General features: G+C 40.7%; 2 protein-coding genes and 1 long non-coding RNA gene across 6 annotated transcripts; 2 read left to right on the top strand and 1 right to left on the bottom strand.

The window, feature by feature from the left end:
- The first annotated feature begins 13553 nt into the window (after positions 1 to 13553).
- On the top strand, positions 13554 to 73718 carry Scaf4 (SR-related CTD associated factor 4). 4 transcript variants are annotated; one of them, XM_013149753.2, is made up of 20 exons: positions 13554 to 13710; positions 35956 to 36039; positions 36622 to 36666; positions 38197 to 38358; positions 39947 to 40082; positions 40391 to 40530; positions 41115 to 41291; positions 48953 to 49158; positions 49458 to 49563; positions 51013 to 51180; positions 51489 to 51574; positions 51933 to 52123; positions 52968 to 53068; positions 53445 to 53558; positions 54715 to 54871; positions 56324 to 56481; positions 57624 to 57789; positions 57877 to 57963; positions 58121 to 58312; positions 71008 to 73718. In XM_013149753.2, exons 1-20 carry the CDS (start codon positions 13681 to 13683, stop codon positions 71976 to 71978), a joined length of 3477 nt encoding a protein of 1158 aa, XP_013005207.1. In that variant the 5' UTR covers positions 13554 to 13680; the 3' UTR covers positions 71979 to 73718. The 4 variants fall into 4 exon arrangements, with proteins under 4 accessions (XP_013005207.1, XP_013005209.1, XP_013005208.1 ...); XM_013149755.2 differs by having other exon boundaries at positions 58187 to 58312; XM_013149754.2 differs by having other exon boundaries at positions 51489 to 51562.
- A 681-nt stretch (positions 73719 to 74399) lies between these two features.
- On the bottom strand, positions 74400 to 80791 carry Sod1 (superoxide dismutase 1). Its single transcript, XM_003467248.5, has 5 exons — positions 80591 to 80791; positions 77865 to 77958; positions 76673 to 76742; positions 75794 to 75911; positions 74400 to 74840 (listed from the first exon to the last, which is right to left on the bottom strand). Exons 1-5 carry the CDS (start codon positions 80660 to 80662, stop codon positions 74733 to 74735), a joined length of 462 nt encoding a protein of 153 aa, XP_003467296.1. The 5' UTR covers positions 80663 to 80791; the 3' UTR covers positions 74400 to 74732.
- A 31580-nt stretch (positions 80792 to 112371) lies between these two features.
- LOC134476697 (uncharacterized) lies at positions 112372 to 114398 on the top strand. The gene is made up of 3 exons (XR_010048510.1): positions 112372 to 112641; positions 113569 to 113672; positions 114044 to 114398. It is a non-coding gene; the product is annotated as an uncharacterized LOC134476697 (long non-coding RNA).
- Positions 114399 to 121896: the final 7498 nt, after the last annotated feature.

Genomic DNA, 121896 nt, shown 5'->3' on the forward strand with positions numbered 1-121896 from the left:
AGCACATATACTGAGCTCCTGGCACTTGGATTGCATTTATAGACTCATTAAAGCCTAGTTTGCTTTATTCCAACACATAAAGGATACCAGAAACAGATTGCTTATGTGTGTTTGTTTGTTTGTTTACTTGGTGTTATGGTTTCTGTCTAGGTGACCCCCAAAGCCTCATGCAGTCTTAGGCTTTTTCAGAATCTAGACTCTGTGATGCTGGGATTAAGGATGTGTGATTGCTGAATCAATGCACTGATCAATGACTGCTCTAATCCTAGCAGTCTAGATACAATATAGAAGGGACAAGAAGGATCTTGTCTCCTTCTCACTTGTCACTTTGGTACTTTCTGCCCACCATGACAAAGGCATGGACTAAGCCACTGGGATAGTCTGGATCCTACAATCTGAAATAGATCACAGATCCAGAGCTTCTTGAATGAAGAATTCAAGCTACCCTGCATTGGAGCCAGCTGATTGAGGACTGAAACCTGTACAAATTGTGAGTTGAACAAACATCTCCTTCTTTAACCTGGGTATTGGGTATTTTTGTCTCAGCAATGAGAGATGCTTGGCCAGACAACAGTATATCTTTTCCTTACCTCAGTATAATGTTATCTCTCTCTACTACTGTGCTACAGTTTGGTCTGTGGAAACCTTGATCATCTCACAAGACATCCATCAAACTGATAAGGTCCAAGAAACTGACAATTCATACCAAAAGGTGGGGAATCTCATAATACAGAGAAGATTTGGGGCAGAGTGGAGGAAGGTCTCCAATGATCTGCAGCAGACAGCGCTCTCCCTCCAAGGTGATTTATCTTCACTAGGAATTAGGTGTAATATATATGGAACAGGTGTGAGACATTTGGGTGTACAGGCTCACTCAAGGGCAACTCATCAGATCCTCAGCTTGGAGAACAAGAAGGTCCAGAGCTGGCCCAGACCACACTGCAAGAAACGCTGCCACCTGGCACCTGTGATCCAGCTGATCAAACAAGGCCTGAAGGACCTCTGACCATCCAGGATGTGACAAGGAACCTATGGCAAGCCCTGAGAGAATAATCAACATAGGAAACCTTAGGGTTCTAGGGGAAGAGAAAACCCCACTCTTGAGGGGCAGCCTGACACAGTTAGCTATCTGTATCTGTATGATCCCTATCTACGGATTCAACCAAGAGCTGATCAAAAATATCTTTTAAAAATCTCATCTGAGCCACATATAATGGCACACACCTATAATTCCAGTGCTTGGGGAGGCCGAAACAGTGGAATCACAAGCTCAAGCATAATCTGTACAACTCAAGTGACTTAGGAACAACCTGTCTCAAAACAAAAGCCAAAAAGACTGGGTATGTAGCTTATTGTGAAGACTTTGGGTACAGTCTCCAGGAGCTAAAGAAAAAAAATCTATCTGTACGGAACATGTAAATTACATCTGTATAGAAGATGTAGACTTTTCCTTTGTCATTATTCCCTAAACCACATAGTATAATGCCTACTTCCACAGCATGTACTTTGGAGTAGATATTATAAGCAATCTAGAGGTGATTTAAAGTATACAGAAAGGTGTTCATCAGTTAAATGAAAACCTTATCTCATTTTACATAAGGGATTTGAGTATCCAGGGACTTTGGTATCTATGGGGGATCCTAGGACAAATCCCCTGGGAGGGCCAAGGGATGACCACAGTGACTGAGAACTCGGTTCTGGGTTTGAATTGCATCTCCACCACTTCCCAGACATGAGGCTCTGGATCATTGCCCATCTTCCCTTTGCCCCCATTTCCCTTTTGTGAAATTAGTGTTGTATTAGGGCTTTATCAAGAAGTTTAATGGGCTAATGTATGACAAGGGTTTGGTGTGGTGTCTGAGACACATGAGTGCTTAAACATTAGCTACTGAACAAGCATGGATTATGCTATAACCTGTTTTCAGTGATGTGGTCAGCAGCTCCCAGCGCTTTTCAACTTATTCTTAGGTGATAAATGAGCCACGGTAAGTCACAAATGTCTTCTAGTTAGTGTTCAGAATGTGAGAACAGGGGCTGGGGATTTAGCTCAGTGGCATAAGTGCCTGCCATACAAGCAGGCGGTCGTGAGTTCGATCCCCGGTACCGATAAAAAAAGGGAAAAGACAAAAAAAAAAAAAAAAAAAATGTGAGAACGCAGGACTGGACAGTGTTAAATGTCTCCATCTCCCAGCCTTTCTGCTGGTAGCCTGCAGTGGTGAGGGGTCCCTCTGGCCCTCGTCTTTCCCTGTCAGGGGCTGGCAAGGGCTACCAGGAAGAAACGGGATGGGTAGAGGAAGAAACGGGATGGGTAGAGGCAGGATCAGTTCTAGACTAGCTCTGACTTGGCTGGTGGCTTCATGTTTAGTCTCAGGTCTAGCAGGTGATTAGATATCTCTCTCTCTCTCTCTCTCTCTCTCTCCCTCTCTCTCTCTCTCTCTGTCTCTCTCTCTCTCTTTATTGCTTTGTGGAGCTCTGCAGAGCTTCTTTTCTGGATCCTTTTCTCTTTTACTTCCTTTAACTATAAAAGATGCATCCATTCCAGTGGTCTCTTGCAGTTCCTTCTTTATCTCTGAGCATGGAGAAGTGAATTGCAGCTTCTATCTGCAGAGATTTCCCAGTGGTCTGCTCAGTGAGACCCCAAAAGAGACACATCACTGTGTTCTGTCTCCCATTCAGGCCTGAGTGGCCCTTGGCAAACACTCAGGACCAGGACCCTAGATCCCAGCATCACAGCACTTGTTCTGCCACCAGAGCAGACAATTCTAACACCTTGAACTTTGGTTCCTTGAAGTTCAAGCATATTAAAAATAGCAAATTTGAACAGGCTCACTGCCTAAAATTTCTACAGAGAATTCAGTCCCCAGCCTTTAGTTGCTTCCTTACCTGCCACCTCTATCTCCCACCTCCTGGGACACATGTCCACACTGTCCCAGTAGCCCTGTAATCTTCCTGCCTGAGGCATCAGGTTAGGACAGGACTCAATAAGCTTGTTCTGGAAACAGCCAGGCAAATAATTTAGGCTTTGGGGTCCCCTCCCCCAGGTCTTTGTGGCAACACCTCATTCTGCCATTGTCACAAGCAGTTGTAGGCACTATATAAACAAATTACCATGGTTCATCCCAATGAAACCTTATATTCAGAAATAGAATGTGACCAGATTTAGCTAAAACCTTGCTGACCACTGGGTTAGAAGTAGTACTTCCACTCCCTAAATAGCAGAGGGATGGGAGCCCATGATAGGCAACCACTTTCCCCAAACTGCTCTCATCACCCATCGCATTACACCTCTGCTGTCTTTCTCCATGTGTCTGCCTCTCTTTACTCTGGCCATTTTTACTGTCTCAGAGATCTATATAACACTGTCTCAGATATTTCTCTTGAAAAATCTCAATACACAGTTTCCTCGCATATTCCTGTAGCCATTGGCCAATTGTCATTCCCTGTCGAACACAAGGCAAGAAGAGTTAAAAATATACTGAGCTCAAGGTGCCTGCAGATCCAGAGAGGCATCTCAAAAACAGTTGAAAGCTTTTGCCTTAAAGGATGAATTGGCCATAATCCCTGTCCCAACAGACATTGTCTTCCATTCTATCACACAATTGATATGTTAGCAGCCTCGCTGTGACTTCCTATAAAATTGATGCCACTGGGGGTTGTGGCGGTGCCCAGAACGAATGTCTCTAAAATGAGTGACCCTGCCAGCGTTGCTTTTTGAGTTTTGTCTGCTTTCTACGTATTTTGCTGTCTTCCCATCCACTGTCTGCCTGTCAGCAGTCACCTCCTGCTGCTGTCCATTAACTTAGCTTTGGTGGCTTCCTCCACTATTCGGTGGCTTTTTAGGTGCTTGAGCTTAAAGAAGCACACACACACACACACACACACACACACACACACACACACAAAGGTGTTAGAATTGTCACGGAACTATAGGAGGGGTAAGCGCTGAGTGGCTGCCCTGTGGTGGTGTGCATGATCTTCATGTGTGGATGGTGAATTTGGGGTGCGGAGAACCCATCCTAGGAAGGACTGTTGTCAGAATGGTATAAAAAGGAAACAAAGAAAGAAGACTCGCTTCTGTTTCTTCAGAGGAGCTCCCGTCTGTCTTCACCTTTACCTCAGATGTTGTCTCTAAGCTTCCAACACACTCTTCAGCCTCCAGCAGAGCCTCTGGCTGCCTGATAGGGACTCACCCGTGACACTACAGTGAGGTCCAGGGTTTCCACTGGATCCTTCAGAGCCCCAGCACATAGACAGACCTTTTGCACTCTTCCACATACGTAGGTGACCACTGTAAGCCAATCTGGTAAAGTCTTATTTGTATATCTTGCATTAAATGTTTCTTTAGTAAGCACTGACTAATACACATAGCATTGACATTGTAGCAATATAGAAATGATTTAAAGTATGCAGGTATAAAATCATACAACACACACAGAGTTTTTATCTGTATGACCATTAATCTTTGTTGCTCATTGTACAGCCATACTTTAGATCCCTTCTTTTTCCCGCTAATAGAATTTGTTCATGCGGTAGGCAAAGATTCACCTAAGTATGAAAGTCATTCATCTCCTAGACATAGTGAATGAACATTGATTGGTTCTAAAAAAGCAAGATCACTGTCCTTTCATTGGTTTAGAGGTGACCATATGGCTCCATTCTGTCAACAGGAGGCAAGGAGAGCACTATGGAGACATTTCTGGAACAGCTTCCTTCTTTATATAAGAATCAGCAGGTGTTAACTTATCTCCTGACTCATGCTTTGAGACACATGATGACTGGAACTACTCCAATCATTTTATAACCATAGAGTGACAAGAAAATCAGAAAGCTGACACACTAGTAAAAGTGATATTAGAAAGAGAGAGAAAAGGCCTTGGTCTTTTGCTACATCATTAGAACTGACGGTGGAAACCATCTATTCTAGACTTCTTATTTGATGAGAAAAATAAATCTTTGTTTAAGGCACTACTGGCGAGGTTTTCTTTACTTGCCAACACAAGCATTCCTGCTTGATAGAGAATTCCATGTTCGAAGTGATTGTGATAAGGAACAGATGCTGTATCAGTTGGCTCTCATGTTTCTTGTTAACCAGGGTTTGATATTTTAGCAGCCTCGCTGTGACTTCCTGAAAACGGATGCCACTGTGGAAGAACTGGTTCAAAAAGGCAGTGAAAATAAATTATTGTGGTTCTATAATTTGATGATGGCAAAACAATCAACATGTGACATGCCCTACCTATGTCCCAATATACTTTCTGTACTATCAGAAGAAATGGTGAGAAATTTCAGAACATTGATGTTTTAACTAACTGTATGGCTTTCAACAAACTCCCTCCCTGCCAAAAAAAAAGCTATGGTGAAGATTAATGATTTTTTCCCTCATGTCCATTGAGGCTTTATTCCCATCAATAACAGAAGTTTGCCAAGGTTCAGGGAAATACATGACCAACTCATAGAGTACTTCCTAGCTTTTTCTCCAAAGTAGAGTAGTCATGTGACTAAGTTCCAATCAATGAGATGTGAGCAAACATGAGATCAGCAACATCTGGTCACATCCTAAAAAGGAAACCACACACCTCTATTTCCTTTCCTCATCCTGCTGGCTAAGAAATTGTGACAAGTGGCATGGTCACTCTGGAGTTTACCAGTGGAGGATGGCAGAAACACCTCACTGGCTCTGAAATGCTCATTTCTGGAGTGTTACGTAAGACAGAAATAAACTTTGTAAAAACACTTTTTGTGTCACTGTTCACGGAGGTCCCTTTTGTCATAGCAGCTTCATCTTTACCTCACTTTATTCAGACAGGAGACACTAATTTAGAAAGACTTTGATAGCTGAGTAGGAGAAAATATTAGCTTTGTTAAATTATGTAATTCTTCCCCAGTCTTAAGTTAACTGACAGTCCCACAATTTGAAGCCTGACCAGGTCAATAAGGGTGATTTTTCCAATTTCAGTTGAAGTGAATACAAGCAGAAAAGTGGCTACTAAACAGAGGAAGAGGTCAAACAGGCACCGAAGACATGACTAAGGGTAGCATCTCCCATACAAATCTTTCCTGTCAACTTGTCTCACGCAGTTCAGCCTGGCAGTATACTTCCACAAACCCTGTGCTTGGGAGGCTGAGACAGAACTCTGCAAGTGTGAGGCTAGCATGGGCAACAAAACAAGGCCTTGCCTCAACAACAACAACAACAAAAAAACCAAAAAAATTGGCTTGTGCAAAGGTCATTAGACCAAGTAAGGGGGAGACTGAATAGTACACAATAGTCAGCATCTTAGAGACAAGAACACATAAGATTTAAAAACTATTTCTCTGCAAAATCTTTGGATGCAGTTATGAATACATGACATTTTTAGGATACACAACAGACTTCGCATGTTCATTGTGGAGGAAAACGTGTTGGAAAGCAAAACCACAAATCTAGTAGTTTGATCCTAGGACTCCCCAACCCTGAAGGCAGTAATTCTCAACCTCAGCTTCACACTGGAATCACCCAGGGAGTTTCAAAGATTACTGGCACCGATTCCTTGAGATTCTGATTTACTAGAACTGAGGTGTGCCTTCATGTCAGGTGTTTAAATTCTTACCTGCAGCTAAGTTTGAGATATACTCCCTAGAGATGATTCCTAGGCCTCAACACTGCATTAACAAAGAGGACTAGAAAAGCTGTTTCACATAAGTGCATTCTCCCTAATGCATGCAGGGAGCAGAAAGATGCAGGGACAACTTCTGAGAGCACAAAAGGGGCTGTAGATGTACTAAGCATAGAAATAACCCCATTCTGGGGCTGGGGATTTAGCTCAGTGGCATAAGCGCCTGCTTTGCAAGCAGGCAGTCATGAGTTCAATCCCTGGTACTGATAAAAACGAAAAAGACAAAAAAAAAAAAAAAATAATAATAATCCCATTACAGTCCCGGCAGGTCATTCTCATTCTTTTCAGCAGGTTTGATGTCTACTATGGACACACATCAAAGATCACTGTATTTTCTCCAGATTCCCTTTCTCAAATGAGAATTTTGAATACACCTATTCAGTTCTATGCCCATCATTTTATAAGGAAGCACCAGGGGAAGAGAACTCTTTTAACTTTAGCCAGATCATGAGGACACTTATGTGAATTTGATGGAAAAGACACACATTCAAAGGCAGAAGCTGACACATCTGGAACAAAGTTTGAGCTATAGCCTTTGTAAGAGCTGTGAGCACACAAATGGGGAGGTAGTTGCAGTTAGTTCAACAAAAGTACGTGTTTGTGTTTCTGAAACAAGGGAGAAACCAGAGCTATGTCTAATATTGCATGTGACCCAATAGAAAGAATTGATTGCGCAATGTAGAAAAGAAAGGTTGGAATTTTCATACAGGTACAGAGATGAACTCTTAGAAAGGAGCATAGACATTTCATATACAGTCCGGAAAAATAAACTGATATCTACACGCTGAGGCTTGTAAGCAGACGGACATGGTAGTGTAAGTCTGAAGACCTCCTCTCAGCATTTCCGTTTCTCAGAAACATGGAAGCCAAAATCATTTAAAAGAGAACAAAGGAGGTCTCTGAGGTGTGTGAAGACAAAAGACGCAAAGCAGTTGTCAGAGAAAGGAAGACTGAATCAACAGGGAAAATGTAGTATGATCCTGGTTTCACGGTAGGCACTTCCTACAGTCATAACTACTGAGAATCAGAACTCTCAATCAAAATACCAACAATATCTTTTTCTTTACAATTGACAAGCTAAAGCTAAAACCTGTAAGAAAATGCAAAGGATGAGTCAGTGCCATTCACTGACTGCTTGTGGGGGGGAGGGCGCAGCAGGGCCTCACCAAGAGGCAAGCACCCCCTGCCAAACAGGGCCATGCGTGGGCTGCCACCGGAGGGGAGACCTCCAGACTCAAGACTTGCCCCGTGTCAGCACCATTCATGGACTGCAAGGGGAGAGAACAGGGACTCACCCAGAAGAAAGCTCTTCTTGCGAACCAGCAGGGCATTCTGGCAAGTGGGCTGGCAAACAAGAAGTACCAATCTCCCCCCCTCCAGCTGATCCACAGGAACAGGCTGTGATGATAGACACTGAGATGAAATGCAATTCGATACCTGCAGTGTTTGGTGTTTCACTCACCTTGCAGGTCTGGGCCAGTGGTCTGATCATCTACTCAGACAGAACACAGTGTGACATCTAGGGGGAAATCTCTGAGGGCAGTAGCCATTGTTGATTCCCTATTGTCTTGCTTTGAAGTCCTGTATCAGTTTGTTTTGTTGGGTTGGGTTTTATTCTTTTATTTCATTGTATCAGATGGCATGCGCAGCTACTTCAGATAGCAAGATATATTATGGCAGCCATTTTGGATTTACTACTGTCTTGAAGTCCTTTACTGCATTGTTTTATTCTGTTCTGTTTGATTTTTACTATGTCTGAAGGTATCTGCAGAATTTTGCAGAAAGCAAGAGGTACTGTGTAACTATTGTTGATTTCATATTGTTTTGAAGTCCTGTATCACTTACACGTTTTTTTTTAATTAGTTTTAATCTGTTTTATTTTCCTTGACTTTATCCTCTTACAAAAAGAAAACAAAATGCAAAGGAACCGAAGCAGTGGTGGCAAACCTATGGTATGCGTGCAGTGGCCACCTGTTTATTGCTACTGAAAGCTCTAAAATGTTTATCATCACTGAGTGAGAATACCCATAATAATTTTAAAGAGGAGAAAAATTGGAGAGTGTACCTTTCTTGATTTTAAAACTTCCTATAAAATTACAGCAATCAATAGAGTATGGAACATTTGCCTGCTTTGGTTTATCATAGAATCCTGCACACCCAGCACAGTACCTATCTACAGATGTTCATCTTTGTTTTGTGAATAAATGCATGGGAAAATGTGGGGTTGGAATGGCTCAGTCTTGGAAGGAATATTTCATTTTGGATGATCCCTGATTTTAACACTTTCAATTCTGGGAAAATGATATTGAACCTCTTCTCAAGACAGTAAGTCATCACAAAAAAGTTTTCCTGTTATTCATATGCTACAATCACATCTAAGATTATCAATCCAGAACATTTTAGGTTTTCACTTGCTATACACTTAAGCTCTATGAATTCTCTGTTTTTAAAGAACTTACTCCTTTTTGATTAAAAAAGTAAAACATCTTCATTTGGGGGTGCTATCAGAGGTAAAATACGTGCTTAGCATGCATGAGCCCTGAGTTCAATCCCTAGAATCAATTATTTTAAAATGTTTTCTGCAGAGTTTTCTAGAAAATGATGAAAAATTAATTAAAAAAACAAAATTCCCTAAAATTCCATTTCCCAGCTGCCACCAAGCTCTTTACTCTTCTTTTATAGTCCATGATTCTGGCACAAGCAGCATAAAAGGGCATGAAGACAAGAGGCTGACTCAAAAAGGACTCAGCTGAGCTTCACCAGGGATGAAGAATTAGAAAAATCTCCATTTTCTCTTAAACTCTTATCTTCAGATATTTTCTTGGGCTCTTGAAGAATGAGATTGTTTTTCTATATTCTCTGTCCTTATGGGTTGTAGGCAACATTCCTTTCAGGAAAATGAGTTGAAAAAAGGCACAGAATTAAGCAGAATGTAACTTTCTGAATATTGTCTCTTCTGTCCTCTTACTGATTTCATGTTTTTCAAAAATGCAAGTTTAGAATAGCTTTTCAAAACTATTTGCACACCCACATGTAAAAAAATGAATGTTCAAATCGATGTTCTTTGAGAGAATGCAGGTTTGCAAGTGGGATGTCTGTCTTGCTGAATTTTTATTGGTCATATCAGCTTGAGATCCTCTGGCTACTTTAATAGGACGCATTTTAACTGCTCCAAAGTGTGCTAACAAAGGACACCTTCAGGAGTTCTTGTCATTTGCCAAAAATTTCTTACTGGAAGATCTGACTCATCTGTCTAGTGAGACAGAGATGAAAGCCCAGTTATAGCTGTGTGAAAGGCTGCCAGATGTCCCAGAGCAGTTAGAGATGCAGCTATCTTCAGAATGGAAAAATACTAGAAGATGCTGCTAAGGCACCCAAAGTCTAGCTGATAACACACATTCCCTAAGAGCTTGTTTAAAGACCTCCCAAACACTGTCAACCCTGTCCAGGAAAGTGCCACTTACATTTATCTACCTCAAGCACATGGATCTTTGAAGCCAACTCTTATTCCTTGTGCATCCAAATCTCAATAGAACGGAACACAGAACATAGCACTCTTTGACTCGTTTATCCCTTCAACAGCCATTGGAGCCCAATAGGTATAATGTGTTGAGTCTCCAACAGGCCATGTTTCAAAGCTAAACTTGTCACCGTTCCTCCCCCAACTCCTGACTCCAGCTCAGGACTTCATCCTTGCTTAACCAAACCCATTTCCCTAATGCACAAGATGAGAAACAACTGCTTGTGCGAGCTGGGGAAAGAGAATCCCATTCATTTTAAGGGCCTATTTTTAATGTCTTCCACTGTTCACAGAAAGACGTAGAGTCAGGACAGAGTGGAATGCATATTCTTTCAGGTAATAATGCAAGGTGACAAATGCTGTAGGCAGATCAAGGAAGCACATGGTGGGAGATTTGGACACTGGCTGGAGGAAGGTATGGAAGCTTGTCAGCACAGGGCCTGATAATACACAGGCAAACAATATGTAACTAATGAGTGAAAGGAAGTGACTTCTGGACATCAACTGAATGTTAAGTGTGCCTACAAGGGGTACAAGGAGAGCTTTTAGATGAGGCAGAGCCTCATTTTTGGCAATTCCCAGAAGTGTGCACAGAATAACAAAAACTTGAGTTGTGCCTCTGCACTAGGGTGTCAATATGGCATGGGAATCTCGCATATTTAGCAAACAACAGTTACCCAGAAAATCCAAGGGTTGGAGATAAAAATTTAATGTCTGTACTTTTTAGTGCAATGTTGGCAGTTCCATGACTGACAACTCCTACAGAAGCAAAATGGATTAAGGAAATATCACAGTGGTTCAGGTGAAATACAAAAGTAATAATATAAAGTAGACAATGAGTGGACCCAAAAATAAAACTTGGGGTCTGGTTTAACAAATAGCACATTTCATTCACCTTACAAGAAAGAAACTTTCCCCTCACCCTGCAGCTTTTGCCTGGTGTCCTCATAACTCATTTGACAGCTAGGTTTCTGTAAAATTTCTCCTGTCTTCCCTTATCCAGCCAAGGTGCAGAATGATTTCTTAAATCCTAAATCCATCAGGCACTTTCCAATTTTTTAAACTGAACTGAACATATTTATGGGACACAGTGTGATATTTCAACACATGTGTAGAATGTGTAATGATCCTACTAAAGTAACAGGCATATGAACGTCACTGCAGACAATTACCACTTGTTCCTGTTGTGCACATTCAAAATCCTCATGCACAGGGGATATAGCTCAGTGGCAGAAGGCCTGGAGAGCACATGCAAGGGTTCAATTCCCTACATCCTTTTTCCTTGCTATTTTGCGCTTGTCAACCCTAATTATCCTGATGAGGCACTTTCCAATTCTTATCTTGCTGGATTTCTAACTTTCAGCACTGAACAGGGCTGAGAATTTCTCTATAGCTATCCCAATCTTGTTCCTTAAACTCCCACACCCTGGCCTTTTCCCCATCTATTGCAGCTTGGCCAGAAAGTGCTGTGCATGAAGGAGTCCCAGATCTGTCTCCTCTCAGACTTCAAAACCCAATCCTGTCTCCTAGACAGCCTTTTTTGTCCGAGGGACGGCTCAAACGTTTCAATCCCCAAACGGAAATCATCCAGCTGTGGGACCTTGGACACACTTGTTAACTGAATTAGTTAACTGTAAAACTAGGGCATTATTGACAGCCGCCTTACACAGAAGCCGGCTATGGAGACAGTAAAGGATTGCATGCCAGGTAGGCACTGGTATGCCCTAACAGATCTGAAGCATTAATCGTTTTTTCCCCCCTCATAACTTCTTGCCCATTTATCCTGTTGACTACTTTTTTTTTTTGGTCTTTTTCCTTTTTATCGGTACCGGGGATTGAACTCACGACTGCCTGCTTACAAGGCAGGCGCCTCAGCCGCTGAGCTAAATCCCCAGCCCCCATCCTGTTTACTCTTAAACCAACCCATTCATCATGCTAGAACTTGGAGCACCTGTGACGCCTTCCTCTCTCCGCCTCAGGCATAATGTGCCTGCCCTTTCATTCTGCCTCCTGAGTATCTTTGCCCTGCTCTCCCTCCTATCAGCTTCAGTCCCTCATCCCCAGGGACTACAGCTAAGCTCTCCCTGACCCTTAGTACACCACACCATTCTCCAGAGGCAGCACGTTGTAGCACCAGCGGGTCCCCCATGGGGAGGTGGTCTGCAATCCTCATCAGGCTCCTTAGGCCCAGAGGGTCTTCCTCTCCATACCGCTCTTCCTTTCAGCCAGGATGCCACTTCCTCTATGAAGTCCTACTGGACTTCTAGTCGGAGGCATATGGTATGTGCTCTCCAGGGCCTGACCCCTTACACATGCTTTCACAATTATCTCTTCTCCTGCCTGTCCTCTCCGCTGCAGGCAAAAATACGGGAGGAAAAAAAAAAAATCTATTTTTTCATTCAGGTACGCAACAACCCACACAAGGCCTGGAGACAGCAGGTACTCAAGAAAATGAGTCAGGGCAGTGCTTCCGCCCGTCAAGAAAACCACTCGGTTCGGGGAACCAACGCCAGGGTTTCGGGCCTCCACTCCTCCCAGGGCTCACGGCTGCACAGAGGTTCCTTTAGGTCCGCTCGTCCTCCTCGGTGTTTCAGCTCGCGCGGAATTAACCCGGAGAGCAGACAAGGAGCCGCATCGGAGGAGCGCACGGGAGACTGCAGAAGCTCGCGCTGCGGGCAAGGGCTAAATCCTGCGCCCTTTGTTCGGGCAGAGGGGAGCGAGCCGCTCCGAGTCCGCCGTCTCAGCCGGGAGCACGGTCGGGCGCGCACAATGGCAACAGAAACACACCGCAGAGCTCCGAGTCGGGCGGGGGCGCGCGCCACGCCTCTTCTGAGCCAGCCTCGCGGCCCTAGGACGCCGCGCTCTCCAGCGCGCCTCGCCGTCCCAGCCAGGGTGCCCAGAAACCTCCTCGACCAGTGGCCGCCGCCCGCCGTCAACGGCGGGAAAGTGCCCGGCGTCTCGGCGTCACGCGCCCGCGAAACAACGCGAGGGGCGGGGAGAAGGCGGGGCCTGCTGGTGGGGCGGGGCCACACCGGGCACCGGAAGCGCTAGGAGGCCTGAGCCGTCCCAGGGTGCCCCGCGCGGCGTGGACTCGGGCCGCTGCCGCCATCCTGCTGGCGAGAGTGAGCGAGAGGCCCGCCCGCTCGCCGGCCGGGCCAGTGTGGGCGAGTGCGTGAGGGCGCGGGGACTGTGTCAGCGAGACGCAGAGCGCAGCCACCACCTCCAAACGGACATGTTGGAACGCAGCGACACCGCCGCCGCCTGCTTTTCCTCGCCCAGCGAACGGGACTGAAAAGGAGCCCGCCACCCCTTCGCCTCTGCCTCTTCTCGGCCGCCTGCCTCGCCGTCTCGGCCTCAGCCCCTTCCTGCCCGGCCTCGGGCTCCGCCGCTTGTCGCCTTCCCCGCCTCAGGCCCGGCTGGTTCCCTGCCTGCTCCGCCGCGGCGCGAGGTCTATGTGACCGGCGGGCCGGGAGCAGCCGCTGCCGCCGCCGCCGCAGCGCGAACATGGACGCCGTCAACGCCTTCAACCAGGAGGTGAGGGCTGCTCGGGGCTGGGGCGCGGGTCTGCTGCGGGAGCCGGGACCCGCTTCTCCCGCCGCCGAGGTTTGAAGCTTCGGTCGGGGTGGGGACGCTTCCTGCCGGGGTTCCGGAGCGGCAGGGCCTGCGCGGAGCGGCCTTGTGGCCCGGGAGAGGTCGCGGCCACCGGGAGACCTGACCCCACACCCCTCCCCCACCGCCCACCCGGCCGGCGACCCGGAGTGGCCCTCTGGCCCCCTTCCGGCCTCCTCCAGCCCGCGTCCGCTCCAGTGCCTCGAACTCCGTCCCGTTTCGTGCCAGGGCGCTCTACTCTCTGTTCCCCGGCCCCGTTATCGGCTCCGCGGTGCCGGGAGCCCGCACCGGGCTGCGAAGGAAGCGCGGGCGGGCGCGTGGGGTGGGGGGCGGGGAGCGGGAGCGGCTGCGGGTCGCCGGGCCGGTGGAGCAGCGGCCTCGGGGCTCCGGTTGCTCAGGCCATGGCGTGTCCGCAGCTGGACTCTGATCCCGGGTCGGGAGGAGTTGGAAAGGGTGTTTATCCCCCTACAGGGTTCACCCACTTGGGAAAGAGGATTCACGAACGAAGAGGGGTGGCTCCGTATCATTTCGAGTCGTGAACCTAACTCTCTTACAGGATCTAGGGCCCTGGTGTGACACCTAAAAAGTTGAATGGGAGAGAAGAGTATTTGCTCCGCCTTACTTAGTCTGCTAGGAAGCCGGCGCTGCTTGGCAGTTCCCTACCCTCGCATCTCTTCCCCATATAGTTAGCCCTCGGCTCTTTTCTACGGGTAAATTTACGGTGAAAACCTCCCCAAACCGCAAACAAAGCTCCCTGCCTCCTTAAAGTTCGTTAGTTGTAGTTCTGTTCTTTACAGGTACTGTTTTTGAAGTGTAGCGGCCGCACTGTTTTATTTATTAGGGTCGATTTGATGCTTTAAAATGTTACAGAATGGAGACTAGTGTGGTGGATCGAGGTGGAATGCCTTCCTTTTTGACTATAGTTAAGCTAACGTTGAAGAAATCATAGTAGTTGAAAATGAGTTGATGTGGTGTTAAAAATTTGTTGTATTTCACAGTGAGATTTTTATAGGACACTTACGATAGAATTATGGTGAGATAACATTTCTATTTGTAGTGCCACGCTGTGGGACCCTCCAATTTAATAATGCATTTCGTGTCCATTCATTCCTGTGCACTTCATCCTAAAGTTTTTTGTCAGCTGAAGAAAATAACTGTAGTATTTGGAATTGGTATTGTATTTTAAAAAATTCAATATCGATGATTTCGAAAATTTATTTCCTAATGTTTGGTTGCTAGAAAATTTGCAACAAGGTTGGACTTTTACCTGGCATCCTGATGGTAAAACTTGGTGGAATTTTGGCTCCATGAGGGCAGGGAGTTTCTGCTCTATCCACTTTTCCCCCCTACCGTAGCAAGTGCCTGCCAAATGTAGTTCTTGAATGAATAAAAACACAAATGACACAACAGTTGTTAAAGGAGTTCAAGCACTTTTTTCTCCCAAGATAAAAACTGAATATTTGTTTGTTTTGTTTTGTACCAGGGATCGAACTCACAACCTCAAGCTTGCCAGGCAGGCGCTTATGCCGCTGAATTAAATCCCCGGCCAAAAACTGGGTTTTTTTAAAGGAATAGTGTTTGTGATTCCGAATAGTACAGGTTTCAGACACATTTTTAAACTACCCTATATTGTTTTTTTAAAAAAATTGTAATCAGTAGTACTTTGAAAAAAGCCAAATTAGAAATGGTATTGAATGCTTGAAGAAGGGAAGTGGTCTTTTTTAAATATGGAAGATTAACATTTTCTCATTGTTCTACACAAAATTTTCCTTTCTACACCTATTCTTTATATAAACTGCAGATTACTTATTAGATGTATTAAGTGTGTACATTATCAGAACCAACTGTCTTGTGCTCAATTGCAACTTTCATCTGATGAAATTAATGACTAAAAATCCATATAGTTTTGTATGTTTGATTTGTGCTTCTCAACTGGTTTTTCTCATTTATAAAATGTTACTGTTTTCTTGTAACCTGTAGTCTCTCAAATGCGATCTGTCTTTAACAAACATCTGAGTACCTGTATAGCTGTGTTCTGAATACTGCAGGGTCTCTGTCATCTAGAAGTCTAATCTAATAGAGGACTTAAGACAGGCAAATAACTTCAATCTATGATTGAACAATTTCCTTTTGGATCTTTCTGTATATTGCATTATGTCCATGGGGAATCAGTGAAGATTTAGAAGGAAATGAAGGTGCCAGCGATATCAGGACTTTAAGAAAAAGGAAATAGTGATCAGAGAGTGAAAGGCCGAGAAAAAAGTGAGTAGTAGTTGATTCTGGAAGCTGTTGAAAAGTAAAAATGACAAAGTACTTTGAGAACTGACAAGTTTCATGTCTCTAATGTATTTGAATTAAATTTTTAGGTTGTGGGTACACATTGAAAATTTTAAGTAGTAAGATAATATAAATTACAAACTACACTTTATTAGTGGTATGTGTTGTTGAAGGCAAAAACTTGGTTGGGAGAGATTAGTGGGTTGGATACTGAAGTAGGAAAAGTAAGTAAAACTTGAACTTGGCAAGTCTTGGCAAGACCAAGGGAAGAATGGGGGCCAGAGGAGTCCGTAGATCTTGGTGTCTGATGGGTGTATGAGCACATTTTTGCCTGCATATGAATGCCAACATAGGCCAGGTGTAGTAGTACACACCTGTAATTCCAGTAATTGGGAGGCTGAGGCAGGAGGATTGCTGCAAATTCAAGGCCAGTTTGGGGCTGCATAGTGAGTTCAAAGCTAGGCTGTTACATGGCGAGACCCTGTCTGTAAAAAACCAAAACCACTGAATATCACAACAGGTGATACCATTACAAGTCAGTGATCAGAAGTATATTTAATGAAGAAAATGTATTTGGTTTGTTGTCCTCTTGAGACAGTCTCATTATACAGTTGAGGCTGGCCTTGACAAGCACACTTTGAAACCCAGGGTGGTCTCAAATTTGCAACAATCCTCCTGCCTCAGCCTCCAGAGTGCTGGCATTACAGGAGTGTGCCACCACACCCAGCTATATATTTGGTTTTTGAGCAGGTGGATTTTTTAGTTACATGTGTAACAGCCACGTGTATATTTTTGGAAGACTCAAACTTGGAAGCAGCCAAGAGACAGAGGAAGATATCTGGGAGTCTCTCTCAGATGGACCCTGGAGAAAGTTGAGGAGAAAAGAAAAAAGCATTAATATAGCATAATAACATGTGTAGCATATTGGGCATTTTATGCATGTCTGATTTAATAGATAAGTATTTCTACTACTTTGTGGAGATATCCAGTTATAGGTGGGAAGCAGATTTGCAAAAGAAGTTAAGAATTCATCCAAGGGGATACGGTTAACTGATGGCAAAACTGGAATTTGAATGTGGATCTTTCTACTTTAATTGTTGCCTGAAGATAATACTTTGTACAATACCAGGGAAGTGATCACAGATTAAAGACTTAAGCAAAAGCACTGAAATTTTCTGAGGATAATAGGATTCAATGCTTAGGGACTGAATGGTAGTGGAAGATAATGAAATGAGAGATAGCAAGCGTAGTGTTTTTAGAGGTTTAATTTTGAGAAATCATATATGGAATAGTTGTTTGACGGGAAGAAAGAACGTTTAACAGTATATCAAGTACTGGTGCTAGGTAGTTTGTAAATTCATATAGTATTTAGTAGAAGGTGATAGCATTAGTGAACGAAGTTGAAACCTGGTTTCTACTAGATGAGAGTGAAGGTGGGCTTTTGAAGGGAAGGGAGTGTAGAAATGCATAGTTCGTAGCAGCAAGAGGCAGTGGTTAACATGAAGCAAAATTGTACCTAAAAGGAAAAGGACAGGTTGGAATTACAGGTAAAAGAATCTATCTGTGATACAGAAAAAATAGAACATTCAATAAGTGACATTAAAGATACTCATTCAACAGAGTATTTGAAGAATGCAGGACTCTGCATTAAGTGTTGTGAAAGATGAAAAAATGAGTGAAAAAGATTAAGATCTGTTAAGGCACCTAATTCTGTTCTGCGTTGTGGCACTCAATGTGAAGCTTGATGGTATTTTGTTAAAAGTTTATGGGATGAATAAAGGATATAGACTAGACTTTTTAACTTATTGATGATATTTTAATCTATAATCTTCTCTAAATCCAAAAGAATATATCTTGTTCTTTCCACTTTTATAGCAGCTACAATTTTCTCAAGGCATTTAATATATAATAGTATAGAGAAAATAAAGCAAAAACTAACAGTTGATGCTATTTTAAGTTTTGAAGTTTTCTTTGATTGTTTTTTGAGACAGAATCTCATTAGTATATAGTCCATGCTGGTCTTGTAATCCTCCTGCCTCAGCTTCCTGCATGCTGGGATTAAAAGAATGTGCCACCACTCCCATTTATTAAGTATTTTTAAAGTCCTTGCTTTTTTTTTTTCTTGTAAATACCAGGGATTGAACTCATGACTGTGTGCTTGCTAGCAGGGGCTTATGTCACTGAGCTAAATCCCCAGCCCCTAAAGTCCTTGCTTTTAATCCCCATTCCTTTTTCCCATCAGACCCAGTCAAATAATTTGGTATTAATATCTGGTTTGTAAACTGTATTCTGAACCTTAGACATGATGTCCGTGAGTAGTTTATTGCACATATTTCCAAATGTGCCTTTTTTACTTAACCATCGTACTATAAAGATTCACAGTTCATTTTCTTGCTAGCAGCATTCAATAAACTTTCTCAAACGTGTCTCTTGAGTGTGCATTCTCTAGGAAAGCTGTCCTCAAACTGCAGCTTTGACCCTTTTCAATTCATAAATTTCAGACCATAGAAACATGTATTTATGGATATTGTCTATTGATATTTACCGTATTATAATTCTGAGATGAGAAATACATTTATAGTGGTGTCACAGTTGACACATACTTTTGATTTGCCAGCAGAAACATTTGCTAAAAATTTTTGTTTGCAAATTGTATTGGGTGACCATGGTTATCTTTCCTGCATGAACATGAGCATGGCCATCTTTTCCAGAATTGTGGAACAAAATAAGTTTGTGAACCAAGACGCCACCATATTTGTTTTGCATTTTGAGACAGGGTCTTGCCATGTAGTTCTGGGTGGCCTGGAACTATGTACCCTAGGCTGACTTTGAACTCATGTCAGTCCTGCCTCAGTCTCCCAGGTGCTGCATTTACAGGTGAGAAATACATTTATTAAAACTAATAAGCTCATAACATATTAGCCTAAGTAACCAGGTGTGTGTGTGTGTGTGTGTGTGTGTGTGTGTGCGCGCGCGCTTGTGATGGGAATTGAATTCAAAGCCTCATGTATACTAATCAGTGATGCCATCAGTGAACTGCATTTCCATCCTCTTAAAAATTTTATTTCCAGACAGGGTCTTACTAAGTTGCCCAGGTTGTCCTCAAACTTTCGATTCTCCTGCCTCAGCCTCCTGAGTAGCTGGGATTATAGTTGTGTATGACCATATCTAGCAACCTAAGTAACATTTTAAATGTAAAATAACATTCCCTCCAAAATATGTGGCTCTGTTTTACTTTTTTGCAAAACTCATATAAACTTAGATTTTATTTAGATTTTGTAAAACTTAGATCCTCGTGTCTACTTTTAATTTAGTCTCTTGTAATAGCACAAATTAGCAGGTGGAAAACATTGATGCATACTTGTAAGAAAATGAAGGACAAGGACATGAAATCTCTTAATATGAAAACAGTTTTAACTTCACAGACCACTGCAAGGGTCATACCAAAAGCCCTGAGAGCCTGCAGCATCAACATAGTATGTGCACATTGCTGCTTTGCAACATAGGCAGAAAATTTGAGTAGTTTAATGTTCATTTTTATCTTTGGAACTAGACATATATAAGCTTTGTGATTTCTTAATATTCCAGTTGAGTTTAGTACACTTGCTGAGTTGATTTGTCTTGGCCTCATCCTGAAGAAAGTTGAATTCCATTTCTCAGTGAGGAGCTTGCTGCCCCTTTCTATTTTCACTGTAATTTGTTCTGTTTGTCTATTTTATATTTTCCTGTTAATAGACCTGATTGTTTTGTAGTATTTAGATCAAACTAAAATCCAGTGGGGATGATTTTTTAACCTGTAATACTAATCTTTTGTTTTTGATCATTCTTTTCTTTATGAGAGATCTATTTGAAGAAATGGAAACTGCAGTTTGAGGACAGCTGTTCTAGAGAATGCACACTTAAGCGACACATTTGAGAAAGTTTGTTGAATGTTATCAGGTATATAGAAAAAAATAGCTTTCCTCTTAACTAGCTCAAGTTTTTGGTAATACTGATTTATTTACTTATTTTTTAATTGGTACCAGGGATCAACTCACAACCGCACGCTTGCAAGGCATGCTCTAATGCTGCTGAACTAAATCTCCAGCCCTCTACTGATTGATTTGTTGATGCTATGTTCTTGTTGAATCACTGGAAAGTTGAAGATGGGTGGTAGCTAAATTTGCATTAGGATACATCTGGATTTGTTGAAGAGCTTACACTAGGAGAGATGTGTTTTCAGTCTGCTATTATGAATTTTTGGGGGCTGAAAGAGATTTCAAGTAATACAGTATGATAATTGTGGCCTTACTTTTATCCTGTGTAATAGTTACATGGTTTATTGATTTCAATCCCTTGTTTTACAGAGCTCTTTACTGATGCTAGTAAAAATAAAAATACATAGAATCCTTGATATACTGGTGATGTACTGTACTACATTAGTACAAGAAAACCAGTGACATGTAGGAATGGAGATGAGGATGAGAGGCATTAGTTTTGACTGGGTGTGGGAGTGGATAGCAAGATTCAGGAAAGTGGGTAACATTGCCCAAATACTTCTTGAAAGTTGCAGTGAATGTTTAGAAAATTGATGATTCTAGCCTTAGATCTCTATGGGTCAATCCTACCTGAGAAAGACCATAAAGCAGTGGCATAGCTAACATATTTGACATCCAGTGCTAACAGTTATTTCGAAAATAATCATTAATTGAATGATTTAAGTAGGCAGAAAAAAACTTCCTACATAATATGCATGCGTTAAAGGAATCATATTAGTTACAAATAAGTATTATTGTAGAAAAAAATAGTTGATTAATACTTTTTAAATCAGATTTTATTTGTACATTTTACATATACATAGTGATCCCATTCATGGAGAATTTGTATCTGTATATGATATAACTTGTTACTTTTTTTCCCATACCCTCTGATTAATACTTTTAAATTGCATGTGTGTGTGTGTGTGTGCGCACGCGCGTGCGCGTCTGTTACAATGCTAATAAGTACTCCTGTTTCTTTTCAAATCTTGTTAGTGACTGTCAAACTAGATCTTCACATATTTGTGTTAGATTTATTAGCATGCACCCATAGTTTAAGAACCCTTTTTGTTAATTTTAATTACAACATGTTGCACATGGAACAGCACTTTTTGTTGTTCTTATTGTTGTTGTTAAAACAAGGTCTGATTATGTAGTTCAGGCTGGTCTTGAACTCATTTTGTACCCCGTTGTTAAAACAAGGTCTCATTATGTAGTTCAGACTGGTCTTGAACTCATTTTGTACCCCCGGCTGCCCGCACACTCAGTCAGACCCTAGTCTCAGCCTCCTGACTGCTGGAATTACAGGCGTGCACCAACATACCTAGCACAAACCATTCCTAAACCTTAAGCATAGAGTTTTGTTTTTTGTTTTTTTTTCCATTTAAAAACACACTTAATTCTGGAAATCATAATACTATTTGTATTCAGCATTGATTCTAGTGACTTTCAGATGTTTTGTCAGTCAAAAAATTTCACTAGAGTGGTTTTCACTCAAAAAGTTAATTTAGGTCTATACTGTGTTTGGTAAAGACTTAAAATTCTGTGTAAATTTCCACTTCCTTATTCTTGTTGCTTAGTTAATAGCATTCTCCATAATTTTGTTCAGTTTTAAAACCTTGTATTCCACTATGTATTTGTTGAAGGCTGCTTCTGTTCTTTGTAAATAATTCTATCAGACAAAACATTGTAGAAAGAGAAACTGCACATAGCTGTCCTATTTTGATTACACTGTATGCAAGCTAGGAGTACATACTGGTACTACAGTAGCAGAGATACACTGAGCCTGAGTTGATAATAACTCTCCTGAACCTTTTTTGTACCCACTTTTCATACCAGTAGGTATATGAATTCAGATTGTGTTGGAACTGGCCATCTTACCTGAGATATTCTCTAATGAACTTTGATTGTTTATTCAGGCCTGTGTAATAAAAGTGGGGAGATTTGCTATTTATGTTATTAAAACTCAGCGGTATCCACAGCAGTAGTTCACCATATAGAGAAAGTGTTGGTTAACAAAGTTCTAGAGTGGAGAAAAATACCTTAATCCTGATGTTATTTGTAATTGCCAGTGTGTGATGATAAGATAAAAGACTGAAAGTTTTGTTGTTGTAGAATCTTGGGCCAGTTTATTGCCTTACTCCCTACACATGCATGCTGTTGTCCTACTGTAAATGTGACATTCTTCCTCAAATGTTGAGCATGGTGGTGCATTTCTTTAATCCCAGCACTCGAGAGACTGATGCAGGAGGATTGCAGGGAGTTCAAAGGCCACCCTGGACTACATAGCACGACCCTGTCTCCAAACAAACAAACAAAAAGAGTTGTAATTGACTCTCCTTGTAGTCTCTAATTTCCTTCTGTAGTATCTCCAGGATATCTTTATGCACTTTATCATTAGTTTTCCACCTTATTTTTGGCTTGTGATTTTTGTCAGAGCTAAGTTTTAGCTAAAGTAAAATTATTATATATGCCATGAGTAAAGGAACGTTATTGGTGGCTACTCTAACTTTTTAGGAAAAAAAATATTCTTTAAATTTTAAAGATCATGCCAGGTGATGTCATTTTAGAAAAAATAATTTGGGCTGTCCTTTAGCCATTTTATACTTTAACGTTTAGAAAGAGAGGGAGGGAGGAGTTTGTTTTGTTTTGTTTTTTAAGAAAATTTATCACACACTGGGTCTTACTATGTAGTTAAGGCTAGCCTTGTACTTATGTATCCCAATCTGGTCTCAAAGTCATGGTGATTCTCCTGCCTCAGTCTCCTGAGTGCTGAAATTACAGGCATGTGCCACCATGCCCAGCAGTAATTTTAAAAGTTAATATAAATTTCAAAACAGATTTTTAAAATGTTCTAAAGAGGCAAATCCATAAAAAAATGTAGATTGTTTTCTAGGAAGCAGGGGGAGCAACAAAAGGATGACTGTTAATTGTATGGGTTTGGGGGGAGGTTGGCCTAGTTGGGGAGTTTTTTTGGATTTTTGTTTTTGTGGTTTGGTTTGGTTTGGTTTGGTTTGGTTTTTGAGGCAGTGTCAGGCTGGCCTTGAATTGAGTGTATAGCTAAGGCTGGCCTGAAACTTACAGCAGTCCTCTTGCCTCAGCCTCCTGAGTGCTGGGAGTACAAGTGCCTGGCAGTATGAATTTCTTTTGAGAGTGCTGGATATGTCTGAAAATTAAACACCATTGATGGTTTTAAAATCCTGAATATACTGAAAGCCACTGAATTATATACATCTTTAAGAGAGAATTTTGTAACATATGAGTTATAGCTAAAGCTATTGGAAAAAAAATTAAGTCTAACACTGTTTTCTTTGTTCTCTTACTTGATCTCCTAACCTAGCAGGTTGAAAACAGGACCCAGTAGCTAACAGCATGACTCTTGTAAATTAATTTGTTCTTCTTGAGTCTTAAGTTTGTTCAAGGGATGGCTTTACTTTTGGCAGGCTGTTTTAAGAAATAACCTAGTGGGGATAGTTCAAGAGGAGGACAAGAAAGAATCCTGCATTTGCTTGTTAAAGAACAACCAGGTACTAGCTAATGGGTTAGATATTATACATGTGACTTTGCATTCTTTCTGTTTTAAAGGTAAAGAAACTAAAGACTGATGTGAATGGCCCCATGTCACACAGTTATAGAAAGCATTTCTGAGATTTAACTCTGATATCTTACAAGTGCTAATCTAAGCCTGTTCCATAGCTCCACATAGCTGCTCTGAAGCTCTTTGACCAATGAATCCATTTCTGTTCCACTTTTTATAGGGGAAGGTGGGGGGATTCACGGGACATCTTTTGGTAATAAGCGATACTGTCTAAATAACAATATATTTTGTGGGCAGATTCCTTAAGTTTACTATGTCATCTACTGTAATACATGACAGTCTATTGAAAACTTAAGGTTAGTGTGTATGTTTCCTTTGCTAACTTATACTCACAAATTTTAATGAAAGTTTTTTATAAATACTAATGTTATTTTCTGTCAGATAGTTTTGTATCTTGAGGCAAATTCTCCCTTATTGCAGAGTAGGAGGAAGTTCTTAACTACACAAAACTGTTTCATAGCCAACTTTGAGGGCACACTGTGAGCCACAATAAAAGTGATCTTGAAATTTGGCACATGTGCTGGCTAGTGAAGTAGAGCAATAGAATAGTTAAAATACTGATGTTTCTTAAAACCATGTGGCATATTACTTGAGCAAGTATAAAGGAAAGAGTTGCCAGTTGATTACAGTTCAGTGGACCTAAATAGAGGTAAGAAATGGAAAGAAATGTAACCTGTTGTGATAACCTGAACTTTAATGAATTTAAAGCCTGTTGGTTGGTTGGTTAATTGTAGTAGAAAGTGAGCCTAAAAGCTGCATACTGAACTATTCTTCAGCCTTTTGAAAACCAAAATCAGTTGGCCTAGTCTGGACTCCAATTTGTGTTCCTCCCAGTGTCAGAGTGCTGGAATTACAGACATCCACAACCATGACCTGTTGAGAAATGATTGATACTGTCAGTGAAAAGCTAACAGAAGTAAGGAGTGAGTAGACCCTTGGAAATGGTAGGGGAAGTAGGACAAAATGAAAATATGACATATTTATAAGGTAAATCATCGAAAATTTAACTAAGAAAATTCTGCCAGTAACATTAGGGTTCGACGATATTAGAGAAATAATGCAAAGTTTAACTTACATCTTTGACCATATTACTGTGCTGTTTTCTTAGTAATATAAAAATATATGCAGTTAACCTAAAAGATATCATAGTTAGGGGCTGGGGGTTTAGCTCAGTGGCATAAGCGCCTGCCTTGCAAGTGTGTGGTCATGAGTTCGATCCCTGGTACCGATAAAAAGGAAAAAGACCAAAAAAAAAATCATAGGTAATATTACCCGTAATTTTATGCTTCTAGTGTTAATTTCATAAAATGTTTCATTTCTGTATTAGGAGAAAAATACGTAGTGTAGTATAGGACAGAAGATTTAGGAAGAAAGGAGGAGGGAATATATTTTTGACATTCAGAGTATTATATGCAGGACTGTTGCTTATAAGTACCTGATTTGGAATGCTTGGGAATCAGAAGAATGCATTTTATGGAGAAATAGGTGAAACTTGCACTGTAGTGTTTATCATCAAATTAAAGACATTGCTGAGTAGGAGCTAGGTAACAGTGCAGTATGTTTCCTGGTTGCTTTTAAAGGCTTTGTAAATTTGCCGTACTTTGGCATATTTCATGTTGATGCCAGATCTGTTCTCATACCTTCCTCTAAGCAGAGGAAAGTGGTTAAACATTCAGGTTTCAAAGTGCTTGGCTTGAAAAGTAAATAGACTTTACATGGAAAAAACTGTATAGTGTTAAATAAAGGAAGATACTTCCTTTAACTGATGTCACAAAATATATTTAAAACAGTGGTTCCCAGATTTTAATGTCTATCCTCAGACTTCAGTTATTGTAAAGATTGAAAGGGGAAATTTTTATTTAAGTTTTAGTTTTTAAAATGTTAGCAACTTTAAAAAGTTTTAATTAAAGATTTCCAAATAGCATAGTAGCCTACTTGCAAATGTGCGGTCATGAGTTCAATCCCTGGTATCAAAATAAAATAAAAACCAAATAGCATAGTAATTGATACTTTACATAAAGAAGTATTCTGGTAGTGATGGTTCAGTGTAACCATATTCTTTATCACTTATATTTCTAATCAAAAGGTGGAGAAAAATGCATTTCTTAGGGCTAATTAAAATTTATTTTTAAAACATTAATTTTTAAATATCAGATTAGTGCAAATTAGGTAAATTTAAATTAAAAAATGAAAGAGAAAAGAATTCACCAAATACATACTATTTGCATTTTAGATATTGGGTTTGTTTTGAGGGTTGAGGTTTTGTTTTTGTTTTATTTTTCCTATCTGCAACTGGATGCTAGCCACTATGCAGCCTTGTGTTTGCGATTTTTTTTTTACATAGTTACCAGATCTGTTTAATAACATGAAATTGCTCATTATTTTCTGAATAGTCATGGTAGAAAATTTGGAAACATCAATTGCCTTAGATAAATTTCTAGAAGTAGAATTATTAGTATAAAAAGTGTGCCCTTTTTTTGATTGTTACATACTTTTATTTCTGTCAAGTTAAAATTTGCCCACTAGATCTTCTCAGCTGAGTGTACCCCTGTGGTTTTATGATAACCCACATTCATGGTAGTTAAATAAATGAAGAATTATATATCATTGCTTTAACTTGAACTCCTTTGATTTTTTGATTGATGAAGTTCCTCTCATCGCATTACATTGCCCAAAGTAAGAAACTACCCAACTATACCTCCAGTAAATTACACATGAAAGATACAAAGTAAAATGCCAGGCATAATTAACTGTGAAGTATCCCTTACCTAGTAGTTTTAGCAATAAATGTTTTATGGAGGTGTCTTCAGACAGTAATTAGATGGATAAAGCAACTTTTCACAAAAGATGATCATTATCTTTTGTTAAGAAATTTAGTATGTACTTTCATAAAGTGCTAGTGAAGAATGCAGTTGTGTTGGCCTTAACTTTTAAGTCAGTGTGTCTGATAAATAAATGAAAGAAGAGATATGACTGTATAAAATTAAATAAATACTTTGATACCTGCATCTGATAGGAAGGAGATTAAAGTACCTGCCTCTGTGTCTGTGTCTGTGTGTGTGTATGTGTATTTCTTTTTGGAAGCATTCCAGTTTCTCTTTGAATTAAACTTTGCAATTAAATATTAATACTAGAGCTTATTAAGGGAAAGTTGCTTTGTCCTCTCGGAGGTTGTAATACAAGGCGTAATCAAAACCATAGTTTTTAAAAAATGTATTACAGTAAAAGAAATGCTGTTGTTAAGCCCCTCAACCTCACTTCTAATACCCTTATCCCATCATTCTTGCCGCTTTCTGAAGCAGTTCTGGAAGTTCTCTTGCAAGAATGTCTTCACTTGGATCTGTCTTGATGTTCTGAATGAGTCAAAACGTGTACCTTTCATGGCTATTTCAACTTGAGGGGAGAACCAGAAGTTGGTTAGTACCAGATTGGCTGAATAAGGTAACTGAGAATGTACCATAATGTTTTTATACATTAGAAATTGCTGTAAACATTTTGAGTCAATTCAGGACATCAGAGCAGCCACAACAGTGCAACTAAAGACGCTCGTGAAAGAGGACTTCAGAACTATAGAAAGTGTCAGGAGTGACAGGATAACTGTTTGAAATGACGGTAATTTATTTTGAGGGTCATTAATGGCAGTGTGTCTTTACTGTAGTAATTCTTTTTTATTTAAGCAGGCAGTGTATTTTTTTTTTATCAGTTCCTAAAGCAGAGAAAGAAATGCTAGAAAATTAGTATAATTCATTACAAAATACAACTATGGAAAATAAATTTTTAAGGTTTAGATTTTAAAAGTTTAGGTAATAGGGGCTGGGGATTTAGCTCAGCGGCATAAGCGCCTGCCCAGCAAGCAGGCAGTCGTGAGTTCAATCCCCAGTACTGATAAAAAAGAAAAAAGACCAAAAAAAAAAAAAAAAAAGTTTAGGTAATAAAGGGTATCCATTGGGATTCAGGAAGGGACTACTAACCGAAGGCTTAAAGATTTAAAAAATTACTTAGAATAATTATGTACCTTTCTGATTCTTTGTCTTGACAGCTTAATTTTGAGAAGTAGGTAAAAACATTCTAGGAATGGTAGGCTATTATGCTCACTTTTATTTCTTCCATATCGATTTATTTTTATGAACAGTTAGAACAGATTCACTAACAATTTATAACAGCGAATTTAAACTTCCTGGTTTTTGTAGTGTGTTATGTCTAGTGAAGGCTGTGCTTCAACTTTTTTCAGAAAGATACTGTGACTGCCATGTGAATAATTAGAAAAATACAGGCAAAATGAGAGTATTGTTAGGTGGATTTCTGCTGTAAAAAAATTAAGACTGTAGAGTTATCATGTAAATTCTAACTACTATAAGGGCTGGTTTAGGGAGAGACATACAAAGTGAGTTTATGAAATTTACAAGCTGTTTTGAATAGACTATAGAAATAGATTGAAAGCACTGTTGAAAACCAACACAGTTGACATGAAGATCTAGTTTTGATATAGCTCATTGTGCAGTCTGAGGGTTTTTGTTGATTACAGAAGTGCTTTTAACAATGAATGAATCAGTGTTTCCTAAAAATGTAATAAATAATCCCTCATTGCCTCTAATAGATGTCTACAATTTGATTCCTAGAACCTGTAGATATCTGATGTAGCAAAAGACTTTAAGGATATGATAACATGAAAGATCTTGGTGTGGGTTGATTGTCCTGGATTATTGGAGAGTACTCAGTGTAATCACAAGGGTCCTTACATGGGAGAGATAGGAGTCAGAGAAGGAAGTGAGGGAATTAGAGGCCAGAGAAGGAGCAAAAGATGCTATACTGTCAGCTTGGAAGAGGAAGACACCATTGAGTCAGCAGTATAGGCCACCTGGAGTCTGAAAAGGGCAAGGAGTGATCCCCCCCCTTGAGCCTCCAGAAGGTCACCAACACCTTGTTAAGATTTTGACCTCAGAAGTGTAGAATAGTATGCTTGTGTTGTTTTGAGCCATTTGCTGTGGTAATTTTTTTTTTTTTTAACTATAGCAGTAGGAAAGTGTTGGTTAACTTTTTGTAACTGTGACAGAATTACCTGAAAAACTAAAAGGAGAAAGTTTTATTTTGGCTAAGGTTTCAATCAGTTGGGCCCATTGCCCTGCATCCGAGGAAGCAGCGTGGTATATGTGGAGTAGGGCTCCTAGCTCAAGGTTGCTAGGATTGCACAGAGAGGGAGGGAACCGGGAATAGAATAGTTCCTCAGGAATTTGGTGACAGGGCGTGGTAGCATATGCCCCTAATCCCAGTTCTTGGGAGGCTGAAGCTGGAGGATTGCTGCAGGTTCAAAGCCAGTTTGGGTAGGCTACGTAATGAGTTCAAGGCCAGCCTGAACTACATACCAAGACCTTGTTTTTTTAAAAAACAAAAGAACATGTCCCCAGTGACCTTCTGCCTCCCAGGAGCACTTTGTGTGTCTAGACAAAGTACTGTGGGACAGTAGTCATGTTTGAACTTTCTCCGTCATTCAGTTAGTGACAAGATAAAGAACCAAACTCAGATTTACTGCTGGAAGTACCACTCTTCCCAATACACTCAGACTTTATGAGGCAGTCTCATACTTGTAGGGGATGCAGCTGCTGCTATTACTCTGTAAGATTTCTTGGTTTTCTGGGCTGCTTTGATGATTTTTTTTTTTCCTGCTGACAGATGAAATATAAATACAGGCAATAATAATGAGGGGAGTACTGCACCTCTTGACCTTTGCTGGGTGATACCCTAGTCATGTCATGTGCAAAACCTCATTTAGTTCTCACAGAAATTAATACCTATCAGTATATCCTTTTTGCGAATCAGAGCACTATAGTTTAGACAGATCAAGTAATTTGTCTACTTAATTTGTATTGCTGGACCTGAGTCTTAGCTGAGTCTTAGCCAAGTCTTAGCCAGGCATGGTGGCACACGCCTATAATCCCAGCACTTGGGAAACTGAGGCAGGAGGACTGTTATGAGTTCAAGACCAACCTGGGCTACAAAGTGAGCTCGAGGCCAGCCTGACTACATAGTGAGATCCTGTCTCAAAAAAGACAAAAACAAAATAAAAGTTTTTTAAAAGCTGGTCTTCCTGGACTTTTTTATTATACCACAGATCTGAATCTGGTGGTTGGTTGTTGGTGGTTTGCTTATTTCCCACTATAGATCTTGGAGTCTGATAGTTCTACTTTAATGACCTACCACTTACACACTGTTTGGGTTTACAAAAGAAACACACTGTTTAGATTTAGAACCTATCTTTAATATCTGTGAGTGTGCAGTTCTGTACATCTTGTTGATAGAGCCTCTCTTTTTTTGGTACAGTACAACTTGTTTATTCGGTATTGTAAGTTTTGTAAGCGCTATGCAGAAAAGAAAAGTCTGGTCAGGCATGGTGGTGCACCCCTATAATCCCAGCACCAAGGCTGAGGCAGGAGGATCTTTGTGAATTCGAGACCACCCTGGGCTACATAGTGAGCTCAAGGCCAACCTGAACTGCATAGCCAAAGACCCTGTCTCAAAAAAGGGCAAAGTTAGCACGTTGGAATTTACTATGTTCCTCGCTTATTGACCAGTTCACATAATACTGGGATGGGGACTTGGTCATTAAACAAGTAGTGCCTGTAGCCTAGTGAATTTTAGGCACATTCACCAAGCTTGTAAAAATAAACATAGTGGAGCTGGGGATTTAGCTCAGCGGCATAAGCGCCTGCCTTGCAAGCAGGCAGTTGTGAGTTCGATCCCTGGTGCTGATAAAAAACCAAAAAGACTAAAAATAAAAATAAAAAAAATAAACATAGTGCTCATGAAAACACAAGATATCTTCAAAATGCGTGTTATTTCTATAATGCCTGTTACTGGAGGAAGATAAAACTACCTGACAGTTTTTGAATATTGAGACAAAACAAGCAGCTTCATGATGGTTTGCCTGTTTTGTTGGAGAAAGTGACTTGGAGGAGGGTCTTAGGAGACCAGTTGATTACATGTGGTACAGGGAAAACAGCTTTGCCAAAAGGCTAAAAAAAAATTACAAGTGCACTCTTCATTGGGCTCACTTGTAAGGACTGTTTGCTTCTACCAGTTCTTTAGGTAATAACACTGATTCATTTGGAGTTAAATTCACAGATATAAACTAATAAATGTTGTTTGGAGTTAAATTCACAGATATAAACTAATAAATGTTGTTACCTTTTTTTTTTTTAATTTATTTTATTTTTTTGGTGCCAGGGATCGAACTCATGACCTCCCGCTTGCCAAGCAGGCGCTTAAGCCAGTGAGCTAAATCCCCGGCCTCAAGTATTGTTACCTTTGAAACTTTTTGATATGTACAAGTTTCTCATCATTGGTGCGCATATTTTCTCAAGGATTGTATATACACTTCCAAACCATAGCAAACAAATTAGCAATTAATTATAACTGTTAATCTTGACTTTGTTTGTGTTGTTTGTTTAATTTTTGTCTGCATTCTTGACCAGTAAATTCCTTTACTACATATTTTATGTCATTCTAATCCCCCTAGATACTTACTGCAGAGACAGACAGAGCAGTGGCTCCATTAATGCCAGTTTCACTGTCAAGGATATATGCCATTTCCAATGGTTTATAGAGTCAAGCAAGTTCTTGTTTCTGTGATAATCCTTTTAGTTTCATTTGCACCTAGCAGTGAACTGCAGAAGTTCCCTCATTAATAAGCCAAAATTGCACATTTGAAACACAGCTTCCAGCAATATCAATGATGTGATCAGTGTAACCTTGAGGACTTCATGGAAGCTGCTAAGACACCAGGAAAGGGCATGTGAGGAGAGATACAGGAATAGACATTTTATTGATTTGCTGAAGATCATATCTGGATTGTATCTATTTTGTCATCATGATTATTGATAAGCACTTGCTATATCATTGTTGTAAGATACCCTGATTTTCTAAATAATTTTCATTCCTGCCTTTTCTGACATGGAAGGGATCCTAACTGATGAGATTTGTTGGTGGCTGCTATATTTTATTTTAAAGGTTATTGGAGAGCATATGTTCTTCAAAACATTATCTTCATTGAAGTATCTTGATAATATGCCTAACACAGGTATTTCTCATTTATAACAGCCTGTTTAACAGCTATTCAGACTAAGGACTGAGAAATGCTGTTTGGTCTTACTACCTGCCACTTGAGTTTAAGACCCCTCTTTTGGTTTTTTGTTTTGTTTTTTGGTTTTTTTGCTACATCTTGTTTATAGACCTTAGTGTCTTTTTTTGTGTAGTATACCTTATTTATACAGTATCCTAATTTTTGCTGAATGTTCTGTACAGTTCTGTATGTTACACATTACAATAGGAGTTATGCATATAAAAGCAAAGTCATCAGGGCTGGGGATTTAGCTCAGCGGCAGAAGCACCTGCCTGGCAAGTGCCAGGTCATGAGTTCGATCCTCAATACCCCCCCCCAAATAAATAAAAGTAAAGTCATCAAAGTAGTTTTGTTTGATGATTTGTGTGTTCTGAATATTATACATACTACGTACATACAGTTTCTCATTGCCCAAGATTTCCTGGGCAGCTGATTTTTCGACTGGTGTTGTAACCATGACGCTAACAACTTTATTATGAAAATTCAGTACCTGCAATGAAAATCTTGCAGCACAAAATTGGATTCTATACCTGTGAGAGATTTTTAGCCAGTGTCAGTGACAATGTCAGTTAATACTTTTTACTTAATATTTAAATTGTAGCTTTGCTGTAGAGACAGGTAAGGAAGGACTCAATAATAAGGCATTTACAACTAGTAAATTCATTTTGCTTTAGAATGAGAAAATTAAACTGCATACAAATGAAACAAATATTAACAATAGACAATATAATTGAGTATTAAGGCAAATAAAAGGGAGATTGGTATATGTGAGGGAGAATGGAAATAGAGACCAGGAATAGAAAAGTGAATGATCACTATAGAATCCTATCTTCCCTGGAATATTGGGGTGAGTAACTATTTGGAAATTAGAATTTCACATTCACATCTGCTCAAAACTCCCTCATGTCCTAGGATGAAAATCGAGAAACAAAAACAGTATGCTAGCCTCAAATCTTATGAAATTGAAATTTTTATAACCTGTTCTGATCATCTAAACTAACTATGCTGGCAGGTGTTTTCCTGTTACAATATTCATTATCAAACTGTAGGACCATTTAAGCGCACAAACCCCCAATTTTTTATGCACTCAAAACTTGATGTTAAGTATTAAGAATTTATTTTTTTATTTTTTTGTCTTTTTCCTTTTTTACCGGTACCAGGGATCGAACTCATGACTGCCTGCTTCCAAGGCAGGTGCTTATGCCACTGAGCTAAACCTGCAGCCCCCAAGTATTAAGAATTTAGATTGCCTTGAATTTGTTGTTTGGGTATACAATGTCACTTTACTTCTACTGCTTACATTTGTTATTACATCATCAAGTGAGTTGGAGTGGCACATGTCTATAATCCCAATTGCTCAGGAGGATCACCTGGGTAAGGCCAATGTGGGATCTTAACAGAAGACTGTCCTAGCACAAAAAAGACTAGAAGTGGTAATGTGCCTGGGTTTCATTTTCAATGCCACCAAAAAGGAGTAAGAAAAAATTGGGTCCAATCTCTTATGACAATTACGTTTTAATATACTGCCCTCGAAGTCTAAGTCTTCTAAGTCTAAATTAGCTGCTTAGTCTTTATTGTTTAATATTTGTGTACTATTCTTTTGTGCTCATATTTTCTAAATAACTTCATTATTAGACACATCCTGGAAATAACTTGAGTTTAGAAAATGATAGATTGCAGATTGAATTCTGCCTCTTAGTCAGCTTTATAACTTTGAGCAGATTCTGAACCTCTGTGCTTATCTGTGAAATGAAGTTCTAGCTGCTTCGTTTTTAATGTGTTTTTTTTGTTGTTGTTTTTTTGTGCCAGGGATTGAACTCATGACCTCGCATTTGCAAAGCAGGCCTTTAGGCCACTGAGCGCTAGCTGCTTTGCCTTATAGACTTAGCACTTCTGTCCAAGTTATCAGTGTACATGTCTGTAAGGCAACAGTCAGTGGTATTGAAACAGGGATTGAATGTGCTGTTAGGGAATATGAGCTTTAGAATCAACAGTTTTTAGTTCGGATGTGTTTCCAGGGCATCATCTGAAAAACATGTAACTTTTTAGTATCTTTGCAAAACAAGTATAAGAAACCTACTTTAGTCAATATAGTTGCATAATACAGTGTGCCAGCTAATTCATTACTGCCTGCCTATATTGACCAGTGTTGGTTCCCTCTTCTTTTTTCATCTTTGTTCTTCTGTGACTTGTTGGTCTTTTGTATGAATGAGTGTTATATTGCTACAAGGTAGTCTGCTTTACTTTGTAAAAGAAGTTAGAATAATCGAGATACAGACTACCACGTTTTTCTTCAGAAGCTGCAGCTATCTGTCATGTGCTCGTTTGACATTTTTTAAATACAGGAAGTTGCTCACTGCTGAACCAGTAAAGAAATGCCTTTGGGGTAGTAGATAAATATTAGCTCTGGGTTAGGCTTCATTAAAATATACTCCTAAGTTTTTAATGACCAGAGGAATTCTTACTGTGGTCATTTTGAGATCTATTGAAGTAACAATTTTTGCATTTTCTTTCTCTTATTTTTAAGATACAAAGAAGGAAAACAATAAGCAACTGTTTTAAATTACTAACTTATAGTTAGCATGTACCTTTTATAAATATTACATAATGTTTCTAGAATTTGTGTTCAAATTGAAATATTCTTAGCTCCTTAGTGATTTATCTAGTTGGCTTGAGTGTGTGTGTGTGTGTGTGTGTTTGTGTTTGTGTTTGTTTTTGAGACAGAGTTTTGCTATGCAATGTAGGCTGGCATTGAACTCACTACATAGCCCAGGCAACCCTCAAAGGCAACCCTCAAATTCACAGGGTTCTTCCTACCTCTGCCTCCCAAGTGCTGGGAGTGCAGGCATGTGCCACCACCCCTGGCTACTTGGTTTCAAAGATTATTATTTACCTTATAATTGTTTTTCAAAGCATTTATTCTCAGAGAACTTTTTATTCTCTTGGTAAATAAAGTAATAATTGCCTTATAAACATCTTCAAAAATGAATTCCTGGATAAAATATCTTAAGTGCATCTGTGATTTTATTTACAGAAAGTCTGCCTTTTCTACAGTTGTTGCCATTGGTATCTGTCATCCCATTGTATCTGTAGTTTTAAAAAACTGAAAATCATGAATTTTGGGATAATGCTGCCAAATAGGGCTGTTTACTCTGGTAAGCAAGCCATTAGACTAGCTGCTTAGTAATGTCTAGTCAATATCTGCAGGGATCTGTATATGAAATATTACATTAACAGGAAAGAAGTGGAAATGGGATGCAAGAAAGATTTATAATTGCTCAGAAATCCCTGAAATACAATTCATAATACTGTTTTAAGTCCTAGAGGAGTACGTTTTTGTGAATAAACTAAAGAAAAAGTATACAAGTTTCTTAATGTCAAGATACTGTCTTTATAACCATCCTTGGACTCTGTGTCTTTTTTCAGTTTGTGGGAAGGAGTGTTAAATGCATGATAAGCCTGATGTCTGTTGTGAAACTTGTCGATTTGGTGTTGACTTTTTTATAATAAACTATTTTACTTGTGACTAAATAAGAAAACTATGTACTCTTAACATTGGTGTCACAGATTATTAAAACTTTATAATAGCCTTTTAAGTTTGTTTCCCAATTTTACCTTTTTCTCTAAAGGAGCTTTAAAGTTATTTGGAATTCTCTAAAATCTCAGTTGGATTGAAAATATATGAAACATTGACAGAGTTGCACACTATTGTCACATTTAATCCAGGAACATGATGTGTGTTGTTTTCATTAAAATTATTTTTTTGTTTCTTTCATAAAGTTGTTTTTGTTTGTTTTGTCTTCTGGAGATTAAACTCACAACTTCATGCTTACTAGGCAGGTGCTGTGCTAGCTACCAAGCGTTATCCCCTACCTCTTCATAAAATTTTGTAATTTTTTTGTTGCTACAGGCTTTGCAAATTTCTTAAGAGATTTTGCCTTTAGCTTCATAATTATTTTCTATTTTGTTTTAAATATGATCTTTTTCTGTTTTCTAAGTGGTGATACAGAAAGGGTCGTTCATGATTTTTACTTATTAACCAAATTGTTAAAACTTTTTAATTCTAAAAGTTTGCTTTTCTCTTAGTAAATAGATTGCACATACTTTTGTAGAACAAGGAGTTGACATCTGAATTTACCTTTTCAAAACTTTTTTCTTTTAAGCTCTTTTCACTTATGGATATGAAACCGCCCATCTCTAGAGCCAAGATGATTCTCATCACTAAAGCTGCTATTAAAGCTATTAAGGTAAGAATAAAATAAATACGTTTGATGTAGAAAAGTTTTTGTAATTTTGAAGATGTTACTTAACATCTTGTGAGTTTCAAGTTGAATCAAAGAGCACTAGAACACCAATCAGCTTTTGCTTGAGGTTTCTAATACTGTGCATTTATTTGCATTGTAGTGTATTGTTTCAAAGAATTTTTCTTTATTTTATTTAATCCTTGTTATAAACTAGCAAGTAGCTTCCCTTTCATTAAAAAAATTTTAAGAAACCCTCAAATGTCTTACCCAGGATTAAACTTTATAAACTGTGTGCTTAGTTCTTACTCCATTATTCTTGTCCTTTTGGTAAGGTTGTCAGATACCCTGCTTTAAACAGCTTTATTGATTAAAAATTTAAGAAAAAGACCTTCTGTGGATATGTTCTGATAGGTCAAGATTTTTTTTCTGTTGGTCATTTTGGAGTACTTGTGATGATTCACTGAAATATTATCTTAATTCTTCAAACTCAACAACTATCAAAGTTTTAAAATGTTTCTAATTATAAGAAATGTAGAGTTATTTAATTATGTAAATTTGCAGTAATTTTCTTTCAATTCTTTTCAGCTTTATAAGCACGTAGTTCAAATAGTAGAAAAATTCATCAAAAAGGTAACTATTTTATTACTGCCTCATTTTATTTAATGCATATTTGTAAATTGTAATTTGGATGCTTGCCTCCGAAGCCACTCTAGAGAAAAAGTAGAAATTGGATGTTCTTTTTAATCACTAAAGTTCACAAAACTAACAGTGCCATTAATTGAGTAGTTACTATGATGTTGGCACTTTACTAATGTCGTGCATCACAATGGTTATCTTGTCTTTGAGCTAGAACTTTTCCATAAGCCTAATGGTCCTCCTCTATCCTTCACTTCATCTACTTTGTTGACATTTTAACTTGCTTTGAGTACTTCATATAAAATTATTTTTTAAAATTTTCTTGATATTTCTGTATTCCCACCAGAATTAAACCATTTTTTAGTTCTGCAGCTGTTACCATCTAACTTGTATGGTCAGCATATCTGTCAGTGGAAGACTAGGAGGGCAGTCTCCTGTATATCTTTGTCTAATACCCCTCACCTAGCCTAAAAGCTGTGCTATGGAGTATATACTAATACATATTTGTGTTGAAGTATAAAATATGTAAGCCAGTCATGGTGGTGCCTGTCTGTAATCCCAGCACTCTGGATGACTTGAGGCAGGAGGATCACAAGTTGGAGCCCAGACAGAGAAACTTAATTAGACTGCATCTCAAAGTTTAAAAATGGGCTGGGCATGTAGTTCAGCACAAAGGCCCTGGATTCAATCTCTAGTACCACCAAAAAATAAGATTTTTGCCATGATTTACTCATCCAGTTCCTTTTAGCTGGATAGTTAGCTATTTCTCATTACTTTTTAGAGAAAATGCTCTGGGAGCTAACTTTATGGGGGAAAAGTCAGTGCATCAGAATGATGCTGTTCTCCTTAGTATCAGTCTAGATATAGAATTGTTGGGACAAATAAGGCTTCGCCTCTATTGGTAAATCACTGATATGTGAAAGAGAATTGGGGGAAAGGGAAGAAAAATATAAATATAGACTAAGATGCAGTATGTGTATGTACCAACAACAATGATGATACTCATTATGTATCACAAGCATACCAAAAAGAAAAAAAAAAGGGTTATACCCTTTCCTGATACAGAATACATGTAAGTGCCTGCTTTTCTATTTTTTTTTAAGTGCCTGCTTTTCTATTTTTTAATCTTGGTCAACACCCAAAATGTCAGTGTAGTTGAAATTCATACATTGTTCATATTTTTAAAAAATAATTTTAAAAGGTAAAAATTGTTGAGCTGAAGTAGAGACTGTCATAAGTGAATTTGTATGATGATGATATGGGGATTGATAATGTCAGTTCTGAGTAGCTGTGGCAGGGGAGGTAAAGAGTAAATAAAAATAAACTTTTAGGCATCTGAAGTATCAGTGAATGGTCTTTCTCTAGACATTTGTGGGAAATTTGGCAAGTTAGCCAATTAGATGTACATTGGAGTAGTTTGTAAACAGTCACTGGATGGATATAAGTTACTCAAATAAGAAATTAATGGATATCAAATTGTGATTTTGCTTATCTTGTATTGACTTTATATCTTTATCCTTGCAGTGTAAACCAGAATACAAGGTCCCAGGATTGTATGTAATCGACTCAATTGTGCGACAGTCTCGTCATCAGTTTGGAACTGATAAAGATGTTTTTGGGCCAAGATTCTCTAAAAACATAACCGCCACATTCCAGTATTTGTATCTTTGTCCATCTGAAGATAAGGTATTATTAATTTTTAAATTAAAGTTGTATTCTGTTGGTTTTGGTTTTATTTAAGTGTACATTTAATTGTATATTAGACACATGAAGCCTCCTTACTAGATAAGATAGCCATGCAGCGTGATCTCTGGGAGTTTGCTGCAAAACCCAGTTTTCTTTGCAGCAATCATTTCTTGTTTTCTTGTAAAAGCCTTCAGGAATGTTGTTCTATTATAATATGAAAGAATCAAATTTGTAAACTCAGTGGAATAGTGATTACTGGGAAGTGGGGAATGGGAAGCTGCTGATCAGTAGATCTGAAGGTCCAAGTAAGAAAGATGAGCAAGTTCTAGAGATCTGCTGAACAGCATGGTACCAGTAGTCGACAATCCTGGATTGTACACTTAAAAATTTGTGAAGAAAGTGAATCTTAGAGCCACGCATGGTGGCACACTCCTGTAATCCCAGCACTTGGGAGGCTGAGGCAGGCGAATAGTTGCAAGTTCAAGACCATCCTGGCTAGAAAGTGAGCCCAATGCCAGCCTGAACCACATAGCTGAGACTCTGTCTCAAAAAAGAAAAAAAAGAAAGTTAATCCTAGGCTTCAGATATAGCTCAGTGGCACAGCGCCTGCCTGGCAAATGTGAGGTCATGAGTTCAGTTACCATTACCAAGGGGGGAAAAAGTAAATCTTACTTAAGTGTTTGTACTAAAAAAAAATAAACTTTAAAAAAATACGTGAAAGAAACATCTTTAAAGAAACTGTTGGAAAAATGTGCTTCTATGGTTGAGTAATGAAGAAATTTTGTAGTAAGCAAAGACAGTGCTCTTCTTAGATTGCTGCTTATTCCACAAGAAAGGGCCAGTAACTGATGGTCTTCCCCAGCATACAGTGACGCTGGAATGTAAGTGGTATGAACAAGTAGACTGTAGAGCAGTGGTGGCAGACCTGTGACACACATGCTACCATGGGCTCTTCATGTTACTGAAAGCCCTAAAAATTTGCCATCATGGCTATAGTGTTTAATTCTTCACATATGGAGCTGATTTCCCAGTGTAATATAGAAAGGTAGAAGAGCATTGCAGTTGAGTACATGGACTCCAGGTGGAAGAATTATACTGCTATACATAGTAATGAAGGATGGAACATTTATAATAGCATATAAATTTAAGTGGTATAGGTACTCTGCTTGTATTCTTAAAGGAATGCTTCTGTGGGAAAAAAGGACAATTCTTGGAGTAAGGATTAGAAGTTGTACTCGTGAATACACCTGTTCTCTGGATCTCCATCGGATTTATTTCAACACAAAACAACTAACTTCTCAGTTAAAAACAACAACTTTCCCACAATGGAATACCTTTGTAACTGTAAATAAAATTTACTGAAAGCACCAGCTAATACATTTGTTTTTATTCCCTAGATCTATGTTCTATTTGTGGTCCTTAGTTTAAATTATACCCACCAAAAGAAGACTAATTACAATAGTTTGACCAGGTTATAATTCTAATGGAATTGTGTGCTTTTGAAATGTTGGCAGGGGGTATCTTTTTATAAAATAAGGAGTATTATTAATTATGAAAACATTTATTGGATTTTTTTGGCATATGACAGAGTAAAATAGTTCGTGTGCTGAACCTTTGGCAAAAAAATGGAGTGTTCAAAATTGAAATCATTCAACCTCTTTTGGACATGGCAGCAGGAACCAGTAATGCCGCCCCATTAGCAGAAAATGTCACCAATAATGAAGGTACAGTCAAGTCTTATCTGTAAGGTTAGATTATGGTACGAATTTTATACATGAATAGTTTTTCATTTGTGTATTTTACTGGAATCTTGAGTTTCCATCTTGGACAGAACAGTTTTTCTTTCCATAATTCTTATTTTCTGGTATAAATCTGATCTTTTTATAACTTATTTTAATAAAAACCCTGGAAACTGCATTCTCTATAACTAGACGGGATTTTAGTTTAGCAGAGAACCTTAAAGGAGTTTAAAAGAGAATTCTATACATTAACATTTTCATAGGCCTTACTTAATGCCCTTTTCTTTTTTTAGGCTCTCCTCCACCTCCAGTAAAAATTTCTTCTGAACCTCCACAAACCACTCCAAATTCCATACCTACTGTACCACAGCTGCCCAGCTCTGATGCTTTTGCTGCTGTGGCTCAACTGTTTCAGACAACTCAAGGTCAGCAGGTAAGCTACCTACCTACTCAAGGACTGAATTGCTTGCAGGGTTAGGTACTGTTGTCAGTTCTTATTTTCCATTCTTACTCATAAGCACATTGAAGAGAGAATGCCTACTTTTCAACTAGAAAAGCTTTCAGTGGGGAAGCTGTGACAGAGATAATAAGTAAAATGTGATACTGAAAATCCAGGGAACAGCGATGCCTGTGTGAAAAGAACTTCAGAACGGCCAAGGGCCAGGTGCTGTTCACGATTCTAGGATTTGTGAATGATTGTGAAATTATGTGGATTAGAAAAAATTCTTTAATTTATATTACTAGAAAACGTGCTTTGATTACACTCAGTGTATTTTCTCTTTGACAATCATTTTTATATCTTTGGAATTGTCAGCACACATTTTAAACTTCAAGTGATACACCCTATGCCCAATATATTCATTCACAAACTTTAGCCTGTTGGTAAAAGGTTGACTTTTTCCTCCAGTTTTCTTAATGCTTATGCTATTTTTGGTCACTTTCAAGATTTTTTTCAGTAGATTATTTTTGATACTATGATTACTTTGTTGTGGTTTATCAGTTTTCCCATTCTTTAAGCTTCAGCAGATCCTTCAGACTTTTCAACAGCCTCCAAAACCACAGTCTCCTGCCCTTGACAATGCTGTGATGGCTCAGGTTCAGGCTATCACAGCTCAGTTAAAGACAGCTCCTACACAACCACCTGAACAAAAAGCTGCTTTCCCCCCACCTGAACAAAAAACTGCATTTGACAAGGTATGCTTCTCTCACATCACCCACCTCATTGTCTGTCTCATTCCACTTGGCTGTGGGCGCTCCCTTCTGTGTTTCTCTGTGGATTGTTTGCTCTCCTCATGGTCTGAGGGATCTTCTTCTGCACCAAAACATTGATTATCTTACTGGTTATAAAAGTGATATGTGGGGCTGGGGATTTAGCTCAGCAGCATAAGTGTCCCTGGTACCGATAAAAAAAGGAAAAAGACCAAAAAAAAGTGATATGTGCTCAGGGGCTGGAGGTTTAGCTCAGCGGCATAAGCACCTGCCTTGCAAGCAGGCAGTTGTGAGTTCGATCCCCGGTACCGATAAAAGGAAAAAGACAAAAAAAAAAAAAAAAGTGATATGTACTCATTGAAGAAATTTTCAGTAGTGATGGAAAATGAACTCAGTTTTTCCCTAACCCCCCCCATACATAGCTAATACTGTGACATTTTGGAATATGTCTTTTTAGAATTCATTGCCTATAGAGATATGTTTTTCTTTGATATATTCATCTGCATGTTTTGATTGTAATCTTGTTTGGTTGTTGTTCTTGTTGCTGATAATGGAGGAAGATCTGTTTTATTAAAATGCTTATAATCTAATACTCTGCTACATGGACACATCATAGTTTAACCATTCTCGTACTGACAGACATTCAAGTTACTTTCTATTTTTTGCTGTTGGAAACTTTAGTTACTATATATATAATGTGAGGGTTTGGGTTGGTTCATTGTATTTCAGCTGGGCATTAGGGTTCTTAGGCATGTTTAAGCAGCTGCCACTAAGGGTATGGGCATGCCAAAGATGCACAACTTCCTATCTGTGATCTGAACCCTCACAGCGTCACTTCTGTTTTTTTTTTTAATTGGGTTTATGGCTTTATGAGGTTTCCTTTCTCATTTCACTGCAAAAAATAACAAATTTGAAAATAAAAGAACTAAATGACAATTTGGTATCATCATCTCTAAAATTTCTGATGCTTCCCAACATTCTAGTTGTAAGCATTGCTGGTGCATGGTGGCATACACTTCTAATCCTAGCACTCATGAAGCTGAGGCAAGAGGATTGCTTGAGAATTCCAGACCAGCTATAAAGTCAGTTCAAGGTCAGCCTGAACTGCATAGCGAAACCCTATCTCAAAGAGACAAAAAAATAATAATTATTGTAAGAACATTATTGCTAGTAGTTCAGATTAAAAATCCATGATAAGTACTGGTTTTCATTATCATTTGTTGAGTTATGACTACTAATGAAAAGGTTGGAATAGTTTTAATATCTGTATAGCAGGGAACACTTAAGCTACTTTCCCAACCCTTTTTTATTTTGAGGCAGGGTCTTGGCTATGTAACCTAAGCTGGCTATGTTGCTCAAACTCATAATCCTCCTGTCTCTGCCTCCTGAGTAACTAGGAGTATAGGAAGACACTACCATACTTAATCGTTGGACAAATTTTGAATAAAACAGGAATACTTTCTTGTATGGAAAAGCAAATAATACGGGGAGTTAGAAGGGAAAAGTGGGAAGTGATCACACTACTGTGAACAGATTTGTTGGTATATGTTCTTCCACACCTGTTTTTTGAGAACAAGCAAGCATAAATTTTTAATATGGGTAGTTTTGTTCATGAATCTGTTCTCTGTTTTGACTTGGAAATGCACCACATCTGTACTTAAAATAATTCTATATACTCTTCCAGCAGTTCTATGTTTCTGTCATTTATTTATTTATTCATTTTTTGTGCCAGGGATTAAATTCATGACCTTGGGCTTGCCAGGCAGGCACTTGTGCCACTGACCTAAAATCTTGGGCTATGTTTTTGTTTTTTTAATGTTTGGTTTTTAGTCCGACTGGAATGTAAGTTTGCTTCAATATGGTTGTCTTTACAGTTTGGAAGATTGCTTTGCTCTGTTCTTCTTTAGTATTTTTTTCTTTTGTTAAACCGGTACATTTATTTATTTCTGCTAGTTGAAATAATGCACTCTTCCAGTGCTAGAAATGGAATCTGGGGCCTAGTACATGCTAGGAAAGCACCCTATTACTGAGCGCCAGCATGTATATACTGTATTTTTTCCACATGTTGTCCTTAAGTCTATCAGACTTTCTCTGGCTATTCATGATCATAACTATGGTAGTTCTTCAGAGAAACAGAATTAGTGATTACATTAGTTGATTGAGCAATGGAAGAAATTAGTTCATGCAGTTGGGGGACCAGCAAATTTACAATTGGTTGGGCAGGTCAGTAGTCTGGAAATCTAGGTAAGAGTTAATATTGCAGGCCTGAGTCGGAGTTTCACAGGGCAGCAGACTGGGAACTCAGGTGCTGTTTCCATGTTATAGGCTTGTTTGAAATGGGGCCTCCCTGTGTAGTTCAGGCTAGCTTCTTGAACTCACTGCAGAGACCACCACCACATCCTCTTGAGTGAGTGCTGGCTGTGATGAGCCTCCACAGCTGGCCCCAGCCTTTCATTTAGAGACGGGATCTGACTGGAACCTCTCTGATCCTTATTTGCTCAGCCTTTCAAGAGTACCTGATTTTAAGGGCTGGGGATTTAGCTCAGCGGCATAAGCACCTGCCTTGCAAGCAGGCAGTCGTGAGTTCGATCCCCGGTACCGATAAAAATGAAAAAGACAAAAAAAAAAAAAAAAAAAGAGTACCTGATTTTGGTTCTGGGTGAGGGCCATCTTGCCTGGCTTCTTGGATTCCTTTATGCAAGATCAGTACACAAGTGGTCCAGGACCCCAGATAGTCGGGGAGGAGAAAGAGTTTTGGAGGTTGCTTGGCACCAGAGGGGAAGAAAGTATGGGGGATTGTATACTAGGTTGAGGTGCCTCATTGGTTGCTCCCGGACACTGCCAGGATGATAACAAAGCTGATGGCTGCTTTTTGCCTTGCCTTGTCAGTAGTTTACTTGTTTAAGTGGTAATTACTATTTTGTCTTTACAATATGGAATCATAATAATACCAAAAAAGTTTTGGGAGTCAGGGTCGCCATCATATCCCATACTTGTCATATTCTGGCTTTACTGGCAGGCACCATCCTACCCTGCTAAAAATTCTTTTGAGAGCTTATATTGGATTTTCTTTTTTTTTTTTTTATCAGTACCGGGGATTGAACTCACAACCACAGATGCTTATGCCGCTGAGCTAAATCCCCAGCCCCATATTGGATATTAAAAGAGTTCCACATTTTCATTGTCAAAAAAGGAAGGAAAATTGCCTTTAGTGGGCAAACATTGGTGTGGTGTTCTGTTGTGTTCTGTTTTGTTTTTGTTTTAGGAGGGAGATGGAGGGAGGGAAAGCAGGAAGGTGGTCAAGGGAAGCCCAAGGGGGCACCTTGCTGTGTAGTCCAGGACACTGTTCTCCCAATATCTGCTCAGGCAAGTCCCTTGGCCTCCACCTTGCCCCAGGCAGTGTTTTTCATGGCCCAGGCTGGCCAGCATTGGTAATCTTATTCTGTTGCTGTGTCAGAGTTGCTCTCTCCTCTGTCTGAGGAGCACTTACCTATGTACTTCAGGGTGGTAAAGATGCTAAGTTCTATGTTTCTTCTGCATGCTAGGTAGGTAGAGGCTTCTTCACTGAGCTACACTCCAGCCCTGTAGTCTTGAGGAGAATTTCTTTTTTTTTTTCAATCGGTACCAGGGATTGAACCCACGACTGCCTGCCTGCAATGCAGGCGCTTATGCGGCTGAGCTAAATCCCCAGCCCCTGAGGAGAATTTCTTAAGAACACCTGTGTTCATAAGACCTTCACTTGATTAGTTGAGGCTCAATCATTAGAGAGGATATACTGATTAAAAGCATACTGATTAAACCATTATTTCATCTTTTAAAAAAAATTTCACAGCAACATTTAGATTAACATCTAATCACTATGGAACCTTACGAAGTTAACACAAAATCAGTGTCACAGTATATTTGTGTAAGTGAACTTTCTGATAAATGTTAGCATTTCTTTGAATTTATAGGTTAATTTGGAAAGTACTAACAACTTACAGACTCTCCATTTACCAAAACTATAATTTTCTTTATATAGGTCTCACACCTTTTTTTTCCCATTACTTGGTCATGTTTTGTAACCCTTTCCATTTGATTCAGAGTGTTACAGGAAAAAAACTTGAATTTTATTTTGTCTTGTGAATGGTCACAGTAATAAATACTAATTTTCTACTTGGTTGTCATGGATTATCTAGTTAGCTTTGTATAATATACTAACAGCTATGACTTGCAGAAAAATATTGACCCAGGACAGTGGGTACTCCCTATTTTTTAAATTTGAATTGTAATTCCTCTAGTGTTTTTGTCTTAGGTGGATTGGCTAGTGTCTGTGAGTTCTATGAAGTTTACAAAAAGGAATTCCATGCTTTTTTACTTGGCTGAAAAGGTCTGTTTTTAAGCTAGTAACTTGGCTTACTAGTTTATCTATTTCAATTTCTTCATAGAAGTTGTTTCCTCAAAAACATTGAAATTTTTTTTATAGACTTTGGTTTTTTAAGCACTTCACGTCTTCGTCCAAAGCAATAGGTATAGATCACAAAATGTTAATAAAAGACCCTATCTGTGATGAGTTTTTTTTTTTTTTTTTAAACTTAAAAACAAACCTTAGAACAAAGTTTTAATTTTGGCTTCTGTTACTGAGTGACTGTTCTGTTGAATTACTTAAATGTTCAAGCTTCATCCCTGCAAATGGTGGTAGTAACTATTTCATTGCTACCATTGAGTTTTAAATAAGTTAATAGATATGCAAGGTTCTTAGACTGTGTTTGTGTTTAGAAAATATTAATTGCTCTTTTATGTAAGAACTTTAATTACCTGACCTAGAGTTAAAAGGAAAAAACACATTAGAGATATCCCAGAACAACTCTACACTTAGTTTGGTCTTAATACTATATTTGTTGTCCAACTAGAGACCTTCCTAATTTAGAAATTTGTCGTTCAGTAAAGTAGAACCAGAATCTCTAGACAGAACTGCCACAGCGCAGCATCAGGAATTTGACGTTAAAATCCATGAGTAGAAAGCTGGGCATGGTGGCACTGTAGTCCTGTAATCCCAGCACTTAGGAGGCTGAGGCAGGAGGGTCCTTTCAAGTTGGAGACCAACCTGGGCTACAGAGTGAGCCCAAGGGCATCCTGACCTGCATAGTGAGATCCTGTCTCAAAAAGACCATGCACACACACACACACACACACACACAATTTCTTGAGTGGAATGGGCCAGTTTGAAGGCAGTTTTTATTTTGGAGGTCAGATACTGAGTGAGGGCTTTAAACTATAGTAAAGCAGTGTCCGCACCCTGGTTCTGATTCTGCCCTTCACTGACTGCACCAATATTATATTCTTAATCACCAAGGCCTTAATTGAGTTTCCCTGTCTTTAAAAAGATAAAACTACATTTTTGGGTTTTTGTGATGAATTATCTTTGTAACCCACAGAAACAGAGTATATATTCAGCATGTTACTTTCTTTTCTAAAGATGTCTTATTTTTACACCCTTTCTCACCCCAGTACTGAGACTCAAACCCAGGGTGAGGGCGCTAACACTAGCTATGTTCCCATCACCCTTCTTTTTGTAATCCCAAATATTGAGTACAATTATCCAAGTATCCTAATCCCTTTTCCACACAATCCAAAAGGATGTATTCATAATCTCATTGAGACGTTATTGGAATCCCAGCAAGTTAATTCCAGTTCTAATCTCCCACCTCCCATGCCTAGAATAAAGACACCTTCCAAGTTAAGGGCAGCCAAGGGATCCTAAGTCCAGTCCGTTTGGGGATGTGTGGACAAAGGCCCTGATCCTAGGCCTCTCCCAGAATTTACTATGTTGTAAAGAAGCGGGGTAGTTAGGGATGAATGACAGTGAGGATGGCATAAGTAATTTGAGCTGGCTGACCAAGTGGGGAGAAAAGCATCTCTGCAAAATGCAGAGATAAAGATATGTAGAAGGATCGATTTGCACAATTCAAGAAGGTAGCAACTGAGTTGTTTTGGGAGACCGTTGCCTCGGTTTCTGATATGTAAATTTTTGTGCCCTAGGGAGTCATAGCCTCATTACCTTGAGGCTCATACCCAGTTGACATTCCGGGAGCTTATCTTAACTTCCCGCTGGTGCTCACATCCTTTTTGTAGAACACTATGTGAGGGAACACATACCGGTACCTCAGCTAGCCTTATTTACAATGCTTAGAGCCAATTGAAGAGAGAAGGAAATACCATAGCCAGCTCTACATATCAGTAGGAGGAAAGAAGTCTCCAAATAATCAAGAGTTGCAGTAATTGTTTGCATTCAAGGGGAGACACTGAACTTGCCCCGACACTTTTTCTTTGGAGACAGGGTCTTACTAAATTACTCAGGTAGGACTCAACTTCCACACCTCCTACCTCAACCTTCCTCAATACTGGGATTATGGACATGCACCACTGGGCCTGGTTTAAATTGCTATTCTAGACATAGGACCTCATGAAGTACACTTTTTTTAGCATAATTAAACTTTTTAATCTCCCTTTACATATTATATTAGCATTCATATTATAAAGCATTCCATTCACAAATACTATGGATTCGTAAAAACTACATCATACCATCTGATAGAATTGGGTTCCCGGTCAGGGAACCATACGATAGGATTCTGGCGTGGCTAAAAATATAAGAAGTATGAAATATAAATGACCTTTATCTTAAGAATGTGGGAGAGACCCCCTGACCCTCTGAACTGGCATTCTCTCTGTTGGACACGTGTAGTGGGGGCATACCTATAGCTTAGGTTTGGGGTGGAGCCTAAGGTGCATTAGCGATGCACAGGTAGCCCATTGGTATGCATTTTGCACCACAGGTAAATTCCTAGGGGCGGGGGAAGATGGAGCCCCTTTGTTTCCCCTCCAAGGCTACATTGTCCCATCTGGGCCAAAATCGTTTCACCATCTAAGTCTATACCAGATTTAGTCACTTTAATAAATCATTAAAATGAAAGTAATGAAAACATTATCAAAACTCTGTTAAAGCAATAAAGGTCTGAGGCACTCTGAGAAAGATTTTTTTACAAGTATAATGTGTCAGTGGCACCAAATTACAAGAAAATGGTGTTACCCTTTTATTTTTTAAAGAAAATTGCTAGTAATCTGATGTAAGCGTTAAAGTTTTGAGGAAGAGCCTAGTGAAAAGGTGGTGAGATTTCTTCATGCCCCTATCTTGTGCTGCTCTCTTTATTATGTTAGTATATTGTGGGAGCATATGGGCATTTTTCTACATGCATTGACAGTGATTATATAAGGCAGTCTTTTTATGTTTTACAGTTGACTGAAACTGTACACTATATGTGCAGAAAGTCAGAAATTTTTAGTCTAAGTAAATGAAATATTACAAAAAACATGTACACTGCCAAATTAATTATGAAATAAGCAGATAAAAAGTCATTTTTAAAAAACCATTGAATTATCATTGAGAAAGAAAATCAGAATAAAAAATTTTATCTTTCCCAAAATAACATTTGCGTAAAAATTAGCAATGCCTTTGAACCAAGATCCTCTGGAATATATAGGGAAAACAGGACCATGCATAACAGCATGTGTGGCTATGGGTGAAGCTAAACATCAGTTGTTTCTGTTTGTTTTCTGAATCACAGTCTGCATTTTAAAGTGGAATATTGACATTCCTATTCCAGAAGCTGCTTGATAGATTTGATTATGATGATGAGCCAGAAGCTATGGAAGAATCGAAAAAAGAGGATTGTGCTGCCATTCTTCCTGCAGCACCTGCTGCTCCTGCCACAGCTCCTGTGCCTGCCGTGGCCACACCTGCCCCCTCCACTGCTGCCGCTGCCACGCCTGCCGCACCTGCCGCTGCCTCTTCTCCTCCACAGACACCATTGTGAGCTGCTTGCTAACTCCTTGACACAGAAAGCTGGTAGTAGCTGTAAAGCCACTCATACTTAGCAATAAAAGCAGTGTAGAATGCAGTTGTTTTTGTAAAATTGCGTTACAGTTTTCTTCTAAACAAAGAGGGTATCTTGGTAGATTTAAAATGAAAAATTGCTTCTATATTGGAAATAATACTGAGGATATAGGTTAATAGGTCAGTTAATATATTTAGTAACATGTTTACTCATGACTTCTGAACAACATTGTTCTTATAAATGTGGATGAGAATCTTACTCTGGCTTTTTTTAGTGGGTTTCCTGGAGATGGCATGCAGCAGCCAACATACACACAACATCAAAATATGGATCAGTTTCAGCCTCGAATGATGGGAATACAAGACCCCATGCACCACCAGGTAAAGCCATTTTTCTCCATGAATTGTAATAGCTTCAGCGCTGTTCCTTTACATTGGTTTGTACTTTGCAGACCAGTATTACTTAGTTGTATGATTAGCTAACTACAACCTCCAATTTGGACAAAAGCTGTTTGAGTTGCTTTTATTTTAATTAAAACAAAGTTGCTAAACATAATATGTTTGTACTGTATTGAATAATAGGTATTTCAGTTAAAATAATTCAGGGAATCTCCAGTTCAAAACTGTAAGTTACAGTTTTGTATAAAGAAACTCACTTGTTTAACTTTGTGCAAGAGCCCTTCTGTGTGTTGTATGATTAGATATTTTAAAGGACTTTCAACCAATGTTTGGGAATATAGTTTGAAATCTGTAATAAAAAGAATATACTTTAAAAAAAAAAGAATATACTTAGCACACTGGAGAGTTGCAGGAAGTTAGTAGAGATTTGTTTCTGTAAATGCTCTTAATTGAGTTTTTAAAAATAGGCTGTGCATCTTAAATTATGAGGGCAGGAAAGGTATTTAAAAAAACAGCCTAGCCCTTCAGTGGTATTGTCAGCTAAATAACTGGCTTGGCTTTGCTTTGCTTTTTTTAACTTAACAATGCAGTGATTCTGTTTTACAACTAGCTTCTAAAAATACTGCTGCATAATCTTCTTAGAAACAGCTTTGGGACCTCTTTACACTATATTCATTTTCTTAATCTGTATTTTCAGTCCATTCTTTATATTTTATAATATGAAATTGATAGAGTGCTTTAATGACCTCATTGATGAAGTGTGGAACCTCTTTCATAAACCTGTTTAAAGTATGGAGAAAACACGTGAAAATATTTCCAATTGTTTCTGAGTGCATGTTCACAAGTTAATTTCGAAAGATGTTTTGTGACATATTAGTTTTAATGTATTAGTGTTGGACTTATGTAGGCAAAAATATGTTAAGTTGTGATTTTCTGTCATTATTACTGTATTGCTTTTGTTTTTGTTTGATACCAGGGGTCAAACTCAAAACTTCGTGCTTGTCAGGCAGGCACTTATCCTGCTGAACTAAATCCCCAGCCTTCTGTATTTTTTTTTTTTTTTTTTTTTTTTCTGTGTTGTATTTGAAACTCTAAAAACTTTCAGAATATTGAAGTTACTGCCAGTAAATTTATTTGAAAAAGTTGAAAGACAATTTGCAATAGTATTTTTTAACTTTTAAGTTTGGTTTCCTACATTACTTCTTATTTAACTGAAGCTGTCCTTAGTGTATTTAAAATTTTTAAAGTGAACATTGAATTTTTAACCTGAATACAGGATTTGAATGTGTAACAATACTGTGGGAAAAGATGCAGAAGAAATGTAGCTTTTCCTTGATCAAAGTTTATTGACTGTATTTTACTTCTATAAAAAGTAAATTATTTTTGATAGCTATTCCTTAAAACCTCACATATTATCTTTAAAAATGAAAGGTCCCACTTCCTCCTAATGGACAGATGCCAGGATTTGGACTTCTTCCCACACCTCCATTTCCTCCAATGGCACAGTCTGTGATTCCTCCAGCTCCATCCATGCAGCAGACTTTCCAGCCCTCTTTTCAGCCACAGAATGAACCACTTCCACAGAAGCCACATCAGCAGGTAGGATTTTATTGTTAGATTGTCTGTGATTGTTTTGGTTGCCTTGATTTATGTAGAAGTCTCGCCTATTTACTTGCCGTATTCATTCCTTACTATGAAGGAAAATCTTGGCACATATTAAACCCTCTCTGTGCTCTAAATTTTTTTTCATTTGAAAAATATACATCATAATACCACCAGCTTCATAGAATGCTATGAAAATTGAGATGGAATGTAGGAGTCGTAATCAGTACCTAATTTGTTAGGTAATAGTTTATTAAGGTGGAGGGTAATTCATTTCTCACTCTGTGTTGGTTTTTGTTTTTAAGGAGATGGAAGTGGAACAACCATGTATTCCAGAAGTTAAGCGGCATATGTCTGATAACAGAAAGTCAAGATCTAGGTCAGCATCCAGGTAATTTATATAGCTCTGTATGTCTTAAGAGACATATAGATGAAAATCAGATTAGATGATTTTCAGATTTTGAGTGTTAATATTTATGTTACTGTTTGTGGAGAAAAGAACAAAAGAAATACTGAATTTTTTTTCAGTCCTAGGTCTGTCATTTTACCATATTTGTTTCCTTTGACTTGATCTAGCACTTATGTATAGATACATAAAAGGCAGTAACAATGTACAACAGTAATTTTATTACAGCATAAGATATTCTGCTAATTACCCTCAAAATACTCCTCCTTGCTTTGAATACACTTATCCTATTCTCTGTTTTTTTCTCCATGTGCTATCTATTCTCCCTTGTAATGAAAATTAGGTCACCCAAGAGAAGACGATCAAGATCTGGTTCTAGATCGCGACGGTCACGTCACCGACGTTCGCGATCTCGGTCCAGAGATAGACGCAGACATTCTCCTCGGTCCCGATCCCAAGAAAGACGGGATCGGGAGAAAGAGCGAGAACGTCGACAAAAAGGCCTTCCTCAGATCAAACCAGAAACTGCAAGTGGTAAATAAAACTTTGTTTCAAACTTCTTATACTATTTTTTGTTTTATAACTGTTACCAAAGCCATAAAGGAAATGTTATGACTTTGTTGTTCTATTCTAAATACTGCACATTCCCATACCTTAAGTTCATGTATTATAAAATCCTTTGCTAGTATAGTGTACAGTGGAAAGATCGGTCTTTTTGTTTTGTTTTTTCTCGGGATAGTTTCTACCCTTTTTTTTTTAAAGTAAACTTTTGATCATTTACAGAATGTATTAGCTTGTAGTGTATCCTGAATCATCAGGTATCTTTAAAATATGTTTAGTGAGCTCTGCTAGACATATTCTTGGTGTAAATCAGTGACTCATAATGCTTTCACATTGTAATAATAACTAGAGTATATGTGAAATTTCTGTCTCTGTAAGTATTGTTACTGAGGACACAGCATAAAAGAAAAACTGTACACTTAGGAGTTGGGAAAGTATGGCTCCACGTAGTGAGCAGAGCACTAAGTTGGTAATCAACAGACTTGTGCTCAATCCTAGCTCTGCAGTTCCCTGGCAGGGTAACAGTGGGCAAGCGAATCATTGTGCTTTTGCCTTTAGGTTTCAAGGGTGGTATCTTTAGGTCTCTAGGAAAAGAGTCATTTTCTCCAGCTTTTATGTAGCCTTTCTCTCAGTTCCACTTGTGGAAGTGCTGGCACAGCTTTCTAAAACCTTAAAAAATTATATAGGATTTTCTCTTCAGCTTTTGGTATAATACAGCTCATACATTTTGTGTAGTGAGTTTTTTTTTTTTTTTAATGTAAGATGCAGTGCTGCTTATCAAATGTAAATATTATCATGATTATAATTTCATTTTAAGTTTGCAGTACTACTCTCTGGGTGGGACAGCTGGACAAAAGGACTACTCAGCAAGATGTTGCAAGTCTCTTGGAAGAGTTTGGGCCCATTGAATCAATTAATGTGAGTGTTCATTTATTTAATGACTGGACAGATACACTTAATGTTATTTTATGAAATTAAGAATTTGAGATCTCAGTTACTAGTTGTACAACTTGTGACTGTAAGTTAGATGTCCCTCATCCATATTTAGCATTCTCGGCATTTAATAATTTTTGGATAGCCAAGTTTAACTTTAAAAGCTTTTTCTAGGAAAAAAGTTTTTAATGACAAAATCTGGAAATGTCAGTGGAAACCAGTGGATCACAAATTAGTTTAACCTTAGCTTATACATCACTGGCCTAGGGGGTGAAGAACATGGGTTGTTGAAACTGGTTACTTAATATTAAATATTATTGTTTTATTATCATGTTTTATAATATTAAATGTTTTGGATCAGATGATTCCTCCGAGAGGCTGTGCCTATATCGTTATGGTTCATAGGCAAGATGCTTATCGTGCCCTGCAGAAACTGAGCCGAGGAAACTATAAAGTGAACCAGAAGTCCATAAAGGTACAGTTTATAATTCATCTTTTCAAAATGTTAATATGGAGCTGTGTGGCTTTTTAAAAACTCATTTTGGGCCAGGCATGATAGCACCCCAGCAATTAGGAAGCTGAAGCAGGAGGATTGCCTGTAGTTTCACTTTCAAGCTGGGTACATAGTGAATTCAAAGCCAGCCTCAACTACATAGTAAGAAAACTATGTCAAAAAACAAATTTTTGGCTTAGATATGACTTAAGGTGTTGCTTATGCATGTTTTTCTTCCCTCCAAGTTATCACCTAACTTAAGGGTTGAATTAACACAAAAATTTAGATGTTAGATGAATGGCCCTCTCTGTCTCCTCTTCTCCCCTCATTGCTTAGGGTTGAACCCAGGGCCTTCACACTGAGGTAACCCCCAACCTTTTTTATTTTGAAACAGGGTCTCACTAAGTTGCCCAAGTTGGGCTTATATATGTGAGCTTCCTGCTCAGCTGGAATTACAAGCATGTACCACCACGCCCAGCTAAAGTAGTGTCTTAATATATTTTCTTTTTCAGATATTCTGGCTATTCCACACATTAAAGGTTTTCATCTGTAAAACTATAAAAAAATAATCACCAAATAGAAAATGATGTAATGTATATGAGCATTCATCCTGTAAAGAAACAGAATCAGTATGTCCTCAGTGGCCTAATACCTTGTCTTGCCCTGAATTATAGGACAAAAAAGTATTGTCTAATGTGGAGCAGTTCCTAGTTTCCCATAGATAATTTTTTTTCTGAGTCAGATTTTCACTGTGTGTAGTCTGTGCCGACCTTGAACTTCCTGTGTAGCCCAGGCTGTCTTCGAACTCACAGCGTCCTTGATCTCAGCCTCCCAAGTGCTCAGTTTTGCCATAGACTTTCAGAAGTGCTGTCCAGGATCTTGGGCTGTACAGAGAATTTCATTCTCTCCCTGATAATTTCCCTGAGTTTTGGAGGGGAGGGTAATAAGGAAAAGATGCCAGTGTAATTTTTATCCTAAGACAAAGAATGTATGGTAACCATTTCCATGGCGAGACTAAGGCTTGGCCAAGAATAGTTTGTCCAGATGAGTACAATGATAAGGAGTGGTGAACTCTTTGAGATCTAACAGCTTTCTTTTTTCTTCTTTTTATTTTGTGTTCTCACTAATGGTGAAATAGATTGCCTGGGCCTTAAACAAAGGAATAAAAGCAGATTATAAACAGTATTGGGATGTAGAACTTGGTGTTACTTATATTCCATGGGACAAAGTCAAGCCCGAGGAACTAGAAAGTTTTTGTGAAGGAGGAATGTTGGACAGTGATACACTTAATCCAGGTAAAATACTTCATTTCTTTCACAATCCATATGTTGGTCAGGGGTTCATATGAAAAATGTCTGGCTTATTTTCCACATTAGGAAGAAATTTTACAGAACTTTTTAAAGTACCCTATGATATGCCAGTTTTACTATTGTAAATTGAGGATACAGTGGTGAAGAAAAGTGGTCTTTGCCCTGTAAACAACCCAATGAGAGATTACAGACACAAAAATTAAGTAAATCTTACATAGAATTTTTCATTATGAAAATTTAACCAATCAATCTTTAAGCAATATTAGTATAGGTTGATCATCTCTATTTCTCAGAATTCTCTAAAATCTGAAATGTAGCACTAACCTAAGACCTAAGTTTTGGTTTGGGGGGCATTTCAGATTTCAGACTTTTGGAGTAACGATGCTCCAATGGTAAAATCTATGCAGATATTTTAAAATTATACATGTTCGGTCCAGGCATTTTGGATAAGGATACTTAGCCTGTGTCATAATCCAGTGCTTCATAATAATTTCTTCGGAAATGTTCAGACAGTCCAAAAAAATGTGTTAAGACCAGGAGGTTCAGTTATTTGAATATCACAAATGGTGTATTGGTTGACTGCAATAGGAAGCAGGGCGAACTATACAGTTACGACCTGGAGGTAGGAGTGCAGAGCATAGAGTGGAATGGTAAAACAGAGTACACACTAATATGGTCTTCAAGCCACAGTGACAGTTTGAGTACAAAAAAGAGGTGAGACAGCACACACTTAAACCTCCTTCCATAATGCATGGTACCACCACAAAGGGCTGAGCTAAGTTTCTGTTCAGACAAATGTGCCTGCTGTGTGCCAGGCATCTGGGAAGCTGTGGACCAGGATGGAAGGAGTAAGCCTGGAATCCTGGAATTGCTGATCCAGTGAAGTGTTGCTGAAGACACTGAAAATATAAGACTCAGAGCAAGCAAGGCCCCAGAGGATAAAGGGGAGACATCTTTTGCTTAACTAAAAGATAGGTGGAAATAATTGGAAGGATATTTGAGTTACTCTTCAGTATTAGGCACAAGTTTCTTTTATATATTCTTGTGTGGATAAGAATGTGTTCTCTAGAATTGTATGTGTATGAATTGAACTCATCCTTGTCACTTACTAGGAATGTGCCTTGTAATAAGTTGTCTTTGTTTTCCTCTTTGTAATATGAGAATAACAATATCTATGAGTGATTACAAGAATGAAAAAAGTAGGGTACACGAAGTGCTTAGGACCATGCCTGGCATATGTAGTAAGCATTTGTCACATTTTCTCTTTATCTCTATTCATTAATTCAAGTAATTCATTAATTCAAGTAATTACTATTTATAAAATTAACATAAGAATTTCTTTAATAATCAGACTGACAACTTTTTTATTTCTAGATTGCAAGTTAAAAACTAAAAATGGTAAATTTTTTATTTCTAATAATTCTGTAAATCTTATAGATTGGAAAGGAATTCCCAAGAAGCCTGAAAATGATGTGGCTCAAAATGGAGGCGCAGAAACCTCACACACAGAACCAGTGTCACCCATACCCAAGCCCTTACCTGTGCCTGTGCCTCCTATTCCTGTTCCTGCACCTATAACAGTGCCACCTCCACAGGTAAGAATGCTGGGACATTATTTTAAGTTTTTAAATCTTCAGATCTGTGTTTACATTCACAGTACAAAATAAGAACATAAATGTGTATTGTTCATATTTTGGTATGTCACATTCATTGTTTATAAACTATACATTATTTTTATAAATATTCATAAAACCAAAATAAGTTTGTATTGCTTTGCATCTGTCCAGAGTATTCAATGTCTTAACCTTATCAAGTCCTAGACATAAAATTCAAACATGTTCATTTTAAATAGGGCCTTTATTCTTTGCTCTGAAGAAACTTGGATATGTACCCACTACACAGCTGTTTGATGGAAAGGAAATTACTTAAATCTTCAGTTTAAGTGTTAGCACTTATAAATTTTTTCTTGAATTGAAAGCTAAAATCTTTGCTAGAAAGTTAGCCAACCTGATACTTCAAAAGAAAGAACCCAGATTCTGGTAGAAATAAACTTGATTTCCACTCCATTACTTATGCACATGGCTTTGGGCAAGTCACCTAACTTCTCAGCTTGCATATTTTAATCTCTTTAACTGTGCATATTCCTTTTCCTAGTGTTGGCCGTGATATTCTGCCTATATCACATTTGTTTTAAAGATTGAATGAGGTAATACACAGAGTGTGATGGGACAATACAGTGAATATTTAAATTTTTAAAAATTTATTACAGTAAAAGAAACATTGCTGTTAATCTCCCCTTCAAAATACTCTGTCTCACTTTGAACACACTTAGCAATCTTGCCTCTTTCTGAAGCAGTTCTGGAAGTCTTCCTTTGTGAGTGTCTTTAATTATGTTGCCAGTGTCTTAACTAGGTTCAAAACATTACCTTTCCTGGTCATTTTGACTTTGAGAAAAATAGCAGCAGTTACCCAGTGCCAAATCTAGGAAATAAGGTAGATGGGAACACTATAAGCGTTTTTACAACCCTGCCTTTCTGTTGGATGATACTTGACAGCAGTATTCACTGTGGCTTTCATCACATCGCATAAAGACAGTCACAGAGGAGGTTAAGTCGAGTTAGTGTATTGGAGTATAATAGGCACAAACTGAAGAAAAACCCCAAGTCAGAAGTGTAATATTCCTCTGCTCACATCATGTGGGAGACAGCTGGATATGTGATTTCATTTTTCTTTCCAGGTCCCACCACATCAGCCAGGTCCTCCTGTAGTTGGTGCCCTCCAGCCACCTGCTTTCACGCCTCCCATGGGAATTCCTCCTCCAGGCTTTGGGCCTGGTGTTCCTCCACCTCCTCCCCCTCCACCATTTTTGCGTCCAGGATTCAATCCAATGCATTTACCACCAGGTACACTGAGTTATTTGAGAAGACATTCTTCTAGAACCTAAAATGACGTGGTAACAGCATACGTTGACATTACTTTTCTCATTCTAGGGTTTCTTCCTCCGGGACCCCCACCTCCTATAACTCCACCTGTATCCATTCCTCCTCCTCACACTCCACCAATAAGCATCCCAAACTGTAAGCATACTTATCCTTCCTATTCACTTGACTTCTTGGAGCTGGGGTTAGCAGGGCACGTGAACCAATAATAGGATCTGTAGTATGTCAGAAAGATGTTGGCCGGGAAGATAATTAATTATTCAGCTTCACATGTTGATGTAATTATATTCCTTAGCTACTATCGCTGGTATAAATGAAGACACTACAAAAGACTTATCTATTGGAAATCCCATTCCAACAGTGGTGTCTGGGGCTAGAGGAAATGCCGAGTCTGGTGACAGTGCGAAAATGTATGGCTCTGCTGTGCCACCTGCTGCACCTACGAATCTGCCTACCCCTCCTGTAACCCAGCCTGTTTCACTTCTTGGTAAGTTAATCTTTTTATCACTAGTTTTTTTCTCCCCTCAAGCTAGGTTTTTAAAAACGTTAAATTTTGATAAAATGATTCTTAAGGCTAGTTTTCTTTGAAGATCTTTCTGTTAAATGTGTGTACTTAGCCTTTACTGGGAGACAGTCTCAAAGGTGAAATTATGCTTGTTTATTTGTCTCGGATACAAGTTTTGATGTGCAGATCTTTATTTGGTATAAAATGTTACTAATAACTAGGGGCTTAGCTCAGTGATAGAGTACTGGCCTAGCATGTGTGATGTCCTGAACAGTTCTCAGCACTGCTCCTAATGCTTAAGCAAAGAAATTGGTACCCAGTCCATGGTTAACATGATCATAGACTCCTGCAGCTCTAGAACAGACATTTCTATGATAATTAGAAGTTATCATTATGATAATTGATTTTTTTCCTCTGTGTGGAATCCATTTTTAATCCATTTGAACCCCTGAGCTTCAGTAGTTTTTTGTAGGCTGGCAAAAAAAAAAAAAAAAAAAAAAAATTGTTGATATATTGCAGTAAGATGCTTAGTTTTTTGAATGACAGTTGGATAGACTAAGAAACCTTTTTTCCCTGACCCCTCAGTTTTCCTGTGCTAGAGTTTATTTGCTGTACTTCCCGCATATTCTTAACACTGATCAAGGGGTGGTGACTTGCTTTTGTTTACATATCTTTAAGATGGATCACTCTGGCTTGTTAGATTATAAATATATCACATTAGTGTTTATTTTTATTAGACTACTATTTAAATCAATGAATTGTTATATTTGAAGTGGTGTATTGCTAAGTATAATTAACATTTGACTTTCCTAACTGGAAGTTAATACTTTGTGAGTGTTACAACGTTCTTATTCTGTCAGTATTTTTCAGAGCTGTATATGTGCGTGCACACTTGCTTTCATTACCTTAGATAGTTTTAGGAAGGAAACCACTGATTACCACTGACCTGTAGGACTGTGAGACATCAGTTTATGATAAGCGTTTATATTTTTTCAACTGTACTTTTCAGTACTGTTGAGAAGTTCATTTTGTTAATGTACCTCATTTACAATAAAAATTGATTTGTTTTTAAATGGCGCGTTGCATTTTACACAAATTGAGCAATGAGAAGAGAGGATTTGGGACTAAAATTTACTAGAAATTCAGCAGTAGTTATGATAATAAGGGAAATTTGTTTAATGAGGAAGTTGCTTAAGAAGCCTAATGGAAATCATACAGTAGAACCAATATTGGACAAAGAATTTTGATGTCTTTCAATCTCAGTTCGTATGCTTTTGTGTATATTTGTGATACGGTGGTTGCACAAGAGTGATAGATTCTGAATCAGAATTTTCTGATCAGCTTTTTCCTTCACACCTACTCTGCCTGCACCCCTGTTATGAACTCATTTTGAAATCAAATCTCCTTGTGTAGAGTTCATGGATATTAGGCCATCTGAGACTGTTTACAAAATTGCGTTTGTGCTTTTCTCTGAGCTCAGTAAATTCATTAAATGAGTGGAAAGATTTCATGATCTCCAAGAGTTTAAAAGCAGACCACTGTTTTCAGATTATCCTGAAAAGTAAGTACCTCTCTGATTTAACATCAGGTCTTGAAAACCCTGCCCTTTATTTCTTATGCCTACTGAAAAATTTAACCTTTGGATCCTATGAAATGCAATAAAAATCACAGATCAGAAGTTGGTGAGCTTGAGAAGTAACCTCAGTAAGCTGTGCACTGCTAGAAGAATATAAACTCCAAATCTTTATTCCCATTTCTCATTATCTGACACATCTGGCTGAGCATCCTGTCTTCCCTGCCCTGGTTGTGAGGTTTGTGAGACAGCAGACATCTTTTTCCATGAATAAGAGGATAACATAGTTGGGCAGGTTTCAGAGCAGGGCTGTTGATACTTAATGTCTGTAAGTTTTAAAACAAGTTTAAATCCCAGAAGGTTTGAAATTTAACATAAGGTAAAAGTGGAAGCTTTTTTAAGTACTTGAACTAAATGTAGTATTTACTTGCAGCTGTGAGAAAGCCTGTGTGCCTTAAATTGTGAAAAAGGTATAAGTTTTGACATTTTAAAAAAGTGAAAATAATTGCAAAATTTAGTAGCAAAAAGTATAGTATAGTGACTAAAGGTTTACATCAAATAAAACAGGCCCTTCTGCAAGGGCACAGTGCATTTCTCCACTTGAAAGCCATTATGTATACTCATTCACAGGCTTTTGACTTGGTAATTCTATTTCCTCTTGTTATCACCATTCCAGTATTGTTTTCTTGCCCCAGTTTACCATCTTTATATATTCATCTGTCAACAAGAGTCATAGAGATATCACATCCCCCCACAATATTCCTTGAATATGTGTACCACCTTTTAATTTCAGTGATAACTTTTTTTTTCAACTTGGGAGGATAAGTTTTGCTCCTGGTGTCTGCTTGGCTTGCTCAGAGCTGCTTTTTTGAAGAGACTTTTTTTTTTTTAATGTATATGCAAATAAAGGAAGATGCATTGAAAAGACTTAACTATAATTCCAGCATTTGATGAAGGAGCACAGTAATCACCTTGCAATACTAAAGGATCACTGATTCTTGGAGTATTTCTGGTGTTTTTCAGGTGTTTAGTGCTGGAGCTAAGATGCTTCAGTGTTTCTTGGTGCTCTGGTGTTTTCTAAGTTAATAAAATGAAAATGTTATGCTGCTGAACAAAAAACTGTAAGATCAGAAGTTTGTACTGAGCCCCCATTTCCTCTTCTGTGAAGGGGAATAAAAATTACACTTCATTGTCATGATTCCATGGCTTAACACATGCAAGACACGTGACAAGGGGCCTGTAAGTAGAGTGCTTATTATCTGTAACAGATGTCATAGATGATACTTAGAACACCTGGAGAAGAAAACTTTCCAGTTCTAAAATTATGATGTTTTACTATGATTGATTTTAAATTTAGTTGGCAGACAAGAAGCAAAATTTTTAGGAAATAATGTATCTTGACATAGTTTTCTCAGATATTTTCATAGTGGATTAGACCAAATCATAAATTCACATATTTAAGTTCCATCATTTGGCTTACTAAGAAAATGTGTTAAGTCATAGTGGGTATTTCATTTAATTAGCAGGACTCAAAATCCAAATTCTTCCATTAATGGTATTAAATGGTTTTCTTATAAGGAACAGTAAAGTAGATGTATTGTTGAGGCTTAGTTCTTAGAGCATAATTTTTGAAATACATTAGTATTTCTAAAGTAGCAGGGGTCAAACAAATGTTTAGCACAAATCTGGAAATTCTGTACTGAGGCTAGAGAATAATGAAGAGGCAGTGGGGTGCCATAAGGATAGTCTGGTGTAAAGAATTCCGCATTATGGATATTCGTTTGAGAGTTACTCTTTCTGGAGTTGGCGTAAGGTGGCCACCTCTACTGAATTTGGAAAGAATTAAACAACATCTTATAGAGATGCTGATTCTTTTGTATTACTGATCATTTGAAAACAAAAAAATTACTAGACATATGAAAAGTAATCTATTGCTACTTGATTTTAAAGAAATCTGTGCTTAGTACTTCATCAAAGTAGCTAGGGCAATGGTTTTCATACAAGCTGAAGATAACATTCTACGGTTGTTGCTCATCTAAGGGAGAAAGAACTTTAAAGACAATTACAATCCAGCTCATTTTCTTGATTGTATAAGCATCTGTTTACTTTTCAAAAACTTTTGTATAATATGTATTGCTAATATGATGTACAGCATACTTCCATTAAAAAGTTCATTGTAAATGTGAAAGTTTGGGTTACTTTCGTGTTCCAAACAATAAAAAAAAATACACAAAAAAAAGTTTGTTTGTGTTACCTATCTCTGTTGTGTTACGAGGATATCCAAAATGTGTTTTCAAACAAAACTGTTCTAAGTTGAACTCATTCCTTTTGTAGAGAATGAACGCTTCCTCTTGACAAATGTATTTATTCATTATTTACTACTACCAAAAGGTTTCCACCAGGTTTCTGTCACACTACTGCCAATAATGGTGAAGTTTATAACAGATGTGTTTGATTTATACAATAGTTATGGTCCCTGAGACTGTGTAGAAGATGGGTAATTTTACCAGAAATACATATTTGATTTATAGTTTTACTAAGACAATGTGTTAAGTCATAGTGGGTATTTCATTTAAGTAGCAGGATTCAAAATCCGAATTCTTCCATTAATATCTAATAGTTTTCTTATAAAGAACAGTAAAGTAAATATATTATTGAGGCTTAGATCGTAATTTCTGAAATATATCAGTATTTCTAAAGTAGCAGGGGTCAAACATATTTAAATATGCATTGCTGTTTTGCACTTAGCTTTCAGTTTCTCTGCCTAGACTGATTTCATCATTTTTTGATAGCTAATAATTTTTAACATTTAAAAATTAGAGTTTCAATTTACTAGAGACACACTAACTAGTCAGTAACATTAGAAGAAAACCTAAAGGAAATTCTAGAAATTATGATTTTTAAAAACAAATAATGCTTAATTTTTAAAAGTATATCTTGCATTTTAATTTTTCATTTCAAACTCTAATATACATATTAAATTATAAATTTAAGCAGATATATCCAGGGTTCATTTTGGTACCAAAAAAGCCTAGTGACTTTATCCTTCAAATGTATTTTTTGGAAGCTTTAAAATACTTGAATTGGTACTCCAAATATTGTGTTATATTATTCCACTGGTGTTACATAACAGAAATGGTATTTAAATATTCATTACGATGCCTTTAGTTTAGTATGTAACATTGTTCAGTGGATAATTTGAAATAGTAATTAATCCACAACAAATATTTGTCTCAAAGATGAGTTTGTGCATGATTACACTATCTCAGAAGACAAATAAAATCCCTCAAACAAAATATGAGGAAGATACTGAAATATTCCAAAGAGCACATTAGTGTCTCCATGTCCTCTCGGGTTGTCACATCCTAGGCTGCTGTAGAGCACCAGCCTGAAGAGTGTCTTTAAATTTAAATCTGAGGGCAAAATCTTTGGATTCTAGGTTGATTTTGATAAACACAGATTCTGCTGTGAAGGATTCCAGGTAAGATTTTTTTCAGCTAACACTGAAAATAATATTGCCTATAGATAATAGCATTCAGTGATAAGAGGTTAATATTAGGTTTCAAACTTTGATAATACTGAAATTCTAAAAAGCAAATTAAATGATCTGTAGGGAAAATGGACCACACAAAGCCTACTACACATTGTTTTGAAAAAACTCCAGACTTATTTTTTAATGATAATAATCCTGACTTCGTTTAAAAATCTTTTTTACGAAATCGATATTATCAAAACATAATATACTGCTATGCTGTAAGTGGGCAAGATTGCTTATTACATATTACTGAAAACTCAGGTTTCTCTTAAAAATCTTTTTTTTACATTCTAAGCATTGATCTTTTTGTATAATCTTAATGTGGTAATGCAACCCAACTGAAATAATGCTCTCATTTTTGAAAACTGGCTCTCAAAATGACTATTGTAGGATGCCTTGGGAATGTCTCCAAAATTAATATGCCTAAAGCATCAGTAATAGGTGAATCTAGGCAAAAGAAAATAGTGTTGTTCGTACTATTTCAGTTTTTAAATTTAAAAAATTCAGTTTTCTGAAATTAAAAAAAAAAACAAAACATCTTTTGCTGGTTAAATATGTTTATTTGCCTGGAGATTTTCAGGCATTGATGGGGGAGATGAGTGGGTATTTATATATGTTCAGAAATTCCATAATAGCTTTATGCAAATGCAGTGGCATTTATTCTATTGGGATCAAATGTTTAATGTTAGAATAAGTTGGAACAGAAGATGAAAGAAAAATGAAAGCTTTTCAAAGCTTAAGTCATCCTAAGTTTATGCTGAAAAAATTCCTCACTGTCCTGGGAGTGAGGCCCAGCCAAGTGCCATCTTCCTGATGGGATCAGTCACTACCTCCACAACCACCCTTTATTCACGCATCACTGTGTCTGTGCAGGGCCTGCTGTGACAGGCATCCTTCTGGGTGGTAAAGATGCCAGAATGAACAGTATGAAACCTCTTATTGGAGTTTATACTCCAGTAGGAACTTGGGCAATAATAATTTCACACAGAAATATTCTGGGAAGAGTACAACAGAGGACTGTTCTGTTAGATTTGAAAATATGGTGTGAGATAAGCCGTGTCAATATGATGACCAGGGAAGGCATCTTGAGGAAGTTACAGAATAGAGGAACAAATAACCCATGTTAAATACAGGCATTTCAGGTAGAGGGGCCTGAATTAAGTGGGAACTTGATTTTGTTTGAGGGACACGAGTCTAGCCCCTAAGGGAAGAGTGGCAGGAAGTAAAGAGAGAAGATTGCCAAGAGCCTGGGTATGAGTGCAGTGAAGAGTGGCGCAGGGTTGCAGCCATGTTGCTGTGTAGTTTGCAGTTTGAAAGGATTAGTACAGTGTTCTATAGAGAAGAGGCTGGGGGTAGAAATGAAAAGAGCAAGCCGGTTTGGATGCAGTTGCCACAGGTGACTATTGGGCTGCTGCAGCTAATTGAGTGTTTTGAGCACAAGCGTATTTTGAAGACAACCTTCTGCATTACTGCATTACTTAACTGTGGGATGTGAAAGATGTCAAGGATAACTAACGTGAACATTTGGTAGATTGTAACTGCCATTCCTGAAATGTACATCTAGGGCAGATTTGAGGGAGAAGTAGATACCTCATTAAAATATCCAGGTGCAAATGCGAACAGCTGGATAAAATCTAGAGCTGTAAATTCTGGTCTCAACAGCAAAGAAAGATAACATTTAAAGCCATAGAATTCAATAAGATAATCTAAGGGAAAATTGTAAATAGAGGAATGAGATAATGTAGAAACCAAGGATCCTTCCTATGGTTACACTTGCCAGGGGTTTCCCTCAGCAGTGTTAATATAGCCGTGCAGTCCTATGAGGTGAGCTCCATTTCCTAGGTGGGAAACCTGAAGCATATGGAGATGGTGACCATCCTAAGGTCACATAGTTAGAGATGGTGGAGCTAGAGTTCAAAGCAGCAACAGCATTTTGCCACCATCTGTTTGTTCACAGGGCCATATTCTTGAAACTATGTGAAGAGAGTTCTAGGAGGCAGAGATGAATTGCCAGATGGCAGCTATGGGTCAAGAAAGGGCTGAGTCTTGCTAACTGGATTTAACAAGATGCAGACTCCTGGTGACCTTGAGAAACATGGTTTCATTGGAGTGATAGATTGAGAAGCCCACTTGTGCATGGGAGATGAAATGACCATAGTTACGATTTTGAACATTGCTGAGATTCGTCATATATGGAAATGGTAAGATAGGGTGAAAATCAAAAGACTCAGGGTGAGGGAGTATGTTTCTTTTCTATTCCTAGAAATGGACAAAACTGTAGCATACTGAGTATGGGAAATCAGTAGACGGGAGAGTTTAATGCCAGAAGAAAGGATTATAACTGATCTGTAGGTGAGAAGAAAACCAGGGTGGAACTAAAGGGCCTAGCTTTTGGAACACACATTGCCACACCAAGAGTTATTTGAATACAGATGTAAGTAAACTGGTAGATTTCTGATGGTGGGTGAGTGAAAAAACGTTTTTGCTAAAGGCTTATTTTTAAATGGTATATCTACACAGTGAAATGTTAGTTGGTAATAAACACAGTACTTTACACATACTACATGACCTGGATGAGCTCTGGAAAGCCAGTCACAAAAGGTTCCATATTACATGATTTGTCTGAAACTTGAGAATGGACAGCCAAATCTGTGGAGCATAGAGGCTGTGAGCAGACAAGGAGGGACTTGGGAGGGGGGATGAGGGGTGACTGCTAAAGTTGCAAGGTTTCTTCTGAAAATACTGCTCGAACGTTTGTTTTTATGATTGCCTAATTCTGTGGATATACTATAAAACATTTGAATTGTGAATTTTATGTAGGTAAGTTATAGGCCATGTGAACTTGACTTACTGAAGCTATCATAGAAGAAATTTAAGAATAGGAGACTAAGGGCTGCTGTAGATAAGACATGACTGATTGATGAGAAGGTGTAAGTTTGCTGGCCAGAGTAAAAGGCACACTTGAGATTGTAGTTACAAATATTAAAAGACTAATTAGTGTGCTGGGCCTTGGGGTGACCCTCAGACACATTCAGGTACAAGAGTTGCTTTTAAAACCGATGTTGGGGTTCCTCCAGGCATCTGACGCGAGAACCATGGACTCGGAGTCAGGTAAGGAGGAATGCGGAGGACATTGTTGGCATGAGCCTGGTGGCATTGAAGACTGGGCTAGGGTGCTTCAGAGAGGATGCATGTCCTGGGAAGAAGAGGAAGATCTGAGAGTGGGATAACTGAATGAGAATTCAGATGTCCTGAATGGAGGATGAAACATCCATTACCTCTTAGAAGCAGTGGCTGCAACAGAATGGAAACCACATCATTGGTCAAGAAGAGACAGTGACAGACCCCCTTGCCTTGTTCACTGTGCCCTTCCTCCTCCAGGAAGGAGGTCCCTGCTTTAAAGAGTCCACTTAGCTTTATGTCCTCTGAAATTGCCCTGCTAATGGGTGCAATTGGTCCCACCAGTATCTAAATCAGACCATTTTGTATTTATGATCCATACCTGCCGGGCGTGATGGTACACTCTTGTAATCCCAGCACTCCAGAGGCTGAGGCAGGAGGACTGTTGAGTGTTTGAGACCATTCTGAGCTACAAAGTGAGCTTAAGGCCAAAAAGCCACCTATGTTTATGTGGTTTTGTACTCACTTGTTTACGTTCTGAGATTCAAGGTATACATTGGTCTCTGAAATGAGCATCTTTCTCCTCTTTAAATTATGAAACAGCTATTTTTAAAAATAATAATAGGAGATACTTAAGATTTGGTTATGTTGAGGTAAACCCCAGTGTATTTGTTGTCAAAAGTGTACATAACTATTTGGAGCTTTTTTTTGATCTGCCCTAAAACCGTACCCAAGTCTGTCAGATCCCTTTTTTGTTTTGTGACTGTTGTTCTGAGCAGGAAGGTGCATATTCCACTCTTTAAGCCTATTCCCAAGGGAGACCCCAGATCCTCTTGACTGTTAGTGTTACCATGGGAAATGTGTCATTTGTCTTCAAAAAGTAATACTTTTCCTATATTTTTTATGTTACCTTGACACCTCCATCTGCTTATTCCAAACAGACAACTGTGTTTTTTCATCTCAAAACTCAGTTCTGTCCATTAAATGCTTGTCTCTTAGCCCTACTACCTTTCAGGTCATCCTCTTAATCACTGTGCTAGATTTTTGAAGTAAGAAGCAGACTGCCATGTCTTCCTCTACCTTGCTGGCTAGAAGGATCTTCAGAACATAAGATCATTCATCCTTGCTCAGAATTCCTCTGTGGTTTCCTCCCGCTCAGGGCATGTAAGGCCTCTGAACTGCTGTGGCCCATGGATGAGCCTTTCACCCCTAGCCGCTGAATTTCCCCCTCTTCAGTTGTCATCAAAAGTCACGGTAGCACTTCTCTGAATAACACGTTACTGCAGCACCTAGAGTAGCCGTTTCAGCTGCTGCTTTTTGACCACCAGTATCCATACCCACTTTACACACTTTCCTTTGAGACGCAAACCAGACTTCCTTTGTGATTCCTTCCAAGAGCCACACTCCCAACTTTATAAGCCCAGCCTCTGTGTTAATATGCTAGTGTGTGCCATCTCCTGTCACAAGTTATTAGACTTTGTCCCCTTCAAAATATTTACATCCCTAACCTCTTAAATGAGTTTTTTAAAATATGATGTTTAGGTTTTTGATATGTGAATTCTTTTTCAATTTATAGCTCTAGAAGACTTCAGTGATAACCTTTCCAAATAAAATCAAGTCCTACCTTGAATGTCCACTTGACCTAGAAAACTCATTATATATTCTACTGGTGTACGTGTAATACCTACTTTCCTAATAAAGATTTCTTAATGAAAATTCAGTTTGCATGCCTATTAAAGGATTCTGCCATCTGATGTATTTTTTAACTAAATAGCTTCTATTTTAAAAGTAATGCATGTTCACTCCAGCAGACAAATGAGTGTTTTTTATTAAAGTCCCAAGTCTGATCAGGAGGCCATTTGGGCCGAGGGAATATTCTACAGGGAAGTGTATAAATTTTGTTGATCCATAAAGGTTTAAAAAGAAATTGAGCCTGATACATCTTAGCACTATTTCCAAAGCAAAGGAAATCAATTGTGTAAAGTTTAAGCAGATTCTAAATACAGATATCAAGCATGGAGTAAAATGGGCAGCTTTCTTCATGAGACATTATGCCTTATAGGAGGTATGTATTAGTGTTTACAGTTACGCTGTTTGTCATTAACAGTGTATATAAACCCTCATACACGATCTAAAGAACTAATAAGGTTAATTCTAGAGGCTGAGGCTTATGTTTTTAGAGAATCATTGCCTGTTTTCTATCCTCTGCCCAAGCTGGAGGTAGCCTTGTACCCTTTGGCCATTGTCAAGAGAGAGAATCGAGGAAGCCAGATCCTCCTGGGCAAATTTGAAAAGAGGAGTTTTGCCCTTGCCTTGCAAGAGTCGCTCTTCCTTTTTAAGACTCACCTGAACTGTAGCACACTCTCCCCTATTTTTTGGAATATTTTAAATTTTGGAGTGGATGTTAAGGCCATAGGTGGATACATTAATACCACTTTGGCCTCCTAGACCTTCAAAAAAAAGACACTGATAAAAGCTTGCTGGGAAAGTAATGTATGGTTGACTTTGAGTGCTTTTATGTAGTAAAATCTCTTATTAAACTTTCAGAATATAAACATTTTGTGTTGAGTGCACAGATGTTGAAACTACATACTGTTCCTTTTAGAAGTTGAGAGCACAGTGGGAGATTTAGCTTAGCACAGCTCCTGCCTGACAAGTGCAAGGGCCTGAATTCATTCAGTTCCCAGTACCAACAAAGAAAACTGACTGCAAAGAGATGCTTTAGATGCTTTTGTTGCGTTACTCAGTGATCTTCGTTGTGAAAAAACTTTTGGGATGCCATTGAGCTTCATTTCAGTCTGCAGTATGGCCCACTTGGTAGTCCTGGGTATATTTAACATCAGGGATTTTCCTAATGACAGTCTTGAATCTAAAGGGACTGGTTTTTGTTGTGCTAATTAGCGTGTCACCACAGAACTGATATTTCTGCCTGTGTATACATGTATGCATAAGCTCACTGTATTGTAAGTTTTTTCTATCTATGATAGTTATTGGAGGTGTTAGGATGTTTGGCACTTTCTATAATAGAGGTGTGGAAGAATAATTTCAGCAGTTAACTGAGCAAGCACTGAACTCGATGTATTTTATTGCATTTGATCATGATTACTGGCTAGTATTATCACTATGCCCATTGTATGAATTAGAATACCAAGGCATAAGTCAGGAGCAAGATTATTTTTCACTGAACATATTCAAGCATAAGAAGAAAACTGAAGTAAATACTAAAACTAGGTCTTCATGTTGAGTTGTACACTTACATGGTGGCACACACCTGTAATCCCAGCACTCAGGAGGCTGAGGCAGAAGAAATTAAAGGCCAGCCTGAACTACATGATATAAGACCCTGTCTCAAATAATCATATATCCTTGCACTTGTAGGCTCATTTTAGTGGTTTAAGTGTGATAGAATACTGGATCATGTATTATGATTAGCAAAAACTGAAGTAATTATCATTTTCATGTTTATATACAAAATACAGAAATGTGTAGGACTTGAAGTTGACTCAAGTTGTCACGCTAGAATATGTTTGGGGAAAAGAAGCTGAAATTAGTACTAATGTACTAGGTCATTTTTCTGTTAGTGTCACACAAGCATTTCTGTTACCATTGCCAAATGATAGTCATAACCTAGAACTTGTTCACAGACCCTTGTGTATAACATGTCTAGAGAAAAAACGATACTGATGCCTGCTGTGTAAGTGAAGAACCAAAACAAATCTGTGTTCCTCTACAGTGGAGTGTTGAGCCCGTATGATTGTTTTAACGGTGACTTACATATAAATGGGAAGATAAAATTGTCAGTTGTAAACTCTGTTTGGCCTTTGGAAGAGTGAGTAGAGAGGCACTAGAGCGCTGACCATTCGGCACTGGTTAGCAGTCCCTTGGCCCAGCAGCTGTCACATTATGCTGTGTTTCTGAAAAGAAACTGCAAAAATAAAAGTTCACATCTGTGCATGGAACTCTGTTTTCTAAACTTCAGTGTTGACATGTACATATTTTGTAACTATCTGAGTCATTTGAGTAATGTGGACCAAGTGTGCCATAGAACCAGTCCTCTTCCTCTTGGATTTTGTTACCTCAGTGACCTCTTTCTTGCAGTAAGTAGTGCGTCAAATTAAGAAACACAGCCTTCATAGGGTTGAGAAGTTACTGATAGCGAATGCTGTTCTTTATCTCATTGGGACTTAACGTTTTAAGTACTTAAAGGGACGAAACAGTTTCTTATGAATGCTACAGCTTTTGACATTCTTCAAAGTGCTGGCGCCCGCCTGTATTAAGTACTTTGCACAGTGCTCTCAATGGTGGCGAGCCTCACCTTGGGCTTGGACAGGCCAGCACCCTGCATGGAAGTGAAGGTTCTGGATTGTCTTCCAGTTAAAGTTACACAGGGAAACAGCCGAAGTAAAGTGGCATCTTCTGTGGCACTTACATGCTTGTATTGTCTTTCAGGCACTCAGGGAGTTGCACCCGGCCCTGTAATTGGGCTGCAGGCACCATCGACTGGTCTTCTGGGGGCCCGACCCGGCCTGATCCCACTTCAGCGCCCTCCAGGAATGCCTCCACCTCATCTGCAGCGCTTTCCTATGATGCCACCTCGTCCCATGCCACCACACATGATGCACAGAGGGCCGCCACCAGGACCAGGGGGCTTTGCAATGCCACCACCTCATGGGATGAAAGGGCCCTTTCCTCCGCACGGGCCCTTTGTTAGGCCTGGTGGGATGCCAGGGCTTGGGGGCCCAGGGCCTGGCCCCGGAGGTCCTGAAGACAGAGATGGAAGGCAACAGCAGCAGCCCCCGCCACAGCAGCAGCAGCAGCAGCCACCTCCACAGCAACAGCCGCCGCAGCAGCCGCAGCCGCCACCACAGCAGCAGCCACCACCACAGCAACAGCCGCCACCAGCTCAGCAGCAGCCACAGCAGTTTAGAAATGATAACAGGCAGCAGTTCAATTCAGGTAGAGACCAAGAAAGGTTTGGAAGAAGATCTTTTGGAAATAGGGTGGAAAATGACCGCGAACGGTATGGAAACCGTAATGATGATAGAGATAACAGTAACCGTGAAAGGCGAGAGTGGGGAAGAAGAAGCCCCGACCGGGACAGGCACAGAGACTCAGAAGAGAGAAACAGACGCTCTAGTGGGCATCGAGACAGGGAGAGAGATTCTAGAGATAGAGAGTCACGCAGAGAGAAGGAAGAAAGCCGAGGAAAGGAAAAGCCTGAGGGGACAGACAGGGCCAGTGGGAACAAAGCCACTGAACCTCCCCTTAACCGAGGGGGCATCGCAGACACTGCTTCAGAACTTGACAAGGGGGAGGCGGAGGCCACCGTGGGGAAACCTCCTGAAGAGTCTCCTGCTGAGGCTACCTCATCCATTGAACCTGAAAAGGATTCTGGCTCAGCAGCAGAGGCTCCTCGCTAGACTGCAGCTTGTCCAAATGTGACAGTGACACTTGCGGAATATAGAGCTTGAGGTGTACAGATGCTGTATTATATTTGCTCCGGCTTATCACAGCCCCGCAGTAATTGGTGGGGAGTTGTAAGCAATTTGATTGCTTCCCTTTTATTTAAAAATAGCTACAAAATAACAAAAAATACTGAAATATGAATAAATATTACCCCTTTTGCTGTAACTTTTTAAAAGTTTTGACTTTAAAAAGTTTACAAATCGTAATTAGAAGTGCTCTCTATTTTTTTTTTTTAATTTAAGACAAGGTAACGGTGAAAGCTCCTCAACACAATAGGGATGTTTTTAATAAACTCTATTTTCGTAACAAACTTTAATGTGTGCTATTATTCCTATACTGCATTAAGGTGGAAAAGGATTGTTCACCATCTAAGTTTGAGCTGTTAATAATGTATTTGAGTCTAAAGTAGACTTATTTGATGGAAATGGACATTTTTATGTAGTTCATTTGTAATTCTCTTGATTCTTAGCATTTCAGTAAGAAAAGTTAGTAATATTAAGTGAAAAGCTTGTTAGCATTTGTAATTTAGCCAAAGTTTTCTTCCACTTGCTTTGTAGTATTATTGCTCTAGTTATCTGTAGAGATTTCACTGGGGGAAAATTGGATTCCCGACATGACACCTTGTACTAGTAATTATCTGATAGCTGATAGCCTGGGTATTAGAAGACTGGGTGTTTAGGGTTTGTGGCTTTTGTTTGGATCCCATTAAATTTTTCAAAAGGGTAAGCGTAAATTGAAGTTACCATTTCCAATCTCAAAGCTTTTTTGTCTTATGATTTAAATGAACCTGTTGTTTCCCATAAACATTTTTAACCTGCCTGGTAGGCAGAGATAGGCAGCTTTTTGAAAAATGAAATGTTTTATCTTCCCTGCTTCACATGGTTGAGTTGCCTGCTGGTGACGTAGACTGATGGTACAGGGCTTGCCTAGCACGTTTGAGGCCTATGTACTGAATTAAATAGGTCAGCCAGGGACAGTTGTAGGTTATCCAAGGAATACCACATGAAAACAAACACCAAATCAAGCCTGTGTCTCAAAGTAGCTCAGAAAAGCTCAGAACCACTAGCCCAACACCAAGACGCAAACTGACACAGCCTGTTTCCAAGTGCTGAGCAGATAACTTTTTGCCCCATCCCCAGCTGAAGCTGGTTTGACTGGTTTGAATAGTACTGTGCAGCAAGGTCTGTTAGGACAGGGAACTTACCCTAGGGCAATATTCTTGTATTCTTGCCTTTAAAAATCAAGAAAACTCCATTTCTAATCTGGACTTAATGAAACTTATTGTGGCCCATCTTAGAAGTTTTAAAGTCCTAACTGAAACTGCTTTTGAAAAGAAACACTGATGATCAGTGTCAGGATTTTCAATTGTATTTCCAATTGAAAACCATTGTATTTGCACGTGAAAAAAAGAAATCCATTAGTACTGCCTGGCAGTGTGATTATACTTGAGACTTCCCCGAGTTAATTCTAGTATTTGCCTCATCCCACATATGCAGCAAACTAATACACATTAAATACTGTTAAAATTTTCTGCCCCATTGCTCATTTTAACCACTATAACCATATTGCTCTTTATCGCTGTGTAAACTCTTCTAAATGATGTCCTATGCGTTTGATACAGTTCATATTTAAGAGGATTACTCATTTTATCATTTATATGATTTTCAACTGAATAAAAACACCAGTCAAAAATATGAATTCGATTAACGTTTCATTTAAAAACATTATTTACATGAATACAGACTTCACTATCTGGATGTATAAATTCTGGCACTCCAGTAGCTAGCACCACAATAGCTAGCACCACAATCAAACATCTTGATTTCTTTCAGTACTCGAGTCTACTTAGAGGGCCAATCTGAAGACAAGATTATACCAAAATCCACCTGGAAAAGTTCTAAAGCGGGCTGGGGATTTAGCTCAACGGCATAAGCACCTGTCTTGCAACAGGCAGTCGTGAGTTCAATCCCTGGTACCGTAAAAAAGAAAAGACAAAAAAAAAAAGTTCTAAGGCAGGTAATTACTCAAGGTCATTAAGTTACCAAAGAGCTCTTAAAACTATCACCTGGGGCTGGGGATTTAGGTCAGCGGCATAAGCCTTGCAAGCAGGCAGTCGTGAGTTCAATCCCCGATACTGATAAAAAGGAAAATTATTATCTGCTTTTACAATAAATTTTAGTACCTTACAGGTTTCCCTGAAGGTGACAAAGGACAACCTATTGTCTAAGGTCAAAGTTTAGGCTGCCATAGCTAATGGATCAGCTGCTAAAAGTTTATACATTCTGATGGCCTAACTTAAAACACTTTGAGAACAGTGTTAAGAGATGGTCAGTTCCATTCAAGTTGTGTATGGAAATGAGTATGCAAGCTCAGAATTTTGGTTTGGATACTTTAATAGGTTCAAAGTGCCACACAAGGTGTTTGCAGGCTTGAATGAGTATTGAAGAATTTCAGACAGGAAATTTACTATCTACAGATGATCAAATCTGGCAACATACAGAAATCACTGAAACAGACATTTTAATTGAATGAGCTTTATAAAACCATACAATTCTTCCAAAGGAACATGAATCAGTTCTCATTACAGAAGTATTTTAAGCAATTAAGAAAAAGACACAAATTACACTTAATATTACAGTGTTTAATGTTTCTCTACAGCTAGCAGGATGACACGAGTGAGCAGGACTGGAGCACACAGCAGGGAATGTTTACTGGGCAATCCCAATCACGCCGCAAGCCAGCCGACTTCCAGCATTTCCCGTCTTTGTACTTTCTTCATTTCCACCCTTGCCCAGGTCATCTGGTTTTTCATGGACCTTTAAAATGATTAAGAATATTTAATTGTAGGGTATCAAGTAACTAACACCTATTCCCAACACTATTCCAGACTTCTGAGAACAATTAATATTAGAAAATCGTATACTAAAAAACTATTAGTAAAAGAAATAATATGGATATTTATGCTAGTAGTTTAAAAAGTAGAAACTACTACACAAAAGTTTTCCTTGCTGGTGAAAGATGTTACCTCTACCTTTAACAAGGAAAGCATTGATATTTCTTGCTTATGGGCCACCACATGCTGTTCCTAATCCTCCACAAAAACTAAGTGTAACTTTAGTTTATAGTAAACTCAAGATTTCATACCCAATGAACTATAGGTCATAAACAGGCAATCCCAGGAATACTTAAAAGTATTTAGCAACGGTACTTTTGCTAAAGTTTTATACACCAAACATTTATAAGTGATTTTTCTACTTCACCAATAGGGCTTAAGAAAATCTGAAGTTAAAGGGCCAGCTGAAAGAAAAGTCCCCATTGAAAGTTAACTTCCAGGGGAAGGCCTGCAGCCCAGGCTCCTCGGGGTACTTGGGAAGAGCCTTCCCAAAGGGTAAACAAGAACAGTAATACTGACGTCTATCCCAAATTGCATACTCAAAAGAATGCTCTGTTTAACTACAAAGGGAAGCACTTATGGCAAGAAAATCTAGCTGTTTGAAACTAAAGACTACTGTTTTCCAAATTCATGTCTAATATGATCAATGTAACCTGCTTTTTACTGTGTCTTAGGACAACAGCATGCTTACCAAACCTAGATAAATCACTTTTACTGTAATCACCCAATAAGAACGCTGCTTTTCCTTATCTGAACTGAAAGTACAATTTATATGACTCTTAGAAACTGGAAGCAACCACCTAAGAAGTGATGAAAAGATACACAACTGTGTATTGCAAGGAATCTCACACATATCCTCCTTGTATGGAAACTTACCACCATTGTGCGGCCAATGATGGAATTTGCTCCGGAGAGTGAGATCAGAGAGTCCTCGATGGATACATTGGCCACGCCGTCTGCACCAGCAGTCACATTGCCCAGGTCTCCAACATGCCTAGCAGTGAAAAGCCATCGGACGAATTAGAACTAGAGTCCTCTGAACATCAGTAAAGTGCATGAGCTAAAGTAAAGTTTGAGATGCACATGTAAGGGTGAACTCTTGAGTATTTTCACCCAAGACTACTTCTCCAGATTGACAAGTTGAAAAACACAAATTGAAAAACAAGCAGCTAGACAGAGCTCTTCTATCAAGGCTTTCGGTCCGCACAGTAACGGTCTGCAGAGCACTCTCTGACTTTAGGGGCACAATATCAAGCCTCAGCTACTGAGTTAAGCCACCTAATTATTCGCACAGTGAAGAAAAAATACCCTGGTAGGCCTCTGCTACAAAATTTAATACTTTCCTGAAAGGCTTTCAAAACTTACACATGGAAATGGGAGTCTCAACTAGTTTCCAGGACCAAAATTTTTACCTCTAAAAGCCTATGTTTCACAATGACATTTATTTTGCTAATGGCTGACATACTGTTTTCATGATATTTCTTGTATTAGTTCCCTTTGGCATTTGTATTAGTTCTGTATTCAATAAATGCTACAAAACCAATTGTTTTAAGGGTCCCCATTTGTCAACTCCTTAGCCCAGGGAAGAAGGCATTCCAGTACTTGGGGATGAGGGAGTCCTGAGGGAGACCAAAAAAATACAAAAGCAGAGGTAGGGAGACTGCCCGGTTATCTCAGTTCTTGCAAGCAGGGGCCCATATTAACCCCACAAAGCCCTGGCCGTTCGGTGTAACAGCTAAACCTCTTGTCGCTCACCTCTCTTCATCCTGTGGCCCACCATGTTTTTTGGATAGAGGATTAAAGTGAGGACCTGCACTGGTACAGCCTGTTTCCAAAAAAAAAAAAAAAACTAAATTATCAAAGTAACAATAAATTCTAACAATAAAGTGACGATTTGCATCCAATGATGAAAGCACCTAGCTGCATCAGGATTTCTGGGCTAATACAACCAGGAGGCAACAACACCTTGGGCTGGGAGTAGAGACAAATGCTAATTACTAACACTTGTCAATCTCCTTCTCTGCCTTTTGCTTCCTATTTGTAAAAAATAGAAGTCAGACTTCATGTTCAATGGCTCTTTGGTAACTAAACCCCTGATTCTAATCCTGATTTCTAAGAAGGTAGCATGGTTTATCTCCCCGGCAACATACCACCAAGGAGTTCTGCCTGCAGTCTTTACTTGGTACAGGCAGAATATTAAACCACACCTATGTCCAAGGGCTCCTGCCCTGCGCAGCTCCAAGGACAGCATTCTGGTGCCAACCTGTATAAATGGCACTACTGGGGGCCACAGGCTGCCCACAACTGACAGGCAGGAGGTCCTTTCATGATGGGGCTTTCTTCACTCTGCAGCCAATGGAAAGTTTCCAGTGTTTACAGTTGCCACCCAGGCCCTGGAGTCCCACACAGGGACACAGCAGGTAGGTTAGAGGAAGTCACTTAGCAAGTCAAAGGGACAGGGTGATCACCTCCCAAGCATCAAGTCTGGCCATTACATAATTCCTGAAAACCAAACCATGGTATGTGAAACACACGTTCTAGCAAAATGAATCAAGTTTTCTTCTTAAGGAGTCTGTACACGAAATTCAGACTGTTACTCAAATACAGGAAAACAGCACCAAACACAAGTCTATCCATAAAGCTTTGTTAACTTAATTCTAATCTCAAATGGGGGGAGGGAAAAAAAAAATCAAACTCATACCAAAGCACCACCATCTTCTATCTTCAGTTTGTATCTCCCTCTCATACTGGTGATTGAACCCAGGGCCTGCCCACTGAGCTACACTGCCTACCAGCGTATTTTGGTAGGACTGTGGTTTCATGTTGGGTTCTTATCTAGTGCACTACAAACACACCTGTGCCTGTGTCTGCAGTAGGCACTTTCAATCCTTGACTCACAACTGGAGAGCTAAGGTATAGGTGATCCCTGCACCAGTACATCACCTACCTTGTGTATTATCGCCAAACTCATGGACATGGAATCCGTGCTTGCCTTCAACCAATCCCGTAATGCGTCCCTTTACCACAACGGGCCCGTTTGCCTTTATTCAAGGAAAAATGCATTAAGTTTAGTACCCAAAAATACCACCAACCTATTTCACTGCACTTAATGACAGACTAGTCTAAGCAGTGAAATGCAGGTAACTGCCTGGTGACAAAACAAAGGAAAACCAAAGCAGTACTGCACGCTTTTCAGGCAGCAGGGTGACGGCGATGGTGCCCCAAGGCTGCATCCAGAAACCCGGGAAGTTATCATCACGACCTCGGGGACCTCAGGGACTGGGAAAACATACACAGCAAGCACACCACACAGGGATATGGGGAGATGCACACTGCTTTGTTTTTAACTTGGCTCATTTTTTTCAACAGCCAGGGCCAACAAGTACAAAATTAAACTTATCAATTCCTCCTCACCTGAATTTCAGACACCTGTGGTGTGTACCTTTCTGTAAACCACTTTAAGTCTCATTCATACACTACTCACTCCTGGTTTTAAGCCATGAACAACAAAATTTCCCGCAATTAGTAATCCTAACATTTGACCTGACAAATATTCGAGCAACTGCCCTTTTTCCTTTTTTTGAGAAACAGCGAGTCTTCATACAGTATTAATTTTAGAAAAACTCAAATGTGAATCCCTACCCCTCCAACCATGATGTTGCCAAAGCAGACACACAAAAAGGACAGGTTTTTCGAAAGCTCTGTTGACTGGGTAAGGCACAGCACTCTCCAGAAGTTCTTCAGAGAGTAGGCTGCATTGTGTGATACAGCCTGCAGGGACCATGCTGGCCTCTCACAACTGACACAGGCCAGGAAAGCAAAACAAGAGTATAAACTGCCCCAGGCAGTGCTGTCTCAGATCTCCAAAGACTTCAAGATAAACTAGGAAACCGGTCCTGGAGGTTAAAAAAATAAAATAACAAAATTAAAAAATTCCAATTTTTAAAAATGTGCAACTAAATCAAAATTGTAAACACTCAAGAGGCCAAACCAAGAGTCTCTATCCAATGCACTGCGTGTGCCAACCTGCAGAGCTGACTGAAATGCTTAACTATCCAAAGGTCTTTATCGAGTACAAAGAGCACGAATATAAAGTTTAGAAATCAACCACAGGCCCATGCAAGCTGCTCTGGGCAGCTGGACAGCTGATCCTCACACTGCTTGGCGGCCACAGGGACGGGTATTCACCAGTACCAGAAAGAAAAAAGGGGCAGTAGCAAGTCTTCCAAATGAAGCACTGCAAAATTTAGCCAAAAACAAAAAATATAGCCTTCTTCCAGAATATGGAGAGACCAATGAAAGAAACAAACTCAAATATCAGTTCTCCCTTCAAGAAAATGCAGCGACTTGCATACATTGTTTCTGATCATTCATACATTAAATATTCTCATGGCCAGGCTGTGTCTAACAGAACTTCCCGCCAGTTGGTAATTTCACTAACGTTCTGCTCAGTCTTATCACAAGCACCTTCCCTGTGATACATGTGCTTTGCATTATTACTGACAAAGGCTACTTTTGAATACATGTTTTACAAAACTTGCCCAGAAAATTGAGAACCAAGGGTATAACTTCGCAGTACAGAGCATGCAGTAGACCCTGACTTCAATTCCCAGCACCAAAATACTTTAAAACTCGACTTCCACTATTTCTGCAAACTGCCTACTGGGAGTGCAATTTTAAAGTCACTTTACAGAGAATTTGGTTGAAAAAAAATGCTGCAAAAACGGTTATGAAGTGCCAGCTCTAGAGGTCTGGCAACTTTCATATTCCAAAACCCGCCCTCTGTACACAAGTCACAGGCCTACATTAATATTAAAACCACTTTGGAAACTTAAAAAAAAAAAAAAAACTGCAATGATCGCACTGAGACAAACCTTTCTGTAATAGGGCTGGGGCTTGGCCCTGGAGTGTATTTCCTAGGAGGCTTCAAATGAGCGCACCAGGCACCAAGAGGGAGAATCGCAGCCCTGGCAAATCCTCCAAGCCACTAAGGTTTTCTCCGGCTTCCGGAGCCTTAAACAGAAGGATCCTCGTCCAAGGCCACCTTCTTTGTCCCTGCGACCTGACCCTGACCCAGAACAGGAGAGCCTAGCACTTTCCTGGGAAGTGTCGCATAAGGTCTCTGTTGTGTGTCATTTTTCACAATCATTATACAATATAAAAACCACTTCTAGCCCGACAGCTCTACGCAAACGGTACGCAGACCGCTAACCTCTCAAGACACTGAAGTCCAAAAGGCAGCCCCAAAGGATAACGGATGCGACGATTCCCCAAGCGGGCCCTGCGGCGCTCTTCAGCCCGGAAATCGGACTGCGCCACTCAGGTTCCCCGGGATCCTCCGCAGCAAAAATCAAAAGCTAACCCACCAACGCCGCCCCCAAAAGCGTCTGCTCTTCACCCCCGGACGGCGATCGAGGCCCGGGGCCAGCACCACTACCGCCTGAGGTCTGCGCCGCGGGGAGGCCCAGGGCTCCGGGCCCAACTACGGGCCCAACTACGGGCCCAGCCGCCCCGCCGCCCCGCCCGGCCGCGCCATGACTCAGCACCGAGTGGGCGCACGCGGGCGGCGGTGCGGGGCATCCGAGTGGGGGCGGGCAGCTGGGCCGCGACGCGGTCCGAGCGCAGGTGCGCGGGCTGGCGGACTTCGCCGCGGGCCTCTGCCCCCGGCCTTGCCTTCTGCTCGAAGTGGATGATCCCCTGCACCGGGCCGTCGCCCTTCAGCACGCACACGGCCTTGGTCGCCATGACTCGCGGGGTGCGTGCGTCGGTCCGGGCCCGAGGACTGCGCTGACGACGGAAGACGCTGCAGGAGACACCGGCGCAAACCGAGTTGCGGCCGGCTCGGCTGATTTATAGGCCGGACCTTGGCGCCCGCCCTCCTTGGCTTGGAACCAATCGCCGCCCGCGGGCTCTGCCCACCTCCAATGGCGGCCTCGGGACCGCGGCCAGGCCGCGCGAGGGCGGGGCTAAAGGCGCGAGGGGAGACCTGCCAGGTGGCGCCGGACTCGATTTACCCTGCGCCAAGGAAAGCTCTAGAAACCCGAGCCGTTGGAGAACGGCCTTTAGCCTCCAGAAAGTGTAATCCGATGGTCGCACTGCAGAAACCGGGAAGGTGAGGTCTACCCGGTGTGCCTGGGAGATCTGAAGCTGCTTTGTCTAAAAATGTAATTAGTTAGGACTAAGTTTGGTGGTCTCATCTCATTTGCTATTTAGAAATCAGGACCCATCAAGATGGATGCTTTTCGTAGCTGTTATTTTTTTATTCTGTTTTGCACTGTCTGATTTACAATTGATACCTTTCAGATCCTGGTCTCACCTTTTCTTTTTTGTAATTTTCTTAGTCTCTAGCACACAGAGTTACTCATTTGGTTAGCACAGTTTTGGCTTTTGGGAGTTTCTTTTGGGTTGTTTGTTTTTCTGGCCAGGACACAAGATATCAAAATAACCCTGATTGGTTTCTATGCCTCTCGTGCTTTTTTGGTCTGTTTTAAGGCCGCACACTCAAGGACAAGGATAGAATGATTAAATAATTTATGCTATCTCCATAAAACAGAAGAGAGAAACATTAATTTTTCAAGGAAAACATTTCAAAACCATATTGTGAAATAAGCAAACAGCACAAGCTATTTTCATGAGTTTTTTTTTTTTTTAATGACAGGATCAACAGGTTTACATGTGTGCTCAGCAGTGCCTGGAAAGTTAAGAGCAATCAGAGGTCCCTCTCCAGAGTGCAGAATAAACTTTCACTGAATTGTTACCCTGAACCTGCATCTGTCTACAACAGCATTGCTCTGTGGTACACTTCAGTCAGAGAAGAGGGTTTTGTTGTTGTTTTTAAATGAACAATTTTAGACAAATATGTCATAATTTTCAAAGAATGGTACAGAAACACTTGCTGTTGGTGTGCATAGGAGGGATTTGACCTTCGGGAACCCCAGAAACACCTTTGGAAAGCAGCAAGGACTGGTCTGGGCCTGGGAGGTGGAATTCAAAGGTAGGTGGGGGACACCAAAATGCGGTGGGCTGAAACAGACCTCCTCCCCTCCAGGGTATCATACTGGGCTCAACAGCTGATTCTTCTTCTCCAACAGTGCATCACTTGGAGCTGGGGAAGAGTTTTGAAACTCACAGGGCAATGGTGGAAGAAAGTGTTCATCCTGGGTCCCCTGGGAGTCCCTGGGTAACCACACAAATGGCCCACAGTTTTCTGATCAAGAGTAAGGTTCACCTAACCCAAAGGCCACATTGCTTCACCCAAGGGGCTCCTGGAGTAGTGGCGGCCCTGCCCTGGCTCCCAAGATCTGAGGCAGGGTCTCAGGAGTTGCATTGGTGACTTGTTTACTGGAGAGGACCTCTGCATTCATGGCATTCCTCATGCCCAGTGAAATGCAGGATGGGGATGAGACCTGACTCCAAAGAGAAGGTGGGAAGAAGTCCTGAAAGGCCAGGTTAAGACCACCACGTGGGTGAGGCCATGGGACCACCCTGAGGGATTTCTGTTTTGTTTGCTGTGTTGAGTTTAAAGTTCCTGTCTCATCACAGCTGTCACTACAATCCACATTCCCTCTGCTGCTCAGAAAGCAACGTTCATTTTTGTGGGGTTTTTCTGAGACCAGGTTTTGCTTCATGTTTCAGCCTGGCCTCAAACTCATGGATCCTCATGCCTCAGCCTCCTCACTGCGAGGATTAGCAGTGCACACCACCACATTCAGCAGAATTTAGTTTTAAGGAAAGCAGAGTACTGAGGTCTAAGTCAAAGCCAGTGTGAAATAAGAACAGAAACTGCTCCAGCCACGTTCAGAGTACACTTTCATTTATCTGTCTGTGTAGACCATGGAATTCTAATGTATCCTGTATTAGAAATAAGAAAAATCGGGGCTGGGGATTTAGCCAGAGCTCAGCGGCATAAGCACCTGCCTTGCAAGCAGGCAGTCGTGAGTTCGATCCCTGGTACCAATAAAAAGGAAAAAGACAAAAAAAAAAAGAAAAGAAATAAGAAAAATCACATTATGTACTTCCTCTAAGAAGTGTGTTTATTTATAATTTGCCTGTTGTGTTCACTAATATTCTCCAGATAATTAGCATATGATAAACAGTTACCTAAAAACAAATGCCAGCCAAAAAGGTTTTGCCCGAGGTCAGAGTTTCTTTGGGTTCCAGGAAGTTCAGCAATGAATTTCGCTTTGTTGTAAACTTGCCAAGAAGGCAGCTCACAGATATAAAAAGCTGCCTTCAGATAGTGACTTATAACTCAATACATCAGAACTGAGTATACCCAGATGACACAGACTACAGTGAGATTATTGGCTTTGAGATGGGGTGGGTGGTGGTGGTGGGCTTTTTTTTCAGTCCTGAAGATTGATACTAGGGAATGGAATTTTGCATAATTCTGAATTAGCTGCCTATTTAATCATCTGGACAGTGACACATCATATGCAAAATTCTAATTCCAGGCTGTTTGTTCCCATTCTGTTTATGGGAATGTAAATTCACTACAGCCACTATGGAAGACAGTATGTCAACTACCATATTGATAGCCCAGTGCTGGAGTTGTGTCCTAGGGTGATGAATGAAATTGGATGAGAGGGTGGGGTACAAACAAATTTATTTAAAAGCTATAAAAGCAAGAAACTAAACTCCCGCTAGCTGAGAGGGGGTTCTCAACTGGAATCCCAAGAAGGTTCTTTGTCTAGAGGTTTTTAAGAGGTTTAGAAGGCAGTGCTGGCCACTGGGGTGTCTTTCCAGGTTCCAAGGATACTTGGCAGAGGGAGAGTGGACAGGTGAAAAGGCTCACAGAGGCCCTGAAGCTAGAGGAAAGGAGTATTTTGTATCCAAAATTCCCATTTATTTTTCTGTCATGCAAATAAGACATTGGGAAAATCAGCCTATCAAAAACGTACTTGGCATCAGGCCATGTATAAATTGGCCTATCAAAAAAGTCATTTGGTTTCCCCTTACATGTAAATGAAAGATCAGAAATAGTGTCTTTTGATTGGTTGTGTCTATATGCAAATGAATGATTGAAAAGAGCATCTTCTGGTTGGTCCTGTGAACAGCACCAGATTTAAGTGAGGAATTAAAAAATAGTAAGTTTTTCATTGATCTAAAATAGCACTCTTAGAGGCTGGGGATTTAGCTCAGCGGCATAAGCACCTGCCTTGCAAGTAGGCGGTCGTGAGTTCGATCCCCAGTACCGATAAAAATGAAAAAGACAAAAAAATAAATAAAAATAAAATAAAATAGCACTCTTGGCTGAGGATATAGTTTAGCCAGATAAGCACCTGCCTGGCAAGTGTAAGGTCCTGAGTTTAATCCCTGGTATGGGGCCAGGGAAGAGGGGTGGGGGATAGCACTCTTCTGATTGGTTCTCTGTAAAGTGATGATGGTCTTACCGTATTGGGGTGCCCCCAGGGGGCCTTCACCCTATAGTAGAATTGTTTTAAAGTGAAGTTTTTAGGAATGGTGCAAAAACTGAAACTTAAAGACAAAAGATACAAAAGAACATGTTTTGTTTAGGATCATTAAATTCCCCAAAGCCCAACTGAATCACATCTTTTCCACACTGGTACAGCTGTCCCTCATATGCACTGAGCATACTTCTAAAACCCTGAGCAATGCCCAGAGCCACGAATAGCACCAAACATGACGTATCCTGTTTCTCCTCTGCATGCATACCTATTAAGTTTAATTTATAAATCAGGCGAAGGAAGAAATTAACAATGACTAATAATAAAATAGGAAAATTATTCCAATGTACTGTAGTAAAAGTTCTGACAGTGTGGTCTTTCAAAATATCTTAGTGCATTTTCGTCCTTTCATTTAAAGGTAACACTTGAGGGTTTTCCTTTGGCATGTCCAGGTGGCAGGATCTCTGCTCTTGCACCTTGGGGAAGTAAAAGAGCGGCTGCTTGAGGCCCAGCATGGTGGCACACGCCTGTAATCCCAGCACTAGGGAGATTGAGGCAGGAGGACCACTGTGAGTTTGAGACCAGCCTGGGCTACAAAATGAATTCAAGTCCAACCTCAACTACACAGCACAACCCTATCTCAAAAAAGATGACAGAGACAGACCGACAGACCGGCAGAGAAGGGTACTTGAACACAAGCACTGTGACACCATGACAGCAATCTGCCAACTGTGACAGCTCCTGAGTGGCTGATGTAGTGCGTGCACACAGCTTGGATGCACTAAAGGATGATTCCTGTCTCAGGTGGGACAGCTTGTGATTTCATCAGATGACTCACAGCAACATGCAGCTTAATACTTAGGAACGTTTTATTTCCAAATTTTCTATTTGGTACTTCTGGACCACAGTTGACCAAGGAGATCTGAAATCTCGGCATGCAGAACCACAAATGTGGGAAGAAGGTATCTTGTACTGTTATGTCCTCCCAAGATGGCACTGCTTGCAGAGATGTAGCTCAGAAGCCTTGTGTTCAAGCCCCAGCAACAAAAATATTCTTAAGAAGATGACATTGATCCTAAGAGGAACAAACCTTTACTTGGTTAAACAACCATAACCAGATTTCTATCCGATGCAGTCTAGGTTCTTGGTTTCTTGAACAAAGAACTGGACAGTACACGTGCAAAAGGTAGCCAGGATTCATGGTTATTAAAGGTACCAATAGAAATACCCTCTTTAGAATAAGAACAGGCCAAGTAGAGATAGGAAAAGAATACACTGCAGACAAAGAGCAGGCCATTGAGAAAACTTTACAATGGCTTTGAGGTTTTGGCGGAAGTCTTTTATATCCCTCGTCCTTCAGGCTGATGTCAGAGCTAGTCTGGCCTAGCAAAAACCTGCTTGGTTTTGCACCAGGAGAATTGAAGATTTCCCTCTCTGATTGGCCGAGGCTTGGGAACTGTATTCTGCAGTTGTGTCCTGGATGGCCGCAATGGACAGCTCACACCTACTTGCTCAGCTGGCTAGCAGCACCCTAATCTCTTATCTCAGTATAGATAATGTTAAGTTCAAGAAACACTGGTCAAACTGGGTGTGACGATTATCCCAGCATTTGGGAGGGTGAGGCAGGAGAATGGTGAGTTCAAGGACAGCCTGGGCTTCATAGTGAGATCCTGTCTCCAAAATAACAAAACAAAAGGAAACAAAAGCCTATCAAATGAAAAGTGATGTGTTCAGCACCAGCCTGAGAGCAATTTAGTGTGCTCACAAGACAGTTCTGGGCCATCCAACTGCCCAGAGGACTCTCAGTCCCATCAAAGACTCAGCAGATTGTCCCATGATCTCTTCATCCATGCTAGAAGCTTCCTGGAGGAGGTGTTCATTACACCAGGCCTCACAGTCTTGTCTCCAGATAACCCTCCTCTGATGTTCCCTATTCTGTGTCCCCTAATAAACACTCTTCCTTCCCTGTCCTGCTATTCCAAGGCCAAACGCTTTGAGATCAGGCAGCAGTGGGAAAAGGCTGTACCAACCCCTGTGTCCAGCAGTGTCCAGTCTGGTTCTAAACCAGTGATGGCTGCAATGTGATGATTCTTGTGTGCTGGAGTGGAAGGGAGAGGGGATCGATTGAGCCTTGCATGTGCTAAGCATAAACTTCACTACTGAGCTATACCCCTATCGCTGTAGTAAAATTCTGCACTCATTTTGTGAAAATAAACTGGATTTCTAAATGGATGTTAAAAATATTTAGAAAATCTCCCTTAGGTAAAAAGTGTTTGAAACCAATAATTATCAAAGATAGATGACTCAATAATTCATTGTCTGAACTGGGACATTTTGAAGTCAAAGAGGACTGCTCCTAAGAATCATGGGCAGCTACAAAGTAGGTGAGACCGTGTGGGCAAACCAGGACTTCCGGTCACCCCTTGCCTCAAAATCATCTGTCAAACTCAAAGCATTTACTTTTTTTTTTAGAGGTGAGCAACTGCTTCTCTCCTAGTCTGGCAGCTCCAACTTGGGGATGGCATGGGACTGGTACCCCAAGGACCTTGACCATTGAGTGGCCACAAAATAAGCCAGTGTGCATTGCCCACCCCCACCCCCACATAAAATTGTATACCAGTTCTGTTGAAAACTGACCTTCTTCCCCATCCTGAAGTGTGTTTATTCCTAGGCATATCCAAAATATCAATTCTCTGTGCCCGAAAACCGTTATGTCAACCTCACCTGGCATCTCTCCTGTTCTTCTTTAGAGAAAGGCTTCTTGTCCCCATTTGTCATCCACAGGAGCAAGTGGCTTTAAGTTTCAGCATAGTTACTGCCCACCATCGGGGCACCCGATCCCATGGCAGGGGTGCTGCTTCCAGACAGCGTGTGGCTGGCTCTCATGCCAAGGGAGACAGCCTGCCTTCTCCAGCTCTGTCACACCAGCCCTGGGCCCCGAGCTTGATGCGGTGCCTTAGGATTGATGATAGGATGTTGGGAGACAGAAGTCCAGGAAGACTCCAGGGTGCTGGCCAGACAGATGGCATTAGTAATCATTAATTCATTAAAATGGCTAGGGTTGGCCAGGTGTGGTGGCGCACGCCTGTAATTCCAGCACTCGGGAGGCTGAGGCAGAAGGATCACTGTGAGTTTGAAGTCAGCCTGGGCTATACAGTGACACACTGACTCCAGAAAAACAAAGTGTTTAGGATTTATACTATATCATATTATAAACATTTTTTAATAAATCAAGAATACATAAAAAAATGATGATTGTAAAGACTGGGTGAATCAGACTTGAGAAAAAGATAAGTAGTTTCATTATTTTGTCCGTGATGTCTCTTACTTACCTGAGAATGCTTAATTACTATATGCAGCTGAATTGAAATAGAAACCCACAGGTGCTGCTGCTTTCCCACCACCCATCCTTCCCACTTTCTGCCTTCCTAACAGAGTCCAGATTTCCTTATACTGTCTGTCCTCCCCTTCTGGCTGGTGGAAACCCTGATAATCGAAATCAACCCTAGTTGCCCATTCTGCCTGATGAGTTTACAGCCTGGCCCGAGACCTGCCCAGTGACGGCAGCAAATGTGTGTGTGTGTGTGTGTGTGTATGTGTGTGAATGCGCCCTCAGGCACTCATCTTGCAGGGAATTAAACAGTAAAATAAGCCAAAGATTATAGAGCTTTACAATAAAGTAAGATGGGGTCTTTCCACTTACTCAGAGCATCCCAGTGTGCAGTAATGTACCATTATTGCCTCCGATTGACATGCTTTAAAACATTGTTGTAGTTCTTCTTCTCTCTCTTTTTTTTTTTTTTTTTTTTATCGGTACTGAGGATTGAACTCACGACCTCCTGCTTGCAAGGCAGGTGCTTATGCCGCTGAGCTAAATCCCCAGCCCCCTCTTTCTTTCTTTTTTCTTTTTTCCTTTCTTTCTTTTTATCTATGAATAAAATGGGTTTGGAAAAAAGTAAATATTATGCTTAGAAAAAATTTTAAAAATAAAGAATCCCAACTGGTTCACAAAATCAGGGAGGAAAAAAATCTTTAGTATGTTCCTAAATACTTTAACTAGATGAACTGAAGAGGAAACCACTAAAAAGTTGAGGCGTAGATTCCGAAGCTCAGTGTAAAACTGGCACAAAGCCAGCAATGCGGGAGCAGGACAGTTCTCAGCTCCAGCCGACTTGGTGCAGGAATTTGAATAAGGACCCCCTTGTTTGGGCAGAGGTCTCCCCTGTGCTTTGCCAGAGAACGCAGGCATTTCGCCGGGGTGCAGAGAGCAGCACCCCACTGCTGTATGTTCTCCCTCCTGCCACGACTGCCTCCTTCACCCGCAGGATTTTCCTTTTGCACCAAGAGTCCATGCGTGGTTTTCACACTGGTTTCATTTTGTACCCACAAGCACCTGCTCTCAGGAGGCAGTGTTATTATCTCCGTTTATAAACCAAGAGTTTAAATTACAGACTTGGAGACAATAGAAATGTGAGGTCCACCCACAATGGACCTCAGGCTTCCGAAACTCGAGGCTGACAGGTTGAATCATGTCATGGAATTGGTTTTAGAGCCTAAAGTGACGTATGGTCATTGTTCTTACATTATTTTATGTTTGAGACAGGGTCTCACTATGCAGTTCATGCTGGCCTTGAGCTCAGTTTGTAGCCCAATGCTGGTCTCAAACTAGCAAAGATCTTCTCACCTCAGCCTCTCAAATATTGGGTTTACAGCCATGTGCCACCACACGCAGCCACTGATCTTACCTGATTTCTTTAATTCTGTATATTGAATATAAGAAAGAAAAGTAACTAAATATCACAAAATATTGATATTGATCATGCATCCTGATTCAACAACAGCAATAAAATGAGAAGCAACCAGAGTCCTTAGGGTTTGCTTTTCTTTCTTTCTTTCTTTCTTTCTTTCTTTCTTTCTTTCTTTCTTTCTTTCTTTCTTTTTTCTTTTTTGAGACAGAGTCTGGTTATGCAGTTCAGGCTGGCTATAGGCTCGCTTTGTAGCCCAGGATTGTGTCGAAATTGCAACAATCCTCATGCTTTAGCCTCCTAAGTGCTGGGATTACAGGAATGCGCCACCACTCCCAGCTGGTTTACTTTTCCTTTTTAATTTCTTTCTTTCTGTCTTTGGCACAGAGATCAAACTCATGACCTCATGTCATGCAGGTGCTTGTGCTGCTGAGTTGAACCCCCAGCCCTGCTTCTCGCATGTTAATAAAAATAACAGCTTTTCTTCCTATGTCATTTGCCGTCTTCCAAATTTTGTATGTGTTCACTGAGTTGATCTTTTAGTGTGTTACAGAAATGGGTTCAAAATAACACTAATCAGGGCCGGGGATTTAGCTCAGTGGCAAAAGCGCCTTGCCTTGCAAGTGTGTGGTTGTGAGTTCTATCCCCGGTACCAATAAAAAAGAAAAAGACAAAATAACACTAATCCAAGTAGTGATCTTTTTACTACTCTTTGCAATGAACAGGTACTGAATTCTACCCTGACCCTTGATATCTACACTAACTTTTCATGGAAAGGAATATGTTTTTCCTGTTGTGAAACTCTTTGTTTTCATGGGAATAAAAACTCTGAATTAGTTTGAGATAAAAGACAGTCCAATTGTACTAAGGAAAACAAGCCAGACCAGTTCAACAGACTGAAAGAGTGGTTCTTAATAAGTTGGTTTGAGTGTGGGTATGGAATATTTTTATTTTTAAAAATAAGAAATCCTCTAGAAATGTTAATTAGCTAAATTTTCACCGAGAATTAAATACAAGAAAGTGCAGGAGATCTTTCCACAACACTAAAGACCCAGAATATTCAGCCAAGGACCTGGATCTCACAGCAATGTCCTGCATGAGTCCAGATGAAAACCTAGAGCCCATGACAATCCCTCCCATGAGTCCAACTGGAGGTCTAGAGCCCACAACAAGGACTCTATGCCAATCTGCTTTACAGATCTGCTAGGATGGCCCAAAGGTCAGTCATGGAAGCCAGAAAGTCTATGCCAACAGGGTGAAGGAGCTGTGCTGGTAGGTTGAGGGTTTTAGACTGGAGTCAAGAAGTCACGCTCAAAATAAGGACCAAGGCTACCTGAAAAGTACCACAGCCATCCTCAGCAACAGCAAGGTCTTGAGGTCTGATGATAACAGTTGAGTACATTCCAGGAAGCCAGCATGACAAGCTTCTCTTGGAGATTAAATAGCACACATCTTTGCCTCCCAATCCAGGAAGAGATGCTTAATATAAGAAGCAGAGCTCCCCCAAAGTGAACCACAGCCACTCTCAGTGACAAGGTCCCGAGCTCCTCCAGTGATAGTGGCTGAATTCATACTGGGGAAGTTAGTCATGACAAGCTTCTCAGGAGAACCAACAGCACAAAACAGCAACACAACGCCCAGCTCTTCTTCTCCACATCTCTATTTATGTTGACAACTTTCCTCAGGTGGGCCATCTACACTCAGCACCATGCTGATTTAATTAGCTGGTGTTAAACCGACCACCAGTTTCTAATCTATAACACCATGTTTTAAATGTGCCAGGAGGTTAGACTACAACAAAACATGTTAGAGGTAAAATGTGGTTTTGTCTTCTTATTTGTGAACACATTTTACAGTTAAAGTTCAGAAGATCTGAAATTAGGTATTGATTCTCCTGCCATCTGAGCACTTGGATCTGAATTTCTCTTCTACAAGATGCAAAGTTGACCAAGAATTGCAGTTACATGGGTTTCTTGTGGCTGGCGTGGAAGTAACCACAGATATAATGGTTCAAAACCACAGAAATTTATTGTCTGATGTTTTTAGATGTCACAAACCCCCTGCGTGTCTCACTGAGCTGAAATCAAGATGTGTGTCTTTCCTGAACTTCTCCAGGGTCACTTCCTTCACATTCAAGCCAAAGCCGGAAACGGCCAGTTGGGTTTTCTCACATTGCATCATTCTGACACTGACTCTGCCTCTCCCACACTCTCCCAGGCCTTTTTTCTTGGAGCTGGGGATGGAACCTAGGGCCTCTGCATAAGCAAGGGGAAAATTCCATTTCAGAGCTCTAACCCCAGCCCCACCTACCTTTGCTTTTATGAACCCCTGTGGTGACATTAAAATTTTTTTTAAGTTTAAAATACTAAGAAATAAACTCAAGAAATAAAAAGGGGTAGATCAAGAGTGCCACTCCTGTTTCTAGTCCAAGTGTGTGCCACTTTTAGTGAAATTCTTTTTATATTTTTCTAGGGCTGCCATAATAAATCACTGTAGAATGACCTAAAATAATAGAAATGTATTCCCCCCAGTTATATGGGTTGGATGTTCAACATCAAGATGGCAAGAGGACTGTGAGTCTGTCCTTGGCTGCTATAGTTTCTGGTGGCTCTAATTGTTCCCTGGCTTATGGACCCATCCCTCCAATCTCTGCCACCACTGTCATTGTTTTCACATACGTGTGTCTATGTGTTCTTCCTTTTGTTTTCATTTTTGTTTTTGATACAGGGGGATCAAACTCAGGACTCTTGCACTGAGCTATAGCCCCAAGGCTTTTTTAAAATTTTTATTTTGAGACAATGTCTCACTAAGTTGCTAAATTACTCAAGCTGAGTTTAATTTGCAATCCTCCTAAAATGCTGGGATTGTAGTTGTGCACGACTGTGTCAGGCTCTTTCTGCTTTTCATAAGAACTCCTGTCATTGCATTTAGGATCCATGCTAATCTTATATGACACTATTTTAATGATACACTGCAAAGATCTTTGTCTCAAGTACTGTCAGTCACAGGTTAATCTTGACCTTCTCTTTTTGAAAGACACAGGTTAGTCTTAGGCTGATGGGTGTTATGTGTATGTTTTAAATTTTTTACTCTTAGAACAGGTATTGTGAATTATGGACTTGTGTGAATTCTTATGACTTGTGAAATGCTTCTGACATGCAGACTGCTAAAAGTGTCAGTGATACTCATAGGTGTCTGCCAAATTGTGCTGAGAAATGGTTGCCTGTTAGTCCATTTCCACGTTGTTATTGATTCCCTGCAAACTCACCAAACCACAATCATATCCGCCTCTTCACCAATCTGAGGGGCAAGAAAGAGAATCTCATTTTTAATTCCCATTTCTTTGGTTATTCTTACAAAGAGATACATTTTCCTGTGTTTAGCCTTCTGTGTAAACTTGTGAATTGCCTTCACAGGAAGTTCCTCCTGGGGGTTGCTGGCTTGTGTTTTTATTAAACCTATTTTAAACATTTCAAATGCTGTTTTGTACATTAACATGCCTTTTATTGTTGTTCTCTCACTTGAAGGGAACTTGATCTTTTACATAAACCTGAAGCAAGCACCAAATTATATGAATTTATATAACCATTGTAAAGGGGTATCAGCTTCTGGGTGGTGAAACTCTGGGGGTGCAGCTGTGCTGTGTGAGAAACCCTTAATCGGATTACAGAATCTGCAATGGGTGTGACATGGCACACACAGAGAAGAATGTAAACAGTTATACCAGAAACTGAAGTGTGTTTCATTTGATTTCTTTTTAAGGTGTGTTTTAAAGTATATCAGTCACAGACTTTATCTGAATCTGTGAGAAGTTAAACCTTTACCAGTTTTTTTTTGCTTTTTATTTGTTTTTTGTTTGGTTTTGTTGTTTGTTGGTTTGGGTTTTTTAAAGACAGGATCAAAGGGGTATAAAGTTTCATTTAAGACAGCTGAATTGACTCTAGAGATCTGCTGTACAACTTAGTACCTATACTTAATAATACTGTACACTTAAAGACTTGAGACAGTGTGTGTGGTGTGGGGTACACCTCTGTAATCTCAGCACTCTGGAGGCTGAGCCAGGGGGATCACCATGAGTTCAAGGCCAGCCTGCATTACATAGCAAGACCGAGGCTCAAAAGACTTGTTGAGATAGCAGAGCTCGTGTTGAATGTTCACATCCCAGTGGGATATACTTTCTTATAGACATGTACCACAAATTGAGTCATATAACTAAATCTGCCCTTGACACCCAAATAAAATAAAATAAATTCAATATGAGAAAAATTTTAAATCCTTAACAAAATCATGCTAAGCCAAAATACACAAGCTGTAAGATTCATCCTTAAGCCAGGGATATAGCTCAGCGACACAAGTGCCTGCCTGGCAAGAACAAGGTCCTGAGTTCAATTCCGGGCACCCGCCTCCCCTACCTGCCAAAAAATGATTCATCCCTGCTTGACAACAAGTTGAGGTTTTCAGTGCTTGGAGAGCTTTTTCTCCCTACCTGAAGCCAGCTCATAAATGAACCACTCTGTTTGTTGGTTGGTTTGCTTGTGACAGGGTCTAAGACCACTATGCAGTACAGGCCTCCTTGAATTTGCTTATGTAGGTCAGGCTGGCCTCAAACTTGTGCTTCAGCCTCCTGAGTCCTGGGATTATAGGCGTGCACTACCATGCCTGGCCCATTTTATTCGTCACTGACCCTCTGGTACCAGCTTGGTGATAGGAGCAGAATAAACCTAATATTTGATGAATTAATCAAATTTGGGTATGAAAACAAAATGCAAGCTGTTCTTCAGTTCTGCATTTTTCTAAGGAAAAAAATTGGGCTTAGAAATCAAATAATAATAAATGCTGGTGAAGCTGTGGGGAAAATTGGAACCCTTCTCCAAATGGTATTAATGTAAACTAGTACAACCACTATGGAAATCAGTATGAAGATTTCTCTAAAAAACCAGAAATAGAAATTCCATCTGACCCAGATGTTCCCTTCTAGGTATCTTCCCGAAGAGTTAAAGATATCATATTATAGGGATATATGCATACCTGTATTTATAGCAGCACAACTCATAACAGCTAAATCATGGAAGCAGCCCACATGTCCATCAACAAAGGAATGGATAAAAAAAAATACACACTGGCCCACTGCTCCACCATAATGAAGGGTAAACGTAAGTCATTTGTAGGAAAATGGGTGGACCTCGAGATTATAATGTTAAGGGAAATAAGTAAAATGCACAAGCACAAGTATCATACAGTTTCTCTTATATGAGAAACCCAAATTAAAGAGCAAAATAAAAGATAGATAATAGGAAATAGATCTTTCTAAAAGAGGAAGGGGAAGGAGAGATGGAGGGAGGAAAGGAAAGGAGATTTTAAAAAAAGGAATCAAGATGTGTTACGTACGTGTATTCACTGCAAGAGGGGGGGAGGGAAGGGAGATGAAAAAGGAGAAAGGAACCGGTAGAGTATGGGATATTTACTGTCCATCCCCAGAGTGGATCAATGGAAACTCGTATGTGGAGGGGAGTTACCAAGATACATGGTATATTAATCAGCTTTTCCATCACCAGGACAAAATGCCAGACACCCCCAGCTTAAAGGAGGGAACCCAGCAGCACTGGAGTTCAGATCTCCTTCCTCCCCAGACAAGGTGGGCTTACTCTGGCCTCATTCTGTGCATACCCACAGTGTTTACAGTTCCTGTATGGAGTTGGTATGTGTACATAACACATCTTACCTCCTTTTTTCCAGGATCCATATTGGTTGTCTTCATAGAAGACACTGAAAGGATACCCAAGATTTGGAGGCAGATTTATTTATGTCTACAGGCACTGATTGGTGGTATCATTCCCAAAATAGCGGGCCATCTCTGGTGGTCTAGGGCTTATCTGAGATAAGCAAACAGGAAGTACAGAGGCGAATGGCTTGTCAGCTGGGGATTGGTTTATACAATGTGCATCATAGTGACCAGCTGTTTCTAGGAGACAGGGAGCAACCGGGACTGCAACAGGAACTGTTACCTGGGCAACTAAGAAACTGAAGAATCCTGGCTGGGAGGTGGCATTTTCTGCTAAAATAGCAGCAGAAAAGAACATAGTGGAGGAAATTTGCCCATCCCGTGGCAGCAGGAGGCAGGGAGAAGGGAGAACCAGGGGCCCAAAATGTACCCTTCAAAATCACACCCTCAAGGTTCCTCCTCTTTGGACCCAGCCCACCTAACAGCATATTCAACTATGAGCTGCTGGATGGATTAATCCACTGATGGCTATAACATCCCCCTGATCCACTCATCTTCCAAACCCCCACCTCTGAACACATGAGATTTGGGAGGCATTCTAGATCTAAGCCATAAGACACAGAGCCATAACACTGGCAAAAGAATCTTAGTAGCCACAGAAGCCCAGGTTGCTGGCAGATTCCCTTTAGAGCAGCCAACATGACATAGTGAAGGTGGCCTTGTTTTGTACTGAAGAAAAAGAGCCAACCACAAGATGACAGATGACACAGCTCCAGTCTTGCGTATTAATCCACAGACCTCCAGATTTAGAGGACTAGCAAGAATCCCCTCCCACCCAGCTGAAGTCTCCAGCCAGGAATGTAAGTGGTAAGTCCCTGACATTCCCTGGGGAGCTATAACGGTATCCTGCATAATTTGTTAAGAGGTGGCTGGACCAGTTCTTTGACCTGGTCCCTGTCCACTCCTGCAGGCTATGTGGGAGAAAGGGAAGATCCATCAGCAAGATCAGACTGAGCATTTCTCTGAAGAGTCTGGTTGACTGGAGTGGAATTGCCCAGCTCAAGGCAAGTAACCACTTCCAAAGAAGCCTCTTATAGTCAGGGAAGGGAATGAAAGTTAGGGAGGTTCTCCCTCCACTGGGAAGGGAGAAAGTTAGGGAGGTCTCAGAAGGGGCTGGTGAAGTAGAAGCTGGGAAGAGGATTTTTGGCGCCGGAGTGGGCTTTTAATTTTCACTTTTGCTCTCTGTTCAGCTTTCATTTTTCCCTTAACTATGAATATCTATTATTCTTGTAACTTTTTTTAGCAGCTGGCTATATTTATATTCAATTTGTTTAAGAGTCACTTTGGCTAAGCATGATGGCTCATGCCTGTGATCCAGGGACTCTGGCAATCTGAGCCAAGAGAATCCCATGTTTAAACCCAGCTGAGGCAGGATATTAGGGCCTAGTCAGCTGGCTGGACAAGTGGGCATGACCTATCAATCACAAGACACATGCATGGAAAACAGTTCCAATCAGACAATGGTATCTTCAGTTTTTCTAGCATGAAATCAAGCAGTGCCTTTCTTTATTTTCATTTTTCAAATCCATTTTATTTCAAAGAGAAAAGAAATTTCAGAACACATCCAAAGGGACAATAAAGGTACATACATTGAGCATTGTCATTGCCAGGGGGATCGAACTCACGACTGCCTGCTTGCAAGGCAGGCACTTATGCCACTGAGCTAAACCCCCAGCCCCTCTAGCAGGTTTTTGATAGGATAGCCAAGACCTGATGGCAGCCTGAGAAGTGGGGGACACAAAAAACAGTGATCATAGCCTTATTGCTACCGTAAGCTCTTCCAGGGGCCTGTTTTCACCCTGAAGCATCTACTTCTTTTCCTTCTGCAATTATCCCACATTCACTTTGCCAATTGTATTTCTTTTCCTCCATCTCCAAGACTTATATTGTGAAAAACCAGTCAACAAACACAGCTGGCCCAATCTCAATCTCATCTCAGTCTCACTAACCAACCCTCTTCCAGGACTGGGGATCAAACCCAGGGCCTTCACACTGAGCTGTATCCCAAGTTTTGAGGCAGCATCATCCCTAATTGCTCAGGCTGGGATCAGACTTTTCGATCCTCTTGCCTTAAGTTCCCCGAATATGGGATTACAAGGCTATACCACCTCCCTCAGCCTAATCTTATACTTTCTATTCTATTCTGCCTTTAGCCTCCCTCTTATTTACATATTCTTAGTTAATTTTTTAAATCACTAAATTTTTCTGCGTGTGGTGGTGCATATTTGTAGCCCCAGCACTTGAGAGGCTGAGGCAGGAGATCACCAAAGAATTTAAGACCAGCCTGGGCTACATGGTGAGTTCAAGGCAGCCTGAACTACAGAGTGAGACCTTGACTCAAAAACCCAGAAATCTAGGCATGGTGGCACAAGCCTGTAACCCCAGCACTTGGGAGGTTGAGGCAGGAGGATCACTACAAGTTCTAAGTCAGCCTGGGCTATGAAGTGAGTTCAAGTCCAGCCTGAATTGCGAAACGAAACTCTGTCTCAAAAAAAAAGCTTTAAGGCTGGTCCGAAGGCAGTGAGTTATCTCAATTGATTGTTCACAGTCAGTGAACATTGAACTCCTTGTTCTACTCTTTCCCCACTTCTCACTACTCCACTTGACTAGTCTTTAAAAAAAAAAAAAAAAAACTTTAAAAAATAAAAAATAACACTTGTGAACCAGCGCTGCCCTGGAGATCAGGAGGAGACTGCTCAGCGAGAAGACAAAGCATGCCTTCCTGTTAACCCCCTGGAGTGCAGGCTGCGAAACCAGAAAAGCAAATACCACCACCTGCCCCACCATCTCCCACCCCTATAAGCAACTGACTGATTCGGAGGACTGGGGCTGAGCTGATAGCAGGAGAAAAGAACAGCTTAAGGCTTGTGTTGTTTGACTTTGCAGGCCTGGGGCTGGTGGTCTGGGCCTCTATTTGGAGGATGGCAGTGTGTGCTGTGGCAGCTGTGGGGGATTCCTCCTGTCTTGTTTTTGAAATCCAATGGTTTGTTCTGTTTTACTGTTCTGTTTTATTCCTGTGTCTCGTAGCCTGAGCAACCATTTCGAAGATAACAATATGCAGTTTAACAACCACTGTTAAATTGCTATCTTGTTTTGAAAACCTATATGGCTACTGTTGTGCTGTTGTTACTGCTGTCATTTTTCTTTTGTTGTTAACTTTGTTTGCACCTTGATTTTTTCTGTTTTTTCTTCTCTTCAAAATAAAAAACATATACAATAGATATTATGAATTGAGATGAAACTGTGATGGGAAAAGAAAGAATGAGAAAAAGGAAAAAAATGGGGCTGGGGATTTAGCTCAGCAGCATAAGCGCCTGCCTTGTAAGCAGGCAGTTGTGAGTTCGATCCCTGGTACCAATAAAAACAAAAAAAGACAAAAAAAAAAAAAAAAAAAGGAAAAAAATATATGTATATACAAAATATTTAAGGTAGTTATACAGCAAGCTTCTGTTTGTTTCTTGGAAAGAATGTTTTGTGCTAATGTTGTGCTGATGTCCTGTATTTTGAATAATTACTATAGGACAACAATATCAAGTATTGTAACTGTCCTACTAGCCAGTTCTGAAACTCATTTTCATTGTTTGTTTTCCTCTTTATATAAAATTAAACAAAATAAAATCTTTGATCCCTGGTACAAAAATAAATAAATAAAATCACTAATGTTTTTTTAAAACCCAAAAGTCTTTTTTCCTTTTTCTTTTCTTTCTTTTTTTTTTTTTTTTTTTTTATTTCTGGCTTTGGAAATTAAACCCAGAAGCTCCATGCTACCCTTTTTTAAATTTTTTATTTGAAAATTTTATTTATTTATTTTTGTCTTTTTCGTTTTTATCGGTACCAGGGATCCAACTCACGACTGCCTGCTTTCAAGGCAGGTGCTTATGCCGATGAGCTAAATCCCCAGCCCCAGTAAACTAAATCTCATAGGCTGGGCTTGAATTTACAGTCCTCCCGCCTTAACCCCCCCAAGATTACAAGTGTGCACCCAGCTAAAATGGCCACACAGCTGAGCTGTGTAGTATTCCCCATTCACCAGCTTTGCTGTATCTGTTTCCTGAACTTTCGCCCCCTGAAGCACCTTGAAGACTGCACATGCTTGGACCACCACTCACTTCACCTCCCGACACTTCCCACACCTCAGCCCACCCTGCTTCCTTTATTCCATAAATAGCCCCAAACTGTGTCCTCAGGAAGGTGGATTTAACTTAGGTCTTCAGTCTCCATGCTTGGCCACCCTGTGAAAAAACTGCAAAATGCCTTGCTCCAGGGGTTAACATACTGTGTGGAAAAGGGGCTGGCTCCTTAACAAATTCAAAGTTTGGCTTTTTTCTGTACGGAAGTTCTTAGCATCTATTGAGCTTCCTTCCCGTGGTGGCACACTCCTGTAATCCCAGCACTCGGGAGGCTGAGACAGTGAGTTCAAACCTGTAAATAAAAAAGTTCTTAACATGTACTGACTAATCCTTGTCTTTGCAGTCTTTCTTTAAACATCACTTTCTCAGTGGGACCCTTCCTGACCAAACTGGATTATGGAGATTGAGCGCAGGGTCAGTGCATATTAGGCAAGCACCCTACCTCTAAACTGCAGCCGGCCCTGTTTCATTTTGTATTTTGAGGCGGAGGCTTGATAAATTACCCATGCGGGTCTCAAATTTGTAGCCACCTGAGTAGCAAATAGCACAAGTGAACAACAGAAAGCCCTGGAGTGAAGAATCAGCAAACTAGACCTATGGAAGAAGACTGTGTCAAAGTATCCGTTGGCAGAGGTCACCTTGTTCCACCAAGACTGCAGGCATGCTTGGAAACAAAGTACACAGCCCAGCTGCATCCAACTTCATTTGTACTGTGTGGTTTTGGTCTCTCTCCAGTACCGCGGGCTTTGGCACCATGACACTTCCTCTCAAAACCCTGCATGGGGGGCTGGAGATTTAGCTCAGCGGCATAAGCACCTTCCTTGCTAGCAGGCAGTCGTGAGTTCGATCCCTGGTACTGATAAAAAGGAAAAAGACAAAAAAAAAAAAAAAAAAAAAACCAACAAAAAACCCTGCATGGTCAAAAACTTCTCCTCAGCATGGGTGGTCTGAGCCAGGTACCTTGCTGGGCCATGCCTCTGGTCAGTCCCCAGCTACAGATCCTCCCATAACCCTAGGACCAAGAGACCCAGGGCCCGTCCTATTTTCCATGAGCTCTTCTCATTTTACCTTTGCCTCTTTCGCTTTGACTAGATCTTCCCTTCTTCCTCCTTTAGAGTGTTCTGGGGCTGCAGATCTGTATGTCTGCATCTCCCCCCACCACTGCCACCTTTTGTTCCCCATTCAGTCTCCAGCCCCGCCCCCTCACCCCCGGGCCTGCTTCCCAGCAGACGCTGCTGGTATACCTGCATTTGTTCAGTGCCACCACCGTCCCTTATTTGTCTTCCTTTTCCTCCCACACTCCTAACTGGCCTCTACCCTGCTGAACTTCGTCCTAATTGGAGGAATACTTTCAACTGCCAGCAGCAGACCTGCAGCCAAGATAAAAGAGCTGATAAAGAGATGAACTTACACCTATTGCGCAAATTTGCGAGCCAATGTGTATGGGAATATTACCTCACAAGGAAAAGTAATTTGATAGTAGAAAGTGGTCAGTAGTCATTCAGGAGTCTGTGTTGTTTTGTTTTTAATTATTTGCCATGAGAACTGAGAGTTAGCACCACCTAGGCTTCCTCCATGAGATCAATCAGAGAACAATATTGAGACCCACGGGGACCCAACACAAATAACAGGTAGGCTCCAACTAGCACATTTCTTTCATGTTTGACAGTAGAGAAATTTACTGGGTGTGAGTTTTTTTTCTTTTTGAGACAAGATCTCATTATGTAGTTCAGGTTGGCCTTCAGCTCACTTTGTAGCCCACGATGATCTTGAACTCACAATGATCCTCCTGTCTCAGCCTCCCAAATGCTAGGATTACAGGTGTGTACCACCACATCTGGCTAAGGATGTGATTTCTTTTTTTTTAATTTTTTTTTCTTTTTTCGTTTTTTATCAGTACTAGGGATCAAACTCACGACCGCACACTTGCAAGGCAGGCACTTATGCCGCTGAGCTAAATCCCCAGCCCCAGGATGTGATTTCTTAATAATCCAAGGCCACTGTATTTTTTCTGGCAGAGTAATCTTCATTACATTCATGCACATGCGCCCCTGTGCCTCTCTTTTCCTTTCTGCAATGCTCTATTTTTATCTTCCAGTCCTGTTCTGCAATCATGTAGGATCATATGTAGATGCAGAGAGGGAGCTGTTTGGCTGGGATGGCCTGCAGAGCAGCCCAGCTTCTTATCAATGTTTTGCAAGGAAAAAACATTCCACCATGAGGATTTTCAGCTTGTCCAAAGAGAGATCTGACCTTCAATCTCAGCTGCTGGGAGATATTTACTAAACTTTTATCCTGACTTCCTGATAAGAGTGTTGTCAGCCAGCTGCAGTGAAACACACCTGCAGTCCCGGCACTTTGGGAGAATAAAGGAGGACAGCTGAAAATTCAAAGGGCTAGGGACATAGTTCAGTGCCAAGGTGCTAGGGACAACCCTCAGTACAACATGCCCACACACACGCAAAGAACAATAAAAAAAGTGTGTGGGTTACCTAAAGACCTTAGATCACGCTAGGTAGCGTGTACTTTATACTGGGAAAAATGGAGACACTGTCAGTTTAATCTCTGAAGGAACTGGAGACTGAAGTCACCATATGGACATCCAGCCATGTGCGTAAGATTAAACCCTACTGAAGCCTCTAGTGAACTTCCTTGGTGGGCAATGCACCCTGCATTTTGCTACACATTGTTTGCAGGAGGATTTAAACGGTGACAGAGGACATTTGGGAAATTTCTACATATGGAATTCTCTTGGATTCCACCCTATGTGCCCTTTTCCTTGGCAGATGTTAACCTATATCCTTTTAATACGGTGAGTTGAAACTCTGAATATACTAGCTTTCAGCAAATTCTGTGAATTTTTCCAATGAAGAATTAAACACAACTGTTACCACCTCTGCACTTGCAAATGGTCTCAGAAGCAGGGATAGTCTTGGGCACTGTTTTTTACCTTCAAAGTCATGGATTAGGAATCTGATTTCATGGTCTCTAGTCTTCAGTTCTTCATTTACAGGCTGGATAAATCTCCTTTGTCTTTTTGAACCTTGTTTCCCTCTTCACTCAGAGAGGAGGGTGTGTGCCCATGTGGACATGTGCTATGGGGATTGAGACAAAAATGTATGGACTGTGCAAGTTGTCCAGTTCCATGCAAAGGCCATAACTAAGTGCAAGTGCTTTAAGTGGCCTCTCATGTGCAAGTACAGAGTGTATTAAGTGCTCTCTTGTGTCTAGGCACATTTGATGCCAATAGCCATGAAGGTGCCACTCCTATAATCTTATTAACCACGTCTTTGAAGGAAAAAAAGTTTGGACCTGAAAAATAAGTATCTGGAATCTAAGTGGAAGCCATTTAAATGAATTAAGGCCTCAAGAATCAAATTCTACACATTAGCAGAAACATAAGTTTAAGTCACAGAATGACAAAACATCAAAATGCAAAACACCACAATGGCAAAAACCCACAATTCTGAGAAAGCACTTTGTGGTTAGTCTGTGGGAATGCAAAGTGGAGGCACCCTGTGGAGGAGAATTGAGCAAGATCTTAAAAAATGACCTAGCAGAGATTTCCCTTGCCCTGAATTATGTAGATTGTTATAGCATATAAAAGCTATTCTGGAATAAGTAACTATATATAATTTGTAACTGTAAGATATTTTTTAAAAATCACAATATCCACTCCAGACATGGCGACTGCACTGAACGATATATTTTCCATGCAGGCACACAGGGCCCTGGGTGCCCTGCTGGGGCTTCTGGGCGAGGCCTCACTTCTTCAAGCAATGCTTGGCACTCTGCAAAATTCTAACAGTACCTTGGTCGGCCAGTTAGAATCATCACTTGAGACTCGATTTGCTTCTCTTGGAGTCAGGATTACATCAATGGCATCAACCAGGAAAATATTCCAACTGATGTTAATGAATGCATCCAGAAGTTTCTGAATATTGCAAAACAGACAGTTTTTTTTTTCCTATAAAAAAGATTCTTGTTGTCTATCTAGAAAGCAGAGCAAGTTATCAGAGAGGACATCTCAGAACTAAGGGGTGAACTGCAATGGAACAATTGCAGCTGGTCCAGGAGCGTCAGACAAAGCAGAGGCATTGGCATCAGGTGCCGGAGGACATCAACGTGCAGCACAAAAAGCCTGCAGAAATCCCTCAGGGCTCCTTGACCAACCTCCACCAGGCCTTGTCAATATCCTAGTGCCTCTGACGCAGACAGGAGAGAGCCCTGGCCTGTGTGGCAGCCTCACAGACAGCTTCGCTGAGCCTCCCGTCTGTGCATCCGGCATCTGGGAACAGTTCTGCTGGAGAAGGAGATGATGCGGGTTTTATGTTCCCACCTACAGTTTCCTCCTTATTTTTATGAGCTGTGAACTCCTTGAGTACATTAATAATGCCTGTAGCCTGGATAAACCAAGTTTGTGTCTTTAGTGTCATTTAGACTCAGTGTGATGACACAGATTTTTCTCTTGTATTTTGTTTTTATTTTTACATGAATTCTGTCTGGGTTGCTTTTCTCTCATTGCTGAAACAAATACTCGATGCTCAAAATTAAGGAAAGAAAGGTTTAGTTAGCTCAAAGGTTTTTTTTTGTTTTGTTTTGTTTTGTTTTGTCTTTTTCCTTTTTATCAGTACCGGGGATCAAACTCACGACTGCCTGCTTGCAAGGCAGGCGCTTATGCTGCTGAGCTAAATCCCCAGCCCCGGTTAGCTCAAAGTTTGTGCAAGTTTTAGTCCATAATCGACCGGCTTCAAGACAGGGTGGGTCATGGCACAGAGGCAACCATTTATGGAAGCAGAAGACAACAAAATCAACAAGAGCAAAAAAGGAAGAAGTGCAGACAGAAGACTCTTTCTGTCCCTTATATTGTGTGCAGGCCACACCCACACTAGTTGTAGCACTCACATCTACAATCCCAGCTTTGGACCATGAATCAATCACAAACTCTAGAAGCCTTCCCCCATGACTATATGAGGCTTTGGGGGGAGATCCAGACACAAACCATAACAACTTCATTTTTGTGTTTCTAATTGCTGCATTGTTATGATCTGAGAGGGGGGAATGACAACAGTCTGACAAGGAGGTGATAAGGAATTTGTAGCCCTTTTATGGTAACTACGGTGTAGGAAAATATGTAACTTGAACTACCTCAAGAAGAGGAATCCAGTGCAGCAACATTTGCAGTGGATCCAGAGCAGTACAGAGTGCAAATATTTTGTAACTTGGTTGGAAAAAGAGTAAGATGTGCTGGGTTAATGTAGTAGTGTAGGGTCCTTCAGTTAATGCTGGCTTTTATTTGGGCTAATTTCTATTTTGCATGGCATTAGTTTTGGGAGGTTGTACCAGGAGGGTGATTGCTCAGGACTGCTGATGTCAGCTCTCGGGAAAGAGCTGGTGTCAGGACATCTCAGCGTGACATCTGGCACAGTGCGGCCTGAGGGGTTAAAGTTTACTCTGCTCTGTGATGAAGAGTCTTCTTAATAGCAAAATTGGGCCCTCTGAACAGCAGACCGTGGTCCCAGGACCCATGTTTAGCTGAGCCTGATGTCCTGTAGTAAAGTGACATCCAACACACAGCTGCGTGCAACTCCCGTGAAATTTCTACATAATGCAGGGAGACAGAGATGGAGAGACAAATGAGCTTACATTGTGGATGAGATTATCATCATCATCATCATCATCATTATCATTATTATTATTAGAATAGGGTCTCATTGTCAGGCTGATATTGAATTCACAATGCAGCCCAGGCTGGCCTTAAACTTGAAGCAATCCTCCTGGTCTTGCCATAAGGCCTGTGCTGGCCTTGAACTCTCAGTGTTCCTCCTGCCTCAGCCTCCAAGTTCTGGGACTACAGTTGTGCTGCACCACGCTCAGCCAGGAATGAGATTCTTGCTTACTGTTCCCATCAATAAGTTGCTGCCCAACCCTGGTGGGCAGAGCTGATGGAGAGGTCCCTGGACCAATCAGGACTAGGGACAAGGGGAGGACGGAGTAGGACTCAGCTCCATGAGGATGGCAGTCAGGAGGAGGAGCTGGAGTAGAAGGAGGATGCGTGACCAGAGACTGGGCCATGCCCAGTGCCACTAGGCGAGCAGTGGAAGCACTGTCCTCGCTGGCCTCTGCCTCCACTCTTCTTAGTGTTTCTCATTGGACAAACCCAACCGAAGTCCCACTGGACAGGAAGCCAGCAAATGCATCTACAGTGCTCAGTCCCTTAGGACAGGGTCCCCAGCCCTACACACTAACCAGTTCCTGTTTTGGCTTGTGGAGTTACAGGCCTGGTGGCCACCCTGGTGACCCCAGCAGTGGGAGGCTGAGGCAGGGAGAACATTGAGGATTCAAGGCCAACTCAGGCCTTACAGCAAGACCCCACCTCCAGAGCCAAAACCAAAACAACTCACCAGTTCACTGAAACGAGGATTCAAGCCTTGCATAACATGAAGCTACCGTATTCATGGAAGCCATGGACCTTGAAAATGGCTTTACCACATGGACACCAAGCCCCCTGCACTGAAGGATGAGCCTTGGGGGGTTTTCAAAAGAAAAAAGTACAGAAGCAGTTAGTGAAGGTCACCACTTTATCAAACGTGTGGGGTACTGAGGCCATCATTCTCTTTTTCGTGTTTGTTTTGGGTTTTTCTGTCTTTATCAGTGCATAGTTGCAGTGCAGAACAATTTAGCGTGAGGCGTTGGTACAGATACATCACTGATCCTGGTCTTTCTGTGCCCTTCCCTTCACTTCCAGCGGCCCTTTTCCTTGTCCTCCTTCTCCCCCTCCTCCATCTCTTCCTTTTTTCCTGTTATCTATCTTTTTGCCTTTTATTCATATTTATTTTAGATTTCTCGTGTAAGAGAAACCATGTGATATTTCAGCTTCTGTGTCTGATTTATTTCACTTTTAACCACAGACTCAATGTTCATCCATTTTCCCTACAGAGGACTTGGGTGCATCTTTCTTCGTGACAGAGTAGTATTCCATTGTCTGTATATCCATCTTTTTATGTCCCTTCATCTATTAATGTACATATAGGCCTCTTTCGAGATTGAGCTATTATGAATTGTGCTGCTACGGACATGGGCATGCATGTACCCTTGTAATGCAATGATTTTAACTCTTCTGTGAAGATACCTAGAAGGGGAACAGCTGGGTCAGATGAAACTTCTTTTTTTTGTCTTTTTCCTTTTTATCGGTACCAGGGATCGAACTCACAACCGCCTGCTTGCAAGGCAAGGCGCTTATGCCGCTGAGCTAAATCCCCAGCCCTCCTATTTTTAGTTTTTTGAGGGATCTCCAGACTGACTTCCATCTTGGCTGCACTGGTTTACATTCCCACCAACAGAGCAGCAAGGTTCCTTTTTCCCCACGGTGGGACCATTATTCTTTGTGGCTAACCTCATGGCTAAGGCTAAGAAGCCCTTTCCTGTAGGTGAGATTCGTTGCTGCTGCTAAGATTCATTGGGAACTTTCCGGAGAGGCCGCAGTTGGAACAGTGGCATGCACTCCTCATTCGGGTAGCACCACGATCAGATGAGCTGATGAAACAGCAGACGTGGAGGGATGATTGTTAGCGAGGGGGAATGAGTCAGCATGGTACCAGCATAATCCAGGTTGATGAGTCCATTGATACTGACAAGGCAACAATGCTTGTTTTCGAACATCTTTTTCAAGAGAATGCACACAGGGATATATTATATGCATTTTTTTTTTCTGAGCACAACACAGCTGCAGAACAATTCAAATTTTTTGAATGCTCACCTATCAGGAAAACCAAACTGGTCATTTTGTGTTGTTCTATGAGTGGATGGAGCAGCTGCTATGAGTGGATAGCTTCCTGGTTTCAGGACTCAAGTCAAAGAAGCCATTTCTGAACATGAATCTATAACACTGTGTCACCCACAGAGAAATGGTGTCTCGCCACAGATGTCACTTGAACTTAATGTCGTGTATGATGGAATTAAAATGATCCACCACATCACATACCCCTAACTCATGTCCCTGTCTGTCAGGAGACAGACACAGGGCAAACATGTCCTCTCTTACACACAGAACTGAGATAGTTTTCGAAAGGGAGATTACAGAGTTTTCCAGAGACACTGCAGAGATTTCAAGATTTCTTTTAGAAAGAGTCACTACTGAGAGAACACTTCAGTGATACAGAATAGGCTGCAAAACTTGCTTTGTCTTGTGATACATTCAATCTGCTTAGCAAACTCAATTTGTCACTTGGAGAACAACTGTGTTCAAATTGGCAGATAAAGTGGCTGCATTCAAAGCCATATTGGAATTACAGGGCAACAAGTGGACATTAGAAATTTTGATATTTCAACGTTAGTAGAGATTTTCAAAGACACAGAACCAAAGCCTATCTGTGCTTTCAAGAGTTTGAGCATTATTTCCCAATGACAAAAGAATTGGGAAGGAATGCATCTGTGACTCACCTGTGAGTAAGCCAAGTGAATCTGTGCTAGAAGAGCATCAAACACTTGAGACAACAAATGACAGTGACCTTGATAGTATGTTTGATGTGCAATGTATTAACTATTGTTATTTTTCTGTTATTTTGTTATGAAATTTTATTTTACTTTTTTTCCATTTAAAAAAACTACTCTTGAGACAACTGGGCCTGGTGTTACATACCTGTAATCCCAGTAGTTGGAAGGCTGAGGCAGGAGGCTCACTGTGAATTCATGGTCAGCCTGAACTATATAGTGAGATCTTGTCTCAAAACAAACAAACAAACAAAATAAAACAAAATTTGTTGGACACAATCTCAATATCCATATCCTGGATTAAAGTCATTGTGGAATATCCTGAGATTGCCACAAAAGCACGGAGAAGCCTATTTGTACTTCCTATCTTGCATCCTATCTTGGTGAACTAATTTTCCTGCAGTGATAACAATCAAACTGAGATTATGAAGCAGACCCTCTGGTGGTCTGAAATCATCCTAGAGATAAGGGAGCTGCTCTAAAGGGTTTCACATGCTTTGCAGAAACTCAGAGTCCATCCAACTGGTGTCTTGGGCAGCAGCCTCTCACCCCTACTCCACCAATAAATGCTGATTAAAATGCACGGTCACCTGTACTGGTGACTAGAAAAGCCAACACCTGAGATGTTATTGCCTTGCCAAACCAGTGTCCTTACAGTTATAGGCTCAGGAGGGTGAAGAGCTCAGAGAGGGGGAGACAGAGTTTTAGTCTGGGACAGTTAAAAAAAAGTTCTGGGGACCCGTGATATTTACAAGGGATGTGAATGTGCCAAATGCAGCTTAAGTTAAAAACAGTTACAACAGTAAAATTTTATGGCGCGTGTATTTTACCACAATCAGAAAAGATAAAATAAGCCTCGCCAGGGGGTTCCAGGGAGGGTGGGCAGCCAGGGAAGGGTCCCCCAGGCCACTTACAACCACCTCCAGGTGAGGCCCCATGGGGGCTCTAAGCCCAAACACTGAGCTTGTTTTCCAAGGTTCTGAGCCAGATGCACTGTGATGTCATTGGATCATGGCCACCCTGTTTAACCCTTGGGTACTTTGTCCACTGGCTCCAGTCTTTTTTCTTCCCTTCCTCCTCTCTTGGTCTCACCCGGCCAACCCAGTTGCCAACCAGTCTGCTTTCTCATCTCTGAGGCTGTGGCTGGGCTGAGCAGGCGGGGTTGAAATTTTGTCAATGTCTCTGCCACACCCAGGGTGGGGGGCAGGCAGGGCACTGGGCTGGGGCTGGTGTGTCAGGGGTGCTTGAACCTAGCTCAGCTCCTCACAGCTCCCTGTCTGCCTGTGGCTGAGGGCTGCCAGGCTTTGACCAGACTACACTTTCATCACCCTACCAGCATCCAAGATGGTGGCAGGCAGTACAGCATGGAGGCTCTGAAGGCCAACCCTGGAGTCGGATGCCCTGGGCCAAGGCCTGCTCCAGCACCTGCCCACTGTGCAGCCTCGGGCAGTCAAAACTTCTGTTTCCATAGTCCCATTGTGCCACAGCCGAGTTCCTCAGAGTTGTCCCAAGTTGAGGATGACTGGTCCACGACCCATCCTGCATCTCTCCCCACATGGACCCTCCCCACACACCCCATCCCTGTCCTCTCAGAGGTCCACCAATGAAGTGTACGCTCCCCAAAACAATGACTTCCCTGTAGACTCCCTGCTTCTCATTCCTGGGACCACTCTGCTTCTTCTTGCCTCTTCTCTCCAGAGCCTCCTCAGTCCTTCATTACTGAAAGGGTTTTGGCCCAGACAGGACTCTGTAGCCAGGAAAGCCTCAACGGGAGCCAGGAAGCTCCTATCTCCCCCACCCCTAGGAATTTACCTGTGACATCATCTTCCCCGCCCCTGGGAATTTACCTATGGTGCCAAACCTAGGACCAATGAGCAACCCGTGCATCCCTGATGCCCCCTTAGGTTCCACCCCAAACCGAGGCTACTTACATTCTCCCCACCACCACCACCACACACACACACACACATACACACGCCACGTGTCAGCCAGAGAGAAAGCCAGACTCCAGCATTTGGGGGTGCCGGTTATCTCTCTCCGTGTTCTCAGGATAAAGGCCTCCTTTGTTTTATACTTCTCATCATTTGGAAATAATCCTATCAGTTACCACCCCAAGTTCAACTTTTTCCAGAACCTTCTCTGGGCCAAGTTGACCTGCTGAACCCTGACCTCTGAACCTTCCTGTCCTGATGGCCAGGAGCACTCCACAGGACAATAACCTGTTTTACTTGATGTTTTGATTTTGCACAAGTGAAAACAAGCCTCCTATGGGGATGAATGTGAGCCAAATATATGCACTGAACCCCTTAAATGTGCACCTAAGGAAGGAGTAAAACAGTGACAGGAAGTAAAAATAATCGAACTATGTTAATGGACCTACCAATCTGCGGAAATGAAACCCATTCATTCTACGTAGCTAATTTTTTAAATGTAATAAAATTACATATTGTTGAAATATTTCAAATTAATTATATGGATACCCATCACTTTTGAAATATTTAAAATAATACTGTTAAATTCATTAGTGCCTTTCCAAATCTGGACACAGTTTTTAAAAAAAGAAAGAATGAAAGAAAATGAACATCCTACGTGTCCTTATGCATCTTCATTTCCACGCTCTGAGTATGATACACTGTGCAGATGCTGTTGACACAGAATCTGGATTTCCCAGATGGCAGCCAAATATCTGCTGATTGACAGGTTATATAAAAGTCTTCTATGGCTCTGACATCTCCACTGTCCTTTTTCTCTTCTATTACATTTCTCAGTTTCTTACAAGAAATAACACTTCCTCCATTAGGAATGAATTCATTAGGAATGAAGCCAACCCAAGGCCCATTCAGGGAGGCCACATGACCTGAACTAGCCAATCAGGCCATTCCATTTCCATGGCCACAGTCATTGGCTCTTGGATAGGCAGCCAAGCCAATGAGATTCCACCTCCGTCATTTCATTGAGCGTGTTGAAAGACCCAGTCTGCCCTCATCAGGTTTGCTAAACCGGAAGGAAGACCAGGGTACTGGCAGTCATCTTGTTCCGTAAGGGAAAATCTGCCCAGAAGTGAGAGCATCAAGCAGGAAAGGGGAGCCAGAAGAGCTGGCGGGAAATGTGTTTCCAAAGATGCCAGCTCCGTATATGGATGCAGTCATCACCACCTTTGATGTGATGTTCTGTTTTTCTGTTTAACCCAGATTTTGGTCGCTCACACTAGAATTATCCTAATTCACCTGAATTTCTTTCGGTCGCCATAGTCGTTTGGCTTTATTTTTGAGGCAAGGTCTTGCTATGTAGCCAAGTGTGGCCTCAAACTCTTGATTCTTCTGTCTCAGCCTCCTGAGTGATGAAACTACAAGCTCATTCCTCACGTTAGTTCACCCACATGCAAATAAACATTTATGGAAAAGCTGTCACAGGATCATCCTATTCATGGTGCATTCCTTGCCTTGTAGATTTTCAAAACTACTTTTCAAGAGATCTTAATAATGGTGGTGACTGAAACTTTTAAACCATATATGCCCTGAAAAGTTCTAAAAATAACTGTGTCCTCCTCATGTGCTTATTATGATTATTTTGGTTTTTTGAGACAGGATCTCTCTATGTAGTGCAAACTGGCCTTGAATTCACAGCAATCCTCCTGCCTCAGCCTCCTGAGTCCTGGGATTATAGGCATGTGTCTCCACGCCCAGGTTCCATATGCCTTTTAAGGTTGCAACATTTTAAAAACCATTTTCACTCTAAGTTGAAATCATTTCAAAGGACATAATTTTTTCCATATTATAGATATTAAAAATTCCAAATTAAATGTTTTGTTCACTTTTTTTTGAGACAGGATCTCATTATGCAGTTCAAGCTGGTCTTGAACTCACTACACAGTGATTCTCCTGTCTCAGCCTCCAGTGTGCTGGGATTACAGGTATGTGTCTCTATGCATTTGCTTCGATTACTTTTAAAAGTATCTGGTAGAATCTAATACCCCAGTGATTCAACTCCCTACTTACAGGCAGACAAACAAGCTCCTCAAGAGTAGTGCGGCAGTGTAGCTTGTTCTCTGTCTCCTTCAATTTAATATATATATATATATATATATATATATATATATATATAATCGGGATCAAACTCAGAACTTCACACTTACCAGGCAAGTGCTTGTCTGCTGGGCTAAATCCCTGGCCCTTAACCCCTACGACCCCAACAGATTTTTCCTAATTTAATATATGCTCTAAGATCTTTCACTTAAATCTCATCATCCTCCTGCCACATAATCATATTTATAAACATAAGTGTATATAATGCTTATATATGTGTACCTTTAAATATTTTCAACTTCTTGTGGTCATCAGGTCATAAATTTCTTTAATTTAGGTTAGTATATAATTAAATGAATACCATACAATTGATTAAAACAACAAAAATTGCAATTTTCACAATTATCAAACAAAAGTAATTTGAAAAAGAGTACATTTCTTTGCGAGATGGATGATTTGGGGATTACAAAGGTGTTTGTTTTGTACAGGATTTCTCTACTGCTAGACTGAAACAGGCTCCGGCAACAAACTTCTCCTTATTTTCATACATAAAGATGTGTGGCCGGGTGTGGTGGCGCACGCCTGTAATCCCAGCACTAGGGAGGCTGAAGCAGTAAACATAGCGAGTTCCAGACCAACCTGGGCTACCAAGTGAGCTCAAGGCCAGCCTGAACTGCATAGTGAGACCCTGTCTCAAAAAGACGAAAAACAAAAACAGACAGACAGACAAAAATGTGCCCCATTGGAAGCTATTCAGCAAATAACAAAAAAGCAGGAAGAAAGAAAGAGAAAACTCTTCATCCATGTGTCCCTGGGGTGTGTCCCGGGAGCGCCCCCTCGCGGACACACCCGTAGACGAGGATAAGTGGCAGGGACCCTTCCTTGGGGCAGGGGGAGGAGCGGTGACCCGGAGGGGACGCAGGCACCGTCCCCAGCCAGGTCAGCCTTAGACGCGGCGCCCAGGGCCGCAGCGCTGGCGAAGCCCTGCTAGTGGCCTCCCTTTACAGCAGAGAAAAAGGAGGCGCAGAGCCTTTAGGGACCCGACCAAAGGCCCCGAGCAAGTGGCTGCACTGCGACGAGAACTCGGGGGCCAGACGTCTCAAGCCACTTCCCCGGAACCACGCCATTTTAGGAAAAGCAAGGTTTGTGGGGTTTCCTGGTGCCACGCAGCTAAATGCAAAATCACCCAGCGGTGGGCTTCGGAAACTGCTTCTGTTACAACTGCCAGCGATGTCACTGCCACTGCTGAGCTCACAAGTGCTGGGGGCAAGACCGATTGTACAAAAACACAAGGAGAAAGAAAATCACTCGCCCCCACTCTTCACCAAGAGATCCAGCCTCAGCGGCGGCGGGACTTCCCCAAACGGCCAGCAGGGGGCGGCACCGGCCCGCCGGGTCTCGCTGCAGCGTGCCGGGAGGTTCGCGCCTGGGAGGTGCGACCCGCTGCGGCCTCGCTGGGGCCCTGGGGTCGGTCGCCAGGATGAGTTGCCGCTGGCCCTGGTGCAGGCTGCGCGGGTCCCCTTGGGTTCCACGTCTTTGACCCCAACGACAGCTTGGTCGTTTTGCGTCGTTGTGCGGACCCCGACTTCCTGCACCCCGAGGGTTCCGCGGGGACTCGGTGGACCCCCACCATGGGAAGTCTGCGGGGTTCCCTTCGGCAGCCCCGGGGACCGGTCGGGACCTCCGGATTCTGTTTCTCGGTTGAACTTTCTCACCAGGAATCTTCGCTGGCAAACCTGGTAGCACAGGTTGGCCTTGAGCTCCCAGGGATCCTCCTGCCTCAGCCCACGGAGTACTGGGGTGACAGGCATGTGCCACTACAAAAGGCTTCCCGGTCCTAGTAGGCCACGTCCTAACTGGGGATTAGGGTGTGACTAGAAGGAGAGGAAGCAAAGCCTGACACCTACCCCAGCCGGCTCAGTTCCCTGCCGCGCTGGCTCCCTGCCGGAGACCCCAAAAGGTCCTGGATTTCGCAGGCTCCTGCCTGCACTCTCCGCAGGTCCTCCTCTTCCTTCTTTCCTACTTACATTTTTCTTCCTGTTTTATTTGTACTTTGTTTTGTCTTTCAGACAGGGTCTCACTGTGTAGTTCGAACTGGCCTTGAACTCACTATGAAGCCTACACTGATTCTAGCGATTCTCCTGCCTCGGCCTCCTGAGTGCTGGGATTACAGGTTTGTGTCACCACGCCTGGCAACTGTATGTTTTTGGGGGGAATTAGTGATACAGACATAGTCGTGTTTTGGTCCTTAAACCCTTCTCCCTAGCCCTGTCCTTCTGTCCTCTGGATTCCTTTCCCCAACTCCAGAAGCCACTTCTCTTTCCTACTGGCCTCTCCTACACCTCACTCTGAGCTCAGAGGCTGGTTCCTCGCATAAGGGGAATCATGCAGCAGCGCCCTACCTGCGCCTCGCTTCCTCTATTGCAGGGCGGCACGGGGCAGGAGGAGCGGGTGGCCTGGTGTTCCCGGGATCCGCACAGAGATGCAGGGCCTCGGCCTCTCTCGCTGTGCCAGGCTCCCCAGCTGCGGCTTTTTCTCTTGCAGATGCACCTGCCTGGAGCCCGCGGGGCGCAGAGAAAACCCTGCGTGGGTCGCGAGGGCTCTACCCCTGAGCCGCCCACACCTGGTCGGGCAGCCCCAGGGCTGCAGAGCTCTGCCTTTCCTGTTCTCTAAGTGTGATCACACTGCAGGGCCTGGCTGGAACTTCAATGCGGGGCTGACACCGTAGCCTGTTTGGGTCCCTGGATGCCCGTTCAAGACCACAAAGCAACAAGCACAGTCCCAGATCACCTGGCTGGGGAGAGTGGACAGGGAGTGACATCCTTGGGTCCTGCCTGCCAGACTCCTGGCCCAATAAACAGGACTAAACCTTCGACCTTCACAAGCTGCCTGCTCAAGCGTTTTTTTTATTTCTTATGTTGAGACAGGGTCTCCCTAAATTGCTCAAGTGCCCTAACTGGTATCAAGCTGCGTCCATTTATTTATAAGCTGAGCAGTGCTCCACTGTATAAAAATACCACAACTTTTTAATCCATTCCTCAGTTGATAGACACTTGGGTTGTTTCCAAGATCTGGCGATTACAAATTGTGCTGCTATAAACATAGGTGCACATATATCACTGTGGAATGATGCTTTCAGTTCTTCTGGGAATATGCCTAGAAGTGGAATAGCTGGAACAAATGGGACTTCCAATCCCAGCTTTTTGAGAAATCTCCAGACTGACCTCCACAAAGGTTGTACCAGTCTACACTCCCACCAACAGTGTAGGAGAGTTCCTTTTTCCCCACAGCCTCTCCAGCATTTGTTGTTGTTGGTTTTCTTGATCCTGGCCATTCTTTCAGGAGTGAGATGGTATCTCAGTGTGGTTTTAATTTGCATTTCTATAATGACCAATGATGATGAACATTTTTCATGTATTTATTTGCCATTTGTATTTCTTCATCTGAGAAGTATGTATTCATCTCTCATGCCCACTTTTGGATTGGATCTTTGAATTTTGGGGGTCTAATTATTTTTTAATTATTTATATGTTTTAGACAAAAGTCCCTTGTCTTAGGGAGAGTGGAATAAGATTTTTTCCCAGTTTGTGGGTTTTCTTTTCACTATGCTGGAGATTTCTTTTGACGTGCAGAAACTTTTTAATAAGAGGTGGTCCCAGTTATTGATTCTGGGAAGTATTTCCTGTGCGGTTTGAGTCCTGTTCATGAATTCTCTACCTACCCCTATGTCTTCAAGGTTTCTACCCAATTTCTCTTCCAATAGATTTAGTGTTTCTGTTTTAATATTCAGATCTTTGATCCATTTAGATTTTAATTTAGTATATGGTGACAGGCATGTGTCTAGGTTTAGTTTTTGACATATGGAGAGCCAGTTTTTCCAACACCGTTTATTAAACAGACTGTCATTCTTCCAGTGAACCTGTTTGGCCCCTTTATCAAAGATGAGGTGGTTGAGTGTGTTTGTAGTTGTGGTTGTATCTTCTAATCTATTCCATTGATCTTTGGCTCTGTTTTGATTCCAATACCATGTTGATTTTACTATGGTTGCTTTGCAGTATAACTTCAAGTCAGGGATTGTGATGCCTCCTGCCTTGCCTTTGTTGCTTAGAACTGTCTTTGCTATTTTAGGTCTCTTCTCGCTCCAGATGAATTTTAGGAGTGATTTCTCTAGATCTATGAGGTATGTTGATGATGTTTTTACTGGGATTGCATTGAATCTGTATAAGAGTTTTGGGAGAATGGCCATTTTCACAATATTTATTCTTCCTATCCATGAACATGGGATGTCTTTCCATTTTCTGAGATCATCTTCAATTTCTTTTTTCAGTGTACTATAATTTTCCCTGTATAGGTCTTTCACTTCTTTTGAAAGAGTAATTCCTAAATATTGCATTTTTTTGGTTGCTAGTGTAAAGGTTGTAGCTTCTCTTATTTCTCTCTCTGTGATTCTGTTGTTAGTGTATAGGAATGCTATTGATTTTTGAGTATTGATTTTGTATCCAGCTACGTTACTGAATTTATTTATTATATCTAAGAGTCTTTCAATGAAGTTTAGGGGGTCTTCTATGTAGAGTATCATGTCATCTGCAAACAATGATAATTTAACTTATTTTTCTATCTTTACCCCTTTTATTTCTCTTTCTTGTCTAATTGCTCTGGCTAGTATTCCAGTACTATATTAAATAGGAGTGGTGATAAAGGACATCATTGTCTTGTCTGATTTTAAAGTAAAGGCCTTCAGTTTTTGGCCACTTAGTATGATACTGGCTGTTGGTTTGTCGTAGATGGACTTTATTATATTGAGGTAAAGACCATCTATTCCAATTTTCTGTAAAGTTCTTATCATGAATGAATGTTGGACCTTATCGAAAGCTTTTTCTGCATCTATAGAAATGATCATGTGATTCTTACTTTTGGCTTTACTGATATGGTGGATTACATTTATTGATTTACGTATGTTGAACCATCCCTGCATGCCTGGGATGAATCTCACTGGGTCATGTTGTATAATCTTGATGATTTGCTGCATCCTATTTGCCAATATTTTATTGAGGATTTTTGCATCTGTGTTCATTAGGGAGATTGGTCTATAGTTCTCTTTTTTAGTTGGGTCTTTCTCAGGTTTTGGTACTAGAGTAATATTTGCTTCCAGGAATGACTTAGGAAGGATTGCTTCCCTTTCAGTTTCATTGAAGAGTTTGAGTGTTGGGCATTAGGTCTTCTTTGTATTTCTTGTAGAATTCTGCAATGAATCCGTCTGGGCCTGGGCTCTTCTTTGTAGGAAAGGACTTAATTACATTTTCAATTTCATTAATAGAAATTGGGTTATTCAGCAGTTTTACATCCTCTTGACCTAGCTTTAGTACTTCATGTGCTTCTAGGAATCTGTCTATTTCTTCTGTGTTATCAAACCTTTGAGAGTAGAGGTTTTTGAAATAGGTGTTGATGATCTTCTGTATTTCTATAGAGTCTGTAATGATTTCACCTTTTTCATTACTTATTACATGAATTTGACTTTTTTCTTCCCTTTTTTAAATAAGGTTGGCTAGGAGCTTTTTATTCTTTCAAAGAATCAACTCTTTGATTCGTTGATTCTTTGGATTATTTTCTTAGTCTCTATTGCATGGATTTCTGCTCTGATTTTTATAATTTCCTCTCTTCTTTTGGCTTTGGGCTTGACTTGCTCTTCTTTTTCTAGCTGTTTGAGGTGTAGCATCAGGTTATTTATTTGTATTCGTTCTGTTTTCCTGATGTGGGAACTCAGTGCAATAAATTTTCCTTTGAGAACAGCTTTCATTGCATCCTACAGATTCTGGTAAGTTGTATTTGTATTTTCATTTTCTTGTAGGTATTGTTTAATTTCTTCTTTAATTTCCCCTGTGACCCACTGATTACTCAAGAGTGTGTTATTCAGTTTCTATTTGTTTGTGGGATTTTTGCAGTATCTCTTATCATTAATTTCTAATTTCAAAGTGCTATGATCCGATAACATGCAAGGGATAATTTCAACTCTTTTGCATTTATTTAAATATGTTCTATGAGCTAATATATGGTGTATTTCATAGAATGATCCATGTACTGCTGAGAAGAATGTGTATTCTGATGTTGTTGGATGGAACACTCTATATATGTCTATCAAGTCCATTTGTTCACATGTGTGATTCAGTTCTGTTCTTTCCTTCCTGATTTTCTGTCTGGTTGATCTCTCCTTTGATGTCAATGGTGTGTTGAGATTCCTGTTACACTTGTGTTACTGATAATTTGATTTTTTATTTCTGTTAATACTTGTTTTATATAACTGGGTGCTCTGGAATTTGACGCATATATATTTAAGATAGTTATCTCTTCCTCTTGAAGTTTTCCCCTAACGAGTATGTAGTGACCTTCTTTGTCTCTTCTGATCATTATTGGTTTAAAGTTCACATTGTCTGCAAACAGAATGGCTACTCCTGCTTTTTTTTAGGGTTCCTGTTGCGTGAAGTATTGTTTTCCATCCTTTGACTTTCAGTCTGTGAGTATCCTTTTGAGTTAGGTGGGTTTCTTGTAGATAGCATATGGCTGGATTTTGTTTCTTGATTCATTCTGCCAGTCTGTTTCTTTTGATTGGTGCATTGAGACCATTTACATGGTTATAACCATTATATGTTGCTTTATTGTTGACATGTTATCTTTCTGCTGTTGCATCTTTATCTTTCTGTTCTGTGTAATTATCTGCTTTGCTTAGTGTTTTTTTCCTAAGCGTATCTAAACTATCTTTCAATATTTTTTGCAGGGTTTCCTTGGTGATCATGAAGTTCTTCAGCTGTTCTTTGTCATGTAAGTATCTTATTTCACCATCGATTTTACAGCACAGTTTTTCAGGGTACATCAGTCTAGGTTGGAAATCATTTTGCTTTAGGATCTGGAATACTTCACTCCATGCTCTTCTTGACTTTATTGTTTGTGCTGAGAAGTCTGCTGTGATTCTGATAGGCTTTCCTTTATAAGTGATCTGTCTTTTCTCTCTGACAGCTTTTAATAATCTATTCTTGTGTTGGATTTCTGGGATGGTGATCATTATATGTCTGGGTGTAGTTTTATTTTGGTTATGACTATTTGGAGTTCTATATGCTTCACTGATCCTGATGTCAGTTTCCAATCTCATGTTTGGGAAATTTTCAGCTATTACTTCTCTAAATATCCTCTTGACGTCCTTTATGTCATCCCCGTCTTTTTCATTAATCCCTATCAATCTTATGTTGTTTTTCTTTGTGTCATCTTGCACTTGTTGAATTGTTATTTCCTGATTCTTTGTTATTTTTAAAAGATCTTTTCTTTCCTGTTCACTAGCTGCCATCTTGTCTTCAAAGTCTGAAATTCTATCTTCACTTTCACTGAGGTGGTGTTTACAGATTTCAGTGGAATTTTTGATTTCTTATATGTCTGTGTATCTGCTTTATGTATTCTGTTTATTTCTTGTAGTGCTCATCTAAGGATTCTCTTTGTTTAGTTCCTCCAATTTTTTAACTGTGTTTTCTTTAGATATATTCAGTATCTCTTTCATTTCTTTTATCATTTCTTCTTTTACCTGGGAGATTATTTCTAGTTTGAATTCCTTTAAAGCTTCCTGGAGTTGCTTGTTTATTTCAGTTGCTATTATGTCCAATATTTGAGGTGTATGGCATATATTTTCTTCTATATACATCACTCCTAAAGTTTCTTGGGATGGGCTGGAGGTTTGAGATTGTAATTTGGTCTTTCGTTTTGTCATTTTCCTATATTTCTGTGTTTCAAGTGTTTTGAGTGTTATTCTCAGGCTTTCTCAGGGTCTGTTGGGAATCCTCTTCTATGCCCTCAGCTCCTGGCACTCTGGCCCCCAGTTTCCCCAGGCCGCTGGGCCTCTGGAACTGGTGGCACTCGCCTGCTTGCTTAGAACTTCACTCTCCAAGCACACGGGGAGGTGGATGCAGGCACCCCAGACCTGCCTAGCTGCCTAGCTGCCTAGCTGTCCCAGTGCACCCCAGCCTGGGCTAGGAAGAGAACCATTACCTGTGAGCCTACTGCCACGTAGGCTGTAAAATCAAGCACCCTTCCCCCACCCCCACCCCCCCAATAGCTACTGGGGATAGATGTCTCAGCATCTCTTGGGAGGATGACCATATGCAGTATAGCAAATATGGGCATTTCCTTCCATCTTTTGTTTGAAGGCATAGGTTGTTTTCACTGTTTTGTTTTGTTATGTTTTTTTTGCTCTATTCAGTATTCTCAATTGATTTTATAATGTTCTATTTTTGGTTTGATTTTGCTATACCTAATTGATTGGACAACTATTGTGAAGTTAAGGAGATACACCATAATACCTATTGCTACTATCCCAGTATCCTACTGTGGAATCCTGTACCAGTTTTCACTGCATTGTCTCGATTGGCTTTGTTCTGTCTTGTGCTGTTGCATTTTTATTACTTTCACAATAAAATTAAAAAAAAAAAAAAAGATCTCTTAGGGCATGGGGATTTAGCTCAGCGGCATAAGCACCTGCCTTGCAAGTAGGGGGTCATGAGTTTGATCCCCAGTACCGATTAAAAAAAAAATCTCTCATCACATGTCACGGGCCCCCATCTTCTCCCCACCCCTTCTCGGCCCAGGGCTGCTGTCCCCTCTCGGCTGCTTCATTCCTCTGTCCTCCGCCTCTTGTGGTCTGCGCAGCTTTCTCTGGTGACTCCTAGCTCATTCCCATCTCCTGAGGCTGAGTCTGTCCAGCGTCCTCAGTGCCTGCAGGTCCTGGCTCTGCCTCAGCCGCTCTCCGAGTAAGCTCGGGACCGCTGTCTTGGGGCAGCTTGGCCGCTGCAGAGAAATGCTGCTGCTGGTGGCCCAAGCACCAGGATGGTGTCTTCACTCCGTGTCAGAGCAGAGAAGCCCGCGGTCAAGGCTGGCTGTCTACAGTCTGGGAAAGGATGGGGCCACAGACACAGGGGGCGGTAGTGTGGCCCATAGCCCTCAGTGAGAGTGTGTGTGTGTGTGTGTGTGTGTGTGTGTGTGTGTGTGTGTGTGTAGGGTGAGAGACAGCGAGGGAACCCAAGCCTCATTTTCTCTCTTAGTACAAGTGTGCAGTGCACACTGTTCACAGTCTTTGTGTGGAGCTGGCCCAGGCACAGAACTCATCTCTTCACCCCCTTTCCTGCCCTCTGCTCTTGATCCTCTTCCCTTCTGAGAAAGCTCGGTCTCCCCTACTTCCTATTACCTTTATTTATACTTTGCATTTCTTTTGTAAGAGAAACCAGGCGATATCTAAGCTTGGGTGTCTAATTTATTTCACTGAACATTATGGTCTCGAGGTGCATCCATTTTCTACAATAACTCAAGTTTTTACTTCTTTCTGGCAGAGTAGTTCTCTGTTGTGTGTGACACCACATTTTATTTATCCATTTATCTGTTGATGGGCATGTAGGCCACTTCCAAGATCTTGCTACTTCGAGTTGTACTGTTATAAACATGGGTATGCACGTGTCTTAGTTACTTTTTACTCGTTGCTGAGACAAAATACCTGAAGCCAAAGCTGGGAAAGGAAAGGTTTATTTCTTACAGTTTTTGGAGGTTTCAGTCCACACTCAGTTGGCTCCAAGGCAGGCAGGCATGGCTGGGCCGCAGTTCATGGTGGCTGCAAACAGCAAGCAGGAACCAGCAAAGAGCAAGACACACCTTCTTCTGCCATTACATCACATCCTGGCCCCACCTCTGTGTGGGTGGAGCACTGACACCATCAATCCAAGCACTAGACAATGAACTATCACAAATGAACAATGCAAACTCATGAGGCCTGGGGGACACAGACATAAGCCATGACAGCATGCATCCTTGTAATAGAATATCTTTTCTTATAAGGGCTCAAATCTCATCCGAGGGGCCCCACCTTCATGATCTCAGTTGAAACTACTCCCCTCCCAATGGCTCCTCTGCAAACCCCACCACACTGAGGGTTAAGACTTCCATATACAAGTGTGAGAAGGTGTAATTCGGCCCAGAGTACCCACAGGCACATTTTAGGAACTCACTACTAGCTGTTGGTCTTCACCAATGTCTTATCTGGACCCAAGTGGCAGGGTGAATAGGAAAGACTCAGTTGTTCAAAAAATGTATCAAGAGTTTCAAGTTTCCTGTTGTCTTACTTATGTACAGTAGTGAGGGCTTAGAAGACAGACTTCTTGGAGTTGAACCCTGATTGCTCTACTTGCTAGGTGTATCATCTTAGCCAGAGCTTTCCCTCACCCTGCTGATGGGATTACTGGGGGGATTATACCCCATAATGCTGGCAAAGCATCAGTACTTAGTGAGCCTTTGTCTGTCGATCTACCTATCTATTTTTTTTTTAATTTGAAAGAGGATCTCGCCATGCAGATCTGGCCTTGAACTCACAGCAG

This window comes from Cavia porcellus, unplaced genomic scaffold (assembly GCF_034190915.1).
Source record: "Cavia porcellus strain 051 isolate PalLab524CR breed Dunkin Hartley unplaced genomic scaffold, mCavPor4.1 scaffold_7, whole genome shotgun sequence".
Lineage (NCBI taxonomy): Eukaryota > Metazoa > Chordata > Mammalia > Rodentia > Caviidae > Cavia > Cavia porcellus.

Bases quoted from the DNA above. Each gene is read 5' to 3' on its own strand.
- Scaf4 (XM_013149753.2), top strand. From the start codon at position 13,681: ATGGACGCCGTCAACGCCTTCAACCAGGAG. The intron at 49,159-49,457 runs GTGAGCTGCTTG...GGCTTTTTTTAG, and splicing joins TCTCCTCCACAGACACCATT to TGGGTTTCCTGGAGATGGCA. The intron at 58,313-71,007 runs GTAAGTTAATCT...ATTGTCTTTCAG, and splicing joins CCAGCCTGTTTCACTTCTTG to GCACTCAGGGAGTTGCACCC.
- Sod1 (XM_003467248.5), bottom strand. From the start codon at position 80,662: ATGGCGACCAAGGCCGTGTGCGTGCTGAAGGGCGACGGCCCGGTGCAG. The intron at 76,743-77,864 runs GTAGGTGATGTA...TTTTGGAAACAG, and splicing joins GTTTGGCGATAATACACAAG to GCTGTACCAGTGCAGGTCCT. The intron at 74,841-75,793 runs GTAAGTTTCCAT...ATCATTTTAAAG, and splicing joins TCATTGGCCGCACAATGGTG to GTCCATGAAAAACCAGATGA.